The 132,752-nt window shown below is 42.3% G+C and overlaps 6 protein-coding genes and 1 pseudogene across 12 annotated transcripts; 3 read left to right on the top strand and 4 right to left on the bottom strand.

The window, feature by feature from the left end:
• Positions 1-15,611: 15,611 nt before the first annotated feature.
• On the bottom strand, positions 15,612-36,268 carry LOC146683651 (homeobox-containing protein 1). 5 transcript variants are annotated; one of them, XM_085445470.1, is made up of 11 exons: positions 35,920-36,268; positions 34,888-34,999; positions 32,810-33,239; positions 32,452-32,537; positions 30,674-30,784; positions 29,235-29,453; positions 22,975-23,131; positions 19,860-19,942; positions 18,828-18,923; positions 18,574-18,692; positions 15,612-17,492 (listed from the first exon to the last, which is right to left on the bottom strand). In XM_085445470.1, exons 2-11 carry the CDS (start codon positions 34,967-34,969, stop codon positions 17,346-17,348), a joined length of 1,530 nt encoding a protein of 509 aa, XP_085301596.1. In that variant the 5' UTR covers positions 34,970-34,999; positions 35,920-36,268; the 3' UTR covers positions 15,612-17,345. The 5 variants fall into 5 exon arrangements, with proteins under 5 accessions (XP_085301596.1, XP_085301597.1, XP_085301598.1 ...); XM_085445471.1 differs by lacking the exon at positions 35,920-36,268 and adding an exon at positions 35,706-35,870; XM_085445472.1 differs by lacking the exon at positions 35,920-36,268 and having other exon boundaries at positions 18,574-18,689; positions 34,888-35,461.
• A 2,692-nt stretch (positions 36,269-38,960) lies between these two features.
• Positions 38,961-40,251, top strand: LOC146683650 (gap junction beta-4 protein-like). The gene is made up of 2 exons (XM_085445385.1): positions 38,961-39,690; positions 39,780-40,251. The coding sequence occupies exons 1-2, from the start codon at positions 39,155-39,157 to the stop codon at positions 40,054-40,056; spliced, it is 813 nt and encodes a 270-aa protein (XP_085301511.1). The 5' UTR covers positions 38,961-39,154; the 3' UTR covers positions 40,057-40,251.
• Positions 40,252-40,442: 191 nt separating this feature from the next.
• LOC146683649 (uncharacterized) lies at positions 40,443-41,439 on the bottom strand (annotated as a pseudogene).
• A 1,327-nt stretch (positions 41,440-42,766) lies between these two features.
• LOC146683648 (gap junction beta-3 protein-like) lies at positions 42,767-44,615 on the top strand. The gene is made up of 2 exons (XM_085445360.1): positions 42,767-42,884; positions 43,321-44,615. The coding sequence occupies exon 2, from the start codon at positions 43,357-43,359 to the stop codon at positions 44,086-44,088; it is 732 nt and encodes a 243-aa protein (XP_085301486.1). The 5' UTR covers positions 42,767-42,884; positions 43,321-43,356; the 3' UTR covers positions 44,089-44,615.
• A 790-nt stretch (positions 44,616-45,405) lies between these two features.
• LOC146683647 (transmembrane protein 54-like) lies at positions 45,406-58,601 on the top strand. The gene is made up of 6 exons (XM_085446520.1): positions 45,406-45,448; positions 47,985-48,181; positions 51,196-51,255; positions 54,083-54,274; positions 57,209-57,349; positions 57,433-58,601. The coding sequence occupies exons 1-6, from the start codon at positions 45,436-45,438 to the stop codon at positions 57,805-57,807; spliced, it is 978 nt and encodes a 325-aa protein (XP_085302646.1). The 5' UTR covers positions 45,406-45,435; the 3' UTR covers positions 57,808-58,601.
• Positions 58,602-59,369: 768 nt separating this feature from the next.
• Positions 59,370-112,809, bottom strand: hpca (hippocalcin). The gene is made up of 5 exons (XM_085446002.1): positions 112,407-112,809; positions 77,693-77,861; positions 72,016-72,297; positions 67,635-67,740; positions 59,370-61,907 (listed from the first exon to the last, which is right to left on the bottom strand). The coding sequence occupies exons 2-5, from the start codon at positions 77,786-77,788 to the stop codon at positions 61,810-61,812; spliced, it is 582 nt and encodes a 193-aa protein (XP_085302128.1). The 5' UTR covers positions 77,789-77,861; positions 112,407-112,809; the 3' UTR covers positions 59,370-61,809.
• A 5,467-nt stretch (positions 112,810-118,276) lies between these two features.
• Positions 118,277-124,942, bottom strand: LOC146683645 (uncharacterized). Of its 3 annotated transcripts, XM_085446367.1 has the most exons (5): positions 121,975-123,184; positions 121,274-121,381; positions 119,544-119,733; positions 118,477-118,710; positions 118,277-118,384 (listed from the first exon to the last, which is right to left on the bottom strand). In XM_085446367.1, exons 1-2 carry the CDS (start codon positions 123,011-123,013, stop codon positions 121,344-121,346), a joined length of 1,077 nt encoding a protein of 358 aa, XP_085302493.1. In that variant the 5' UTR covers positions 123,014-123,184; the 3' UTR covers positions 118,277-118,384; positions 118,477-118,710; positions 119,544-119,733; positions 121,274-121,343. The 3 variants fall into 3 exon arrangements, 1 of the variants encoding a protein (XP_085302493.1); XR_014917577.1 differs by lacking the exons at positions 121,274-121,381; positions 121,975-123,184 and adding an exon at positions 120,228-120,742; XR_014917576.1 differs by lacking the exons at positions 118,277-118,384; positions 118,477-118,710; positions 119,544-119,733; positions 121,274-121,381; positions 121,975-123,184 and adding exons at positions 124,165-124,272; positions 124,365-124,942.
• Positions 124,943-132,752: the final 7,810 nt, after the last annotated feature.

Raw genomic sequence — 132,752 nt, 5'->3', positions numbered from 1 at the left:
GCCAAGCAACGGTCATCTTCAAAAGCAATGCAAGCGATTCAATTCCAACGTGGATGCCTCTTTTTACCTTTGAGTAGGATTGCTTCAGCCTTCACTGCTCACATTTCATAATGCAAATAAGTGATCTGCACATACAAATGGAATCGAGTTAACCCCTCACTCTGTGGACAAACTCTTCGCTATCTGGACTCGCACCTCGTAACAGTCGTGTTGCAAGGTGCACCTTGCAGCCTCTGTTAGCTCGGCATGAAACAGCTTGGTTTGTTGGGCTTTGTTTGTTTTTTTGCATATTTATCAAACTTAGATGTTTCAGATCAACAAACATATTTAATTTTAGGCACTAATAACCTGTTTTTAAAAAATCTGTGATTAAATAATGATTTGATTTATTGAAGGGAAAAGGCTATCCAACTTACCTGGCTTTGTGTGAAGAAGTAACTGTGTCTAAACCTAATAACTGGTTCTCCCACTCTTGACAAAAGACCTGTAATCATACGTTAGCAATGACAGAGTCTTTCACACCCCTGTGGAGGAATTTTGGACCACTCTTCTTTGCAGGATTGTTTTAATTCAGCCGCATGGAGCGTTTTTACTAGCATGGCCTGTTTAAGGTTATGTCAAAGCATCTCAAAATGAAAGTCTGGACTTTGACTAGACAACTCAAAAACCTTCACTTCATTTATCTGAACCATTCACAGGTGGACTTGATGGTGTTTTAGATCATTCTCCTTCTGCATAGTTCGAGTGAGCTTGAGCTTCAGGGCACAAACTGATGGTTCGACATTGTTGTTCAGGATTTCCTGTTCATGGATCCACCAATTACAGCAAGTCATCCAGGTCCTGAGGGAGCAAAAGAATATTACACAACCTTCACTATGTTTGACTCTTGGAATGAGGTTACTTTTACGAAATGCTGCGGTGGTTTTATAGTGGGTGTAACGGAACAGTTTTTTCCCTTGGTGATCATCAAGATGTTTTTTGGCAAATGTGAGACGAGCCTTTGTCTTCTTTTTGGTCAGCAGTGGTTTTCTTGTTGAACTGTCCCAAGGATGCCATTTTTGCCCAGTCACTTTCTTATTGTTGAACTCTGATGATGAACTCTGACCTTAACTGAGGCAAGTGAGGCCTGCAGTGCTGATGTTGTTCTGGGTTCTTTTGTGACCTCCTGGATGAGTCGTCAATGTGCTCTTGGAGTAGTTTTAGTGGGCTGGACACTTTTGGAAGGTTCCAGGTTTTCATCATTTGTGTATAATGGCTCACTGTGGTTCACTGGCATCCCAAAGCCTCAGGAATGGCTTTGTAACTCTTTTCAGACTGATAGATGTTAATAACTTTCTCAGCTCTTTCTTTAGATTATTTAGATTTTTGCCTTTTGAGATCTTTTAGCCTACTTTAGTTGTCACACAGGTTCTATGTAAGTGATTTCATGATTTAGCAGGTCAGTAATTAGTCTTGGGTGTGGCTAGAGAAATTGAACTCAGCTCTCCAAAAAACTGTGGTTGATTGATGACTAATTACTTTTTTCACACAGTGCCAGGTACATTTGGATATCTTGTTTCCCTTAATAAATGTATTTTTGTGTGGTAGCAAACTTTATTTGATGAGCTGAAACATTTAAGTACAGAAAAATATGCAAAAAAACCCCCAAAAAACCTAAGAAATCAAGAAGGGGGGCAAATACTTTTTCACAACACTGAATATTGTTTACCTTCTCCTGCCTGGCAAACTAACCAGCTGATTATGCCATTTTCGGCCCATTTCAGCTCCCTCGTCACTCTCCAGTGAAATACAAGATCTCGTCCTCCTTTACAGGTTAAGCACACTTCAGCGTGCCCAACTGTGCCGTATGCGTACCTCTGCCATAAACACAGCACACTCAGTGAAATGATTCAGTGATTCAGTCACCTTTAAACCTAACTACTTTTTTCTCCCCCCTTTCCTCCTTCAAGCTCAACCCTGTGAGTTAAAGCAGCACGAATTCCATTAAGATATTCCGCCCCCACCACTCTCTCCTTGTGGTTTTGAGTATAATCTGAGCAGAGGAGTTAATAAGCATATTAATTACCTGTGCAGAAGACAAACCAGCTCCCAGAGTGAGCCCGCAACCCACCCTCCCCGCCCCTTTGCCTCGTCCTCCCACACGTGTGCACAAATCGAGGATGGCCGCGTTTAAATGAGCCATTATCCTCCCGCTGTTTCCAAGGTCGGCCGAGACTCCGCTGTTAGCACGGAAAATGCTGCAGGAGGTCTCGAAAGCCACACTGTAATGAGAATAATTAGAATAATACAAGGTCAAGCAGGGCTCCAGAGGACACGAAGGGGAGAGGGAGTGGTGATCAGACAAAGGTAGGCAGCGAGGAAATGGCTGCAAATCCTCCCGGAGACTGAACGAAATCACGGCCCGATGCTTACGTTTCTAATTATCTCACTGTCAGAGGGCCGGTTCTCCACATTCGCACGCTCAACAGACGGCACACAGCATGTCGAGGCTTCAACCTGTCCACGCATCTCACAATGAAGGGGTTCGCTCGACTAAACATCAAACCACACATCTTTCTCTCTCTCTCTCTCTCTCTCACACACACACACACACACACACACACACACACACACACACACACACACACACAGACTAAGCACTGTTAACTTCTCTGAATTTTAACATGGATGTATGTGTCGCTCTGGGCGTGCCGGGGCGTAGGTGCACTCTCTCAGCGAGCTCTGGAGGAGGAAGCCGAAAGCAGAGCCTGAAAAGAAGAGCATCGGCTCAGTGTGTGCAGCACATACAGCCAGAGGTCAGCACAGGTCAGCTGGAGCTGCCCACAGCCCAAATAACAAGCAGAACAAGCAGCAGGATTTCGTTTCTTTCTCCTCAGAATCCTCATAGAAATCGGCAGCTCTGTCATGATAGCAAGTGTTTGACTTGTATAGCGGTCAGAACTTTGAGGGGTTTTCTTAATAAAAAATTGTGTTTCAGACTGCCCAACAACATCCAGCATCTTACTAGTAATTCCAGAATTTTCTCTCAGACTCTTCTTCTGCTCTTTTTTAACATACTGCCGAGAACCAGCGTTTGAGCTCGTTTGGATTTCGTAATTTTGGATACAAATTTTCCTCCATTACCAGCGTCTGCCCCAGAATGAACCGTAGCTGCTCCACGCTGTGTAGGTGGAGGGACTACACCCACGGCTAATGTTCAGCCATCTCTGTGAGGGCAGGAATTGACAATAATGCTTTCCCAAGCTTTCCTATTCCATCCCCCAAAAAATGTGCCAAACCTTTTGGTTACCTGTAATCATGATTGTCAGTTTAGATGAGCAAGACTGCAAACACACAGACACAGACACACACACTCTCTCTCTGTCTCCCTGATTGGGTACTGCACTGTTTCTTTCATAGGGTCATATACGGTAACTCATTAAAGGGGAGCTCCACTAATTTTAAATACCAGCCTGTTTGGTGGTCTTGAGAATGCTTCACATGTAACAAAAAATTTAAAACAGCCTTTATTGTCACATCACAGAATGGCCTGATGTGCTTTCAAAGGGTTGAATCTTCTCATCTATCTCTTGGCAGTAAAGCTTTTTTGGAGTGGGAAAGAAGTCCTTTAGACTTCTGAAAATGAAGATGAGACCCAGCTGGTCATCAACGAGCAAATGTGTCCAATAGTCCTTAGAAAAAAACATCAAACGATGGATCCTCTCATTGATTGCTGGGCTATTCGACCCTGTCAGCAAAGAACTTTTACATTTTGCCCAACAGATTATCTGTCTATCCATCCATCTATGACCCAAGGCCAAGCTTTAGCTGCCAGACTGACAACCTCATGTTTGACTCTAAGGAATTTCGGGTCCTATGGCTAAAAAATTATTTGCGCTTACCCAAGATGTAACAGTCTGATCGCGGGCGAATTTCCTGGGACGTCCACTCCTGGGGAAGACTGACAACTGTCAGAGTGTGTTTCACTTGTGAATAAATGCTTTCTCACTGCACAATGATGGACTTCAAGTTGTCTAGAAACAGCCTTCTGAGCGCTTCCCAGACTGCTGGGCAGTGACAGCTGCTCCTTTATTATCGTGGCTGAACTGTTTTCCTCCTTGGAAAGAAGGAAGAGATGTTAATGAGGATGCTGTGCAGGTCTGCTGTGGTGAAGACAGAGCTGAATGTGAAAGCAAGACTGCTGATTTACACTGTTACCCTCACCTATGCCCATGAGGTGAAAAAGAATGACACTGTGGATACAAATGGCTGAAATAAGTTTCCTTCCAGGGCGGTCCAGGTTCTCACTTAGACATAAGGTGACAATCTCGGTCATTAAACAGTGACTGAGAGTTGAACTACTACTCTTCCACGTCAAAGCCAGCTGAGGAGGTCGAGGCATCTAATGAGAATGCCTCCTAAGTGAGGCGATTCAGACGCCCCTGAAGGTAAAACAAGGTACTCTGTTTTCTGAGCGCACAGTGTGTTTGGTCTGGGATTCAGATCACGCTGGACTGTTTGTTGCTCAGACCTTTTCTTGTTTTAGCTGTTTGACCCTCTTGCTGTGGTCCTCCGTCAACAACCAAGTTGATCCTGTTCCCTTGAGCCCTCCTCTCTTTTCCATCGATCTGTTTACAGCTGCTGGCAGCGACGTGGAATTTACCGCCATTAGAAATTCATCCTCTGCAAACAGAGAACATCTGGGAAGCCACTTCAATGCTTCACAGCGAGGACTGCCGCATGCCTGTTTTACTCCAGCAAACAATATCGAGGCAGGAAGAGGAATCAGCGCATGGCCGCTAGGCTTTGGCAGCGGTAGCTGTGAGCTTTCTTCTCCAGGTTGCTGGTGTTTGAGCATCTGCCGAATAGTCACGGTCTCATTTGCATTCACATGACGACAGCGGCGGCCATAAAAGTGACATAAGAGGGAAGCCTAATGTAATGGCCTTTTTTAAAGTAATAATGTACTGAGTGGGTATATTTATATGGATGTCACAACGTGTATGATGGTTAAGGAGACTGGGCGGGCGGGGGGTTATTTTCCCGCTTCATGTGGCTGCCGCACATCATCAGTGAAGTGAAAGACAGCATTCTGGCATCTTTTACACACCAATACACAGAGGAATAAATTCCCTCACTAGACCACCCTTTCTTCCACACACTTGCACACACAGCCACACACACACACAGCTGCATCCTCCTTCAAAAAAAAAGAAGAGAAAAAAAAGCATAAACATCAGGAGCGAGGAAGTTGCTGAGAAGTGAAAAGCCGTCTAAGCTGTTGATCCTGTTTGCTGCTTTGAAATTTTCTGGGAAATCTTCCTTTTCAATCTTCTTCGCTGAGGGATGAGCGCGTGGCGAAGGAGGCTGGCGGAGACGGGAGGCTTATCTGTCGCGGGGCAGAGTAGCACTCTACGGAGCTCAGCACACTCAGGTGCTTCATCTCACACGTCCCTCTGCCGGTAAGCCCACAGCCTCATGAAACAGCGGGGTGGCTGGAACACGAGCTCATGTGAGGGTGTGTCGCCCGGTAAGCCGGCATAATACAGAGTGTAAAAAATATTAATATATATGTAGAGATTATGTAGACTGGCTTTGTCAAGTCCTCCAATCACACAGTTTGTGTGCTGTTGTTGTCAAAACCACCAACATGATTCATATGATCTGCTATGCAAATGGCCCTTGATGGTTGGGGTTTAGTTACACTCACAGTTCTAAATGATCGCGTGGACTGCTGAACATGGAAATGGCTGGAAATAAAAGTCACTTTGCAATGGTGTCATTATTCCATAACTACTACAGTGTGCAATCATCATTTATATTGGAGAAATGTTAGTACAACAAAAAAAAAAAACAAACCCTGCCTATTGCTTCATGACTGCAGCTACTTTGGAGGGTACGATGTGATCATAACCCATAGAAACCTAAACTGTGATTCACTCCAGCTTCCTGTTTAATCAAACAGACCTTTGTGTTTCAGGTGGACTTGTGCTCGGAAAGTAGAAGTGGTTTCAAGCCATGCAGCGTATACTGACTTTGAGTGCAGCTGCTGAAGGCGTCACTTTGACTTTGTTTGCAATCCGGAGATACATTAGGAAGGTTTTGCCAAGTCACATTACATCAGCCTTTGCTTCTCAAAGACGACTTCACGAGATGTCGCATGTCACGTGATTTTAGGTCTGCAGTCTGCATTAAACACACACTTTATCAGGCATAACATCAGCACCACTTACAGGTGAGGTGAACTGATTATTGCTTCATCAGGGGACCTGAACAGTTTGATGTGTTAGAAGCAGAAAAATGGAAAACCATAAAGATTTGAGTGAGTTTAGGAAAGGCTGTGTGGTTCCACCCAACAGAGGAGATGCTGTAGCCAAAAATGTAATACTGGTTCTGACAGAAATGTGTCAGAATACACAGTAAATTACAGTTTGTTGTGTTTGGGGCTGCATAACCGCTGACCTGTTAGAGTGCCCATATTGACCCCTGCCCACCATCGAAAGCACCGACAATGAACTGGACCTCAGAACAATGGAAGAAGGTGACCTACACCGATGAATCGCATTTTCTTTTACATCACATAGAGCAGCGGCCCCGAACCTTTTTTGCGCCATGGACCCGTTTATGTCCGACAATATTTTCCTGGACCAAGTCTTTAAGGTGTCGCGGATAAATACAACAAAATAAAACCAGTACCGGAACTAAGCAAAAGAAGAGTTATTCATAACACACAGGAAAAGTCCCAGGGAAACAGAGTTAACGATAAAAAAATAACAATAAAAACGCTGAAAACCATAAATTTCACACCCGAACCTCAACTTTCATGGCCCAGTAACAAACGATTCACGGGCCGGTAGCGGTCCATGGCCCAGGTGTTGGGGACCGCTAACGTACATGGCCAATGTGCGTATCGTTTACCTGGGGAACGATAACAGCATCCCTTTCTGGCTGTAGCCTCTTTCAGCAGGATAATGTTTCCTGCGACAAAGACAAAGATAGTTGAGGAATGGTTTTAGCACAACAACAAATTTGAGGCATTGACTTGGCCTCCAAACTCCCCAGATGTCAATCCAATCGAGCATCTATGGGATGTGCTGGACAAACAAGGCTGATCAAAGGAGGCCCCACCTCACACTCACAGGACTTAAAGAATCTGTTGCTAACATCTTGGTGCAGAAACCACAGCACACCTTCAGGAGTCTAGTGGAGTCCATGCCTCAGTGGGTCAGGGGGACCGACATAATATTAGTCAAGTGGTAATAATGTAATGCCCGATTGGTGTAGAAAAGGATATAACCACAGTGGTGTCAACTGTTGGTTTCTAGACTCATTTTGAAGCTTGGTTAGCAAGCTGTATAGCTAAGCTGTATTAGTGCAACACAGAGATGCAAAAAACTCTTGAAGAGTTTGCAGCACACAGCAGCCCGTGTTATTTCTCAGATAATTCCATTAAAAATGGTCAAAAAGGAACCAACATCATAAACACAGTGAAGATGTTATGGTTAGTTACTTCTTTAAATAAATGTGGCCACACCCCCTAACATTAAGTCTCAGAAAAACCAAATGGGTGATATAAAAATTCACCATAGAGACCAAAAACCCAGTTCTTACCAGGTTGTACACACGCTTTTTAATACTGTTAAGTTGGCCATTTTAACATGAGACTCTATTGGGATTGACTTGCTTTTTGAGCCAGCCTCAAGTGGCCACTGGTGGGAATTTGTTCCACCTATGTATTTTCCTGCTGTGGAGATTTCCACTTTGCTGAAACGATCAGTAACCTAGCAACAACCCAAGAAATCAGACCCATTACTCATGGCCTGGGTTGACACCTAAAAACATTTTTATCTGCCAAGGATAGTCTGTCTTGTGGACCAACTGTCTGGACTGAAAGAATTTAAAGGTAGAACATGTTTTAATGCTTTGGAGGAAGGCGCACGCTGCAGGCGATCTATTCATTGACCAGCAGCAGACACCTGGGGCTACAGGGGGCAGATCCCACTGCGAATGTGTGCAACAGTGTGTGAGACAAAGCGCACACATGCTTTCCCCAGATAAAATGAAGGTTAAAAATATATGTGTAGCTGTCGTTTGTGTCTTACTTGAACATTTGACAGCAGTAGGTTTGGTGTTTCAGTAACTAAAGGTTGGATTTCTTTCAACATGAAGGCCCGTTTTTTCTTTCTTTCTTTTCTTTTTTTCTTTGCAGCCTGCAACCCCACTGAGAGGGATGATGATGGAAGGAGCAAAGTAAAGAGAAAAAGTTACAGGGGCCGGAGAGGAAGACGGGGTGGAGGGAGGGAGAGAATAAAAAAGGAAAACTCATATCGAGCTCAGAGGAGAAGCCTCCGAGGAGATGCGGGTTTTGCTCATTTTATTTGAACCTGCTCGTGTTCATTTGAGAAGTTGCTCCGTGCTGCTGAGAGATGCTGTGAATTATGGGAAGTAGGGGAGGAAAAAAAAAAAAGCATGGTGAGACTGCGACAGGTCCTTTGTGGAAATTCTTATCTAACTGGAGGAGGGAGGGGGGGACTAAGGTCCTGACAGATTCAGGGCACAGTGTGTCACTGCGATTTTTCTAAGTGTGTGTGTGTGTAGTTTCCATTTTTTTGTCCTGCAAAATAGGACATGGTTAAAAAAAAAGGTTTGTACTCATATCTTCCAGTGTTATTCTTTCAAGGGCAAATACCAGAGTTTGACTATAGCCAGTGCTTTATTTAAACACCCAAGCCAAACACTCCAGTGGAAATCAAATCAAAGCAGACGGTATTTCCTCTTACGATCACACAAATTCTCCAGTCTGCTGCCAGTCTGAAGAAAACCTCCCCTTCTGCTTCTTTATCCTCCATTGATGTAACACCCCACTCCCCCACCTCATTTCTCACTTTCTTGTTTCTCCAGCCACACAAAGAGACACCTCACAAAAAGGTGAGCCTCACCATTAGATGATATTTAATCAGGCATTTAATAGATTGCTAAAGGGAAGAAATAAACACTTTTGCTTTTCCCAACTGCCTGAAGTGACAGTCAGCTCGACAGGAGGAAAAATAAAAATCTGCCTGTAATCAACACATAACTATAACTTTCCACGCTGCGAAGTAATAACCACTGACAAATTGAATTGCATACTTTTCATGCCACTTGTGTCATCAAGTGTTTTGTGAAGCGCCTGAAAAAAGCCGGGAAAATCGTTTACCGAGGCAGCGGATGGCCTGTGCAGTCAGCAAAAAAAGGTGGCAGGTCATGAATTCTGTTTTTCCACAGGGGTAAAAGAGGATGAAAAACACTTCTGAGGGAATGAATGATAGAACGGGCACGCCGGCCTCAAAACCTGACGCTGCCAAAACCACCCCACTGTGTGTGCGTTTGTGTGACTGAATTGGACGCACGCTGCTTAACAAAGTGTCTGTGGGCGGGTATTTATACCTGAAAGGGTTTGGATTTGGACTTGGGTGTACTTCAGTGTACAGCTTTCAAAAGACATTTTGTTGTTTGTGCGCGTATTAACACAGAGGTGCCACCTAATACTGACTCACAGTAATTAAGTCTCTTTCTCCTGGTCTTTGTCTATGATTGGCTGATTTCCCTGGGAACTGGAAAGAGGAAGACCTTGAGTCATTAAAAAAGAAGAAGGCTCCAACATATAGAGCAGCATCAATATGAGATGATTGATCTCGTATATCTGTGCAGTCGTTCTACATTACGATCATGTCGGAGAGAAGGATGAGAGAGACTGCTGTTTCTGAGCATTCGCTTTATTTAACATCTCCACAAGGCTGCCGTTCTTCTTTTGAGTACTGGTGGGTATATTAACAAAGATGAAATAAAGAATAAATACACATGAGTTAAATATACATCATTTTATAGTCCTTGGAAAAAAGCTTGTTACCATTTTATCCCACTTACAAGATGGGTTTCTGGTGCTGCCATTCTGAAGAAGCCTTTTGTTTTGCTCAAAGTCCCAGTCTTGTGTTCCTTTTGGATATCCCATGACAGATCTACCAAATGCAGTATTAAAATTATAATAAATATTTTACGTATGAAATAAAGATGAAAGACACGAAGATGAAAGCGACTGTGGATTTGTCAATTCATGTTCCTTGTGTCATGTCGCAAACACATTGCTTGAGAGTTGTCCGTCATATTGGATGTGATACAACCTACTGACATGACCTTTGACACAACTCACGTTGTTTATTTGTGAATTAAAACTATTTTCTGCTGCCCTGTTGGCTTTAGCAATCATAAAGCACAGAAAGAGAACTTTTGTTTTTATCACTTTCCTCCCAAATTGGATTGCCGCGGTGAATCGCAAACAGTGGGAGCCTAAAGTTTACAGTAGATTATGCAATGCACATTTCATTGAAGGTAAGATTATCGAAGTGACCCCGTAGTTTGCATGGAAGATACTGTTTTGTATGAAAAACATACTACTACTAATAGCAAAACTTGAAAAGTGCATTTCAAACACAAAACAGAGAATGTTTATAGTTCAGAGTTAAAATTGTGTCTCATTTCAAAGTGTGCAAAGTTAATCTTGAAGGGCGATGGTCTCAGCAGTCAGTGACCTCCTCTCTAGGCTTGTGTCAATCAGGCTTTAACAATTAATTTTACACTGACAGCCAGAAACCTCCAGCAACCACTTGCAAACCAGTCTGGGAACATTTTTTCTCCCCATGGCCAGTGTTTGCCAGATGCTTGCCAACTGGTTTCTACGCCTGTGCGAATGAGGCCTTTTTCATTCGAGCTTGCATGACCAAAATGGCAGACAAATTATTGTAAGTGGTCTGTGGTCACATGACTGAAAAACTTGCTGATACTAGCGGCCTTAAACTGAGCTTTCAAAACAATCAAAACAGTTTTACATTTTACTAATCAAAGCAGAATAAGAACTTTGAAAGGGGATGTTTTTATTTAACTAAGTACAAATTAATAGTTGGTAACAGTGACAACCCAAACTCAAATTCAGTGAGATTTTATTATGACGCCCATGTTTATGCATCACAATAAATGGCAGCTGTCAGTGGAGTAAAAACTGAATCAGTGGCTACAGAGAAAGTAAGAATACATTAGAAAATGGGTCATTATTAAAACTCTTTAGGACTGCTAGTCAGAAGCTAGGACCAGCTAGCTTGGCTACCCAACATTTACCAACCTGCTCTCCTTCTCAGGGCATCAAATGCAGTTTTACCAAGACTGTTTGTATCTCTGAGATATACACAGGTTAAGGACAAAACTGAATGCAAAGGACAAATGCTCCTGCTGGGAATAAACATGAAATCATTACTGAAATCATACACACAAGAGTCAGGGAGAACAGCTGAAAACTGGGCATTTACAGGAATTAGTCACACTCATTTTTAAAAGTTTGGTCCAGGTTTATTACTAGCGTTCACCATCATATCGATCTATCTATGGGGAAACATGTCCACTTTATCTTTGCAGCTCATCATCCAGGTAAGACATTCAGACACTGATATCAGATCAATACCATGGGTAAATTCAGCATTAATCCCTAATAACACAGTTCAGCTTAAAGCAGTATTCAGTTAAACCAACACGTTCTCATCCCAAAGCGCAACATAATGACACTATGTGCCAAATCACTGGTATGTTAAGCTTTCGGCCACCCAACCCGTCTGTGTGTTATGTGTTCAGAAACATAAGAACTGTTTGGAATGAATCTACACACGCACTAAAACACTAGTGCGTGTGTAGACACTATCTAATGATTTCGGTTATGGTTAGGGCTGGAATACACGGCTAACCCGGATGTGTTACCGCCGTGAGCGTCATTCTATTGGATTCCATCCACAATCTGGTGCGTATCATAGGGACGCGGAAGGTTACCGTTCGGGTTCCTATGGGACGCCTCGGGATGTGACAAATCGTCGGTATGTTACGCGTTGGGAATGAGAGCGGTCTCGTTGAACCCTCCCTAAATTTAAGGGCAATCAAGACAAGCAAGGAAAGCAATGCGTGACCACTTAAAAAAGAAACGAGATAGGCGAAGACGACATTCAGCTCATGTAATGTAGTCAATATAAAGTTATTAAATGGCACGTGTTTAGTCTTTCAGACTGTGCAGGCCTGTCAACCTGTTATCAGGCTTTTAATTAAGCTTGGCGTGCACAGAAATGAGTGGCGTGGATCTTTTCACTTACCTGTTTAGATTTGATTCAAAAGCAAAAGATTTTCAGTAAAGCAAATTACTACAGTTTGCATCATCTCAACATGTGTTATCTTGACTCATATATCTTCTTGAATCAGAGTTTTTCATATTGATGATCATATCTAGACTGGATGATCATAAGATCACAATAAATAAATAAAATAAAAGCAGCTGAAGCCATGCATCACAAAATTACTTTAGACTGACACATTTTCACAGCATGAATTAACTGAACACATGCACAGTGAGATGCATTCGGCCTGTAGGATAGGGAGTTTGCTTCAGGCGGGCTGCTAAACGTACCAGATGGTTGAGGATTTTACTGCAACACGATTATTCAAAAAATGCCCGACAACAGAAAAAAACAAAGGGAGCCGAGCTGATTTGACTTGCAAATTACGTCAGTGTGATTTCTGACACTTGCTGACACTCATCATATTGTCTTATACCAGCATGAGGAGGCAAAAAGAAATGTGAAGAAGTCTTAGTAAAAAGCACTTTCTCTTTCAAGTCATTTTTAACATGCAGGGTAAGATTTTTTTCTTTTTCTTTTCAAAAGAAGATCCAACAGTTCAACATTAACACTACTGCCTTAAGGTACAGTAGGAACAGTCTGCTGACGACAGGGCCTAGCAATCAGCAGCAGACAATGTCTCCCTCATGTGGTTTAAGGATGGAACAACATGTAAAGGAACTCTTCTTAGCTGTTGACTGCAAGCATACAAGGACCCACAACAATAGTAGAGACTCAGACTTCCAGCACTTTCTGAAACAATTAGATTTCTGAAGGATTAGAATCATCACTTTTATCATGTTGTCAGTGTGTTCATGGTCAATGGAGTGGTCTTTCTAAATAGTATTTTTCTCTTTAACCTTGTGCAGTTGTGTCACGCACACTGCTAAAACTCAGTGAGTTAGAAATTGTGCAACTCAAAGTACAGAATTGCAGTGCATTACTAAAAGTTTATTAAAATCTCAGAATCAGTTCGACTTTATTTATATAGAATCAAATCAGTCACCTCAATGCATTTTATATTGTAATGTAAACACCCTACAATGATAGAGAAAACCCCAACAGATGACCCCCCTTCTTTTAACAAGAAGAAACCTCCAGCAGAACCAGGCTCAGGGAGGCAGACAGACACTATACAAAAGTTTCCCCAATTTCTTATATAAACAGAAATGATTGAGTTGTATATGCATTCATTATTTCTTTTGGAATAGCTGTTAAAACTGTGTTTTTCAGCTGCTGCTCTGCCTTGTAATCGTCGTTGGGTCTCAGCAGGAATCAGTGCATTTCTAATAAACTGGAGCCAATCAAAACGTGGGGCACGTTTCACACCCATCCATAAGGATCTCAGCTGGTGCAGAGATCACATAGGTAATTCCAAATATATCAGCTTCTGTATTTGCTGAATCAGCTTCCAAATAATTACCAACTGGCTCCTGTTTGTACTTAATTACTCTTCCCTCAGCTCTTTATCTTGCTATTACACTCATTCCCATTCGTATTTATTCTTAGACTCTACTGGAAATCGCAGTTCATATTTAACTTACCTTATACTTGGCCCTGGTGCACTCACTCTGTCACAGTCTCAAACAACCTTCATCTAGATCAGCTTTCTTCTGATTGGCTGCCACTGAGGAACAAAAGCTGTGAAACCCAGTAGGGTGGGGGCTTCTTTGCCTGAGAGGAGCATTTTCTTCTTATATTTGGTGTTGTATGAAATCTCAGCCATGTTTAATAGGAGTATCCAGCACTTTTAAGGTCCCCTTCAACATTCAGCTCACACCAACAAACTGCTTATCACAGCATTACAGGCCCAGTTCATAATAACATATACCATGTCAGCTGATAGGCTTTACAATGCCTTTACACATTTTTCAGGCTTGATCCCCTTTCTTCACTCAAGCATCTTTTATGCACAGTTAAGTGATAACATTGCCATCCTGTGGTGAGAAATGAAGCACCACTTTAAACAGGTGAAATTTGGACACCAGCTCAACGTGTGAATGAACTCAAATTTGATCTTGAGGTCAAATGCATTTTATTTTCTTATACAGGACATGCTTCAACAGTCCTGCAGGCCGCTGGTGCTTCGAGTTGAACATTTTCAGTCATGTTGGATACGAAGGTTTGGTGAGTTATTAGCAGCTAATGCTTGGAAGATTTGCTCACCGTGTTGTTCCACTACATCTGTTATCTGCCAACATCATCTGTGACCCTGACTTTCTGCTCTGGCAGATAAAAATCACAGTGCTGCCACTTCTCCTGACATCTGTGGTGCACTCATTAGAAACCATTCGCTTAAACTAACATTGAATTATGACTAACATTAAGTTAGAACTACTAACTATATAATTTCTTTCTTAAATTATTTATAATAATAATAATTCTGTTCTAATTGGTGTGTGACGAAAAACTGTTTGAAATGTTTTCACCTTCTTATCCCTCAGTGAATGTTCCCATTCCAAAAACAAAACCTTAAAGAGGGCCTTTCACATTTAGATTTTTATTCTTGGGACTCTGCTAGAGTAGTTTTGTATGACTCACAATGATCCCCGTTTATTTTGGGTTAGGTTTTGAATAAAGCTGCTTTTAGCTGCTCCCTTGTTCATAAGGGGCCACCACAGCAGGTAGCTCAGCATTTTTGATTTGTGTCTCCTTCCAGAATCAAACCCAACCTACTGCTCTCGGCTGTTAATGAGCTCCTCAGTTTATTCTCTGATTGAAACAAGCTGTTTTAGCCCCGTACTCTTTCCCAGTAAGCCGGCTTTCTTATGATTGGCTGCCCCTCTTGAACACAAAGCCTGAACAGCAGGTGGGTGGGGCTTCTGTGCTCCCTTCTTCACATGCAGGAACAAGATTATATTGGGGATATTCGCTCTTGATGTAACACAAAAAAATGATCATGAACTCAAAATCATGAGTTCATGAACATCATGAACTGTTTTTTTGTATCTCATTATGATGACATAACTTTGGTAAGCCCTACCAGATAACTACACATAACTAAAAATCTACTAAAACAGCTTTGTATGATTCTTAGTTCATAAATAATCTCTACTGATCTTATATCGGCCTTAGCGCCGCCTGTCTGAAAGCAGACATTTTAGCTGCTTTCCCTTTTAGCTCAGCTTCCTTCCGACTGGCTCCCTCTCAGGAAAAGGTTTTACAGCAGGTCGGAGGTGCTTGTGTGCTCATGAGCAGAGCTGTGCACCTAAAATGACCATATTAAGGTCCTCATCATACCAAGCCCACAGTAGAAGTAACTTTCTTAAACCACACGTTTAGAGGAATCTGAAGCCAGAGCTTTTGCCTGACGGGGGTTACTCACGCCTACACCAACCTCATCATTTGAAACATTAGCTGTAATATAACAATATAAATATAAAAAAAGAAATAAGGAAAAGCCTAACCTAACATTACATCCTTTGAAATAAATGAAGACATATTCCACTGGTTGTGTACAATTTTATTATCGTTACTGGTTTCCCTTGTCAGATAAAAGTAGAGAGATAGAGAGGAGCATTATAATCATAATGGTGTGCAGCTTTCCTGTCCAAAGCTGGACGAGGGAACTGTCTGAGGTGAGAATACATTATCAACACAGGGCAAACCCCAGCGCCATAAAAGCTACATGACACTGTCCATATCATAAACAGTCACAATGAGGGCTGCTGTCGAAGCTTCGTGACACTAAACCCGTCGTGCACGCCTGTCACACAGGAACTCTGAGGTAAGCTTGAGTTGGCTAGTGTTGTACTGAGCAAATAAACCTATCTATTGTATAGCTATAGTGTTGTGACCATCACTTCCTGGTTTCTCTACCGTGGCATAGCTTTGGCATTAGGAGGTAAAATGGTAGCCGCCCCCACCCGCAATTTGAGAACATGAGTTTTTGTTCATTATATGAACATCAAGGAGGTAACTTCCAAGGCCTTAGGCCAGTGAATATATGAGGGATTATGTAATGCAAAGTTCAGCTATTCATATTTCAAGTCTGACAAATAAGTTTCTATATACTGCTAATGGACTGAAAGGAAAGCACCCATAGGTGCGGGATTTTTTTTCTGGGTTATGTACATGTCGGAGAGCTCCTCGAACACAATTCCAGTAAGATTCACTCCGAAGTGCAGCTTTGCAGCCTGAGAAATTTACAAGCTCGAGCTTTAGCTTATCCCAATAGAAAGTGAGGGTAACTTGTAGCATTTATGTTGTTGCACAATGATTTTTGATCACATTTGTTTTAGCGTTCTTTCAAACGATAAAAAAGAAACAAGAAAAAAAAAACTGAGTAGACTTTATGTTTCTAGTCTAGCTTCACTGGCTGAGGTTGGAGACAGCAGCATTAAATATAAGAAAGAAGACAGATAGTGTGATACTTAGTCCTAGGCATGTCTGGCTAATATCAAAAGGTATAAATAACACTTCCTGTTTCGGTTAAACAGTTAAGACGAAGAAAACGAAGCACACGTTAAGACACGAAAGAAACCTGGTGCAACTCTTCACCGCCTTTATCCACGATTTTTGGGATTACCTGAGATTCCGGTTGTCCCTCAGGGCTTTTGATGGCAACAGCACTCCTTGATTGATCGACTGATTGAATCAATCGATTGACCGATTGAGGTTGCAGTCTTACGGATCAGATGGAGGGAGGGGGGGAAGAGGTCAAGACGTTCAAGAAAACAGAGGGCGTTTGTTTCGCCGCACGCTAGATCCTTGATGTCGCGCTTTATCCCCACCACCCCGACACACCCGACCTGCAGGCTCAGCACATTCCCGTCACCACAGTCCATCAAACAGCCACCCTTTAAAAAACAAAGCTCAAAGAAGGCATGGAGCACAAAAACAGAAAACGCTTAGCTTAAAATAGGCGAGGTATCACTTACATGATTCTCCCTCTAAGGAATTTAGGCTTTTTAATACCATCTTGGAATGCACTATATATATTGATATATATATTTAGATGTTTATATACTGTATATTGCCGTTAATATAAGCAGGATTACTGTTGATAAATACAGTGGCCTCCTTACCATCTGAGGCACCTCAGCGAGCTTCCGCACCCTCCTCCCTTTCATATTTGGGTGACTCAGGCCCGAAAAGGCCCTGCATTGGTGGAGCAGGAGACACTTAATGTTTCCTTATTTCATCTGAATAAAATTCGAACACAGACGTGCCCGACTTCAGTCACTCTTCATCCACGCTCTCCCTTTTTGAATCCTCTTCTTTCTGTTCCAGAACCTGAGGGCGGGGGCTCGGCAAGGCTGCCACCTCCGTAGAAGCGAGCGAGGCGGGATCCTGTTGGTCGACAATCCTCTGGGAAGACGTGTCTTCCTGTGGATGCATAAGCAAAACAGTTGGGACTTTAGTGTCGCTTTTATTCGATATCACTTCAAAAAGTGGGTCCCTTTTCTCTCGTATAGCAGCTCAGGCCCACTTGTCAGTCTTAAGGCAGCAGTTTGGGCTTGGGCAGCTTGTTAAGGGCAGTGAAGCGGCCGTGGAAGTGCTGCATACTGTGTTTATGCCTTGCCTGCTGTGACCAGCTAACAGCTGGCCCCAGCTTCTGCTCTGGCCCCAGTGACTTCCTGCAATTTGTACAGTTTAGTAAACTCTGGCTGCTACACTGTGTCTGCACAGAAGGCGTAGCATGTCAGCAGAGCAGCAGCAGCTCCGTGTTTGTTCACACTGAAGGCGTTCGAAAATGTGTGAAAAATGCACCGTTTTCTTAAAGTGTAAGCAGGTACGGCATCACTAGGATTCTTGTGGTCTCAGTATTGCTTTTACAATTCAGCCTCGTGAATATTGTTCATGATGACCGTCGCCGCTCTGTGCTTTTAGTGGAAAAGATGTAAATTCACTGTTCAAAAAATTTATTAATTAATAAATGAAAATTTATCTCAATGGGAAAAACATTATGCTGAATATCTGTACTGCTATGGGCTGAGTAATGTATTAGCTAACCCTTAACCCTGTAGAACACCTCTGGGACAGACTGTCCAGGAGTTCAGTGATGCTCTGGTCCAGATCTGGAAGGAGACCCCCAGAACACCACCTGTCATTTCACTGGGACCATGCCCCGATGCTTTAGGCATGCATACAACCACAGGGGGGCCACACAAACTACTGAGCACCATTTTGAGTTGCTGCAATGAAATTTGGGTAAAATGGACTAACCTGCTACATCATTTTCTACATTTGGGGGGCTTGTTTGAACTCAGCCCTCTGATTGCATACATGTCCAGCATGATTACAGATCTGATGCATTTTCAAAGTGTTCCTTTAATTTTCTGAGCAGTGCGACATGGAGCATCAACGCGAGCAGTTTTACCCGGCCTATACGTGTTCCTGCTAGTTATTTGTTCTGGCCTCTCCTTGGGTAGAATATGGTCATGTAATTAAGTCCGTGTTTACTTACTTGCTCTGAGAATCGATGAGTCACCTGATCCGTGAACTCCTGCATCTCTCCTTCCTCCCCATTCGAGTGGCAGCTTGGACTTGGTACCTCGATCCCATGGCTTTCCAAAATGGCAGCTTCTGGTTGGGTCAGATGAGGAAGCAGAAGTGAGATAAATATAATGTGTAGAAAATGTGCATATAAATTAATTAACAGCAGAAGCTAACATTTCCAAAAGCCTTAATCTGTCGTTCCTATGTTTCCATCTTCCTCACCTATATTCGCTCTCCTCTTCATCTCCTTCCGACGATTGGCGAACCAGTTGTAAACCTTCAGCGCCGTCACACGCTCAAACTCTGACAGCTTACAGCCTGAAGGTGGAAACAAACCAAACATACAAAACAGTTAAATGTGCAAATCCTAAGGATTTTGTTTTGCAATTCCAGGCGCTGCTTACACATCCTGTTTCTCTGCCTGCAGGCTGGCTATGTTGTTAACATGATAGTCCAAAATGTCCTTCAGCTGCCCCTACTCCCACTCTGGACTGAAGCATCCAACAGTTACCACCCTACTGTTGGTACTGGTTCAAGTGGCTCTCCAGTGGATCCATCAGTGGATCTTTAGAGCAGAATAACAATGTGGAGTTAGAGTCTGTCTGAAGTAGGAGAGACTCACTTGGAAAGGCAGCTGAGTAACGTGGAGGACCGCCACAACAGCAGCCTGTGAATCTGCAGGTAGAGAACCTCAAAAATAAGACAGAATTTGGCTAACTGGAGCTAAACTGGAGCTGAAAGTTTCAAAGAATGAGTCTACGGAGTTTGTGGATTTTAAAGATGCTGCAGAGTGATTGAAGCAAAACAAGCGACCGGCACTGGAAAGTCGAACGCAGTTACAGAGCAACAGCTTCCAGATGAGCGACCTTTAGCGACGACTGATGAGAGCGAATTAAACTGTTGACATATGACCATCAGCTTCGAAGCAGCTTCAGAATTCAGGAGTGGTGAAGCAGTTCTGTGATGAGGAAAAACATCTTCAGAAGGTTCGAACGGTCCAATCAGAAACTCCAGGAAAAAGCTAAAGCTCTTGCTCACTTGCTTTCTCCAACAGCGTTTATGAATGATGTGCATGACAGAAAAGCAGCAGGTGTTCCCGTTCGATAAGCTGCAGGTAGCATTTTAACTAAAAAAAAAAAAAGACTAATAATGATGAACGTCAGCGACTAATCACCTGTCAGCTGACATCAATTCAGCAAGATGTATTTTCAGAACTCAGAAAAGTGCGCTTTACTGACGAACCCCTCTTGCTACCTGGTTTCTGGATGACGGAGTTGCAGGCGTTGGCGATCTCCTCCCGCTTCGCCTCATCTGGATACTGGTTCTCCATGAAGAAGCTGGAAGACATGAAGAGCCGCTCTGTTGGCAAAGAGCTCAATCACGCAGGCGTCACGGGCATTTATTAGTCGACGCGCAGCGCCGGTCTGAGCCGAGCTAGTTACGCCCTAATTTTACACCTCATCAACTTTTCAGGCTTTTGCAGTAAGCGGCAGGAGAGTTAAAGACAATGTTTACACAGCGAGAGAGCAGCGGGGAGGGTTCACGCCGTGAAGGGACAGATTAACGAACCCATTAAGCAGATTCATTTTAAGCTTTCAACATTCAAAACTCTAACCCCGTAAATACAACTATTTATTTCTATCTTTTTCTTTGCAAATTTGTGTTACTCATCTCTTTCCTTTTCCTGTCTGTCTAACAGTGAAAAAGAATCATTATTTCACATTAAAAAAAACCACAGGGATCAATTTCTCCCAGCTCTCCTATCCTTTCACCTCCCTCCCTCACACACATCATCTTCACCTCTACTGTATCGTCCTTGGATCTGAACTAGCTCATAAGGATCAGCACTGCAGTAGAATTGCGTAATCCCGGGGTACTGCTGGTGAGTGTTGTCTGCGTGCTCTTATTACTTTGAGTGCCCAGACTGCACCCTATACTTACAGCAACCATTTAATAGAGAAATCAATTGCACACAGCGGGCACCGTGCTCCTCTTTCTCAGCATCCGTCTAGGTTACTGAGAAGACTGTCTGGGACAAATACGTACCAGGGAAGCAGGGTCACAGCAGCCTTAATGAAAAATGACATCATAAACTGAGCCGGTTCTGCTCGCCACTGAGAGCAGGAAGCCGCGGCAAAGAAGCCATAAAGGACACAAATACTGGAAAGGTTTATAATGCTGACCATTAGCTTAAGCGACGCTGCGCTTCTGCTCCAAGAACTCGAGCACAGATGTGCTCCGAGTCATCTAAAGTGTTCTGCCGATCTCGGCTGCTTTCTATGAGCTTTTTTTTTACTTCAGAGCGGCACATAAACTTTATCTAAGAGCACAACAGGCGACCACGGGAATTTTCCAGTCATTGTTTAAGGGGCTGCAGATGTTTATGGTGACAATTTAGGATCCATCCAGAGTTATTCTAATTATGTAGTTTGACCTTAGGTTTGTAAGTTTCACTATTTGTTTTGGTCACTGCACTTATGAAGACGGGACAGCTGTCAGCGGAAATATTTCGGAACAACAGAACAGACACAGTACTAACCCTAGTTAGGCGGGTTGTGGCAAATTTTAATTTTGGAAATTTACAAAATCATTTGAGCGGTTTTATTTTGTTTTGTTTTTTTTCCAAAGGCCATTTTTAGTTCATATAAAATGTTTTGTCCCACCTGGTTTTAGATTTGAATTTAGTTTTAGTTTACTGTAATAACCTCGGTCCTATGAAGCAGTGCGTGACTAACTGAATTTGAATTTCAGCTAAGTTAACTTTGAAAACAAGACAACCAGGATAAAACAGTGACTTTTCATTTTCTTTAACCAAAGCTCAAATTATATCTTGTGTCCTAAATAAAGCACACCCCTTCCCCATCGGTGCCCCTCCCTCAAAAGCCAAACTCACATGCTCTTTCGTTGAGCTACAGCCAGGACCAGTCAAGACCAGATTACAAAGGGTATCTGTCAGAGGTGAGGACCTACAGACGGTGGTAAAACAAACTATAAGCCTGACAGATGGTCTGCAGTAATGCTGAGATTATATTGCTCTGTCATGGTGAACAGAGGGCTGAAGGTGAAGTTGTCAATTTACTGGTGGCTACATTCATACTTTCAGCTATAGCAAGGAGTTGTGGGCAGGGACTAAAAGACTGAGATTCTGGATGCAAGTGAAATGAACTTCCTCTGAAGGGTATTGGGTCACACACTCCTGTGGACCTCACCCTGTCCTTTAGTGATAGAGAAGCTTGGTCACTCTGAAGGGCTCAGAGTAGAACCACCACTCCTCCACATCGAAGAGCCAGGTGAGGTGGTTCAAGACCCATGACCCATGATGCTGGATAAATTATGTCTCTTTGTTGGCTTGGAAACATCTCTGTGTCCCTCCCATCCTTGAAGAAGTGGCTGGGGGGAGGGAGGTCTAGGTCTGGGTGTGACTAGTTGACCAGATGATTAATCATTGCTCGTTCAGTATCATTTATTCTGTTAACATTTTGATATTCATCGTCTGTAAATTTTTGTGTCCTAAATATTATGCAGCCATCTGCCATCAGATGGCGCTGCAGTCCCGACACTGTTGTAGAAAAACGCCACAAGGCTCTTCATCTAAACCTGATCTTTTTGTTGAGCATATTATTATTAGTGTTCTAAACGCGACATAATGACATTGCAGATATAAGCAGTGGAAATCTGCTTTATCTTAAGGGTGGCTGGCCTCTCCATAACAGAGGATGAGGAGTTCGGCCATTTGGGAGAGGCTCAGACTGGAGCTGTTACTCCTTGGCACCAAAGGAGCCTGTTGAGGTGGTCACCTCCTGGATGAGGTGTCCTACCTGGAGGAGACCCAGGGGTAGACCCAGGACACGCTGGAGAGATTACTCTCTCGGCTGGCCTGGTACGCCCAGTGTTTCGCAGGATAAGCTGGAGGAGGCCGCTCTGCTCAGGCGTGACCCAGCCCCAGACAAGTCGAAGAAAATGTACTGATGGATAATAATGAGACTTGAACATCTTTTCAGTAACATATTTTCATATCATATTCAACATGAGCTGTTCTTTTTTTCCTTCTTCTTAATTTTCATTTTAATGTATAAAATGCCATATTCATAATCCATGATGTGAGGTGCCACATAGTTAAGCAGCATTTAAAGTATGATTGAAGAATGTGATTAATGATTTCAAATGTCTTTGACAGTTTTTGACATCTAAGTGTTTATTAGTTTCACATTAGTTTGCTAGTCTAATTTTTTTGTCACCAGGAACATCCCTAGTCTGAAAATCTCTGCTTAAAGTGCTACTCCAACAATCCAAACCTGATACACGACAGAAAATAAAGCTGAATGGAAAACCATAAGCCAAGTCTAAATTAGTGCTAAACCTTCCTCACCTCTCCATAATTGATTGGCATTCCTTTCTCCAGGTGAAACGGCTTCCTCTGCGCAGCCTCAGTGGACCGCCCACTATCCCTGCTCTGTCGCCTGTCATGATCCCCGTCCTCCAGTCAGGCTCTTCCTTCACCAAAGAACGCATTGATAAGGTAGCACCTGTCGAAGGGAGAGCATGCAACTTCACTTTCCAAGACCAGACCTTTACAAAGGGCGTTGCTGTGTCCTTCAATATGTTTTTCTTTATAGCGGAAGGTTTGACATCGTCTTATCCGATGTGTAACACCTTTTGGCATTTAAAAACTGAGGTTTAGTCATTTTTGTTCATTTTATCATGTTTTTGTCCCTCCAGACACAACCCATTAAAATTATTATTATTTCAGTCTTCTGAAATAACTTTTTTCACTCTGATGAAGTCATCTCTTGACCCAGCTGTCTTAGCTAATTATAGGCCAATCTCCAACCCTCCTTTCATATCAAAAATCCTTGAAAGACTAGTTGTCAAACAGTTAACAGATCTGTTAGATCTGTTAACTGTTTCAGAGTTTCAGGTTTCAGAGCTCATCACAGCACAGAAACAGCTTTAGTGAAGGTTACAAATGATCTTCTTATGGCCTCTGACAGTGGACTCATCTCTGTGCTTGTCCTGCTAGACCTTAGTGCAGCGTTCGGTACTGTTGACCATAATATCCTATTAGAGCGATTAGAACATGCTGTAGGTATTACAGGTACTGCACTGCAGTGGTTTGTATCATATCTATCTAACAGACTCCAATTTGTACATGTAAATGGAGAGTCCTCTTCACACACTGAGGTTAATTATGGAGTTCCACAGGGTTCAGTGCTAGGACCAATTCTGTTTACATTATACATGCTTCCCTTAGGCAGTATCATTAGAAGACATAGCATACATTTTCACTGCTATGCAGATGACCCCCAGCTCTATCTGTCCATGAAGCCAGATAACACACACCAATTAGTTAAACTGCAGGAATGTCTTAAAGACATAAAGACCTGGATGGCCACTAACCTTCTGCTTCTTAATTCAGATAAAACTGAGGTTATTTTACTCGGCCCTGAAAATCTTAGAAATATGGTATCTAAGCAGATTCTTACTCTGGATGGCATTACCTTGGCCTCCAGTAATGCTGTGAGGAACCTTGGAGTCATCTTTGACCAGGATATTTCCTTCAACGCACATATTAAACAAATATGTAAGACTGCGTTCTTCCATTTGCGCAACATCTTATCTTAATGACCTTGTAGTACCATATCACCCTATTAGAGCACTTCGCTCTCGCTCTGCAGGCCTACTTGTTGCTCCTAGAGTATTTAAAAGTAGAATGGGAGGGAGAGCCTTCAGTTTTCAGGCTTCCAGTTTGGATTCAGGAGACAGACACTATCTCTACTTTCAAGATTAGGCTTAAAACTTTCCTTTTTGCTAAAGCATATAGTTAGGGCTGGACCAGGTGACCCTGAATCCTCCCTTAGTTATGCTGCAATAGATGTAGGCTGCCGGGGGATTCCCATGATGCATTGAGTTTTTCTTCTTCAGTCAGCTTTTTCACTCACTATGTGTTGACAGACCTCTCTGCACTGAATCATACTTGTTATTAGGTTCTGTTTCTCTCTCTCACACCATGTCTTTATCCTGTTTTCCTTCCAGTTGCGGCAGATGGCCCCGCCCCTCCCTGAGCTGGTTCTGGAGGTTTCTTCCTGTTAAAAGGGAGTTTTTCCTTCCCACTGTCGCCAAAGTGCTTGCTCATAGGGGGTCATATGATTGTTGGGTTTTTCTCTGTATGTATTATTGTAGGGTCTTTAACCTACAGTATAAAGTGCCTTGAGGCAACGGTTGTTGTGATTTGGCGCTGTATAAATAAAACTAAATTAAAATGATGCACAAGGTAACAGTGCTCATGTAGCCTCGGTGCATATTTTAGCACATACAGTCAGGGAAAAAATTATTTGAACCCCTGCTGATCTTGTAAGTTTGCCCACTAACAAAGAACTGATCAGCCTATAATTTCAATGGTAGGTTTACTTGAACAGTGAGAGACAGAACGATAACAAAATAAATGCATTTCAAAAAAGTTATCAATTAATTTACATTTTCATGAAGGATAGGTATTTTATCCCCTATAAATCAGTAAGATTTCTGGCTCCCAGGTGTATTTTATACAGGTAAAGCTGACAATGACAGCCTTTTCAACTTGCTACTAGGGATGGGTACCGGTATCCGGTGCCATTATGGCACCGTTCTGACATAAACAGTAACCAGACCGAAAAGCAGCGCACATTTCGGTTCTTTATTTCGGTGCTTTTTTTTCCTGAGATGTCATACACTTTGGATTCTAGCCAATCATTTTACCTTTCCAAGGATAGTCGGCGGGTCCAGGTACGTACGTTCCTTTAAAGCAGAGCTGCAGATTAAAAATGCCCAAGGTGAAGTGGTCAAAGTCTGGCTGTACTTCACAGCAAAAGATGCAAACTCAGCAGCCTGCAACAAGTGCTTTAAGGTGATACTGTGCAAAGGAGGTAACACCTCGAATCTGATGAAACACCTGGCAGCATAGCGGTTTTTTTTAAAGCCGAGAAATGCACCGTATTTGATAGCTTGCTGCCAGACCTCACACAGAGCAGCACATCTACTGCGGGTGTGGTGCCTGTTATCGGACCCGGAGTTAGCAACATCCCAAGAACCTGAAGAGTAGAGTCCTGGCCCCTAGCCCTGCCAGTGTAGCAGAAATGATGACGGGTGATGATGCAGCAGCAGCCGTTCTTCTCTGTGTGAGTAACTTAATGTTGTTCGTGTGTAATTTACGTTGAGTAGGCTAACCACGTTATTACATTAATGCATGTAAGGTGAACTAGCAAACACCATCGTAGTTACATGCGGCTGTCTTCTTGTTTGATAGAGTGATACCATATATGTCCTATAGCTGCAGAAAAGGCTAACATTGAAATCTTTTTCCAAAAAACAAAACAAAAAAAACCCCAGCTAAACATGAGAGGTTTTAGGACAAAGTTTGTGTTTTCCATTGTTTAAGCACCAGTTCCAACCAAAGGTGGTATGTTGTATGAACAGAAAAGGCTAACTTGGTTATCAATTTCCTCGCTCACCTGGAGACCGCTGGAAGCACTGTGAGAATCATGTTCTTTGATTTCTCCAGTGCCTTCAACACCATTCTTCCCTCGGTTCTAAAGGACAAGCTGGTGAACTCTGGAGTGGACCATCACCTCACTACCTGGATCCTGGACTACCTCACCGACCGACCACAGTATGTGAGGACTCAGGGCTGTGTGTCGGACAGGGTCGTCTGCAGTACGGGGGCCCCACAGGGAACGGTTCTGGCTCCGTTCCTCTTCACCATCTACACTGCAGACTTCTCCCACAATTCCACCCAGTGCTTCCTGCAGAAGTTCTCTGATGACTCTGCAATAGTCGGCCTCATCACTGATGGGGACGACAAGGAGTACAGAGGTCTGACCCAAGACTTTGTGGACTGGTGCCAGCTGAACTACCTCCAGATCAACGCCAGTAAAACCAAGGAACTGGTGGTAGACTTCCGCAGGCACAAGCATTCTCCACTGCAACCACTGAACATCCAAGGTATGGACATTGAGGCTGTGGACAGCTACAGGTACCTTGGTGTTCATCTGAACAATAGACTGGACTGGACTCATAACTCAGACGCCCTCTACAGGAAAGGGCAGAGCAGGCTGTACCTGCTGCGGAGACTCAGGTCGTTTGGAGTGGAGGGCCCACTCCTGAAGACCTTCTATGACTCTGTTGTGGCTTCTGCTATCTTTTATGGTGTGGTCTGCTGGGGCGGCAGCATCTCTGCTGGGGACAGGAAGAGACTGAACAGGGTGATCCGAAGGGCCAGCTCTGTTCTAGGATGCCCTCTGGACCCAGTGGAGGTGGTGAGTGACAGGAGAACGGCGGCTAAGCTGTCATCCCTGTTGGACAACATCTCCCACCCCATGCAGCAGACTGTGACAGCACTGAGCAGCTCCTTCAGTGGGAGACTGCGGCACCCACGGTGTGGGACGGAGAGATTTCGCAGGTCTTTCCTCCCCACTGCTGTCAGACTCCATAATAAAGACTTTAACTGATCAAGCACACACATCCATACATATGCAATAATACTAAGTGCAATAATCCTTTCTGTCATCGTTGTATTTTTACTCAGTTGTATATAGTATTTGTATTTGTATTCTATTTTTATCTTATTGTATATTTATTTTATTGTATTCTACTGTATATAGTATTTTATTTTATTCTATTCTGTACAGTTGTGTACTGTATTTATTCTTATTGTATTCTAATTTTTGCCTCATAACTTTTGCACTGTCCACTTCCTGCTGTGACAAAACAAATTTCCCACGTGTGGGACTAATAAAGGTTATCTTATCTTATCTTATCTTATAAAAAGAAACTGCTAAAAAATAAAAACATAAGAAGTTTTTGGACAAAGTTTGTGTTTTCCATTCTTTAAGCACCGGTTCTAGCACCGTTTAAGCACCGGCACCGTTTCAAAAGTACCGGTTTGGCACCGGTATTGGATAAAACCTAAACGATACCCAACCCTACTTGTTTCTTGTATAAAAGAAGAGAAGAGAAGAGCTTTCCTAGGATGTCAGTGACAAGAATTTGGACCTACACAAGGCTGGAATGGGCTACAAGACCATCGCCAAGCAGCTCGGTGAGTGTCCACAAGGCCCCACCGGCTCAAGGAGGCAGATGTACAGGCCCGTTTGAAGTATGCCACTGAACATCTCAATGACTCAGAGAAGGACTGGGAGAAAGTGTTGTGGTCAGATGAGACCAAAATCTCTTTGGCATCAACTCAACTCACCATGTTTGGAGGAGGAGGAATGCTGCCTGTGACTCCAAGAACACCATCCCCAGGGTCAAACATGGAGGTGGAAACATTATGCTTTGGGGGTGTTTTTCTGCCAAGGGGACAGTACAACCAAACTGCATCAAAGGGAGGATGGATGAGGCTATGTACCGTCAAATCTTGGGTGAGAACCTCCTTCCCCCAGTCAGGGCATTAAAAACAGGTAATGGGTGGGTATTCCAGCATGCCAATGATCCAAAACACACAGCCAAGGCAACAAAGAATTTGCTGAAGAAGACGTATATTGAGGTCTTGGAGTGGCCTAGTCAGTCTCCAGACCTTAATCCTATAGAAAATCTGTGGAGGGAGCTGAAGGTTAAAGTTGCCAAAAATCAGCCACGAAACATTAATAACTGGGAGAGGATCTGCAAAGAGGAGTGGGACAAAATCCCCTCTGCGTGAAAAACGTTTGGCCAACTACAAGACACGTCTGACCTCTGTGATTGCCAACAAAGGTTTTGCCACCAGGTGCTAAAGTATGTTTTGCAAAGGGATCAAATACTTTTCTGAAATGCATTTGAATGGATTTTTTTGTTTAAAAAAACAAACAAAAAAACTCTGATATGATGCCCTGTCCTAAACAGTCCTAAACAGAAGGCGTTTGTAGTGGTCAAGTAAAGTCAAGTCTTATTCTTTTCAGATCACATTCATGTCTCAGGTTTTTAAAGGACATGATATCAACACAATTTGCATGACACAGACTTTGAATCTTTTCAAAAGCTTTTAAAAGCTCAAAGTTTAAATGTAGCAGGGAAGAGGGGAAAAAATGGTTTCGTTATACTGAACTATGTTTAGTATCTGATTGTGAATGTAAAGAATTTGGGGTACCAATCACAGTGCATGTGGGATTTTATGTCAAACCCTATCAGAACTTTTTACCATCTGTACTTTGACTAAGCGAGCTTTATGAAAACACTGTCACAGAAAGGTTGACACGAATGGAACAGAAAGGGAGTCTTAAACAGAGAGTAAGAAACTCACTTCTAAATAAACGTGTGAACAACCTCTCGCATGAGAGGTGAAACATCTTTAAGAAACTTAAAGAAGTCCATTCACTTTTCTTTCCAAGTTCCTTAGATTATCATGACCTGGATGACTCAGAACACACAGAGACAACTACATTAAACCACACCCACTCGCTATAATGGTGAGCTGGATATGAAACGTCTGGAGCCATTTCTTTTTAGCATTAGAAATCTAAGTTTAGGAGCCATCTGAGACTGCTGTAAAACCCCGTGCTGACAAAGCAGGTCCAGGCTGATCAGCATGCAGACCCACTGTGGTGCATGTGTCTCCTGTGGCAAGCTGCTGATGCCAAGGAGGGCGGGGTGGGGGTGCGCGAGTAAGGGCGCAGTTACCTGGCTGGGCTTGGGCAGCTGCGGCTGCAGCAGTGTACCACGGCAGCAAGTGCATCAGCAGCTCTCTCTGCCTGCTCCACGATGGGTTGGGGTTGAGGTTGGTGTTGGGATTGGGGAGGATGTTGGGGAGGCTGCCGCTTGCCCCTGCTACCGTCCCGTCTCTGTCCCCTCCCCTGGCCCTGGGACTCACGCTGTGCTGGCTTTCACTCCACCTCAGCCCTTCAGTCGGGACAAAACCAATAGTCAGGCAGGCCACCGCCACGGGACACAGACACCAGCTGTGGCAACAACTGGAGGCTGATAGTTTGCATCTATGTCTCTGGATTAAGTGACACACTCCTGCAGACGTGCCTTGAAATGGTAACTTTATCAACAAATACACGCGCTGTAATTTCAGTGGATTGGCCGATCAGGAATCAATTTCACAGACAACACTGCTTCTTTACAGATTCATGGAGGACAGGTCAATAAGAGCTCATGTAAGAAGCAAAGCGCTGTGGCCACTTTGGCTCAGAAACATTGCAGACAAAGTAGTTATTGTTAGTATCACTGTTAATAGCTTGTTTGTTAGCCATGTGGGAATGAAAACCAGCACCAGAGTACCTCCAGCGTCAGGGCTGGGAACTACAGAGGAGCTAAAGCGAAGCCTGAGTGGGACGATGTGGGAGGGGGGGAAATAATAAAGCATTAAGATGAAAGGAGACAGCAGGGACGGCAGATGGTCCATCAGCGGCTTTGTTTATTTCACACACTAACAATGTAAAGATGGGACTTTTTGACATGATTTGGTGCGGGAGCATGCTGTTTGACAATAATCAATAAAAGCAGGGAGCATCTTGAGTTGACGCCCGTTTGTCGTGCCGTCGCCGTTTTAATGCTTGCCGAATTTGCATCTCAGGACGAGGCGAGGTCAGCGCTGACCCGAGCTGTTACTCTAGCCTGCGCAGAGAAGCCGGATTCGCCCGCTAAAGTTTCATCTCCCAACCAGAAGCCTTAACGTTATCGATTAGAATCTCCTGTGACGGGACTACCTTTAGCTGAAAATATAGATTTGTCTCGTGTCCTTTCTCGACCTCGCAGCCATTGTGGACCAGGTTGGGGTTAAGCGGGAGGAATTAAAGGTGTGCGGGTTTACCATGCGGGAGGATGGTGGGCGGGTAAAGCGGAGGAGGAGGAGGAGAGGTGGATGGGGAAGGGTTAGCAAGCGGTGGTTCGCATTCAAGACACACAAGACATATTATCCCTTTCTAACACGAGCCTTCTGTTATCTAATCTGCAGTGTAATCTTTCATCATTAACCTGACATTCAACCTTGAGGCACTGATCTGTACCTTCTCATAATTAATCCAAAATCCATTATTCCTGGGAGGATCTGTGTCCCGCTCCTCTCCTCTGTAAAAGTTACATGTTACGCTTGTACCTCTTGGCCTGCGTCTCACCTGGGTTGTTCCTCTCCAGCAGGTACCAGCGGTAGAAAGCTCTGCGCTTGGAGTCGCTCATCTCCAGGCCCTGCTGCAGCAGCCACTGAGAAATGTAGCTCTGGCTGATGCCTGCGTGCGGGAGGTGACACACGTTATTTTAACAGGTTGAGGACAATGATTTATGTCGCGGCGCACCATCGGCGGCGGCGCTGCTGGAGAGATCGGCTGCGTTCCAGCTCTGGAATACTCCTGTTCAGCTAATGAAGCCATCCCCCGACATCGATACTTTAATTAAGGACGTGATGTAGTGCAATCCATTTTCAAGGAAGGAGTAGAAGTTTACTGACATGAACCTGCTGCTACTGCAAACACACATAATACAGCTGGCATTAGCTGAAGCCCATTAAAAGGCTCTTTAAAATCTTTCTGACTCTGTGTGCTTATTTTTCCTTTTCTTGGTATTAAAAGTCAGACTGTGCTCAGGTACTCAACTGTATTCAGGCTTTGAAAGCAAGTCCAGTTACCAGTTAGGCGCCTACACGACAGTACAGTGAATCTCTCTGAACTTTGTTAGACAAAGCAGTTAATTTAAACACTTTAATCGCAATATTTTCTCAAGTTTTTTACCAACTCGATGGCCCTAAAATGACCACCAAGACCAGGAAATTCTGTGTTTTAGGATCTTTATTTTAGATATAAGCTACAACATTAACTTAGCCCACTAATGGAAACCTGACGTATCTGAGGGGTAGTTTATGGTTAGGTTTTAACAGAATGTGTGAAACTCATGTCTAAGCATCTGTGATGGCGTGGAATTTCCCCCATTTGGTGACCGATCGCAAATAGATGTGGAAACCACTTCCAATCGCAAGGTGATTGCACAGGTTGGCTGATAGGAGGCAAGTCTTTTCCAAACAGTCTTGACTCAGACTGCTGAAAGTTTGCAAATAGTTGCCGTCTCATTTATAAAAGCAGAGAGATTGTCAATACATTGACATTAACCTGAATCAGTCTACACTGATAAGTGCAATTTTTCTCTTTGCAGTAGGGGACTCAACTCAACTGGTTGCCAACTGGTTATATTACTATACCAGCAAGGTTGCTATGCACCCAAATAATTTTTCAGTTAAATCCTCGTATTGCAGCAACTATGTCACTATTTATATAGGTTTCTGAATTTCTGAGTCTATGATGTTCAACTAGTGAAAACTGGAGTTTCCACTAGTTCATTACAACTGATCATGATTGCATGTTGCAGACATGCTCGCCATCTTTAAAACCACCAAAAGCAACGCGGCCACAATTTCATTGTACACAATAATGTTGCTTTGTGTGCGTGGTCTCCTAACGGTCTCAAACTATCAACAAATTTAATCCAACAGGGAGTTAACAACAAAGCAAGAGCAGCTTGGAGAGATTTCACAACTTTAACAGCTTTAAGTTTGCAGTAGTTTCAGTAGTATCAATACTCCGCATCAGCAGATGCCTGAAGCCAAGGTTCAAGTATTGAATAGAAACTGGCGAAAGTGGGATGGGAGCATCTGTGAGCCAGTTACACTTCATTTTGCAGTTTAAAAAAAAGAAACACGAGTGAATGAGTTGGCAGAGAGAATAAGAGCAAAAAGCCTGAAATCAGCTTTTCATTTGTTCAATACAGAATCGTTTGGTTTAGCATTTTGTTTGAATTAAATCAAGACAGCAAAAGTTCAACTCTAATTAAATGCTGAGCCCCCCTGTGTTTCTCACTGCACGATCAACAGTTTAATGATCGGGGATGTCACAGCAAAGCAGAGTACCTGTAACTTGGCCCACGATCGCCTGAGAGATTCTGCGGTTGTTCAGGAAAGTTTTAATCTCTTCTTTCACCAGGTTGCTGTCTCTCCTGCGAAAGCAACAAAAGGCCCCATCACTGCCAGAAGAACCATTACACGGTGGTTAAAACACCAGCCTTTGCTCCGACTAACCTTATTCACTGCTGCTTCTCCTTTTTCAGCCATCCCTGAGCACCTGACCTGAATTAACTGCATGTAAATTCTGAAGAATAAGCCTTCGCCTCTGGGAATAGTAGCTGTCATTATCTGATGTTATAATAGTCTCTCTACTATTCCTTTGGTCTCTCTTGCACCACAATCCTCCCGTTCTCCCTCTCCTTACCTCATGTACTCCTCCACCTTTTCCTCCAGGTCCCAATCCTCCTCCCCCATCATGTCGTAGCTGAAAGACCGCTGAACTGCCAGAGTGGGAGGATAGAGGGGTGGGGGAGAGGCCTCGAAGCTGTTGCTTGGGGACAGCGCGGCGCCGTCCAGGCCGGAGGTCTGCGTGGTTGCTGAGGCCAGGGAGAGCGAGGAGGCGGAGGATGATGACGACGAGGACGGGGCTGGGGCAGCAGTGGCGGGGGCGTTGTTGGAAGGGGCCGGGTGAGAGTCACAGTGGGACGGGCGGTGATCGGGGTCCAGCCTCTCCAGGGACTCCAAAGCGTGGATGATCTGAGGTTTGGTCATGCCGGACAGGCGCAGGCGCTGCAGGAGGTCAATCTGCTCGATGGTGTAGCGGGGCTCCACCTCACAGCACTCCATTCTGGCATCTAGAGTAAATGAGCCGGGTTTATCGAGGTGAAACCAATGAAACACAAGACCAAATCTGTGAATGAGTCTGAACCACTCATCAACCTATTAATACACCCGAGAGCAGCACGGACGGGCTGATTTCTCACCAGATAAACAGCACCACGAGACTTCACAGTGTTACCAAGACATAAACGGCTATATTTATCCCCACTCAACACCATTCACAGACCTTAAATAGAGATAATATGTTGCAGACTTTTTCAGAACCTGCAGAGAAATGATCAAAGGAATATTAATAGATGAGAAAGGCACACGCAGCAGGATTCAAGCACTTTGAAGGAGTTTATTTATAATGACACTTTAAATGCAAATCTGATCCAAGTATTTTAGTAACGTTAATACTCGAAAAAACCCAAATAACTTTGAGTGAAAACATGACGCGGTAATAAAAAAAACTGCACTTAGAGAACAGAGCACTCCGCACTGTTCTCCTGCGAGGAACCCTTTGGGTCATTCAAAAAAAAAAAGTTTTGGCCACCTTTCAAATGCTTGGCAACACTGCACTTAGGCTAACCTTGCTCCATTTGTCCTGGGTGGAATTAAAGTAAGATCACCCTGGCATACGTAACCTAACATCAGGTCCCACCTCGGCTGAGTCATATCCATCCTTTTAGGGTTTTTTTTTTTTTTTAAGTCCCGCAAGTCTGCAGGGAGCCTTATCCTAGTATTCACCTATGACTAAGATGCACTAAAAAGTAAAGATCACATTAAACTTTTTTTTTTAAAGAATTGCAGGAATTTGACATGACCTTGCTAACATGAAAAGCATGGGTATTAAGAGATGGGGCATCAGGTAGCATTAGCCCCCCTCAAATTTGATTTTCTATGATGATCAGTGCCACTAGATGTTAGTACAGATAGGACCAGTGGTAGAAATAACTCAGTGCATTTACTCAAGTACTTTAGGGAAGTACAGCAGTGGAAGGAAGGGCATATGGCGAAAAAACTGTGCCAAATAAAATATATGGATCACTGCACTGTGGCGACACCTCTGGAAATAAGGTAGCAGCATTAAGTATGTTTAATGCACTTAAGTACTTCTAAAGTAGGTTTTGCATGTATTCTAAAATATCTGTCTCCTTAATATGTATTTTTGAATCTACCAGCAGTAACTAACATTAGCCTCCAGCTGCAGATGATTTTAATCTTGCATGAAAGTCTGCATGAGTACTTTCACTTGAAGTGCATTAAGTACATTATGATGATAAAACTTTTGCACTTTCACCTAAGCAGGATGATACATTTTAAACACCCTGCCCTGTTCTTGGATGACAAAAATCTACTCGAATAATTTCTTCCACTTTTGCATAATTGTAAATAATGGATAATGATGCTGCTACAACAAACAGAAAAAGTTCAACTTGTTAAATGTGTTGCAAGACGAGGAAACTTCCAGAACACTGCCGCCTGGAAAAAGTTAAGTTGTTGGATTTTTTTTTTTTTACAAAACTCTCTGCTTAAAAAGTCAAGCGCTCCCAAAGCAGCGCGCAGTGATTTAACCCCCCACCTTTACCACACACGGATCTCTCTAAGCACAACTGTAACATCCAGATCTCAGCAGCTGGCTGACTTTTGACAGTTTCGCTGTCTCGTTGTAGATCTTACCTGATGGAGGTGGTGACACGGACAGGCGCCCCGGGAGTGGTTCAGTGCGTGGGGTCGCAACGGGGACACACCACTGTCGCATGGCTCAGCGAAGTTCAGCTCGGCTGGACCTCTGAGGAGTCACACAGGAGACTTGCTGCAGTGTGTTGCGGTTAAATCGCCTCTATTAGCATCTTGCCAAACCTGCAACAACAGATCACTCCCCTAGCAGCCTGTGCTGGCTAAGCTAGCGCCGTCAACTCCAGTTGGTTCCCCTGAGCACCAACCTCCCATCAACTGCTGCTTAGCTGTCCTGTTAGCCAGAACGAGACTAGAAAGCGGAAGCGATGCTTGCAACCTTCAAAGTAAGACAAACTGGTAGCTCGATAACAATAACCATTTTCACATTATACACAGACAGAATTAAACTGAATTCGGAAGCATATAGCTATTTTATAGCTATTTTCCAAAATGAGTCTATTTTCCACCTCTCTTTCTATCTGGGGCTATTTCCAATTATGTCTCAATGTAATGTTAGGTTTTTACACTTAACTCAGCTGTAAAACGACAAACATAAATAAAGTAAAATACTTTTCACATGCCATGTCTTTTCTCAAATTTCATTATCCACTTATACACATAGAAATACAAAGATGAATGTGAAACGCTTAGAAAGTTAAATGTATTCACCTTTTGACCCATTTACTGAAATGACAACTATTATTTTGCTCCAATGATGAGCGCAAATTACACTTTTATTTTGAAAAACTCGGGAAACGATGCTACTTACTCTGGTTACCTTGATAAAACGGTCTGTCTTGTCTCGGCTAACAACTTACCCAAAACTTGCACTTTAAGGGCAATCTGAGCAATGTTTCAAACAAGCAACCGTTTACGAAAAAAATCACCGTTCTAGAGTGCTACCGCCAAACATTTTATGTGTTAAGTCGAAGGGCTGGGACCACCGCCAGCTGCTAACGGGTTAGCTCGCCTGCTAGCTAAGTTAGCTGGTGGCTAGCAGCGGATTGTCCCGCCGCGGAGCACCTCTCTTACCTCCCGTTGCTGAAGAGAGACAGCTGCAGCCGGCTGGTCGGACAGGGCAGATAATTAAAAGTGGCAAAAAAAAGTAGCGGTCCACTCAACTCCGCTATAGTAAATAAGTCCTGGGTTGAAGGCGGACGGTTAAGTTAACGAATAGAGGGTGAAGGATGCGGGGTCATGTTGTCTTTCGCTATGCAGTGGGGAAATAGTATATGCAAACGAGAGGAGTCTGTCTCAATTTGTGACCCCTCACCCGACAGTACCGTGAAGGCAGCAAGAATTATCATTATGATTTCCGGTTGTACAGTGCATGCTAGAAAACGTCTACCCTAAATTCAAGCACGGCTGCAGGGCGACATGAAGCCAAAAGTAACATTTTAACTAAAGTGACTGAAAATGTAACGATGCTCGTGCGTACATCTCGCTCAGGCGGCTTTAGCGGCATTTAATGCCCATGATGAAAACATTTCTTCTTTTATTTTGGACAAGTACTTAGGAAATATGTCACTAAATCGGTTTTCCTTGACGCATCACCGCCCAATACATAAGTGGGTCTGTATGCAGACTGTAATAAACTTCCTCGCAAGCGTTTGCAGAAGAAGCCATATGAACAGGAGCTAAACAACAATTATAATGAGTGGATAAAACGAGAGTGTGGCTGTTCTTGGCTTGGAATACCATGAAATGTACTTAACCATAATATGTATTTGCAAGGAGCATTTACAGCTTTGTGAGGTTGTGCTTCGCAAAGCAGTCAGTGGGAGCCTGTATAGAAAATCAGAAAAATCTATAAAAATTAAATGCAAATATGGACAGAAAAAATTGGGGACAACTTTTTGGTTCTTGGGCATCACCCTGTACTTTAATACAGATGGTATGACTTTAAAAGGTGACTGTGCACAAATGTTTGAAAAAGATTCTGAATTAACTATTTTTGCATAATGTTGGAAAAAGTATTTGACTCTTGTTTCAAGTAAGAATCATAATACTACAATATGAAGGTACGTGTTTCCAAGTCCGGCAGTCAAACTCCTTCAGAATCTTTTTTTAAATATGGAAATCTTTTTTTTTTATTGCAGCTATACCAAAAGATAGATAGATAGATAGATAGATAGATAGATAGATAGATAGATGTATATGTATGTAGTTATTGATTGATTACTTGTAGTAAAAAAAAAAGCATTAGTGTTAAAAGAGATCCATTATCACTCAGGGCATCTACATGAAACGTGTCATTATAATTCATAATAATTAATTAGAATTATAAATTAGAATTACTAAAAACCTATAATGTCATAATATACATTATGTTAGTATAGCGGCACGGTGGCATGGTGGTTAGCACTGCTGCCGCACAGCAAGGGGGTCCTGAGTTCAATTCCACCATCAGTGGGGTCTTTCTGTGTGGAGTTTCCATGTTCTCCCCGTGTTTGCGTGGGTTCCCTGCGTGGGGATAGGTTAATTGGATAATCCACTAGGTGTGAATGTGCGAGTGAATGGTTGCCTGTCCCTGTGTGTTGGCCCTGCGACAGACTGGCAACCTGTCCAGGGTGTACCCCGCCTCTCGCCCTATGACAGCTGGGATAGGCTCCAGCGCCCCCCGCGACCCTGAAAAGGATAAGCGGAAGTGAATGGATGGATGGATGTTAGTATAACTATTAATCCACAAATAATAATAATGAGTCAGGTATTCCTGGGCCTCTCCGTCTGTGTAGGCTGTAGACATAAACACCTTCCTATAGCGTTGTTGCGTCTTTGTACATCAGTACTCTCCAAGAGTGAATATCAACTGCTGATCTAATCTAATATAGCTGGATTTCATTGTCCAGCTTCACGCAGACACGTACAATGTCATAACCATATTATACAGTCTGTGGTCTAAACCCAAAGGATTACTTGACTCTGGCTGATGTGGTTCTCTATATCCACTCTAAAGTTATTGTGCACTGTAGAGCTGTGGAGCCAGCCAGCAGACCGCCTTAATAGCAAGGGTTGATATACAAAAAGGTTGTTCATCTAGGACCAGCTTCATAGGTTATAAAATTGAGAATAAGGTTATTGTAACTCAAGGTTCAAGGTTCTTTATTATTTGTGTTGCAACTGTGTTGCATTTTGTCCAATCTGACAAGTTTTGTCTTGTGATTGTAACAGATTTTGCAAAAAATAAAATAAAATGATTTCACAGAGGTGCTGTGTCTTTTTCTGTTTTCTTGTTTTTCCCCTTTCTATTATGGTAAATGGTCTGTATTTGTATAGCGCTTTTACTTGGTCCTAAGGACCCCAAAGCGCTTTACACTATACACAATCATCCACCCATTCACACACACATTCACACACTGGTGATGGCAAGCTACATTGTAGCCACAGCCACCCTGGGGCGCACCGACAGAGGCGAGGCTGCCGGACACTGGCACCACCGGGCCCTCTGACCACCACCAGAAGGCAACGGGTGAAGTGTCTTGCCCAAATTATAATTTAGCTAAAGAGTGAATCAATATTATATTTTATTATAACCTCTGTTTTCTTTGTATTTTTGCAGGGTCTTTACCTCACAATACAAACCACCTTGAGGAACTGTTGTTGTGATTTAATGCTATACAAATAAAATTGAGTTCCTCATACAGGAAGGATGGGATTGTATAAATCACCTGTGATGTTTTGTCTTTGTTTCCAACTTATCCAAGGATAGGATCGTACACTTTTGGCCACATTTTAAATATACAGTAACGCTAAAGTCAGGAGAAGACAGGTTGGTGTGTATAAAAACTTTCCTCAGAAGTGAATACTCATCTGTCTCTTTCTAAGAAACTTCCTGATAGGCAGACTTTTTGTATCTTTTGACACAACCTGGCTCGTTGTATCACATACCTTTCCTTATTTATTCTAAGTCAGGCTAACTGGCTTTCTTTGAATGTAAGACTTGTAGCGTCCAGGATGGTGCAGAGCCTGTGTGAACTACTGAACTAGTCAAGGTGTGTGTGTGTTTTATCACCAGTTACAGAAGTGACTCTAGCTGAAGAATGGGTCTATGTTTGCTTTGTTCTGTGTACCTCCCTCCCTTTCTGACTGTGCCAAGAAGGCACAGGCAGGTATTAAGAAACATATTAAAGCACCTTCGTGCTTGACATGCCCAGTTCAGAGTGCGTCCAAGCGAGCGATACCTCAGCAGTGGGTCCCACATTTTGGGATTTTCTTTTTTAGTGCTCTGTTTCTACAATTGGGTTCAACTGACATCTGAAACAACACCATGAACTGGATCTTCTTGGAGGGTCTCCTCAGTGGGACTAACAAGTACGCCACAAGGTTTGGTCGAATCTGGCTTGCCATTGTCTTCATCTTCAGGCTCTTGGTCTTCTTGGTGGCTTGTGAAAAGGTCTGGGGCGACGAACAAAAGGACTTTGATTGCAACACCCGCCAGCCTGGTTGTCAAAATGTCTGCTATGACCACTACTTCCCCATCTCTTACACCCGACTCTGGGCTCTCCAGCTGATCTTTGTGACTTGTCCATCCCTTCTCGTGACTCTCCACGTTTCCTACAGAAAAGACCGGGAGCGTAAGCACCGGCTAAAGTACGGAGAAGACTGCACACCTCTGTATGATAACACAGGAAAGAAACGAGGGGGTCTCTGGTGGACCTACTTTTTCAGCCTGCTGTTCAAGATAACTGTGGATGGCGTGTTTGTCTTCCTGCTGTTTTACCTCTACGAAGCTGCCTTCTTTCCTCCACTGGTGAAATGCAGAGAAGAGCCATGTCCCAATGTGGTGGACTGCTACATTGCGAGGTAAGGGATACCTTTAAGGTTCTAAATGGCCAAAAATTTCAAACGCTTAATCCTACATTATGTTTTATCTCTTACACTCTGTTTTCCAGGCCAACGGAAAAGAAGATATTTACTGTCTTTATGGTGGTGACCAGCTTTGTGTGCATTTTCCTCACTCTTTGTGAGGTGTTATATCTGTGTGGGAAGAGGTTCCGGGAATGCTGCAAAAAAGGACCTCGCTCCATGAGAGACAACTCCTTCGTGATGACCAGAGTTCCTCTGAGTGGTAATGAAAACTCAGCCTACAAAGAACCGGTTCTGGAGAAGAGTGTGACCAATGGAGAACCGGGCCAGAAGGGTTCAGCCCCGCCCTACACCATAGCCTGAGCTCATTATGTCCTGAGAGACATAATGAATTTTTAAATATCAGAATCAGAATCATCAGCAAATGCTTACAAACAGATGATGTTGGTTATTTTGAAACCAATTTTACATTTTAACTATTTTATGTTTTTGTTCCCCAACATTGATGTGTTGAGCATGTATGTACTGCTATTTCAATAAACGTTTAATCTGATACTATCAAAATGATTTTTTTTTGGATGTATATGACCATATGTCAAGACTATCTCTCCACTCTACATATTCCACATGTTCAGCAATGTACACTGAGCAAAAATATAAACGCAGCACTTTTGTTTTTGCTCCCATTTTTCATGAGCTGAACTCAAAGATCTGAAACATTTTCTACATACACAAAGGACCCATTACTATCAAATGTTGTTCACAAATCTGTCTAAATCTGTGTTAGTGAGCACGTCTCCTTTGCCAAGATTATCCATCCCACCTTGCAGGTGTGGCATGTCAAGGTGCCGATTAGACAGCATGAATATTGCACAGGTGTGCCTTAGCCTGCCCACAATAGAAGGGCACTCTGAAATATGCAATTGATCACACAGCACAATGCCACAGATGTCGCAACTTTTGAGGGAGCGTGCAATTAGCATGCTGACTGCAGGACGTCTACCAGAGCTGTTGCCCGTGAAATGAATGTTCATTTCTCTGCCATAAGCCTTCTTCAAAGGTGTTTCAGAGAATTTGGCTGTACATCCAACCGGCCTCACAATCGCAGACCACGTGTAACCATTCCAGCCCAGGACCTCCACATTGAGCATGTTCAGCTCCAGGATCGTCTGAGACCAGCCACCCAGACAGCTGCAGCAAAAATCGGTTTGCATAACCAAAGAATTTCTGCACAAACTGTCAGAAACCGTCTCAGGATCAAATGACCAATGGTGGGTGGGGTTGTGGTATGGGAAAGCGTATGTTATGGAAAACGAACACAAGTGTATTTTATTGCTGGCATTTTGAATGCACAGAGATACCGTGTTGAGATCCTGAGGCCCATTGTTGTGCCATTCATCCATGACCATCACCTCATGTTAAAGCATGATAATGCACGGCCCCATATTGCAAGGATCTGTACACAATTCGTGGAAGCTGAAAACATCCCAGTTCTTGCATGGCCAGCATACTCGCCCTACATGTCACCCATTGAGCATGTTTGGGATGCTCTGGATCGACGGATATGACAGCGTGTTCCAATTCCAGCCAATATTCAGCAACTTTGCTATTGAAGAGGAATAGACCAACCTTCCACAGCCCACAATCAACAACCTGATCAACTCTATGCGATGGAGATGTGTTGCACTGCATGAGGCAAATGGTGGCCACACCAGATACAGACTGGTTTTGCCACATCTGTGGCATTGTGCTGTGTGATCAATTGCATATTTCAGAGTGGCCTTTTTATTGTGGGCAGGCTAAGGCACACCTGTGCAATATTCATGCTGTCTAATCGGCACCTTGACATGCCACACCGGCGAGGTGGGATGGATAATCTCGGCAAAGGAGACGTGCTCACTAACACAGATTTAGACAGATTTGTGAACAACATTTGATAGTAATGGGTCCTTTGTGTATGTAGAAAATGTTTCAGATCTTTGAGTTCAGCTCATGAAAAATGGGAGCAAAAACAAAAGTGTGCGTTTAAATTTTTGTTCAGTGTAGATCTAGTCTTTCCCCTCAGAGAACCTGGGTTACAATGTAACCAACCGTTATGATTCTCCAATCTACATAACACAAAATTTCTGAACCTGTGCTGAATGAATTAAAGTAAACTGATTTTTTCTTTAACTACACTCAGAAAGAATTAGGCTGGACATTATAACTTCTCAACAATTTATCATTTTTTAGTTATCCACCATGGTTAGACTTTCATTTAAATTCCATCACTTTCTACAAAATGTTTTACCTGTTTGGAACATTCAACAGAAAAATCGTCACGCCAAAATATATAAAAGTTTATTTGAAATGCTGTTCTAGTTTCTGTAAACTTAGCAAGTGGCTAAACCCAACCCAAAGCTGAGACAGATCACTGGTGTTCTGGTTAAGTGCTTGAGACAAATTGCAATGCTGTAAAATGAACTAATAGAGCCAGACTGCTACTACCATTCCATAAGATCTTTTAAAGTAGTCAGCAAAACCACAATGTGATGTATCCACATGACAACTTCATGTGGTAAGTGAAGGGAGTAGCATTAAAAACAAACACTACTCCTACACTAGTTTCGCACCACCTCAGTAAAAACTACATTTGGCATTCCTTCTACGAGCGTCATATCAAAGAACAGATTTGTACTGAGTGTACTTATAAGGTGGTGACTGCTGCACTTCCTAACCTTAGAAAATCAACAAACAAATGCATATACTGTTTAGCGATATCAACTCTCCATATCTCAGGTGCATTTTAGAGTTGTTGCTCAAACAAATGTTAGGTGGTAGCCTGGTTGACTAAGCACCTACCCAAGGACATATCTTCACATCTCAACTGCCTCATGAGACTGATAAGAAACATAAGAAACTCAAATCACAGTGGACAAATACAATTTAAAATGTGCCTTATTAAGGCTAAATGATAGCGTATCACTACGTATGTGTATTTTGTAATTTTTTTGCTGCATTCATAACTTTAAGGTAGTATATTGTCCAGCACTCCGATTAGCTGGGTAGATGCCAGAAGTGGACACACCTCTAGATTATGACCAATCCGTCCAGAGGTTGAACCAATGCTACCTGTTTAACTTATTTTTTTAGGAAGTTTATTTCCCAGACTGGACGCATGAAAGACTGCGTGCAAGAACAGAAGTCATAAGGTAAGTTTCTTTTAGATACAGTCTCACATAAGTTATTTTTCATTTTAAAACTTTATTTAGAAAAAGAAATCCTTAAGTTTAATGGAAGAACTAAACGTGGAACACAGTTGAGGCAAGCTTCAGCTTAAACTCTTCTAAAGGTAGCCGAGGAAGAGAATCAAGTATCTTTTGTGCTGTCGAGGGATTTTATGTTATAAACCAGTGAGCATTTCATTAATTATTAATGGCATATTTCTTTAAAAGTGTCAAATTTTGAACATAAGTGAAAACATGCTGTGAGAAGTGGGAGAGCTTTAGGTTTCAGAGCTTCCGAGCAAAAGTTTGATCAGAAATGGGAACACCTATTTGAAAGACCCACTGTTGGGAACAGATATTCTCTGGATGATTGCATAACTTTTCCTTTATGTTTTCTTTTTTTTCCTGCCTCCCCAAATAGTCACAGCTTAAAAGAAACGTATTGAAGCCTGAACTCATGGATTGGAAAGTTCTTCAGGGTTTTCTCAGCGGAGTCAACAAGTACTCCACTGCCTTCGGAAGGATCTGGTTATCAGTGGTCTTTGTTTTCCGGGTGCTGATCTTCGTGGTGGCTGCTGAGCGAGTCTGGAGCGACGAGCAGGGGCACTTCGACTGCAACACCCGTCAGCCTGGTTGCACCAACATCTGTTATAATCACTTCTTCCCCATCTCCCACATTCGCCTTTGGGCCCTCCAACTTGTTTTCATCACTTGCCCTTCATTCATGGTGGTGCTCCACGTGGCTTACCGGGAAGAACGGGAACGCAAGTACCGAGCCAAGCACGGCGAGAACACTCGGCTCTACGACAACCCGGGACAAAAGCATGGCGGCCTGTGGTGGACGTACCTGATGAGCCTCTTCATCAAAACTGGTTTCGAGATCACTTTTCTCTACTTGCTCCACTACATCTACGATAGCTTTAAGCTGCCCAGGAAGGTTCAATGCGATGTCAGCCCCTGTCCAAATCTGGTCGACTGCTACGTGTCTCGACCCACTGAGAAAACCGTTTTTTCCTACTTCATGGTGGGGGCATCCGTCCTGTGTGTGGTGCTCAACATTTGTGAGATATTCTACATGATTGCGACTAGAGTGGTGAATCGAAAACAACACGGCAGCATCAGAATTGCATCGAGAAAGGTCCGCCCTGAAGTGGACTGCGACGCCTGCAAGTCCTCTCACGCTGAATAGCTGAAGACCCTTTTGGGGAACTAAAAATCAAGAAATCTTCTCATGCCCCTTATTAATCACCTATTTTTATGCATTAAATGTTAAGTAGTTTCACCTTTGGCTTTCAAATCTTTGATATGGTGTTCTGCACATTTGAAGATCCCTTCCTAATATCATTCAAATGTAAGATTATCCACTTGACATCTGACACCTCATATCAGCTTCAACTGAACTTAAGTGTGTGTGTGTTTTGTTAACCTTCAGAAGGGATCTCTCCACGGCCCTAATGGACACGATGATAATTTAGGCCTCTGCGTGTTGTTGAAAAGCACCCATGAAAAAAGGTGAACGCATTCAGGTTTATTGTATTTACATTTATAAAGTTTCCAAAATGTAATTTAATGTAAATGTTTTAATTCCCTGTTGTGATCTTACAAATAAATGTTTGATGAAATATCAAGAACTGATTTTCACATTATGGGCTGAACATTCACAGATTTGTGACTACAGACAGTACAACACTGAGCAAAAGTGACTATTAATTTGTTTGACTTAGTCGCTCAAAGTGACAAAAATAAACATTACAACTTGTATATATTTGTAAAAATCTGTAAAATGGTCATTCAGCTTCATATTTCTTCAATAGCGTCACTGATCCACTTGGTGGCAGTCAAGCCTTATTGGCATATGAAGGGACAGAACCCATCAGTGATATCCCCAGAGTTCCGTTGTTTTGTGACTGTTTACTATTTGGGCTTCTTTAAAAGATTATTTTGCTGTAGTTGCTACACATTCTTTTACTCTTGTGCAGCTTACTTATTTATTCAAACCAGCCACATATATTGAAGTTTGGACTTTTTTTTTAATGGCAACTGTCAAACTGTCAAAAGTTACATCACAATCATTCAAATATTTTTACATTTAAAAAGAAATCTATAGGCAGTGCCCTGTCTGCATCAAGGTTAGAGAATATTATATATATAATTATTGAATTTACTTTCGAAATAAAAGCATGTATTTAAAACAATTTATTCAGGGGAGAAAATTTTTAATCCCAATTTATTTTTCCACACAAGAAAGAATCAGTTTAAAGTACTAAATTCATCGTGTCTTTTCATAATAACAAAAAAGCTTATCGACAGTTTTGAAAACTCATCAAGTATGCTCCACTTTCAGGGATCATTGTTTTATTTTGAAAAGCGTCGTGCAGGAGTGTCAGAGACTGTGACTTTCTGTCCGACGGGATTGTGGAGATCACTTTGAAGAAGAAGCGAGAGCACGCTGACACCGTCCCACCCCAGGACAGCCTGTCTTTTGAATTAAAATAATTTAAAACAAAAAAACCTACCGAATGGTGACCTGACAGAGATGGGCGACACAGGTAACAAACAGGAGTGTGGGGGTTTGGGGATTTAATCGCCTGTAAAGTGCTGTCAGTGTTCCAGACTTCAGTGTTTGTTTGGGTGTGGTGGTGGTGGTGGTGTGGAACTAGTTTATCAGGTCACTTTTAATACCGCAATAACAGAGTGACTGCTTACTTTGGGCATTTTCTCTAAACGTTATCACCCTTTACTGGCAGATTCAAACAAACCCAGCACCGTGTTACATTGTCACAACTGTCATGCCTGTGCGTATGGGGCGCCGTTTGTAAAGTGAAACATGCTGAAATTAACGGCAACATTTTTCCACATTTAGCTCAAAACAAGTCATTTTTTTACAACATTTAGTAAAATATTTGTAACTTTTCATATTTAAAACAGAATTTTAAATGTTAAATCAAAATGTTAAATATTCAATCTAAATGTTAAATGTTAAATCTAAATATTATATTTAAATCTAAATCTAAATGTTAAATCTAAATGTTAAATGTTAAATCTAAATATTATATTTAAATCTAAATGTTAAATGTTAAATCTAAATATTATATTTAAATCTAAATCTAAATGTTAAATCTAAATGCTAAATGTTAAATCTAAATGTTTAGGCTAACATGCAAATTTATTGCACGGATCAGCGGAAATACCAAAATAAAAGCTTTCCGAAAACCTCCGGTGCAAAAGTGTGCCGGTAGTGGTCAGACACGTTCGTTCTCACTCCCAAAGTGTAATAATTTTCGCTAGGTGACAAATTGTCAACATTTCATGCTTTCGGGTACCCAACACGTTCCTAAATTACGGCATCGGAAAAAGGAGAGCACATGAGAACCGTTTGGACTCAATCTACACATGTTCGTTCATTTTCTAAAAATCGATTTGGAAAACACTATTTTACGTCATTTAACTGCTAGTAAAGGTTAGGAATAAGGTTATAGTTAGGGATAAGGTTAGGTTTAGGGCTGGAACACATGGCTGAAACGTCTATTATGGCGGGACCGTCATTCCACTGGAATTCAGCCATAACCCGACCATGAGAAAGCACGTCCGGCGATTTAGCTGAAAACATCGGAAGATCCGTTTTGTCGGCCATCCAAAGGTTCAGCAGTAGTGCACTCTTAGTAGCTGCAGTCTTCACTTCACAATCGCTGCAGCACATGTCCAGCAAAATCGCTGGACATGCTCGTAGGCAAGAAGTGAAGCAGCACATGGCGGGGAGAAGTGAGGAGGAGAACAGACACAATTTTGCACCGGAGGTTTTCGGGAAGCTTTTATTTTGGTATTTCCGTTGATCCGTACAATAAATTTGCATATTAGCCTAAATATTTAGGTTTAACATTTAACATTTAGATTTAGATTTAACATTTAGATTTAAATATAATATTTAGATTTAACATTTAGATTTAACATTTAACATTTAGATTTAACATTTAACATTTAGATTTAAATATAATATTTAGATTTAACATTTAACATTTAGATTTAACATTTAACATTTAGATTTAACATTTAACATTTGATGAAAAGTTACAAATATTTTACTAAATGTTGTAAAACATTACTCGAAAAAATATGTTTTTGTAAGGTTTTGAGCTAAATGTGGAAAAATGTTGCCGTTAATTTCAGCATGTTTCACTTTACAAACGGCGCCCCATATGTGCGTGGATGTTTCACGTGGCAAGAGGCGAGTAAACATTGACCAGATATTTAGTTGTGAAACTGTTGTGGCTGGAATAAAGGAATAAATATGGATCTCACTTGGATGGATCGCCGTACGAAATGTATGCGAGGACCGGTGTCACGTGACTACACAAACCCCATCAATATTTATTATATAAATTGAGATGTGATCCAGATTTCATAAGAAAGGGAGCCCTGTTCATGCAAATTTTCTACTTCATAATTTTACTTTCTACTTGAGCAGCTTTGGCAGTTCAGAATAATCCTTCTTTCTATTAAACTGGGCCTTGGAGCATCCCTTGATTTTATCCAGCGTCTGTGTTAGCGCCTTTCCCCTTCCCTTAAAGCTTGCTTTCTTCTGATTGGCTGTTTCTAGTAAACAGAAGGTTTCAACAACAGGCTTTTCACAAGATGAGATTAAAGTTGATGTGCAAGCCTAAAAGTGACACAAACAGGGCGTGTGTCTTAGATGATGACATTGATGACATCACACAGAGCCAAGAGTAGATAAGCTTGTCAGGAACTGTATCTGTAGTTTCCGCTTTTGGATAAGAGGGATTATTGTGCATTACATGAAGCTAATGTGGGTTTATTGTGAGCATTGACTGGTTGAAAAGATGGGGGGGGGGGAAGCATAACAGGCCAAGTGTAGATTTTTTTGTCTTGGAAATCTTTGGTCACCTCTTACACACTTGTTTGGGACAGCCTGCGCTCAGCAGCTAATTATTAACACGGCTGACATCTCCGCCGTGGTTTTGACCTGGCCCCTGTGTTTCTGATCAATACGGCGTGGATGACGTAAAGTCACCTCTCTCTGCTCTGCTGCTGTGGATCGACCTGCTTCTTTTCTCCCTCTCCCATCAGGACTGTGCTGCGACAGCCTGCAGGATCCCAAGGCCCTGATGAAGATGGGTCTGAGCGTGATTCTAGTCGGTCACGTGAACTTTCTGTTGGGAGCTCTGGTGCATGGCGTGGTGCTCAGGTACATCAGCATCAAAAACCAGGACCGTACCATGCAGTACGCCATCGCCAACGTGGTGGCCATCACATCTGGCATGCTGGTGAGCATTTTGGCACTAACAAGGATAGAGCTAGAGGACATCTCTGGGGAGGGAATTTTAGGAAATCTAATCTTTATTAATAACTGTATAAATCCCACTGTGGCTAATTTAGCTCGGAGAAGCTTGTTGTGCATAAAACACAGTAACATCCAAACAAACACGTGAGCTAAAGCATCAAAAACCTTTACTAGCAGGTAAGGTATAACGATGCCCTGAAGGTAACAAAGAGAACTGACCTGCAAGACCACATTCAAAAAGAGCCAAAACACCCCCAATCCTCCTCTCTGGAGGATTGGTTAAAAAAATGTCATCTTTGCTTCACTCCTGTGATTTTAGAACAGGTTTTAACTATTTAAAAATAAATCTTTGGCATGAATACTACTTCTACTATTATCACTAACAATAACGACAACAATAATAATAATAATGATAAAATATTGCCTTTTCGTTATTATTTATAGTTAGGGTTTTCCAAAATACCATATGCTACAACATGCAATATACAAACATAAACATATTCTAGTTTTTCATGCTTTCTGTTAGCTTAGTGATGCTAAAGCTTGAAAATGTGCAACAGACTGGAAAGAAGTTTGCCCTCAGACTAAAAGTTCACTCTCAGTGCTGCAGCCAGTGTAAACTTTTCAGCTGCCACTCCCATTCAGTCGGGGAATAGTCATTTGTGACTAAAGCTTTATTTGCTTGATCATACTCTGTCACCCTGAGTGTCACACATCCAAAACAGTGTGGACGAGTTAAGGTCACGTGGAGCAGTGTGCAGATAAAGATGGTGGTGAGACGCGACAGGCCGGTGCGCGGGTTTTGTAAAGCCGATGGTGATTTTGTGTGTGTGTGTGCGTGCTTGTTTGTTTTCTTTGTGCAGGGTAAGAATTCTTTTACATGCGTACGTTTTATTAAAGTATTACCAATGTTGCCTTCCCTCGTGGTGATGACAGCACAAAAAACAATAGAATTAACTGTTTTTCAGGATTCATAAGTTATAAATCTGTAGACAAATTCACAGCTGTGAAGTAAAAATATACTTTACTGTACTTAAGAAGATTTTTCAGATGTCTTTACTTTACCTTTTCAGCTTTTTACTTGTACTCCCTACATTTTAACCAAGATATCTGCACTTTCTACTCATTACATTTTCCAAACAAGTTCTTTACTCCAGGTTTAACGCTTTTGAGGGGGCTATTATTTCCTGACATTGCTAATGTTCAAACATTAAAGTGATTGGAGGCTAAATGGGGAGAACAAGAAAAAGGACAATCAGTCCTGCTGGTGTCTCCATCACTGGTGCTTATTACAAAGAAATCTAAGAGGCAAAAAAACCCAAATATATAATCTATACACATTATATCATTTGTTGTACTATACTCAGGGGTTAAGTGGGCCGGAACAATCTGGGATGGCTTTTTTGGTGCAGATCGTCCAAAAGTTGTGGTTGAAGTACTTAAACATCTAGCTAGCGCTACAGAAGAGGCGCTAGCGTAAATTAAGTAACTTTTTGTTTGTTCAGGGGTTTGTTTTGGTAGCAGGTAATTTCAAATAAGTTTCTAAAAGCTCAAGAGATATCAACAAATACACTATCTATTTGTATGCAGTTGGTCACGCGTTACGTCTGTTGGCTAAAGATCCAGCTGCTGTATTTCCCAGGAAAAGAAGAGTGCTCGATAAGTTCACTCAGAGCTACCATCTGATAATCCCGTTGATCCTGCATCGTCATCGGTCCAGGATCAAGATTCCAGCTGACCAATGATGTTGTCTGAGGAGTCAGTTAGCATTAGCCAGGAAGTTAGCTAATGCTTTTAAAAACTATTGCTAGATAACCAGCATGAGTAGCGTAAATTTGGAGTAACAGCAAAGCTGATAATATTGATAATATACACATTATATAATATAACTTAATAAAGGAAACACTTGACATGCTTACATTTTTTCCAGACGAGAGTTTCTTATAAACAAAGGCTTTTTTCTTTTTCTTTTTCTCCGAATTCCAAAGTTATGACACAACGTGATCAATCAATTGCAATGTCGATCCTGGAACAACATTATTATCATAATGCATGATTAACACCAACACAGGGATATGGCCAGATACGCTCAATCAGAGATGGAGAAAGATGTAAGACAGATAAGACGGGCTTTTACGCTGCCCTCACATGCTGAATGTCACTTTGCTTCCAAATAACAGATGGTTATCGGAATTCAAATTTTAAAATGATAAGGTTTGTATTCATGTTTGTGGGAGGTTCAAAAAGCTGGTAGAAATATCCAAAGAGTTACTTTTTACTTTCTGCCTTTTCTCTCTTACTTGAGTTAATAAATTGAATCAGTACATTAACATTTACCAAAGTACTTGTTATCACAAGCATCTGTATGTCTGCTTTAGTGATGAATGTGCTCACTTTTGCCATCTCTGGACAAATATCACAGGCTTAAGTTGACTTTTCGTTTCTAATCTGCAGCTCCGGCCTTTGGTTAATTGGACTACCCCAACTCTAGTTAAAAGTTGCTGATGTCGTTCATAGGGGATTGATGTGATGTGCTCGTTACATATAAGAATGAAACAAAGTCACAATGACTCTGCTGTAAGATGTGACCACATTTTAAGACAGGGTTCACTTCTGGCCGTTCTTTGGGTTTGTGCCATAAATGATTCTCCTTGCTGCTATGAGGAAGCAATTCTGAGAATGACATGCAGCACATTTGTTTGTATGTGAAAATAGGTCAGTGTTAAAGTTCATTAAAACCATTTTTAATGTATAAAGAACTCTAGAATAATGTTTAATCTCTCTCTGAAAAATGTGGTTTGTGTAGGAATCTGAGTGGTTTTCACTTAGTTTGAGCCACTCTGTGAAAATGCTGCTCCTCAGGTCTCCTAAAAATATCTTTCAAAAATACAGAGGCACTTAAAGATGTGTTTGAATTGCTTGCAGTGCGTTCCCTGTTTTGTTTTTGGGTTTGTTTTTTTTTTGTTTTTTTTAATGTCATCTGTGTTCTTTCCGCAGGGAGTTGTTGCTGGTATTCTGGCTATCGTCCTCTCTAAAAACAAGAAGAGTAAATCCCTGGTTAGTATCTCTGCAGTATGCTTTTTAATCTCAATATCTGGAGAGTAGGTTCCTTTCTCCTTGTGTTATCCACCTTTTCTCCTTTGCTTTTCTTATTGATCTAATATTACTGTGCCAGAGCGGTACCTTCACAGCGCTCCAGCACTCTGCTCGCCTGCTTCTGCTTTGATATTTTACAGCTTCCTCACCTTTTTCTCTCTGTCGTGACTTAAAAAAAAGCCTGCACATTGCCTCAGGTGTCTGAATTCAGCCCTGCAGAGCTGGATTTGTGTGTGTGTTTCTGTTTTTTCCCCCCCTCTCACTCCCTGCATCTCCTCTATGTTTATTCAGTTAGCTGTCGGGCTGCTCAGACGGGACTGACGAGGCAGCTTGCTCATGAGTGAGCTGTAGCTTGATAAACCACTCCGGTTTCCTTTGTTAGTGAGTGCCTCTGTGAAGCAGGCTGTGAGGCGGCAGTTTGAGTCCATTACATCTTGTTATGTAACTCAGTCATCCACTTCAAGTGATGAGTGAACACGGGCCTTTCTTACATGTGGCTGCTGTAGGTGTTTTTTTTTTTTTTTTTATTTCTTTTTACTGGCCTTATCAGGTTTTGATTTAACAGCTCAGTCATCTTCGCAAATTGACTTTAAATATCTGGGCACGCTGATTAGCTGCATCTCACCTTCTGTAAATTCGGGATAGGTTTCTCCACCCAGCGTATCATTCATTATCGTGCATCATTCATTTGTAATACAAGTATGGCTAAGGCTTGCATAATCAGTCTATTTTCTTATCTTCTTATCATGCATGGAGGCTGGAGCTTATTCCTGTTGCATTGTCCAAGAGGCGTGCTACATCCTGAATGGATTACTATTATTTTTTCTTTTTTAAAACAAATCATAAGTAGTTCCTTAGAACAGGCGATGACTGTACTTAGGAAACACCATTTGTAAAACATCAGGAAATAAACTGCAATGTTTATGTTCATGGTTAAATTGGACTTTAGTTCCCATTTAAAATTGTTTTTAACCCTAGCTTTTTATTGTGATCAAATCAAAATTTTCATTTCAAATCTATAACCCACAGTCTACTTGTGTTTTGTGGACTTGGAGAAGGCATTCAGCCGCATCCCTCCGAGTGTCCTGTTGGGGGTGCTACAGGCTATGGGGTGTTTGCTGTAGATCTACAGCAGGAGCTTGATCGAAACTACTGACAATAACCCAGACTCGTTCCCAGTGGGTGTCGGACTTTGCTACGCCTGCCCTTTGTCACAGATTCTTTTCATTCTTTTCAGATATTATGGACATAGGTTTTAGGTGTAGCCAGGTGGCAGTAGGCTTTCACTTTAGTGGCCTCAGAATCTCATCTCTGCTTTTTGTAGATGATGTGATTCTGTTGGCATCCAGCTGTCCTCGCCAACCGGCCCTGAACAATTGGTAGAAAATGGATGGATTGCTAAGCCCCTAATCACACAGGCCTATCTTAATTGCCGACTGGTTGGTGAGTGGTTGTTGGAGGTTGTTTGTTGTGATGGGTCACAGAAGGAGTGCTGCAGCAACCCCCAACCTCTGAAACCAACACTTGGCAAAAGGAGCAACATACAAACAGGCAACCACAGCAATGTTTTTAGCAACAAAAGCAATTGCAAGGAGGTTGTCAGCACAGCTGTATAAGTTCTTACAACTAGTTTCACCTAGCAGCAGCTAACAACCTCCAGCAACGCTCTCTAATCCTGTGTGAGCCTAAGGCTGCTATCTGTAGCTTTTACTGTGCAGCCATCAACATTCAAATCATAATGTGTTTTGAGAGCCTATTATGTTATGCTACGCTATGCGACGCTATGCTAGGTTATGGCAGTGCAGTCAGGACAAGCAAGGCGAGAGAACATGTCCAAGCAGAGAAAAACCGATTTCTTTTGGGGTTTTGGTTTAGTTTTTTTTTTTTTGTAATTTAGGGTTGTTGTTTTTTTGTGTGTTGAGGGAGCTCAACTCTTTGAAGACAGAAACACAATATTCAGACACAGGAGTTCTTTTGACAAGAACAATTATCTTGGTATATGAAATCTGATAGGCTGCATAATGACAAATTGCGATAAATGGAGGGACACAACAATTTAAAGTCTACTTAATCAAAAGCATGGTTAAAGTCCAGCCATCCATCCATTTTCCTCTGCTTATCCAATTAAGGGTCACGGAGGCAGCTGGATCATATCATAGAGGCAGAGGACGCCAGTCCACCACAGAGCTTACAAAGAGAGACAGACAACCATTCATACTCACATTCATACCTATGGTCAATTTACCTAACCCCATTTGTGTGTTTGGACTGTGGGAGGAAGCCAGTATAACTGGAGAGCCCACAGACACAGGGAGAACATGCAAACTCCACACTGCACCCCCTTGTTGAAGTGAGGTTGTTAAATATCAAACTGTTTTGTTTGTTTTTGTCGAGTTAGTCTTGCTGTTCTTTGCATATTTCCTTATGAGCATCAGTCAAAATCCTGCTCCTGCTTTTGCTTGCTTTACTATCCTAACTAACCCTGTTTGTATTGCAAACTTCTTGTTGTGGGTGGGGAGGATGAGGAGTCTATGGCAGTGAATCAGCACGCACAGTAGCAGGAGTGGAACCAGAATCATTAATACACCTGTGCTTTTGTTGCTCTGACATGTCAGAGCGGCTGCTGTGAATAATCTCAGCTCTACTAATGTTTGTTTCTCTTTTGCTGTCTTTTTCTTTTCTTTTTTTTTTAAAGTCTATTTCCAGCCGGAGATGCCCCAGTTTCCCAGCTGGGAGAATTTTTCTTTCCTGATCATCTAAGTTGTGCTTCTCTCTTCCTTTCCCCTAGACGTGGTCTCTCTTCACAGTGAGTCTGGTTGCGTCTTTCACGGCAGCGGCTTCAGCCATTGGCCTTTTTGTATCCGTGGTGAGGGCCATTGTTCACGGTGGGCGGAGCTTCATGACTTTCTGCCGCTTCCCTGACGCCACCGGCTACTCCAGCGTCACCAACGAGTGTCCCTTTGACCCCACACGCATCTACGTGAGTGCATTAGTGTGCGCGCCACAGATGCTGAGATCAAGGCGTGACCTGTGACCTTTTCTGCAGCAGATGGCTCTTTGAACAGCTGACTGTTGTGACATAATCACAACAGAGGCTGTGCATCATGGTGGCAGCATTCCCTTTTGTACTGTGTGTGTGTGTGTGTGTGTGTACATAAGGGTGTGGGAGAAGGAGTGGGAGGCTGGGTGTCTGTCTTCTCTGTCACTCAGGCTGTCGCGCTTGTGCGGCTGACGGACTGGTGGCACAAACGCTGACCTGACCCCGTCAGCTAGCTCCGGGCTGCGTCCAGACACCGTTACGCTGTCAGACGCACTAAGCCTCACGGAAACATCCACACATCAGCAACACTTTGGCGTTTTAACACCCAATGTAGTTGACAATTTGTTGCATCAGTCACCTTCATCTTAGAGTGGATTTATTCTTGGCACGGGGGGTTAATGGCACAGCTGCTGCACGCGGTGTAGGTTATCATTTGTAAGTAGCACAGACACGGCCCTGGGCAGACAGTCCCCACCGCCACCGTGTTTGTATTCTTTCAGTCAATTGTGTGGCTCAGTGAGTGGGAGGGCTTCACTTGTCTAAATATTGAAAAGGAGACTGCCATCGTGCAGTCGTGTCTGCAGTGCAGATCGTCACTCATCATGATAGAGAGCGGTAATCACAGGGTAGCATGTTATGCCTCGTTTCTACATTGTTTCTCTGGGTGAACAGATATGTTTCCGTTTGAATCAATACATCTGTGTAAGTCATTTAACCATGATTGTAACCGCCTGTGGATCGTGCTTTTATTTACTTTATTTAGTGCCCTACACCGGATGATTGGGATGAGAACAGGGCAAATCATCCTGAAGATCACAAAAGACAGTTAAAGCAACGACTACCTCAGACGTACTACCTTAAAACCCTGACATTCAAGCTGCTTTAAATAACACAGGTGTTTTCACATTATAGTATAGCTGAAGAAGCCAAAAATGCACTAGTGCTGCTTGTTATTCCATTACAGTGGTCCCTCGCTATAACGGTTCACTTTTCATTCAGCTTGTCAACTTTACATAAATCTTCCATCGCTAGCAGCGTGAGTCTGAAGTGCTGTACAGTATGTAAGTTTTCTCCCCGACAAACACAACAATGTCGATGAAATGTTTTGCACCGTCAAAGGAAACCATGGGTGCCTTTGGTTTCATTCTATAATACTGAACTTATTTTTCTACGAAGGTTTGAACTTTGAGAGAAAAGTGTGAAAATGTTCATGCCTGTCTGAGAAAAGTGTATAAAGTGTGCAGTGAGGGATTTTACAGCCTTAAAACATCTATAATAAATGTAAAAAATAATATAAGGTTGGCTACTTTGCCGATTTCACCTATCACCGGTTATTTTTAGAAAGTAACTCCTGCGATAAACGAGGGACCACTGTATATACAGAATTATTTTGTTCAATATTGAGATTACAATTGCTCATAGACCTAAAAATAATTAATAACAAGTACATTTATTAGAATTTAAGCAAAGAGAAGAAACTTGTCTTGTTAATTATGTGGATTTCTTCGTGTTTTATTTAGAATTCCTCTGAATAAATAAATCAGTGTGAACCTGCCACAGTCTGACAGGACGTGAACGGGAGTGGTAGAAGGAAATGAAGCTAAAAGGAAAAGTGGGGGAATTATTGCAAACCTGAGTACATAATGTAAAGCGTAATAATAGGATTCCTATTGAAGCTCCTGGCACAGTTTTTGTGCTGATGTTAATGCCAGAGGAAGATTGTGGTTACGGAGTCTGTATTTAGTATTTAGCGACCCTCGCTCTCCATCTTTGTCTGCTGACACTTTGCGGCTGCGTTGCTGTGCAATCATACCACTTACAGGTGATCCTGAAATATCTAGGAGGGAAGACAAACTCTCCAGCTGCAGCAGTGCCATCCTATTACAGTACCATTCTCTGACCTCTTTAGAACGACCCTCAAAGACTTGGAAAGACAGACTGCATGACTGGGTGCTTGGTTTTATTCCCCGGTGGCAATGCGACTAAAAACACCTGAATTCAAATCTTAAGAGGTGTGGCTCAATACTTTTGTTAATATAGTAAGTAGCTACCATCAAAGCTTATTAAAAAGAGAGAAAATGGGTTCAATAAGTCAACAGAGAGCTGTGAAACAAAACTTGAGCAATACTTATCTGAAATTTAGACAAGTTGTAAGATTTAAACCCAAGTTCTTCTGCTTTCTTTCTGGAATGAGGGTTGGATTATCATCTTTGGTGTGTTTCTTCCTCATTTTACAGCCACATAAAGTTTGTGATGGACCAAATTTAAGCTGGACCCCAGAGCATCAAGTTTTGTCTTAGTCTATTGAGACTGCAGACCATGCTGTTCACTCAGTGCTGTGTATTAGCTAGCGGCCTCCAATATGGCTGCCGGAGGGTACATTACATCACCTGAGAGTGTATTTTGGACTTTTCTGGCACACATGCATGCTTAGAAGCAGTAATGATGGTTATGCAAGCCTTATGTTCTGTGCTTCCTGCATATTTCATCATGATTTACAAAGAGAGCTCCAAATTTCGAGCGGTGCACTTTTTTATTCTCTTTGTAGTCTGCGAGTCAGTGTGCCCAACAACAAAAGGCATCTCTATTTCTTTGAATTCCCTCTGTAGCATTTCATGCTGATACTCTGCTCTGCATATTTTATCCAGCCTCTCCTGTACAAACTGAAATTCCCACAGCAGGGCTGCAAACCAGAAGTTTTTTGGTTTGCAGCCCTGCTGTGCAATCTGAGAACACGTTCACTTCTGTATCACATTATTATCTATACAGTTTCCCCATTTTATGTGAGACTGCAGAGCACCTTTACAGATATTGTTCTCTGAATGGTCCAGCTGGTGTTTCCCCCCAGCTCATCTTCACCTTCTCCCTCCCCAGAGTACGACTCTGATCCTTTGGGTGCCTTTAATCGTGACTTGTCTCATCCAGCTGGTGTTTTGTGCCCGCTGCCTTGCTGTCTGCATTTCCTTTCTGGGTCTGCCTTGCTGTCCTACCAGGAAGAGACCCAGAGGCAGATCGGTGAGATTTTGACTCGGGCATCTATTGAACTCTACTGGCAGTCTGTGCACTATAACTAAAGCCATTTTTTGGTGTCTCTGTAGATTAACGCTGTGGTGCCAATCGAGAAAGGTGCTTCTCCTCACTATTCTAGACCTCCAAGTAGCTACAATGAACCTGCCCCTGGGCATACAGAGCCTCCAAGAACCTACAGCCAACCACCAAGAACCTACAGCCAACCACCAAGAAGGAGCACAGCAACTCCACAACGCCAGCACCGAACTCCCACCCCTCCACAGTATCTTCCTCGTCAGGACCACAGTCTTCCTCCCTCGGAGAGGCAACCTCTTCGCCAGCCACACAGAGTGAGATCAGACAGAGAAAGGCAAGTAACAAGAGCTGGAAGCCAGCAAATGGCGACGGAGCAACACCGGCTCTTGCAAAGGGGTGCGCTGGAAAGGTCCAGCTTCTGGATATAGCGTTATTTAACGCAGCAGATCTACTCGAAGAGCCAGAAAAAGTCTTATGAGGTTCCAGCTACAGTACTTGGAGTCAAACTTCATGCTCATAACCTGTCAGTACTTTAAAGCTCTGGCCTCAGATGAAGATGTTTCTTTAAGAGGAAGTGATCTATGAATATTCTGAGGCCCAGATTATTTCCCAGTTATGGGAATTTGTCAGTTCTCATTCTTGTCATCGTGTTGAACAAAATATGCACATCAGGAGGAGAGATGCTGCAAAGAGAGGACACAGTGCCGGGTCTGAATGGGATTATGAGAAATAGCTGGTCAGTTTGTTGTCAAGGGTTGGATGAATGATCCGATGTCGCTGTGATGTCAGCTGTTCGGACCTGTTTAAAACTCGATTCACACTTTCCCATTATAAAGCCATGAGGCAGGGCTAATCTGGAAGTTAGCGCTCTCCAACACTGAAATCTCTACCACAATTCAAAGCTCAGTATTTCACACACGCCAAAATGTGACCACAAAATGTTTTCATTTTGGGGTTTTTTGGTGGGTTCTTTTGCACAATGCCAACAGAATTGGAAGAACAAGATGAAAATATTCTTTATTCTGACTTTGTTGGGATGTAAATGAGCTGCTCTCCTGGTGTTACAATGCTTTTCCTCTTTTTTGTTGAGGATAGAGTCTCAGGTTTGCCTAACAGGGTATGAGATGCATTTTGTTTTCTTCTTTTAGCTCAAGTCAAATTAGCACTGCACATGTTGTTTTTTTTATTTCTTAAGTAAATAAAGTTTTTATTCAAGAAACCACACCATTGTTATGTGTTTTGTTTCTGAACTTTGGCACCAAAACATTTTTAGCACATGGTAACCCCAGCAGCTCGTGAGTGACCTGACAGGTAGGACTGGTTATGCATGACTTTTAGCCAGGTTGGTACAAACCATCTGCAGGTGCACGTCAAGAAGTGCCTGGAATATATGGAATATATATGTCATGTTTTAATTATATTACAGTTCAGCTGTCAGATCAGACATGATCTGCTCAAACATAAGGCTTGGGGACCAGAATTGGGCCACCACAGACTCCCAATTCGGTCGACTGGGCTGCTTAGAAAAAAAGGAGAGAAAGGAATAAATGTTGGATTTTCTTTTTTTTTTTTTGTACAATGGGTCTGCAAAAAAAGGCTATTTTATGTGAATTAACAAAAATCTTTCTGCTCCATAATTAGAGGACCGTCTGGGCAATGACCTACTTTTTTCTGCTGATTTTTTTCCCCTTGTAATTTAAGCCCAAAGATTAATGCTAGCAGATGTTTTTCTTTAAAACTGCATTCTACATTTCTATATCATGTAGACAAAATGAGACATAATGTTAAAATTGAGCGTCTTATTCCTATATTAAGATAATTAAATGTTTTAATATGATAACAATGTCAGTGGTTTACAACTCTAAGCAGTTTCACAGAGTTTCATTGGTTTGATCCAGTTAAGACAAAAGCAGACTGTATGTCGACCCCTGTTTTAACGTTTTCCACACGTATCCAAAATGACCACAAATGAGGACGCAGTGCACACGTGCAGCTTAGAAACACATATATTTCGATTTCAGGTTCAACAGAATAAACATGACATCCTCAGATGAGGTTTTCATGCAACAGAAAAGTAGGAAGGAAGAAAGGAGGTTCGTATTTATCCAACACAAAGTACCAGTTTATCAGAGGCAGTGAGAATAGAAAAGGATTACACTGTAATAGATCAGAGAGTAGCAACTGTTGTTCTTTATCCTACCAGCAGAAGGCAGTGATACTAAAGGATCCCCAAAGCAGAGGTGCGGCTGGTTAGGAAGCTCCTGTGCGAGTGTTTGGTACTAGTTAAATGTCACATAGATGCAGCAGCACCAGGACGACTCTCTCAGCCCCCACTGCTACAGTAGTATTCAGTAAGTTAGCTAAATTCTGGCTAATGATGTCAAGATAAAATTGAAAGGAGACAACAACGTGTTGGCGTTCTGTCTGCAGAACACACCATTGAAACTAATATTACAGGCCAGAGGTGCCATGCTAACTTTGAATTAACAATAATCCTGATATTTAAAAATAAAATATCAATGTTGTTTGAGTATTTATGAATTCATGACTACATTCCTACCTCCTCCCTGCTGTGTTCATTAAAGAAGACAAAAAATTTGACCGAGAGCATTATTTTCTATAACTATTGAAATACCGTTAACGTGATTTTGTGTTTTGCTCATCACGACACCCATGATGACAAAATCCATCATGACAAACTGATATCCTTGAGTCCAACTTCCTTATGCGCCATATCCACACATTTTCTGTTAGCTTTGTCCCATTGCTTCAATTTGAGTGTGTGTGTTTTACCTTGAAAACACAAGAGGGCAATAGTGATCTGACTATCGGGGCATTTAAGGCGTGATAAAGGAGAATGGTGCTGGCCGTGCTGCAACCAGTGACTATGTTTATTTCAGGTTCAGGTCTTCTTCACAACTGCATCTGGTCTTTTTAAAACCTCAACAACGCACAATACTTATTTGTCACTGATACAGGAGACAAGTTTATAATTTTAAATTTTTTAAAATATATTCAACATTCTTTCTGCTCTATAAATAAGATCAAACAGATCCAAATTAGAACACATTTCCGGACTCGCTGCAATCTTGTGAAACACGTCCCTTCATCTAACTGCTCTGCAAGCAGACTAATCCAGGAGGTTAAAAAATAATAATAATAAAAAAATCATTAAGCTAGAGAGTGATGAACAAGCCCTTAGTGACTTCTCGGTCTGTCAGAGGAAAAGAGAGCGCGGGGGTAGGAGGCCCGTGCTGTCCCAGAGCAAGACAAATATCGAATCATTTCTGCCTGGGGTCCATGCTGAGGAGGCTGAAGAGCTACAAAAAGTTACCGCTGTGCGTAAACTGTGTCTGTGGATTCTGTCGTCGCCGGGTTCGAAGGATCATGCAGTAGTATAGCGAACGGTTACAGCTATCTTAAGTTTACTGCTCATCGTTAAAGAACTTTAAAATACTTACAAATTAAGAAACAACACAACAAGATAATACTGTAAAAGTTAGCCTCAAGCATACAGTGTGTGTGTCCACATGCACGCACACGCATTCAGACCCAAATGCACAGCCATACTTTATATAAACAAATGGCGGCTCGACTGATATGTGCTACTGGTGTCATTGATCAAATGCAACAAATGGGATCCCGTTATTTTACAGGAATTCCTCCGCTCGAGTCCACAAAGAGGTCAATCTTGACTAGTTTTGTCTCTCTCTCTCTCTCTCCGTCACTGTAAACTGGAATTTGATCATCTCGATATTATCAAAGTAAAAGCGCAATAATGAGAATAAAAACTGAATAAATAAACCATGAAGGAGGAAAACAGTATGTACAAAAGGAAAATAAAAAGCATTTTAAATTAAAAAAAAAATAAAATAAAAGAAATCTGATGTACAAGCCCCGCCCCCATCCCACCCCCTTAAACTGCCCATTCAGATGGACCACCAGGAAGCTACGCTACATAATACTGCCTTTCAATGGCAAAGAGTGTGCGCCCCTATATGAAGACAGATGCACTTTATCTTATGATATACAGGCGTACAGTATATACATGATGTACATCTACATGTGCATATGTGTAGGAGTAGGAACTGATTCCTCTCCCTGCGGAAAAAAGAAAAAAACAAACAAACATCCACACGCCGTCACAAGCTCCTTGGAAATCCAACGCTCCAGAGAGAGAGACAGATATTATGGAACATTAGCAGGCGTCTCTGTCAGTCATACCTAGTCCCTTCATTCTCCCAAACATAAACGTAAAATGACAGTGACGACTTTCCTTATCCTCCTCTATCATCCTTGCACACAGTAACAACAACAACAGAAAGATATCAGAGACGAGAACCATCATGCATTGATTTGATTGACTGTTTCAATAGAGCAACAGAGCAAAGTTGTGGATAAAAAAAAAGAAGGTTGCAGTAGGGACAGTTTTAGAACTGGGAGGCCGAGCTGGGGTCACACTGGAGTAGCCTAACGATGGAGGGGTCACTTTTGGCACCTTTGATAAACTCCTCCAGGGATAGCTTGCCTGCAGGAGAGACAGGGAGAGAAGAAGAACAAAAACAAAAGAAATGCTGTTATTAATTTGTGGAGATATTTTGAAGATGAATGTGTGTAATATGCAGAGATGGGCAGTAATGCGTTACTTGTAACGCGTTACTGTAATCCAATTACTTTTTTCAAGTAACGAGTAAAGTAAGGGATTACTATTGCAAAAACGATAATTAGATTACCTTTACTTTCCCGTAGGAACGCTGCGTTACTAAAACCGTGGTTTTTTTGCGAGAATGTCTCATGACAGTGACGTAAGCAAGTGCGACGTTCGTGACAACAGCTGTGTGCAGATCAACAATGGATCATATATCGAGTGCGGGAGAGAGTATGAGCGTGCAGCTTTTTAAGCGTGGAAGTACTGACCTTACTTTAAGTTTGATTCCATAAAAAGTGACAAAAATATTAGAATCCGTTGTGCGTGGGAAGAAAACTTCTTTTTACAGCGAAAAAAAACCCCTAAACCTCCAAGCAAGCACCGAGTGCGCTACGACGTAATGGGAAATTCGCAGAGAAACTCGCGGATTCTTCCACTGACCGCTGCGGCACACCTGCACCAGGGTAAACCTCCGCCTACCCTACTCCTGCTTTACAGGTGAAAATAGAGCAACAGGACCGCTAGTCTTTGACTTTATTTATTTCCTGCTGTGTTTTACTTGCATCTATTTGAAAGACTGAGTGTAAACACAAAAAAATATTTTATTTTATGTGCTGGAATGTGCAGAAAATAGGTTTAAATATTAAACAAATTTCTTCCAGTCAGAGAATGTTGCATATAATTTAATATTTGCTTGATGCATAAAGTTAAAAGATTAAAACTAATAAAACAAGTTTTAAAAAGAGACTTTTCCATTTGATTACATTTTGTATGATGGATTATGTAGAAAAAGTAGAATTGGGCTGAAAGATCTATTGCTTTATCACCTATTCAGGTTGTAAATCGTGTTTTTAAAAAGTAACTAAGTAATTAATTACTTTTGAAAATAAGTAATCAGTAAAGTAACGGGATTACTTTTTTGGGGAAGTAATCAGTAATTAGTAACTGATTACTTTTTTCAAGTAACTTGACCAACACTGGTAATATGCTGAAAAAGAGTGAGCAAGGGAAGTATGATTAAGAAGTATCAGCTTCTGTACCTACACTGTTACTATAACTAATGTTCTGATAAAGAGGTGTGTCAGCCTCAACAAAGTCATGTCCACAAATATTTGCTTGTTCTACACAATACTACAGCTGGTGACTAGTTGATAGTGCACATTCCAAACTAACCTACTAATGTATTCAACGCCCTCCTCAAATATACAAGTGGGAAAAATGGTATTTCCGTGTGAAATGGCCAACTTTACAGAATTAAAATGTATGTTTACAGAATATACAGTGTGTGTGTTTGGGCTGTTTAAAATGCACCTTTTGAAGCATTTTATTGGATTATCAGACTACAATTAGCCAATGTGTCTGCACATTGTATCCTTACAGTTTATCAGTGCTACTTGTTAGTGTCACTACCCGATCCGTACCTGAAACCTGATCGGTACCACGCATGCGCAAATCTTACGTCACTTCCTCTCTTTGCCAAGATTGCAACAGTTAATGTATTTGAGTGACACGGTTAGCGCCCAGTTAGCTCATAGCATTTCTCAACAGCTCTGCCTCCTTTTCGACTGCCCGGGACATTTAAACAATGGATAATTCGTATACAAACAAATTAATGCTTTTCTCCTCAACAGAGATCGTCCCACAATTGAACAACAGCGCCGTAAAGTATGAAGAATGGCGCCTAATTACAGACTTAATAATACTGACTTAGTAATATGTCACGTGAAGATTCATCAGTCAGATTAAGTGTTTAATGACAATTGACAGTGATAGCTGACATCATCATTACTATTCCAACAATCCTCTCTACACAGACAAGCATAAACACACGACTATCACTAAATCAAATTTAACACGCGTTTGTAATGATGCTAGTTCATTTTACAATAGGGCTCATTCGCTCGGTCAGCAGGTGGCAGTATCCTCATACACTGGGGAGTAAACTGCCATTAAACAAAACAGAAGAAGAAGAAAACATTGCACATGGGCGGTATGGATCGGGTAGACCAATTTGTACAGTCCAACTTTGCACATGCTCAGTAAGGATCGGGGAGTCCTGATCCGTAACTGTCGTTTTATTTTTAGTTTTTGTCTACATTATATTGAAATATTTCATTATTGCAAACATTTTAAGCTATACTTATTATTCTTAACATCTTAACAGATACTCTGACCCGTAACTATCGTAAAAAGCTTCGGCCAGAAGTAGACACCTTTTGCACATGCGTGGTACCGATCTTGTTTCTGGTACGGATCGGGTAGTGACAGTTAGCCAAGCTTGCTAGCAATAGCTGATAAATTAGCGCTCTTTGCTTCTGGCAGGAAACAAAACCACAACAACAAAAAAAACATGGTGGCACCAAAACACTAGTGTAGCTTCAAATATGTAGTTAGCTCTCCATTAGTGGCATTAGCTATGATCATGTAATTGTTTTATGCTAGCTTGAACACTACATACATGCTGTGGTGTTTCTGTTCAGGAACTTTGACAATTCCATTTCTGTAGCAGCTTATGTTAGCATAAAATTTCAACCAGAAAACAGTTTGTCTGAACATTTACTAATGCTATAATGTATAATAGAATATATATGTATAATGATACATGTGTGTTTGGTGTGTATCTTTACACCAGCAGAAACCACCTGATAAACACTTGCTCCTTCTTTTGCTCTTATGCGAGGCTAAGCTAATTGCCCCCAAGCATGTGAGAGTAGTCTGTCTTGTATTTGTATATGTATTTCATCAATTATGTAGTTAGCTTTTAATGGAGGTAGGTAAGGCATAAGTACAGATCCTTACATCCCATTCATCTTCCTTTTCTTTGTATTTTATTTCTTGCCTTCATTTTTCTTCAGTTTTTAGATAAATAGAACCAACACTAGAACCAAGTGGAAGATTTTTATTCAGAATCATGTAACGATCTTTCGTGTTTTATGTCAGAATTATGGTTAAATCATATTTGAATCAATCCAGTGTTTATTTCGACAGTTACTGCAACATTTTTCTAATTTTTATTACTGCTGGCCTCTTCCTGTGCAGCTACATCATTACAGCCTTTAAACCCTTACTTCTCTGCGTCATGGAGTTTGAAGCCCAATCCCAATGTCCACACTCTCAGACTTACAGAGTTTGAGTTGCATTCCTGCTAAATCAGTCTGGGCTTATGTCTGTTCCAACCCCAAGTTTTTACGTACACGTGGGCTCTTTGGCAAACACTTTTGGTATGTCTGAATTTGTTGTTGACTTCGCAGATTTACCCACAGTTCATTGTGCTTACGTTATACATAGAGTTGCAGTTAATGCCTTAGAAATGCTTTTTGGGTAGGATAAACCTACCCAAAAGTTTAGCTTTTAGTAAAATATCTCAACAAAGATCTGTCAACCAATGATAACCAATATATTTGTCAATCAGCCAACAGTAAAGCCACATCCCCATGCCAATGAAACCATTTTCACATAACTTTTGCTTTGGGATTTGGTGCATGCTGGAAGAAGCCAAGGCCATAAAGGATGCACAACAATAGGCAGTGATAGTCTGTGAAGTTATTTCTTTTTGCACACAATATCAGACAAAATTACAGTTACCATGGTTATCTTCCAATTTACACAAAGTATAAAAACTTCAGCGAGGAAAGATTTCAGACTCTGGAAAGAAAACTTGTGAGAGATGTTTCTGAAGAGCCCAGAACATCTGCCAAGACACGATGACTCTCATAACCACTTTGGGAATTGTAGTCTCAAAGAAGACAACCACTAGAACCCTGCAGAGGTTACAGACCAAGAAAAACTGCTCTTCTGCAGAAGACACACCTTCAAACCACATTAAAGTATGCTAAGGATATAGATAGAAATATGTCTGCTTTCAAGTCCCAGTGTAAAACTGGAACATCTGGGCTTCCACTGTATACCTGATGTTTCTTTTTCTAACAAAAACAAACTAGAAAACATGACTTACAATTACAGATACTATACAGCAGCCTATAAAGGTTAATATGTGGTTTAAATAATCTGGTGTTACATGCTGGACGTTCTTCCTCTGGGAAAAGTCAGCCAGTGCTCAGCTGCAGATATGGAACACCACGATTGTACATCATTGTGGATCATCCTCTGGACTGAGTGTATGCTAACTAATCTCTGTATAGTTTGAATATATATTTAAGGCAAATAATGTGGAATAACACTTTAATGTTAATGTCACCATTCACTAATAAAGGCAGGCTAACATTAATGTTAGTGTAATGAATAATCATGGTGGTAATGGTAGCAAAACAAAAAGAAAACAAACCCTCAACTATACAGTGGAAGGCAAGATGTCCCAGTTTTACACTGGGACTTGAAAGCAGCATACATTTGTGGATTTGTGCGTTAAATCAGTCTCATGCGGCGTGATCTGTGCGCATCTGGTAATTCGCCACACGTTTTGTGAGTGAGCGAGAGATGGTACGTGTAGTTTTACACATTTTTGTGCACAGAAAGGTTTTTGAAAGAGAAAATTATTGGATTTGTGAGCTGAGCAAAAGATAAATCATTGGACACATTCGTGAATCTTAGTTTATGCTTTATATCATATTGTCCATATTTGCAACTCTTTTGAGACATATTTCTTTCCATATGAGGACAACCTGGAGAAAGACTATGCGTACTGGAAGCACATCCTTTGGTCAGATTAGATGAAACTAGAGCTTTTTGGCCACAGAGGTGTTTCTTATGTTTGGAGAAAGAAGGGAGGGATGCACAGCCCAAAGAAAACCCTCAGCACAGTGAAACACGGTGGTGGGGGTCTTACGCTGTGAGGATGCTTCAGCACATCTTGAACTGAGAAATGCATGAAGGTGGAAGGAATCATGAAGAAAGGAGGACGTAAAGATTTTGAAAGAAAGCCTCAAGCAGTCAGCAGTAAAACCAGGTCTGGATCAGCACTTTGTCCTTCATCATGACAAGTACCCAAAATATATGTCGCTCCTGGTGAAGCACTACCTCCTAAAGTCACAAAGCCCCAAGCTGCATCAACCTGCACTGCATTGAAAATATGTGGAGTGTGGAGAGCTCAGAAGTGTTTTTGAGACTACAGCAAATGACTGCAGACTGTTATCCAGCAAAAAAAAGATACCAACAAGTATCTATTACCATCAGGGGGCTGATAATTAACGGCAGGGGGGAGGGGTGGGGGGTAAATAATTTTGCTTTTGTGTAAAAAAATAAAAATAATGTAAGAATCCAAAATCAAACCTTCAAAGAGCTGTGTTTAAAAACCCTTGCTCTGTTTGACAGCACTTGGGAAATACTTTAGTCAAATACAATTTCAGACGATGGCTAATAGTTCTGGCCTCATCTGCACTGTTTATTGCTATTCTAACAAGAAGGTGACACATAAAGACTAATTGCTTTCATTAAACACATGCGCGCACACACAAAATGGTTTGTTTTTCACGTGTGAATGAAAGCCACATTTTTTTTTTGTAAATGTTTGAATTCTGTACAAAGTCTTTTGTCCCCAACAAAATTAGCACATTTCAAAGATGATCTTGTCACATTCACCCAGCGCTACCCTCATTTCTTTTTCTGTCTCTCCCCAGCACCCTCCTTTTTGCCATTTCCTCCTCTCACCATCATTATTGAGGTCCATTTGTCTGAAGATCTTATCCGTCCTCTTCTCCGGCGTGGATTCATCCTCTGGCATCTTCATCACAGATGACACCATCTTGTAGATGGCCTGAGAGATGAGAGAGAAAAAGAAGGAGAGAGAGATTGGTTGGGTGGGCGGTGACAGGAGAACAAGAAAGATAAGTGAATTCAAGCCAGCAGGGACCCATTAAGGAGACTCAGCAGGAAAGAAGTAAAACATAACTGAACTAAAAAAAATAAAGTCACTGCAGCTTTCAAGATGCTGATAAACAGCCTTTCTGAAAGTCCACATGATTCACTGACATTTGTTGCTCCTGATGCTAAGAGCTGCTCCCTGGGCAGCTTTTCCAGAAATACCCACGCAGCGTTTGTGTGCCTATAGAATCGCTCCATCGCGCCACGGTGACATGGGTCACATGTGGCAGCGGGGTAAAGGGACGGAGGGCTTACAAGCAGGGCTTACACTATTGATTTCATACATCTTTATCTGTTGACCGATATGAGCACGCCGCGTCCCCTGATAGCATTAAATTAACCTCTGCAAGAGAAGCTCCGAGTATCAGCTGGCCTCAGGCGCAGATCTAAAATCAGCTTACGTGCCTATTAAATCTCCTCCGCTGGGAGTATAGGGTGTAAAAGCAACTGTAGATCGGTGTCGCAGGAGCATCGTCACAGAGGCAGGGAGCTCGCAGGAAATGAGCCCTCTGTGCTTTTTAGAAAGATACACTGGCTCTAAAATGTTATCTCCTCTGACTGTAAAGTCTCATGCCCACACCGTCCTTCAAAAAACTGTGGGAAAAAAACTCCAAGGAGAAAAATAGTGACAAAGGCGTCAGGCACACAGAAATAATCAGGTATTTTAACTGCCCTAAGTCTGAGCACAGATGATTCAGCTATGCCATCATTAGTGTGCAACAACCCTTCAGTTTCATGGTTGGCTCCTTTTATCTTTTCACCAACAATGAATGTCAAGCTAATGCCAACAGGTGTGCCAGGTGGCTCCCTGTAATGAGAGGTATCCTCAGATGTGCTTCCCAGGAAGGCTCACTAATGACTCGGGACCACAACAGAATCTGAAGACACAACAGCGATGACGTTATGTCCAAGATGTCTGTGGATTTTGCTGCAGAGATATCAGCTCAAGTTGAAATGGAGCCCAGCTGTACTCTTACTTTATACCATTTTAAGGGCATATTGTAGCATCCATCCATCATTAAGACAGACAAACAGCATTCAAACCAGCGTTAGCTCAATATTTGATTAATATTGTCCTAAGCTGACTTACTAAGGTAGCTAGAAAGTTAAAAAATAAAATAAAATGAACATAAGAAAATTAGTGAGAAAACAGGGTTTTGTGATACACAAGTTCACGGTTTGGGATGTGGACGTTATCCCTGCATTTGTTGAGGAAAACAAAAAACTTTAAACACCAGGGGGCAGCATTTTACAACTGACTGTGTTGAGATGAATGACTGTAGATGGTTGAGATGTTTTGATATTCCTCTTACTTCCTCCCGCGCTCAGTTTTCAATCGATTTGGCTGGTTACATTAAATATTATAGTGAGTCTTTGCACCATCTTGTGGTACAAAATGGTATTACAACTTTGGATTATATATCTTTAGCACATTTCATGGATGTGAATATTAAGGTTTACACAAAAAAATAGAATTGATAAAAATCACATTTGGATTGAACTGCAGGTGTTTACTCAAATTCAGGTTATGAGTAAAGACGTGGACTCTAAAATATGAATTTCACAGAAAAGATATGTTGGAAGAGCAGTTATGATACTTGTTAATAAGTCACCCAATTTTAATTGTGCCAGAGTAGAAAAAGCGACTCCACCATAGCAAGGCCATAGTCTGTAAAGGATTCACTGAAGGGCACAGCTTGTTGCTTTTAAGATTCCCCACAGCAGATCATCTGAATATCTCAGCCTATCACTAACATCTTCCTCTGTCACACCAACCCTCTGGAGAGGAAGAGGCTCATTCCTGATGTAATCCCACCTCCATGTTGGTTAGTGTTAGGGTTAACTCCCTGCCACTCCTACCGCACACCTCACCAATGTCTTTGCTGTTCTCATACATGCACTGCACCACCCTCACATACATCTCTCCCTCCTGACACTCCTTAGCACCCTATAATCTGCTTTCTCTAGATGCACAAAGACACAGTGGAGATCCTTCTCTACACTTCTCCATCAACACTCTCAAAGCAAACATCAGATCTGTAGAGCTCTTTGTCAGTATGAAGCCACACTGCTGCTCACCGATCGTCACCTCTCTTCTCAACCTAGCATCAGCAGCTCTTTCCCATATTTTCTTGGGCTGGCTCATCACTACTACAGCTCTGCACATGACACCTCTTGAAAATCCGTAGCAGCAGGCTTCTCCATTCCTCAGTTATCCTCTCACTCTTGTGGATTGTGTTGAACAATTTGGTTAGTAAGTCCACCGCCCTCTGTCCCTCATTTCCTCCTTACTAATCCTCTGCACTTCCCAGTTCACCATCTTTCCCCATTCTCTCATTCATCAGCTCCTCAAACTGCTCCTTCCATTTTCTCAGCAAACTTTTGCTTGTTAGCAAATATCTATCTTTAATCACCCTGACCTGCTGCACGTCGTTTCCACCTCGATCTCTCCGTCTAACCAATCTGCACGAGTCCTTTTCTCCTTCCTGTGTGTCCACACCCACATACAACTCACAATATGCAAGAAATTGAAATTGTGGTTATAATGATGGACACGTCCATTGATCAGCAAAAGTGTAGAGCTTTTATTAATCTGATAATGTGGTGTAAAACAAATCTGACCTCAGTCATGACCCTTCCACTCTCCTGCTCACTCTCAGCACATAATGGTCCCCTCCTTTCCCTAACGGTGTGTAACCTCAGTGAGCCTGTAGATAATCCTAGCATTCTGCACACTCAGGGATAAACTCAAGTTAAATTTAACTTGCTAATCCATGAGAATCCAGAAGTGCATACACACACACAGAATACACAGCGAGATCCTCAGTCCAATATCTTGACATATGAGTCCTTCTGCTTGTTCTCTTCAACAGTGAAAGGATTAGATGCAGCACTACTTAACAGCCTTCCTGCAAACTGTTGCCTGTGCCAATGCTGCACTCAGGGTGCCTATTAGAGTAAGTTAATGCATTCATCCACATACTTAAATGAATGCATTAACTTACTTAACATAACTAATGGGAGTATTTATTAAAGGTGCTCTGTCTTTTCTTAGTATTGTATAAATCTCTGTGATTGGCTGATCAATACAAACTGTAATGTAGTTTGCACCATGTGCTAGATGAAAATTTGAAGGACCAATGGAAAGAACAAGCAGGAAAAAGCAAGAAAACATACTGAGACTCCTGGTGAGATCAAATTAGTTATTCAAGAACATTCCTGTTTCAGTCGCATGATGTGTGTTTATGAAAATGAAATCAGGTTTGGGGATTTAGAATTTGAAATGGACCATAAATCAAAGTGCTTTACTACTCTTACTGAGTGCTTTTTACTACAAGCTACATTCGCATACCATGCCCACAGGTCCATCACAGGCAATTTGGGGGTTGAGTATCACCTAACTGGTGGACGACCCGCTCTATATCCTGAGCTACAACTGCTACAGATAAGAAGGGATCTTCTACACATATGGCAAGCATACTGTAGAGTCTACATTAGTGATTTCATTCATGAAATAATGTACTCGGTTAGCTCGTTAACACGTTGACACCTTGCAGCCCCACGCACGGGGTGATCCGCGGTAACTTGCTAACGGAGATTTGCCGCGGTTATGGCGTTAACGTCATTTTAACGAGATGAATGCTGACAGCACTAATATAAAGGCCTGCTAGGGAGATGACAAAGTATTTTTGCACAAGTATTTATATTATTTAGTGATGATACTAAGTGTCTGTGAGCTGCTAAGGCACTCTAATTCATGTTCGCAAACTAGGATGCTACTAATGATTCCAGTGTTACAACTTCAAAACTGCCATGGCTAACTTTTTATCTAGCCTGAGTTTCCATTTAAAGGGAGTTAATTAGCTTGTTGTTGGTTATGTGGTGGGGGAGATGCCACCAACATCAACTCACTATGCAATTAGGTAAGCGTATACAGTCAAGAGGTAAATGTGATGTGTGACCTAGCTAAATGCAGTAGATAGCACTGCAACAACAGTTTGCTTTTAAATGGCAGTAACCTTGTGGCCCTAATAAAAGTGTCATAATGAGCTATAACGGAAGGTTTTGAGAGAAATCGCATGGTCTACATGTGACAACCCCTCCACCAGCACCTGAGGCCAGAAGAAGTGTTTACTTCCACCAAAACTAACCAGCTTCCCTTGCTTACCTCTACAATCTCCAGCATTTCCTCGCGGCTGATATACCCATTTCCATCCAGGTCGTACATACTGAAGGCCCATTTAAGCTTCTGCTCCAGCTTTCCTCGTGACGTCACACTCAAGGCAATGATGAACTCCCGGAAGTCTATTGTCCCGTCGGCGTTGGTGTCAAAAGTTCGGAAGACATGCTCGGCAAACTTGGAGGCATCGCCGTACGGGAAGAAATTGGCGTAGATCTTCTTGAATTCCTCCACATTCAAGGTTCCACTGGGGCAGTCCTTCAAGAAACCCTGAGGTTAAAAAAAGCAGATATTAGGTGAGACAGGGTTCAAAATAAGACCTTTAACTTTTTCTTTATGTCTATAGAATAATATAAAACAACTCCAATTCCAATAAAGTTGGGATGCTGCATAAAATGCATTGAATTCTAGGTGATCAGTGTCTATTTTGGACTGCAGATAGGCCAGTCTAGTACCTGGACTCTTCTATTATAAAGCCTTGCTGTTGTAATAAATGCAGTATGCAGTTCAGCATTGTGTTGCTCATACAGTTGTGGTCAAAAGTTTACATACACTTGTAAAGAATATAATATAATGGCTCTACCGAGTGTCCCGTTATTTCTAAAACTCTGATTTTTCTCTGATAGAGTGATTGGAACAGATACTTCTTTGTCACAAAAAACATTCATGAAGTTTGGTTCTTTAATGACTTTATTATGGGTTAACAGAAAAAAGTGATCACATTTACTGGGTCAAAAATATACATACAGCAACATGAATTAGCAATTTTGGTGACTTACAAAGTTGTCAGTGAACTGAGCTTCATAGCATGGCCTCTTAACTTGTGAGTGATTATGAGTGACTACAGCTGCTGACTTCTCTTAGGCCAGTTAAATAGGGCTCATTGGATACAAACGCCCACAAACGCTACAATGGGAAAGTCAAAGGAGCTTAGCATGGATCTGAAAAAGCGAATTATTAACTTGAACAAGTCAGGAAAGTCACTTGGGGCCATTTCAAAGCAGCTGCATGTCCCAAGAGCAACAGTGCAAACAATTGTTTGTAAGTATAAAGTGCATGGCACTGTTTCGTCACTGCCAAGATCAGGAAGAAAACGCAAGCTATCACCTGCTGCTGAGAGAAAATTGGTCAGGAGGATGAAGAGTCAACCAAGAATCACCAAAAAGCAGATCTGCCAAGAATTAGAAGCTGCTGGAACACAGGTGTTATTGTCCACAGTCATACGTGTTTTGCATCTCCATGGACTGAGAGGCTGCCGTGCAAGAAGGAAGCCCTAGCTCCAAAAGCAGCACCTTAAGGTTCGACTGAAGTTTGCTGCTGATCACATGGACAAAGATAAGACCTTCTGGTGGAAAGTTCTGTGGTCAGACAAAACAAAAATTGAGCTTTTTGGCCACAATGCCCAGCGATATGTTTGGAGGAGAAAAGGTGAGGCCTTTGACCCCAAGAACACCATGCCTACAGCCAAGCATGGTGGTGGGAGTATTATGCTGTGGGGCTGTTTTGCTGCCAATGGAACTGGTGATTTACAGAGAGTAAATGGGATAATGAAGAAGGAGGATTACCTTCACATTCTTCAACATAACCTAAAATCATCAGCACGAAGGTTGGGTCTTGGGCACAGTTGGGTGTTCCAACAGGACAATGATCCCAAACACACATCAAAAGTGGTAAAGGAATGGCTAAGTCAGGCTAGAATAAGGGTTTTAGAATGGCCTTCCCAAAGTCCTGACTTAAACCCCATTGAAAACATGTGGACAATGCTGAACAGCATTGTCCACATGTTTTCAAGTCCATGTCAGAAAGCTATCAAATTTAACTGAACTGCACCAATTCTGTGAAGAGGAGTGGTCAAAGATTCAACCAGAAGCTTGTGGATGGCTACCAAAAGCGCCTAATTGAAGTGAAAATGGCTAAGGGACATGTAACCAAATATTAGCACTGCTGTATGTATATTTTTGACCCAGCAGATGTGATCACTTTTTTCTGTTAACCCATAATAAAGTCATAAAAGAACCAAACTTCATGAATGTTTTTTGTGACAAAGAAGTATCTGTTCCAATCACTCTATCAGAGAAAAATCAGAGTTTTAGAAATAACGGGACACTCGGTAGAGCCATTATATTATATTCTTTACAAGTGTATGTAAACTTTTGACCACAACTGTATATGCAAGAAGCCAGGAAACTAACATAATTTTTTCAAAACATCAGAACAGTCAGAGATCAAATTTCTCAATCAAAACTTTGAGTAGTAACATTTTCAATCATTTAACTTCTTATTCTGATAAGAATGATTTTGAAAAGGAGCTTAGTCTTGGATCAGAAAAGCCAACGCTATCTTCTATTCAAGCCCTCACATTTGATAAAGCGGAATTGTGCCTGAGGAAAAAAAGGGAGGTAAAAGTCACTTCTATCCCTGGTCTTTGTTCAAAAGAAATAAAGCTCTTTTACAAAGACCTTTAAAATAGAGGCAATGAGGTAACAAAACCATTTCTGATGGCTGGGATTTCTACTCACAACTGGAGGGGAAAAATCAGCAGGGTTGTGCTCCTAATAAATATTTTTTAAATTGACAGTGTTCAAAATTTCACTGTGTTTAGTGAAGCATCCAGCATCTCCCACACTCAGAAGCAGTTGATCTGCTGAGAGCTGTGACCACTGTGACAGGTCAGTGAGGGGTGGGCTTTAACTTGTACAACTCTTATTCAGGACAGCACGCACAGCTGTTCCATAGGTTTAACCCACGTGTAAAGCTCTGCAGCCACTACACATATATCCATGTGCATAAGATGAGATAACTTGTGAGGTCAGGTCACTGTGGCATTTCATAATGCTAATCTCCCCACTGAATAAAGGACTGGGTTTAGACAGTGCTCTGTGGTGGACGGAGATAAGACTGCTGTCAGTGTTACAGATCACAGATAGAAACATGTCTGTACAGAAGACGCAAGGATGTCCTAACAATCGTGATATAAATCATAACTCTGCTGTGTGACATATTTGCCTAGTTTAGGACTTATTTTTACCAACAATGAAAGGATCCAAAGCACTTTTGAAATGTTTGAAGATCAGGAAGATTCTGATTTTGGAGAAACAATAGGTAAAGAGACTTATTTTAAAACATGCAACTTTGATATCAGAAGATGATAACTCAAGCCATGCTGTTCAGACGGTAGTTAAAGGTGCAACATTGAATATTTTTCTAACACCAATTGATCCGATTGTGCTGTGTCACATGCAAGGTGACGAATCTACTTAAATCGACCAGATTATTCATCTTTATGCTCCGGGTTATTGCTTTTATTAGTTTGCTAATGCGTTCAGCTATAAGGGGTGGGCAATCTCCGTCCACGAGGGCCGGTGTCCCTGCAGGTTTTAGATCTCACCTTGGGTCAACACACCTGAATCACATGATTAGTTCGTTACCAGGCCTCTGGAGAACTTCAGGACATGTTGAGGGGCAAATTTAGATTTAAATCAGCTGTATTGGTTTGAGGACACATCTAAAACCTGCAGGGACACCGGCCCTCGTGGACTGAGATTGCCCACCCCTGAGCTAGTTGCTAGCTAGTTGTGTTGCTCCCAAATAGCCAAAGAATCTGACAAAAATGGTTGTGTTATCAGCTAACACTAGCAAGCTTAGTTGGCATTGTATGAGTAGATCGTACAGATACCTGGTATCTGTATTTAAGCCAAGTAACATATCCCACGAAGGTTGATTCTGTTCATCTGCACGTAGCATTTTCAATCGGAGAAACGTTTCGTCGCTCATCCAAGTGACTTCTTCAGTCTTAGCTGACTGCAGGTTTCCCCAAGTACATTTGCACAATAACTGAAACCAGCCCACTGAAGGCTGAGGAAACCTGCAGATGAGTGAAAACGCTACGTCCAGATGAACAGAATCAGCCTTTTGGGATTTGCTTACATGGATGATCGAGCATGCATCAAGATATCCCACGATCGAATAAAAGATTGTAAGTCAACAAACAACACAGGATCATGGATTTGTTGGACAATCTGTCTGTATAATAACCAAACTGAAATCCATATTATTTGCTGGATAACTTCAGTGAATATGCTCCAAAAGGCACCGACACCACAAATAAGAGAATTTAAGAGAGATAAATTGCCTGAGGTGAGCACTATTCTGTAACTCAAAGTTGCCCCACCCTCATTAATAGCTAACATTTATTCCTGTATAATGTTAAATGGAAGAACTGAAAAAAAAAAAACCCGCCTGCACAGTTGCCATATGCAGAGAACCTGGGCAGTTTATTTCTGTACTAAAGTTGAGCCTCAAGCCTCAGATGGCCGTTTGAGAAACTGCAGTTTTTGGTTCTTCGCTGTTGGCTTCATCGTACGGCTTTATAAACGTCTATGCCAAACGATACCTCTTATAGTTATATTAGTATTACTGGTCCATTTTATGTAGATGCCATATAAATACCAGATCTGTCATTATATACAATTCAATATAAATCTGCAAAACAAAAAAATACAGTATTTCTCTTAGAAGTACAGTAGTGTAAGACTACAGCTATAATATAGTACAGTACTGTGCAAAGGTTTTGAGCCATTCACCATTTCTTTTTATTTTCTGCATTCCTTCTCATGCAGCAATTTATTGCAGCATGTGGGAACACAATTAGAAATACAGTATTTAAAGCTTTAAATTTAAAGTTTGTATAGTTTTAATGAGCTTGAAAGTCAATATTTGGTATGACTAGCCTTACTCTCCCACGCAGCTTGAACTCTCTTAGGTCAGCTTCCTTATCATTTTATCAAGTATCTTTGGGAATAGTTCGTCAAACCCTTTGAAAGACAGTCAAAGCTCTTCTTTAGATGTTGGCTTTTGTTCTATTGTCTGTTAGGATGATCCCACATTGCTTCAAAACATTGGATTTTTGGCTCTGGGGAGGCCAATCCATGACTGAAAGTGTTCCATTGTGTTAGTTCTTCTACCAGGAAGGATTTTTACTGTATTGGCAGTTTGTTTATGATCATTGTATGCTCTAAAATGAAGCTGTGGCCAATCAGACACCTTCTAGATGGTACTGAATGGTGGATCAAAATCAGATAGTACTTTTCCATCTTTTCCATCATCATCCAAAAGATCCCTGACACAACTGTCTGAAATGCAGCCCCAAACCACGACAAAGCCTCCATCATGTTTTACAGATGGATGCAGCCACAGACTATCTGTACCTCTATCCTGACCTCCTCTGTACACATTGATACACAAAATACAGCTGAAGAGCCAGCTGTAATCTCTCAGGCATCTCAGGTCCTGTGTCAGGTCTTTGCTGGATTTTGTTCTGTTTCTTAGGGATGTGACTTTCAGATACTGTTCATCTACTGATCTGCGGTCTGTTATGTGTAGACACAACACAGGTTTGGTGCCTTTAGGTGGCATTAGGTGCCATTTTATCCTAGAATGAATCATACGTCAGGGTTATGTGGCTCAACAAACAAGAGAAAGCATTCCTGTGAAAATGAGTCAATGTCTAAAGAAAAACTTTGAACACCTTCAGAAAGCCTGGAGAACTATTGCTCAAGACCACTTTAAAAATTTACAATAAAGTCTTGCTCCTTGGAAGGAGAGTATAAAGAGTTGAAGGCGGGCTCGAGACTTTTGCACAGTGTTCAGGGTGTGAATTGTGCACCTTGTACCACTCCTGCAACTCGTGGTCGGAGAACTCGGTATTCTCACGGAGATCCTGCAACACCTCTGGCCGCAGTTTGCTGTTCTGTTTCCCCATGGCAACGGGATGGGACTTTGGGTTTCCTTGACAACAACAGCGACTACAGCACTAGCCAGGCTGCTTTTCACACCTGTCAATCAGAGATAAGGAAACGGGAGGTCAGCAACAATTAAGAAGAGAGGAGGGTGAACTCGAGTGACAATTGAGAAGTGCAAACAGCGCAACGTCACCAAAGCTGCTCGGCAACAGACGAAAAAAACAAAAACAAAACATATGAGGGATTAGAAGAGAGGGTTCGCACAGTCGACTGTTGGCTACAATTAAAACCAGCAGCTGCTTTCTGCTTGAACAAATAAAATGATCGGGCAAACCATGGAACAGTAACATAGACACTTCCAAACAGACAGCACAGCTTTGCAACTCACACAAAGTCTTTTAATGGAATCAAAGCAAGCCTTGTGACGGTATTGTTTCCCAGTCCGTTTGACACGAGATGTTACGCAAGTCTTTAAACTGCCGCATCACAGTCGCAAAACGTTAAATAATCCTGAGCGTGCCCCGGTGACGTCAAGCGCTAGCCCACTGATCACATTTTTATGGGATTATTTAGCCAGCTGCGTGTCTGTGTGTCAAATCAGCCGTGTGGTGTGTGCCTTCAGATCTCCTAATCTTCATGTCAGATCAACCTGCTGCACAAAATGCGATTTCAATGATTCAACTAAACAATAAAACCATTACTAAGAAAAGGAGTACATCACTTGTATAAAATCCGATTCATTTACCTATTAATAATGTAATGAAGGTACTTTGGAGGCAATTTGGACATTGCAATAGTGGTTAAAGATTAAATACATAGAGTAAGAGATTTTAACAGTAGGAAAAAAAACTAAATATACCTTAAATTGCCACCAATTAGGGTTGAAATGCAGTGGTTGCCTCATTTAAAATGATGTCTTTGTGGTATTTCTTGTGGTAGAGCTTTCTATACAAACATTTATATAGTTCTGCACTGTAACATCTTTCAGTAAAAAAAAAAAAAGGTCCAACAAACTTGTGCTTGTTAACTTTGTTTCCTTACTTTGGACCACTAATTAGCTTGTGCTCAGCCATCAAAGTGTTCTGTGACTTCTGTGTGTGTGGCAATGCAAATTAAAATTACAGTATCAGTGGGGCTTGAACACCTCTGACGAGACGCTTCCTGACCTACACTTTCTCCTCGGTTGAGCTCGGTAATTACGCCGTCAGCTTTTCGTGTACGTGCCCAAAGAAGCGGGAACAAGCGCGGGCCTGTTTGTGTTTACGTGACCTCTACAAAGTCAAAGTAAGCTGGTGGGGCATTTGAGGTGGACGGCGAGGTGTTTATCACTGACTGGCGAGAGCTGCACCATCGCAGAAGCGAAACCCATGCACTCAACCATCTCTTTACTCGGCTAATAAAATTAGGCTTTACTGTAAACGCTTGAGCACTGACAGTAATTCTTATAGTCAGTCCCCAGCCTGCTGACGCTGGAACTGCAACCATCAGTTATGAGTCCTTCCTGTTTGGGGTCTGGTGAAAGTTGCAGAGGGAGGACTGGGATGTGACGGAGGTTGGGATCGTGTCGTCACCAACAAAGTGCATTATGGGACCATTGTTCGTGCAAATCCAAGTTGAAAAAAAGCAAATACAGAGACTGAAGATGCTTTTGGGTCATCAGAATGGTGAACTGCTGTGGCACAGCCGTGTTTTACAGAGTGGAGGAAGACTTTTGCTCTGGTCATGAAGCCGACGATGTACGGCTTGAAGACATCGTAGGGATTTTGCTACATTACAAATGTGGCAGTTATATGTAGGCTGTAGCTACATGGTGGTATGGCTTGAATCAAACAAAAGCTTTATACTTTCGTGTTTTAAAACTTCTGCAGTCCCGACATCGTGCTGTCGTTGCACTTCAGTTACACATCTACAGTAATTGTTACATGGTTACAAAATATTTGTATGTAATAATAAGGAAATGTTGTGTTTTATCGAATTGGAAAAAAGACAAAACACATTACAGTACAGCATTGAATATTGAGTAACTACCTGTTGATGTCCATCTTTGTTTAGGTTTTGAGCGAACACCAACATGGTGGCAACTACCCAGAATGCACTGCAATTTTCGACCCTTTGCCAGCTGTCAGAAAAATGCAGTTTACTTGGCGCAACGCCAGTGTTTCCTGTCAAGTTCACACCTTGGAGCTGCTTTGATTCTGAAGGGCGTCAGGTTTTGAAGGTTATTTTAGAAACACCTGAGGACCAGTGCTTTCTTTTTGTTTTTTCCCAGAAAAGCTTGTTTCAAATTTTAAGTCCAGGATGTTTTTAAATAGTTTGAGTGATCAAATTTTCAACACACAAACCTTTGATTTTTTTACTCTGAGCAGAGTTCAGTTTGTCTTAAACATCATGTGCAATCCAACCACAAAGACAGACATAAATCTATTTCTCCTCAAGGAGTAACTGGGTGGTGGTGCCTGCACTGCTGAAGGCTATATGTGAAATGAGTAGGTAGTTGCTGTAAACCAGTAATTTACGTTTTAGCTGAACAGACCGAGTGCACCGTTGTGCCTTGGATGAGCATTTGGAGAACACACACCCATCGCGCACTCACTGATGCACACACTTTCTAGTTCCTGTAACGATTAATAATTCCTTCCCACGCTGCCCAAATGTGAAATTTAATTGTTGAGACAAAGGTGATTAAATAACAGCAACAAAGGTTTCCCGATGACAAACAGAAACAGTCAACCTCTGCTTCAATTAGCCACGAGGGTTGCTTCCACATGATGTCTCTGTGAAACGCTGCAGATGATTTGGGCTGATATCTAAACAAAACAAACAGAAAGTGAGTGAGTTTGTGAAGACCTGCTAAAATGTTCACATCAGGATTTTTGAGAACTTTTCGCCACATGTAGCCACAGATCCTCAGATCATGGGATTTTCCTCTTCTCATGGAGGTCCACTGCAATTATTGTTGGTGGAAAGGCTCAGAATGGGAACCACAGCTGCATCCTATGAGCAAGCTCATCCAGCTTTTGAAGTAACTGACTTAAAAAAACAAAAAACAAACAAACAAACAGTTACCTTATAAGGACTTTACTTTAGGCATGTGTTCTTCGTAGTCACGCTCAAGGCCTTTACACACCGGACACAGAAAATATTTTGTGTGTTAAAGAAATGTTGGGGCCTCGACTATTCTCAATTCAGCCGCTCACACCACCTGCATAATTTTGATGTGGTCCCACCTCTACTGAAAGTGAAGAGCTGAAAGTGCCCCACTCACATCCTGAAATGTGTACAAAAGCAGCCGTCATACAGCCTCAACTCTTCAGACCTCCCCGTTGCTGCCTTCTGCTGAGAACTGAACCTCCATTTCTTCCTTTTCTTGTTTTGAAATATCAGGACCAGCTCATAATCACTTGATGTTTACTTCCTTTTTTTTCACAATGCAGAAATGCAATCCTTTCCATGTGTGTATATCTTATACAACATATTATATGTTACAAGTTCGCATATGAAAAAATCTGGAATGTCATGGCGCTTTTTTGCAATCTGCTCGGCTTTTAGATCTGAGTCTTCACAACAAATAAGATTGTTAGCATTGTGTATTAAACACAATGGTGATCTTTACAATCATATTTTATATTATTTCATCAAGACCATCCCTAAAGCTCTGACAAAAATTGCTACTGCCACGAGTCAGTCAGATCCTGTCCTAAAGACTCAATAATACAAAGTGACAGCCTGACTGACAGTGCTCTATGCTACAACTGCACAACAAAACCTATTCTAGCACACTGACCTTTTCTGTGAACTCACAACTCTCTTCTTTCCCCTTAGAATTGTTCTTTAACCAAGCTGTGATCCACAACAACTCTGTGTGCATGTCAGTCGGTCAAAGAAGCCACAGCCACAGTTATTTTAATCCCAATCTAACTCCCAAACCCAATCCCTACTGTCCCTTTATTGCTTATCCTTCCATCCTGAAACATGAAAAAAACATTAATCCATCTCCCCAGTTTAAGTGCCCACTGCTTGTTAGTTGCTGTTGTCAGGCCCCGTCATAAGTCCATACGCACACATACACAAACCCTGTGAACATCTGTTTCAGAGCTGCTAAGCGGGTCACTGACTTCTACCCTGATGATCTTCGCATGGAGAAAAGAGAGAAAGGCAGGCGAAGAAGAGAGACAAAGCTACACAGACAAATGGCTTAAGAACAAAGACAGGATCACAGAGAGAAAGGGAAAAGAGGTGACAGAAAGTCAGATCTGTGGATTTAGAGGTGCTACCAAAACTTATTACAGTATCTGCAACTGTGTTTTTTCCAAGTACCTTCCTGAAAATCCAAAAACACCATTTCAGAGCAATTTCAGAGCACTGCAGTCTGACACTCTCACTAATTAAAAAGAAATGTGGTATTTTTGAGTAAACACAAAGCGATTCACTCATTATACGTCCCTTTGTAGCTGATGTATGGTTCATAGTAGCCCCTCCTGTTTAGGTAACAGTCTAATGTCTTGATAACTTCACATCACCTAATGGCCCATTTCTTTAAAAGCTTGGTACTTAGTTTGCTGTTGCTTTGCTGTTTTAGAGGGAGTCTGATCGAGGTGTTGAAGTGATCTCGCCGCATTCAGCAAAACGTACAGTTCAAAGCTAGCTAGCTCGCTTGGCTCAAGAGCTGGAGGTGGGGGATACAGACTAACCAAACCATGCAAATCCCATCGAACAAAGTTGTGTCAACAAGTTAGCTGCCTTGCTAATGTTAGCGACATACATTGCAGTATTAATGAATCACATAACTGGGTTTCTCAGTGTTATTTATGCTTATGTTAAATTAATATTAAGTTAGCTGTTGATGCTAAAGCTCTATTTACCATTTTATTGTTGTTTGCTTTTATGTAATTGGAAAACTAATATGATAAGTTATTTTTCGTAGCATTCACGATTTCAGGCATTTATGTAACACGTGTAGAAAAAATGTCTCCTCTGGGCCCTGCAGGCGGTCTATCCTTCAAGCTCAGGTCTGCCACCAGAGCCCTGGGAGCTTGAGGGTCCTGCGCAGTATCTTAGCTGTTCCCAGGACTGTGCTCTTCTGGACAGAGATACCAGATGTTCTTCCTGGGATTTGCTGGAGCCACTCGGCTAGCTTGTTACCTTCACCCTCCACATCTTCTCGAGCTCTTCTCTGAGTCCTTGGTACTTCTCCAGCTTCTCTTGTTCCTTCTTCCTGATGTTGCTGTCATAATATGCCGGCCACTTGGTTATAGCGTTCCATGAATGCCCTGCCTGCTAGCATCTTGCACCCTGCTATTACAGAGGGGCAAAAAAGTATTTAGTCAGCCACCGATTGTGCAAGTTCCCTCACTTAAAATGATGACAGAGGTCAGTAATTTGCACCAGAGGTACACTTCAACTGTGAGAGACAGAATGTGAAAAATAAATCCATGAATCCACATGGTAGGATTTGTAAAGAATTTATTCGTAAATCAGGGTGGAAAATAAGTATTTGGTCAATAACAAAAATACAACTCAGTACTTTGTAACATAACCTTTGTTGGCAATAACAGAGGTCAAACGTTTACTATAGGTCTTTACCAGGTTTGCACACACAGTAGCTGGTATTTTGGCCCATTCCTCCATGCAGATCTTCTCGAGAGCAGTGATGTTTTGGGGCTGTCGCCGAGCAACATGGACTTTCAACTCCCGCCACAGATTTTCTATGGGGTTGAGGTCTGGAGACTGGCTAGGCCACTCCAGGACTTTCAAATGCTTCTTACGGAGCCACTCCTTTGTTGCCCGGGCGGTGTGTTTTGGATCATTGTCATGTTGGACGACCCAGCCTCGTTTCATCTTCAAAGTTCTCACTGATGGAAGGAGGTTTTGGCTCAAAATCTCACGATACATGGCCCCATTCATTCTGTCCTTAACACGGATCAGTCGTCCTGTCCCCTTGGCAGAAAAACAGCCCCATAGCATGATGTTTCCACCCCCATGCTTCACAGTAGGTATGGTGTTCTTAGGATGTAACTCAGTATTCTTCTTCCTCCAAACACGACGAGTTGAGTTTATACCAAAAAGTTCTACTTTGGTTTCATCTGACCACATGACATTCTCCCAATCCTCTGCTGTATCATCCATGTGCTCTCTGGCAAACTTCAGACGGGCCTGGAAATGCACTGGCTTCAGCAGCGGAACACGTCTGGCACTGCGGGATTTGATTCCCTGCCGTTGTAGTGTGTTACTGATGGTGACCTTTGTTACTTTGGTCCCAGCTCTCTGCAGGTCATTCACCAGGTCCCCCCGTGTGGTTCTGGGATCTTTGCTCACCGTTCTCATGATCATTTTGACCCCACGGGATGAGATCTTGCATGGAGCCCCAGATCGAGGGAGATTATCAGTGGTCTTGTATGTCTTCCATTTTCTGATGATTGCTCCCACAGTTGATTTTTTCACACCAAGCTGCTTGCCTATTGTAGATTCACTCTTCCCAGTCTGGTGCAGGTCTACAATACTTTTCCTGGTGTCCTTCGAAAGCTCTTTGGTCTTGGCCATGGCGGAGTTTGGAGTCTGACTGTTTGAGGCTGTGGACAGGTGTCTTTTATACAGATGATGAGTTCAAACAGGTGCCATTCATACAGGTAACGAGTGGGGGACAGAAAAGCTTCTTACAGAAGACGTTACAGGTCTGTGAGAGCCAGAGATTTTCCTTGTTTGAGGTGACCAAATACTTATTTTCCACCCTGATTTACGAATAAATTCTTTACAAATCCTACCATGTGGATTCATGGATTTTTTTTTCACATTCTGTCTCTCACAGTTGAAGTGTACCTCTGGTGCAAATTACTGACCTCTGTCATCATTTTAAGTGGGGGAACTTGCACAATCGGTGGCTGACTAAATACTTTTTTGCCCCACTGTATGTGCTAGATACATTTTATATAGATAGATAGATACAATTATATTACCCAGAAAACCCATCAGAAGTACCTTAGAGCACATCAGTTGATTCTACAAGTAATTTAGTTCTTCTAGTTGTGTAAGCTGCTCCTTAAGGAGGATTGAAGCAGGTTTCATTGCAGGTTTTACAGACCATTCAGTAAAATCCTCCCACACCAGGCTGAAATTATTTCTCTGGGCGCCCATGTGAAATAAAAAGTATTAAAACTATATTGACTAACTGTGGTCAGGGAGGCACTGCCATTATAAAAGAGGAGGATGGCATTGGCTGGCCAATATCAGGTTTTTAATAAAAGGCTTTTACAGAACATCTGCCCAATTTTAGCAGCAATAAATTGAAAGAGAGAGTAGTGAGGCAGAAAAGTTTGAGATGGAGAGGTGGAAATGGGAAAAGAGAAAGGATGAATGTTTAAAAAAAAAAAAAAAGGCAAGCTAGAGATAAGTCCAAAGTTCAATTTAACATTTCAGAGAGTTGGTCTCTTTCTTGACTGTTTAACTCATTCACTGCCATTGACGTCTATAGCCGTCAATGGCAGTGAATGAGTCAATGGGTTTAACTCATTCACTGCCAATGGCTGGCAGTGAATGAGTTAATATGCTTTTACGATGAGAAAATGCCGCCTTCATATCGCCTGCCAGTAGCTCAGTCATTAGGGAGGAAAAGGGATAGAGAGAGGGAGGGAAAAAAAGCAAGAGGACTGGAGAGAAGACAGACAACAGGGGTGGTACGGTACTTGAATAAAGCACACTAAGCTGGTGCCATGTGAAAAGAGCGACAGATCAAAAAAACTGACAGGCACCATTGATTTTATTTTATTATTCTCCACTCGAGTGTTTTCAGTCTGCCGTCTCCCGTTGCTTCTTCTCAAAGAGCCAAAGAGCAGCAATCTGAGAGGCCACCTGAGATGCTGGGCCGCTTTCTTTTCCTTCCCGTCCTGCTCTTCATGCTTTTATCTCCCTCACAATTTTCTGTAATTTCTGCCCAACAATTTCCTTTTCTTCTATTGGAGCAGCCCTCCTGGTGCTTCTCCCTGTCACTGCAGGGATAAGCGATAGCCTGGCGTGGTCTCACAGCGATTGTTCTCACAAAAGAATTTGAGTCTTATTTTTTGACACCTTTTCTCACTTTTGATGATAACTTTATTTGTGCACTGTGTAGGTGACAAATTAGAAAATGGTAACATAGTAAAAGATTGAAAGATATTTGCATCTTAACTGCTCTCTTTTTATTGTCATCGTTTGGTCCACTCCTGTTCACCAGTTACGTACCCTTGCAGTTTCTAAAGCTTAAATGATACTTTTATATTTTTATTTTTACTGCCATGAATCTGTGTAGAGTCTACAATAAAGCCTTTGCAAGTGGTCAGCACCTTTGCCAGCATTTATGTCAATTCATCATATGGATGCATTTCCAGGGAGGTTCATGTTAGCTTACAGCGTAGGCTCCAGCATAAGGTTTCAGAAATATTTTACACAGAAGTATAAATCAATTGTATGTAATGGGCTCATACTTTATTTTGCAAAATGAACATCATGTTGTATTCAACGAGATTTAAAACTAGCAGCCAACCCTATAAATGTATTATATTGATATTACAGCATTTACTGAGCTCACAGATCCAGCGCAGGGCTGTTTTCTCATATAATTCTATACAAATGCACCTCTTTTTGGAACCAGAGGAGTCGTCCCCTACTGTACATTAGAAAGAATGCAGATTGAAGGCACTCCTTTATATCTTTTATATAACAACTCACGAGACTGCCTCAGCAAAAAACCCTAACCAAAAACAATGAAAACACACCTTAACCTCCTGAGACCCAAACTCTTCCACAGCATGCATTTTTAATTTCTCTTTGATATTTGGGCTGATTGGGACCTGATGAATGTAAAAACAAAGAATTACCAGATTTTCTTTTTACCTAATTTTTGTTTCTAAGAAAAATGAGAGCCACATATGAGGATATTCATTTAAAATTTCGATAGAACAGTGGCAGTATAATGTTCTCGTAAGTGGATATCAGGCCCTTGTGAAGTAAAATTGAGTATTTTGGTCTAAATAACCCAAAATGTGATGTCCACATATGTGGAAGCAGGATCCTAAGAGGTTAAGATTCTCAAGCCTGCAAAGAGTGAAGCTGGTGAAGAGTGAACTGTAAGTGTTGGAAGAATAGATTATTTGGAAATAAAATTATTTGTGAACACGTAGGAACAAAAAGATTTCTGATCGACGAGTTATCAGAACTGCTGGGTCATTGTGTCATTGACTGCAACTTGCAAATCTTATTCCCGAAACTTATTTCTGAATTTCACTCTTCCTTTATTGCTTCTGAAATCCTATCTCCGTTATGACATCCAGTCACCACCAGAATTCTTCATGGTTTATCCTTTAAAGGGCAAAATAATTCATGAATACAAATCTTTTTTTGCAGCATCCCTGAAGGCACCAATGAGGAAAATCAATTTTAGACCTCGTTTAAAAAACTTTGAATATATTCAACCGCACACTTATGGTGAACTAAAGCATTCAGCAGAGTTTTGGGCATAATGAAATACCGATACACTGGGATGAGATTTTTGGCAACTTTAAAGCTACTAACTATTAATTTAAAAAAAAAGTTTAAACTTTTTCAAAAGTACCTAATGCTATCAACAGAATGCAAAGTGGTGGTATGATAGATGAAGTAATGTAAGATTAAAGGAATAACTGATCATCCCGAGTATGATTGAACTGGGACCATTTCTTTTGAAAGGCTAAGATCAAAGGTCTTAATGCTAATGGTTGCTATGTAGCAAAAGCGGTAAAGCACTGTCCTCTGATTGTGAACATTTTAATTACATTTTACAAACGGTGATGACATTAAACACCTTTTATAAATGGTTGCAAATGCCTTTGAAGCAAAAGGTAACATTAGCACTTCATTGCTAGCATTAGCTAGCTTGTTTGCTAAAACTAATGAGGGATTGTTCAGATCTTTAGCAACAAAAGTCTGTGCTAAAAGTTTTCTAGTTATTTACTTTGTCTGCTTTTTGAATTGGGGTTCATAAAACTTATAAAACTTATAAACTTATAAAGACTCATAAGACAAACCCCCCCAAACACGTGATGTTATGGGACTAAATCAGACAGAAGCTGGAAAATGCTAAAATATTCATTAAAACATAGGGGGAATGTTGATTTAGTAACAATTCATTAGTATTTCACAAAAATGAACCAAGAAAGAGCTTTTCTTGTGTAAATAATAAATATGATCATTGCCCTTTAAGAATAATTCTCCCATCAAGCCCATCCTTCCTTTCCTTAACCTGCTCCATATTGTGCCTTGTCACTGGCTGCCTGGCAGAGGCAGCTGATCAATACAAATCAGTTCGTCAAGTCTCCAAATTCTTGTGCTTCCATCTTAAGAAGCAGTGGGGAAAAATAGACATAAAGAAGCAGAGGCAGAGGACAGGAAGAAGGATTGTTGAAGAAACTGAAAGTTATTGAAAGAAAAAACATTAATGGAGTGGTTAAAAATAAGAATGAGGACTGGTCCTCAGTGTGGAGCTCTTTGCTGCTGCAGAGAGAGTTTTCAGAGCAGGACTAAATGCTGATAATAACCTGCCATCAAACAGGGAACACACACATTACTGAGTAGTCACGGCTATCTGAACACACACACACAATGCAATACAGTATGATCTAAAACCGTTCCTCCTTCATTCAAAATGACTAATGTATAAAACGATAAGAAGAGATTGGGGCATGATGAAGTAACAGCTAAGGTCACATAAGTGCAGCGGGCTAAGGCTTAAAAGGCTTATGTGGCATTCACCTCTCTGAGAGACGGAGAGAAAAACAGACAGATGAAGAGGAGAGTTTAGGGGTAAATCAGGGACGCCTTTTTTGATGGAGCTTTTCACATGATTGAAATAGCTGCTAATCATTCTTCACATATTATTGCAATCGATTCAGAGAACTGCAAACTGTTTGTTTAATCTTTCCTATTTGTTCAATATGTATTCTGTTTATGAACATAATCAATGGATATCTATTTATTCTGTTTGCACCAAGATCGCAGTGTCTCACTCCGGTTGGTGGAAGGGCTCTCTTTTTATGGAAAATTTGCCCATTTGAGATGGGAAAAACTTGTGAAAGCTTATGAAAGAGCTGCAAGGAAGACATACAAAAATGATCCTTTACTTAAAAAATAACGTTTTTCTAAAAATGTGCTGGCTTAGCATGAGACTCACAATCATCCTAGCCCTAACCACAGACACTTATATGTCAAGAGGTTAATGCTGCAATTAATAGTGAAGCTAAAGATTTCAAGGATGCTATAAATTACAGTCGAATGATATTCCATTTACTGTCATGGAAACTCACAAAAGCAGTAAATCCCCACTGTGAATTCGAAAGGTCAAACTGAAAACCTCTACTCAGTGACTGATCGTGAATTATGATTTTTTTATAGTTGCTTTGCTTTTATGACCAAGAAGACAGAAAAAGAATGAATGTGATTAATGGTTTCAAATGTTTTTGTTACTGGTTTTTGATATGGTCCATTAAGCAATTCTCAAATTTAACTTGATATTTAGTGTTTCTTAGTTTTAGACCAGCGGTCAGTCTAATATTTTTTCCTTGTTTAGTTGAGTAAGAAGATCCCCAGTTATAAGCAGTCTTCTGTTTGGTACAGTCCCACTCTCCATCGGATTCACCCACAAAACAAAAACTATTCACGAGTAAGGAGCACTGTGAAGAGACCAAGACTCCAAACTCCTTGCATCCCAAATGGATCTTCAAGATCTTCAGAGTGAACTGGGATTGGTCCAGTGCATGGAAACAGGGTCTACTCTGTTATGCCAAAACTCTTAATGTAACACAATAACTCGTTCAAGAATTGTGCATTACTGACTTTTTGAAAATTGCATCTTTTTACAGGGAATTTTTGCCAGTTAAAAATCTAATTTAGATGAAAAAACTGGTGTTGGCCAGAGGGGCCGATGGCGCGATATGGCAGCCTCGCTTCTGTCAGTCTGCCCCAGGGCAGCTGTGGCTACAACTGTAGCTTGCCTCCACCAGTGTGTAAATGTGAGAGTGAATGAATAGTGGAATTGTAAAGCGCTTTGAGGTTCTCGAAAAGCGCTATATAAATGCAATCCATTATTATTATTATTATAAATAAAGAAATTATGGCACAGCCTCCACCACAAGCTGCTGGATCTGTAGACACAGGCAGCTGCCGGGAACAGTTAATGGTCTTGTCAAAGGTTCCCTTCTGGAAATCTTGTTATGACTTTGACATTTTTCAGATATAGTCTTGATGACCAAAGGTCCTTTTTCCATTGTCTCGGCTCCATCTGAACTAAACGGCAAGTAAGTTTGGGGTTTTGAGAAGGATGAATGAGCACTGCTTTAATTCAAATGGTTCCTATTGGGGAAAACCTTGTAGTGTGAATATATGGAAAAATAATCATTTTAACTGGATTCTCTTCTCTTAAAGGTCAACATCTTAATAAATTGAAGTCTAATTAATCATCCAACCCCAGTGCACCGAAATGTAAGAATCTATTGCCAACATCCCAGTGCTAAAACAGCTAAAAGTGGTTTCGACGTCTAAAGACCAGTCTACACACCATTAAGGCAAGTGGTATTAATGCTGCGATACCTCCAGCATTCCTTCGTCATCGGCCCAATTGTAGACCTCTTTTCAAAAACTCAGACCTCCATCTGAGAGGAGGCTGACCTCATTTACAACACATCCATCAGAGGGCAATGCTATTTCCATCTAGGTCACAAAGACAGGAAATAATGTTCTGCATCCAGGAGTACAAATCTCAATTTCATGACTGAAAGCATTCAGCAGTCCCCCTCCCCCACAACTTATCTATTTCCTTGGGTCGCCAACAGATCGGCAGAATACAGATTGGCTCTCTGTTAGGGAATCTGATGATGACCCTAAAACTTAACTCTATGCTAGCAGACACAAAATAATCATTCCAACTGAGACAAATCAAACTCTGGAAAGCAGTGATAGTGGTTTGTAAGGAGTTACAGGAAACTCCATAAACGATCTGTATCCAGCCGTGAACACTTTGTTTAATGGGAACAGGAATGGTTCAAAATGAAATTACTGTCCATACCACCAACTGCTCCAGTTTTTGACTGACTTGTGGGAAAAAGGTTTACCTTCATGACTTAAATACCTTTACCTCTTTGTGCTTGAAGTCATCATCAGCAACACCATCAACCCTATCCCCAAACTCCAATCCCAAACCTAATCCTTTGTTTTAGGGGTAAGTAAAAGTACTTTGATTTGAAAAACATCAAAATCAGATTTTTATGAGTGCCAGTAAGAATTTTCACTACTTTCTCCTGACTGCCAAGACCCAAGAGAAACAGTTTTTAAAAACAACAAAATTACATATTCTGGTAGCACAGGGTTAGTGCAGGGTCACCATAAATGATAATTTAGACCTCAGAGGGTTCGTGTATGATACAAAAAAAAAGAAAAAAAAGATGCACATGCCCAAATATATCAGCACTCAGGAATGTACGGATATTCTTTACTTTTTGCTCATAGGAAAGATATATGAGCCAGCCAGTCCCACGTGACAAGAAAGAAAGAAGATATTCATTTATATAATATTTATGTAATATTTTTCAAGAAGCCGGACTGGTGGAAAGCCTACTCACGGCAGTTCCTTATAAAATATTGACACTGGGAAGCTCATCTTCACAGTCACTAAGGCAAAATTCACCATGTAGCCAGCATGCATTTGTTAACTACTTCATTCTGCTCCCCTCACACATGCATGGGGCAGAATTGCAGAGAGATTCTGCCTTGAGCGACTGCAAACGCACACAACCGCTGCGTCCGAGGCAAAAGCAATTGTGTGCTGTAGCTACACACTTTTTGTTATGAATTTTTAGGTTGAAACAGAATCTGAACAGTACCTTTGGTAATGCACTTCGTGCTGTTTACACTAACCGTTTCATGCATGGAAACAGAGTAGGGAGAGTGTTCACAAACGGGAAGGTGCGGGCAGCTATTACAGCCTTATTTTTTGATTTCATTGCAGCTAATGGCGAAAACCCATCAGTGCACCGTAAACATGTTCAGACAGAAAACGAAGCATTTGGCTGAGTGCACGAACACTCTGAGCTGTTGCTTTGAGGAAGACTTGTGTGCTAGCCAGCATACGGCTCAGGTCAGCTCTGCATCTGTCTGCACATTCACAGCACGGGAGGGTGTTCTAGCTAGCTTCCCAACTGAAGCGCACCATGTGCTTGTGTGGGAAGGGCCAGGTTTGAGGAGACTGCGAGCAGGGTGTCGGCACAGTTGGCGCATCAAAGGGAGCCGAGCTTTTTCCTTTCGATGATTAGACCATATGTGAGACCGAGAGACATCATGACTGAAGAATGTTTGCAAGGTTAGGTTTCACTCTGTAAAGGTAGCAGATTAAGAGGAGGAAAAGAAAGAGCAAAAGAGGAGCAATAAAAAAAGACTACACAAAACAAGTGGAACACTGATGGATAATTAATGTGACTTTTTCCTCTTCCTTCCTCCCTCCCTCCCTCCTCTCGCCGTCTGTTTTCGTATCTGCTCTATGCACCGCTCTGACCTTTAGCGAGTGTGTAATTCTAGCACAGGGCCTGAGCATAATAATATATGAAAATCCATAGGGTCTGCTGCTCATTGTGCAAACCCAAGACAGGAGACAGGCTGCTGACAGGCTGAACCATGGCCCTCTACTAAGACAGCCTATTATATCACCAGGAATCGAGCTCCCATGGGGGAGAAGGGGTGAGGGTTGGTGATACAGCCGCAAGTTTGCTCATCTTCCTCCTGGAGACAACTTGACCTCAGCAGCTGAGCATGGCAAGTCTGTAACACAATATTAGGCAATATTCTAACTAAATACTTCTAACTCATTGTCAGGAAGGTTTTCCATTGCCAGACATGCTCTACAGCTTCCACCAAGAAAAAACCAATATGAAAACCCAGACAGAAAACTACCAGCCACTATCACGGGCTTTCTGACAGTTAGGAAACCTTTCACAGCTTTTTTTAAACTAACGTTCTGAGGTAAATATCATGTCTGATCAACATTTCCAACACACAGACTTTATTTGCCCTGGTATATTAACCAACCACAATTGATTTTCTAGAGGACAGTCCCTGGCTTTTTGGAAGTTCAGTTGCTGCTAACCAGCTAGCACTCGCCCTTCCTTTCTTGTGTTTTCCTGCTGGCAGGGCAGGTAGATCAGTTTCAAATATCATTCAGCTGTCCCTCCAGTGATTCTCTTGTCCTGTGATCAGACAGGTTTTAACTTGTCCCCCGGTGTGTCTCCATTGTAATACCATGAAAAGTAAAACAGAGCTATCCATATTGGACTTGGGGCTAATAAATCTCAAACAAATTTTCACTGAAATGAAGAAAAGAAAGACAACTTCAGAAACTCTCAAGCCCTCACACAGAATATTTAATTCAATTCAATTACATTTTATTTATACACTGCCAAATCATAGCAACAGTGGCACTATATTGTAAGGTAGACCCTACATTAACACATACAGAGAAAAACCCAACAATCGTATGACCCCCTATGAGTAAGTGCCTTTTAACAGGAAGAAACCTCCAGCAGAACCAGGCCCAGGGACAGGCAGCTATCTGCCACGACCAGTTGGGGTGATTTTTAGATTATTGTTAGAAATAAGAATAAGAAAGAATAAGAAAATTGGCTACAACTGCATTAGCATTAGCAAGAGCACGCTAGAAACAAGTAAGCTTGAACTAATCAATACCATGTTTACTACCAAACAGACCTATCACAATCATTAGGGTCTGCGATGCTATGTCGTGTTGTTGTCAGATATACGTGAGGCTACATTCTAGGGTGCTGGGCTACACCATCTACAGCATGAATTAAACACAATGTTTTAAATCAAGAAGGAGAACTGGTTCATGTCCTACTGTGCTGAGTTTAAACAGCAAAAAGCATAAATACTACTATTACTGGCTACAGTCCATGCCTGTGGAGCCAATCGACAGGATGAGAAACTTGCCGAGGGATTGTCAATAATATTCATCTGTTACTTTGTCTCAAAGTACTTGGTTATTAAGGTATTTGCAGATGCACATCTTGTCTGTCTCCTTTCATGTGCAGATGCATATATACCAAAGCCCTAGCAGAGATAGAATCTAATCTATGCATGAGTAATAACTCAAATTACCCATCAGACTGAGCTGCACCACTCATTTAACCTGATGTCCTTTAACTCATCATAATCTGAGCCATTTAGTCCCATGGTAACGTGCTGGTATAGCAGCCACACAGCTATCAGGGCATGGTAATCCTCCTGTGGATGGACTAAGGATTATAGGCAGATTATTGGAGCAGTTCTCACCAATGATACCACATGTAGTAAAATATTAGTGTACATGAAGTAGAGGTGGAAATTATGGATCACTTCAATCTGTCATCTAAGATTAATAACCATTAATATCTGAATCCTTGTTTGCAACAGTCTACAAGTTGTGTTCCTGATTATATCTTTAGTGTTTGTTCTGTTCAGTTCAAGTTCTAACAGCTTTAATTTCAAGTGAGAAAGTTCTTGTTTTTTTCTCTCACTGGTACAAACCGGCTTATTTAGAAAAAAAAAAACCCAATGTCACCAATCCTTATCTGAATCTGATGCAGATGTTTGTTACTGATCATTTTTAATAAACTGAACCCCAGGATGTGCCGATGGACGATGATGTTGGGAGATTAATATGAAGTTCACTATAATTTCATGTCGCATCTCCACATATACCCATTATTTGCAGCACAGGCATGTCTGGGCATGCACAGGCACCTGCACACAAGGTCGTGCCTACACTTCTGCATACTTTGAAATAAATATGTGTGTGTGAGTGGCTTCATCGATCAGTCTATCATCATCAACCTATAGTAGACCTACAGGTTTAAGGTCAAAAAGTAAAGAGCTACTAAATGTTATCAGTTAATACTATTTTAGTGCCTGGCTCATATCCATCCTCTTATGTTAATCTTCCTTCCTTGTTTTGTTTTGTTTTGGGGCCCACACTGTGCACCATAGAGGATGGATATTACTATGCTCTCACATTAACATCCTGCTGCCCGGTCAGCGACACTATCAGTCATTGGCAATGCAGCAAACACAGGACGACTGGACAACGGAGCAAACTGTCCAGCTCATTTATAGCATTCCAAGATCACCATCAAGGATATAACTGAAATTGTGTCTGTGAGACTGTCCCCTAAACAAATCTATAGTATCCACAAATTTCCCCCAGGAGTTACAAGTGCAGCTATTCCTGTCGCTGAGGTGAAGGAGGATCCTGATATAGTTCTATCCTTAGCTGGAATTGATCTGCTGACATACCACACCCGTCTTCCCTATCCTCTCTTTTACCCTCTCCTTTTTCTTATCCTCTGTCCTCCTTCCAGCATCTTCTGTCCACTCTAAACCATTTCTAGTGTCAGTTTGTCATTTTCTAACAGCCCTTGATCTTTAGTAAATGCCTTGGGCTAGCTTGCTGCTGTTTGTGCTCCCATGGTATCACTGCTCTAGATCTTTCTGTCCCGTTCCTGCCAATGCAAATTGGCAACAGAACCTAGAACCCAGCCCTGTGGCCTTTCTCCTCATTATTAAACTAACTAAAAGTGGGTTCAGATGTGCCGTGCAGTGTCCTGGTTTTAGCTACCTGACTATTAAAAAGCTACCAAAGTAGTAAAGTCAACCCTCTACCATCTAAGTCATTGCAACAACCCCAGCCATAACCCTAAAGCTAACCCTTAGCTTGCCCGAGTCTTGGCAATCAGGGAAAACAAGAATAACATAATTCTACGTGACAAAAATTTAAGACTTTAGCAGCTCTCTGATCTTCTGAAAGGCTTCTGGTTAGCTTTAGCTACAATGTAGATGATAATGCAATGGTAAGTTAAACAAGATACTGAAACCTCTCTCCTTTCAACCTGCAAGCGGTAACACATTGCCTGGGAAGTGAAATGTCTTGTAGACACTGATGAGAGAATGAAAGGGTGGACTGCGCTGTTTTTGGAGCTCTCCAGGGGCTCGAAAAAAGGGGACATCCCTTATGGAGCGACACCTCCAGGGTGAAGAGCTGTCGAGGCACTAACGTGTATTTTAGTTCATGTCCCACAGCAGCAACCTGCACTAGCCCCAAGGACGCACTCGGAGCAGCGTGCAGGAGTCCTACGAGACAAAGACACACTGCAGTGTCACACACACTTCCCAAGATGAAGCTGGTAATTATTCTCTAAGCATCAGCTTCCTTCTTTTGTTGCTGAAGGCAATTATTCGCTTATTCAGGTCAAGGATTGCTCTGTGATGAGAAACGAGTAGAGGGGGGGGGAAAGACAGGCCCGTGGACTTCACTGTGGCAGTTCCCACATTTTAGCCTGAGAGAATTCAGTTTTCCTTTTTAATATTTTACTTGGTCATAATACACATCAGTCTTAGGTGAACTGAAAGCACCTTTTTATCTTTTACATGATAACACGATCGTTCATGTCCTTGGATCATGAACTGACAGTGACAAACCAAATGTCGATACTGTGTCTGCATCCTTGTTTGTTTCACTTACCAAAGAGACACACAACAATAAAGTTATAGATTAATTTGGAAGATAATGATTTGCTTTTTTACATTTTTTGTTGATATCGCAGTTATATTATCCATTTTTTTTATGTCAGTCAACGGGAAATTGTATTCTGATTCCTAATTTCAAGGTAACAAAGCTGTTTTTTTCTCAAGAATATGAATCAGTTTATTTCTTTATCTTATGAAAACAAAAGTCTGGTTCTTCAAGATAACTGCCACAAGAAAAATGACTTCTTCTATTTTATTGATATCATGGGATATTTATGGTTTGAGCTGTGACTGTGCGAGAACGTTCAGGTCTCAGTGTTGGCAGGCTTCCATCATTACTGCGCAGTTAGTCGGAAAAATTCACATCTTTGTCAACCTGTTAACACCCACCCAGACGAGACATCGATTCACTGAGCCACACTACCAGGATATACAGCAATGACATCGGGATGTCATTCGGGCTGGAGAAGTGTAGTCGGATGGTAACAAAGAGAGGGAAGGTAGTCAGAACTGAGGGGATTGAACTACCAGAAGGCAACATTGCAGACATAGAGGACAGTTACAAGTACCTGGGGATCCCGCAGGCGAATGGGAACCATGAAGAGGCCGCTAGAAAAGCTGCAACCACCAAGTACCTGCAGAGGGTCAGGCAAGTCCTGAGGAGTCAGCTGAACGGTAAGAACAAGATCTGGGCTATCAACACCTACGCCCTGCCCGTGATCAGGTACCCTGCTGGGGTAATAGGCTGGCCAGAGGAGGAGATACAAGCCACTGACATAAAGACAAGAAAGCTCCTTACCATGCATGGAGGGTTTCACCCCAAGTCCAGCACCCTGAGGCTGTACGCTAAGCGGAAGGAAGGGGGCCGGGGACTGGTGAGTGTCAGCACCACAGTCCAGGATGAGACAACGAACATCCATGAATACATCACGAAGATGGCCCCAACTGACAGCGGAAACCCAAGAAAGTGGAGGAAGGCGAGGAACCATCATGGAAGGACAGGCTCCTGCACGGTATGTACCACCGGCAGATAGAGAAGGTGGCTGATATCCAGAAATCCTACCAGTGGCTGAACAAAGCTGGACTGAAAGACAGCACGGAAGCACTAATCATGGCAGCACAGGAACAAGCTCTAAGCACAAGATCCATTGAGGATTGTCTATCACACCAGGCAAGACCCCAGGTGCAGGCTGTGTAAAGATGCTCCAGAGACAATCCAGCACATAACAGCAGGGTGCAAGATGCTTGCAGGCAAGGCATACATGGAACGCCATAACCAAGTGGCCGGCATAGTGTACAGGAACATCTGTGCTGAGTATAACCTGGAAGTCCCGAGGTCAAAATGGGAGATGCCCCCAAGGGTGATGGAGAATGACCGAGCTAAGATCCTGTGGGACTTCCAGATACAGACGGACAAAATGGTGGTGGCTAACCAACCATAGTGGTGGTAGACAAACAGAAGAAGACGGCCGTAGTGATCGATGTAGCGGTTCCGAATGACAGCAATATCAGGAAGAAGGAACACGAGAAGCTGGAGAAATACCAAGGGCTCAGAGAAGAGCTCGAGAAGATGTGGAGGGTGAAGGTGACGGTGGTCCCAGTGGTAATCGGAGCACTAGGCGCAGTGACTCCCAAGCTAGGCGAGTGGCTCCAGCAGATCCCGGGAACAACATCGGAGATCTCTGTCCAGAAGAGCGCAGTCCTGGGAACAGCTAAGATACTGCACAGGACCCTCAAGCTCCCAGGCCTCTGGTAGAGGACCCGAGCTTGAAGGATTGACCGCCCACAGGGGTGAGTGGGGAATTTATTTTTTTTTATATGTGTGTATAGTTTTATAATTATTATCTTCTTTGTTTCCTGACTTGGGAGAACAACCTAATAAGAATAAAAAATAAATATTCTGCTTGCCTATGGTTACAGTGAGGAAACAAAGAACAACAAAGAAAACAAAATAAAACCACACTATTAACGCTACATGGACAGCGACACCTTAAAGTTGTTAACCCTGTTAGGTATAAAGCTGTGTCCGAAAGAAAGAGTGACTCTTCTCAATTCAGTGGCAAGTGGACATTCAAGTTGCCTAGGTAACCCTCTAATGTACTTGACCCCAGCCTGAGCCTTTTTTGGAAAAACCAAGTATGTTTTTATGCAAACAGCTTTTCAATCTGCGTAATTTTTCGTCTCATTTATGAAGAAAGTGTCAATGCATGTCATCATGGATTTTTCACTGCATTAGTATTTATTTAGTTATCGCTAGGGATGGGTATTGATAAGATTTTAACGATTCCGATTCCATTTTCGATTCTGTTTAACGATTCGATTCCTTATCGATTCTCTTATCGATTCTCTTTTTTTAAAAAGGAGAACACTAAAGTCGATTAGCTTAGAACTGTGTTTTATATCTTCTCTTTGAACAAGATAGAAATTTAGGAGTAACATGGCCTTACAAACCCAACAGTGAGATCTTAAGAGATTCACAGCCTACGGCTCTTCAATGGGGTGTCACAGGGTCCCCAGGAAAAAAAATGTATATGTAAAATAATAAAATAAATATTCTCCTGTAGCAATAACAAAGTTTAACATAAATTATTCTGTAGGAATTACACAAGAATATCCAGTAATGTCCCTGCCTACAATTAAACACATTCACTTACCAAAGTGAAATCGGGGGAATCTGCTGTGGCAAATGGGTGCAAGCCTTTGACCACAAACTTAGACACTGCTGGGTGACATTCGTCTATCCTGGCCTGAAAGGAGACGCTACCGGTAGACTGCAGCGAGAACTGCCAGCATCTGAGCCAGCCAGACTCTGTCTCTCTCATCATGGTTATCTAAATGCAACGCACAGTAATAGCAGGTTTTGTAATAAGGTAAATCGCGCTAACATAATATGCAATGCTAATTGATTAGTTACCTGCAGTATTAACGGGAGAGGACGTGGAAACGCTACCGCTGCTGCTGGGTTGAGCTTCGCTAGTCCGGAGCAGATCAAAAACACGACATTCGTTGAAAGCAATCGCGTGTTTTTTGAGCAAATGCTTTTGCATATTCGTAGTGTTTCCTCCCTTTGATGAAATCTCTACTTTGCAAGTATTGCACGTTGCCCTGTTGTCATCCTTTCTCATAAAGTGTAACCAAACTTTTGAGCGTTTGTGCCGCTCAGGCGCCGTGTTTCCTACTGGGTAAAAGACGCTACTCAGCGTGATGACGTCATTCGGGGCGACTGGAATCGATAAGGGAATCGTTTTTAAAAGTGGCAAACGATTCCAAGGAATTGAAACAGTGGGAACCAGTTCTCAACAAGAACCGGTTTTCGATACCCATCCCTAGTTATCGCCTCGTTATCGTTAGAAAAAAAGTCGTGTGGGAAACTTAGACAAAAGTTATTCATCAGTGAAATTAAGATTGATCTTAAGGCGGGTGATAGAAAACAGAAAAAGTCACAGTTACATGAGAAGAGAAACGAGAAGCTTTGGTCATGTGGAGCTGATGGTTGGCGGGGCGGGGTGTGAAAGGCAGATGGGAGAGGCAGGAGCATCAGTCTTTTCCAGCTGCTAGCTGGCACAAACACTGACGACAAGGTTGCGACCCTTTCGCTTTTTTGTCCCCTCTCTCTCGCTCTCTGTTTAGCTTTCCACTTCATTTCCCCCATATCTGGTTCCCTTCATTCTTCCTCTACCACATCTCTCGTGGCGACGTTGCATGTTCTCTGTGACATTTGCTAATTGTCCAAGAAAATCACCAGCAACCCCCCCCCCCCATACTTCTTGGATGAATTCCACCTCGCATCAGCCATCATATGGAGATCACACATCCTTTGGAAATGCGTGACTCACAAAGCAGAATGTACTGAATGGAACTTAAAATATATATAACCTGGCAGTGTTTCTGTTTGCAGAGCATGTGTAGGAGAACTGTAGGTGCCATATTGCTTCATTTCACACATTATGTGACAGTATGTCGAGTAAAGACGTTCATTTTTATTCATATCACTTCCATTTTGCACTGTCCAAATAATTTAGACTAATGTTGTTCCAATGCTTTGACAATATTACTTCTTAAAACTTTCTTGTCATTAAAGAAAGAACATGTAATATTTACTCGTCATTGCATGTCTTTGGCTGCTATTCAGAATAATCCTATTATCTGTACATAACGCAGAGTTGTCCTAAGAAGATCCTCAAATTCAAATTCCCTGTGTTACACTTGGTGATTACACTGATTCCAGCTCCGATGAGTATCCCTGTTGCAGAAGAGGGAGAGATCCTGCCCTTAAGTCACCATATTAAAATGAAGCAAAGAACATTGCCCTCAAACATACTTACATAAAGAGGATTTAACCCCCACTTTGTGTTCTCACAACCATAATCTACCTCCTGCTCAGCCTTGCCTATTTCACTGTGACTTCTCTCTTGTCACAGCGATGTTTGATTGAATGTAGCTGATGACGCGTCCCTGAATGTGCAGCCGGTTTTCTTGCCCTGGTCTGCTTAAGATAAAAAGACAAGTAAAGCCACATTAAACAATTCAAGAGTGAGGAATGTATGTAGATCCTTTCTTAAATGCAGTGCTGCATATGCAGAGAGATGGATTAAGCCTGGGACAGGAGACACAGGGACAGCTAAAAAACACACTCCACACCTTCCCACATTATAGATGTCTCACTTTCAGATTCACTGAACCAGCCATGAAAACAGAGGAAGCATTAAATAAAAGTCCAGCCCACCCTCAGCCTTTGCCGTGAAGGGAGAGAGCCAGCTCAGCAAGAATTTCCCCTTCAGAAACGATCGCGTCTCGCCGATAGCTGCATGATGAAGATATCCCACAATGCAGTGCTGTGACTTGCAGTGTATTGAAGTGCAGGGCACGCTCACGCATTCAGGCAACTTCATGTCTCTTGCTTGTAGACTCTCTTGTTCTGACACTCTACCTACTCCTTTGTCTCCTGCAGGCTGTGAAGCTCACACATCAGTCCATCGACACCGAGCAAAGAATTCGTGCTGCTTAGCCGCTGCTCGGGTTACTCGTTTTTATAATGCAACCACTGGAAGAGAGATTCCTTACTGCACCAGGGTATAAATTGAGGCAAAAAAAAAAAATGAAATGAGCTCTGCTTCTTGTTTTTCTTGTTTACTGTAAACAGTGCATGTTTAATGTACTCAGCATTTAAATTCAAGGCGGGATCCTTTGGGAAAAATGCATTTGAAAAAAAATTCAAAAGGCTTCACAAGAAAACAGCTTATTGCAACCCAATATCTGACTTACAAGAACAAGGTACAGTTTTGTTCTGAGCTACAGCAAAGATCTAACTTGCTTCTGAAAAACAAATTCAGTCCATAACAGAAAACCTCAACTTGGAGTGTAAGTGTTTTAGGCACAGACTGTATATAAAAGATGGCAACTGGTGGTCAGTGAAGCTCTGTTGTGAAGCCCTGGGCAGAAAATTTCCACTATCAACATCTTGACGATAGTGGAAACTGAAGAGTGGACGTGACACTGCATGCTCATATGAGAATAACTATGGGCCCACCCTACTTATCCTCTAATGGGGACCAAAATTCATAAAACAAACATTGTGTTGTATTCAATAAAATGTAACTAAAGACAGAGACAGTAAATGTGTTGGGAAACATTTTACTGAGGTCTCAGGGCAAGACAGCAGACGTGCCATTTTCCCATAGGTGTCTATAGAATCAGACTTCCTTTTCAAACCAGAAAAAAACCTTCTATTGGCTATTAGAAAGTCTACAGGTTTAATGCTCTTCAACACTACCTTTGCTTTTCAGATCCTAAAGCTACAGCTAGTCTATTTAAGTGGGACTACCCCCTTGCCCTTTAATTAAGTAGGTTATTTTGGTTTATTCTTTAGTATGTCAAGGCAAAAAAAAAAATACATCACCAAACCATCTGAGGAGCAGTTTGCAAGGGCGCATAGTTTTCTTCTTAACTGCATCATGAGTAGTTTAGTTTAATGTATAAACCATTGCATCGTGAAACTGTTTCATGTTCCAAAGTTGAGCTATTGAGGCACTTAGGGTGAACAGATTAACTTATCTCGTATTCATAGGTAACATGGTAGCATAAAAATGCTTTTGGGTGGTCTTTTGCTGTGGTGACACCACAGCAGCTAGCTCTCCATCTTTGATTTGGCAGTTTTACACCAGCGGTTGGATCTGTAGCATTATTAAGACTAAAGGTAGTCCCAGAGCCTTAACGTCAGTAAAATAAATCAAATGTAATTTCGAATAAGTCAAGTAGTTAAAATTAAAATCCATGGATCAATTTTACAGAGATGTGAAGTTAGCAGCTTTGAATATGAATTCAGAGGCAGGGACATAAAACACTGATGTAACATGTGACATCAGTTAAGTGATGCAGCAGAAGCACCACAGCTGAAAGCAACGGCATTAAATCCACAACTAAGTTTAGGATTGAGTATGTTTAGGTAGCATTCATATTAAATTAAGTAAGGTTATCCTATTATGGGGAAATCTTTCTATATGTGCATTTAACCAAACCAAGTATTAAGAGCAGTGGGCAGCTGTGTGCAGCACTCAGGGACCAACTCCAGCTCTAAGCCAACCCCAGAGTCAAGGGTAATTTGAAGGAGAATTAGCCGATCATGTTTCTCATGGTGGAAGAAACAAAGGAAGATATTACAGTTAGCATTATTTTTATGCGGCATTCATTCAGAAACTAGCGAGTTTAGGGAGTGGTTTATTATTTACAGAATGATTATGGGGTAAATTTCACAGTATAAGTGTTATGCTATAAGATAATGCTATAATCTTTTAGTCAGAAAAAGCATTTTGCCACTGTGCTGCAAAGATTCAGCAATTATCATCATGAAGTCACAGAATGATGTTTGACTCCATGAGAATAGCTACAAATTAGAAAAGGAAATCAATGACTGAAAAGAATAATGTTTGTAATGTAAACCATTTTGCATGGCACCAGTTCAGCCCTGGCCCAAATCAATAGGTATTTTAGGATCAGAGGAATCTTTTCAGAGATCTTATGACCTTTAATGAAAGTATTCCTTTTTGTGTATTGACACTGAAGGAATAATAAACTATCAAAGATCTTGGAACCCCATCTGTGGATTTTTTTCTTGCCTTTTATTTCAAGACAGATACTCTCCAGCTCTGTGGAGGACCGTTTGAGTGATGTAACTGTAGACTGATTTGTCTGGATGTAAGAATGCCTTTAATACTGTGACACAGAGAACTGCCAGATAAGAAAAAATATATATAACAGTGGCATTATAGTGGGATTTGGACCTTAGCTACCTGAGAAATATTTTTTTTTCAATTTGTTAAAGCTTCATTAGCATTTCCTCTGACTGGGTATTCACATAAAGTGAAACAATGTGCTGAATCTGAAATTAGATAATAAAGTAAGTAAAAACAGCTGAGGTGGATCTGAATTCCTGTGTTTTACTAGATGCTATCCATCACCACAGTGAGCCAAAAGATTAATCAGTACAGATGGGAAAGTTGGGAAAAAATACAAAATTATATCCTGGCAATTACTCGACTAGATCTCCCACCACCCTGCTAACTGCTAACAGGCTAACTTTACGCAGTTACACTCTCTCACGTTTCATTTTAAGTTCTTTCTAATTAGTCTTTGGTTTTCCAAGCTTCTCCTGCTCGTTCAGTAGCTTCTAACGTCACCACGCCACACCTGCCACACCTGGAACTTAGTAACATGTTTTCCTTCTTGTTTGTTTAATGGGGGCTGGTAAACACTTTTCAGGAGCACTACCACCACCTTCTGACAGTTCCTTTTGCAGGCTACTACCATCGACACCATTCTAGCTGTTGCTATGCCAACTAATATGTCACACTAGCCCTCCTATTGGTGGTAGGAAGGCAAACAGAAAAGGAAAGCCCCTTAAGGTATGTAGTACTCAGGGGAGCGTTGCAGTAGGTAGTTACTCGCAGGGAGTCCACAGACCTGTATGATCCCTTCCTCATACGATGCCATTGATTAGTGGTAATTCAAACCAACAGCTCTGAAGCAGCAGCAGCATCAATACGTGCTCATTAGTTTGATCAGTCAGTATGCAAAAAGTCATATTCCCAGCTGCAAAGGAGACAAAAGAAAAAGAGTCTCCAGAAACATACAAGTGACTGTGTCAAATGAGGGAACAGGGGGGAAAAAAGCTGTTCACATTATAAGAGCACCATGCCACGGCCTGAAAGACAGGAAGCGCATTTACAGTAACCGAGCAGACTCCACAGAATAATGCTGCTCTTTTGCTCACAGTTCGACAGAAGGAGGTTGCTGTGTGATTGCACCAGCAGCCGGAGAAATGAGTCTGCAGTTGTTACGGCTGCTTGTAAATGCATACAAACCGGCCGATCCCAGATCGATTTTCTTATTTCTGATTGGCTCTCTGTTACTGTCGCGGGAGCCCTGCAAGAAGGCTACTGGTGGAGAGCGACGCTTAACTGACTGTTCCAAGGCACGGGCTGAATTTGTCACCGGGAACATTTTATCTCCATGTTCAATACAATTAGAGTGACATATATAATAATAAATAAATAAGAAAACACAGACACGACAACAACCACCACTTTGTTTATGTTTATGAGACTGAGGTGGAGACACAGCTGGTGGTTATTCTTCCATAAAATTCCTTGCATTATGTTCAGGTGGAAGGGAGGCATCTAAATTGAGAGAGAAGGCCCGGAGGAGCGAAGAGTCAGGGGAGCGCCCTGAGAACAGAAGATATTTTTGTTTTCTCTCCTACTGTACAGCTTCTTGGAGTGAAGGGACTAATTAAACTACTTTTCGCTTCTTAGGGAGCCTTTTGGAATCGACAAAGAGACAGACAGAGAGGTACTTTTGTGGATGGACAGGAAGAGATTTGATTGAACGGAGGAGATGAAGAGAGAAATCGCTCTAAAGACACTAAAGTGAAATATTTTTGTGGTCTGGGAGAGACATGGAAGATAAAGCTGCACTGAGATATGATCTGAAGCGCGTGTGCATGTTTGTGTGTTCCCCACCACGCCTTATCAGTTGAGAGCTTGTGGCCCTTTTATGCTAAAGAACCTGCTCTCACACATTTTTTTCCTCCCCTGGCTTCATTAGCCAAACTGCACACCGAGCTCAGGGAGTAATTGGCTGCCCTTTCAGCCTCCTAATGGCAAGAGGAGAGGCAAGGAGAGATCAAGAGGCAAACAAGCAGAATTACAGTCATTTCATAAATAAAACCTCCACTCAGAGTCTTCTTGCTTTCCTGTGATCTGTTTTATTGTTTTTCACTAGCTACTTTATTGTTTTAACTCCCTGCTCTTTCCTTCTTCACTTATTTTCGGTCCTTTTATTAGAGGACAAAAAGAAGCGTCACAAAACACTTCTGTCAAATCCAGAACTCAGATTGTTTCCTTTTGATTTCAGACAGAGATTTGAGACAGAGTAGCTAGATCTTACAATAAGGAGCCTGAACAATAGTCTTGATTAAGCTTCATGTCTCATTCGCTTGATTCAAAAGATGCTCATAAAATGCAAAGCACTACTGTGCTAATTTACCCAGGACCGATGCTCTAATAAGCCGACAGAGTAAATGGAGGTTCACCTCGGACTGATAGGTAAAATCTTTGGATTTTAGCATTTTGCTTTAAACCATCCACCTCCAGCAGAGCAGCTGCTCTCTCGGCCTTATCGCAGTCATTATCAGACTGGATGTCTGACAGTCAGAAGACGCCCCTCCCAACTAGGATCAGAGCAGATTATGTGGCCGGCGGCGCACATGGGATGCATGGACATTGCGTTAACCCTTGTGGGTTACATCCCACTCCCGAACAGATCACGTGAAAACACATCCACACACAGAGATGACCATGAAAACATCTCTGTCTGAGTTGCTGATTCCCACTCATCCCATAATGATCATGTAAGCATTCACGACCCTCAAGCTATGTGTGAAGTTTGACGTAGTTTTGTGTCTTTTTAAGGAGCACTCCACTCGTTTTACACATGTGTGAAGTGTAATCAAAAAATGCTACTGAGTCTAAAAAAGCAGTTATAGTTGAATACCTTCTGTAGGTTTGTAACCCTGGAATGTCACACTGATGTCACCAGAGCACCATTAGAACAGGATTCATTGAATTTTTCTTGTGTTATTTGAAGGAGAGTTGGGCTTGGTGAAAGTGGACATTAGTCTCTTGCCCTGTGGGAAATGTAGGATCTAATCTTTTTTGCAGCTCGTCGTACCTGTCACACCAAACTCTGCCTTTGCAGCATGATTTTAACGGTTCTTTTTATGAACTAGCTTCGATTCTTCCAGATTATGCTGAACTTAAATAACTGTTGGTTTTTTCTTTTAAGTCGGCTTCAAACATTTACATCTATTTCTATCTTGATGGATGACTTCTAACTAATCTAATATTTCTAAGCTTGTTTTTAGGAAGCTGTGTCATCTGTGCTCTTTCAACTTCAGAAACAAGTAAGTGTGACAGAAACAGGATCTATGTCCATCTGAGCTAACATAAGCTTAACAATATTATGCCTCATGTTGGAAATCAGGCCATGTTAAAACCCCGGTCAGACAGGCTCACAGACCAGTCAGTGATGATATGGCAACCACAAGTTGCAAGGGAAAAATGCATATTCCAAAACCAGTTGGAAAGTTTGTGGAAGCTGCTGTAAAATCAATTGTTAAAGCCCATTGTACACAGGCATAAAGAGGGGCTGCTGGCAAACACTAGTGTGAAACTGGTCGCAAAAAGGAATACGGTGCAGCACCAAAAATCTCCTTGTTATTAGTCTGGGCACCAACCATTGGTGGCAACAGCAATCTGCTAGCGACCAAAGCAACCACACAGAGGATTTTGGTGCAGCCTCTTCTTTGCAATCAGTTGGCAACAGCGACCACCCTCCACCAACCACTCACCAACTGGGTGGTGAGTGTAAAATGATTTGCTGTGCCACCTTGTGATTCAAAGTGGTATTACATGAGAGTACAGCTTGGAATCATTTCAACTTCAGTTGATATCTCTGAAGCGAAATGTATACACATTTACTATTTATAGTTTACGCTATAAAAAAGTTGATTCTGTTCATCTGATGAACAGAATCAACTTTTGAGGATTTACTTACCTGGATGATTGAGCATGCATGAAGAAATTACTATCAAACTATTTCTGTTAGTTAGCATTATTACTATCAGCACAGTCAGTTGCTACAGTTTTGAGGTTCCATCTAAATAAATTAAGATTTTTGTCTTTTTAACACTTTAAGCAGTGTGGTCCCACGAATACCACATTTTCTACTGTGGTACAGAAGGTAGAGCAAATCGGGAGGTCGGTAGCTCGACTCCGTGCTGCTTCATTCTGCATGTTGACGTATCCTCAGACAAGATACTGAACCCCAAGTTTCCCCCAATACATCCATGAGAGTGTGTGCCCGAATGTTAGACAAGGCATTTAGGCATAGAAAAGAAACTGTCATCAATGTTTGTAACTGGGTAAATGATGCTTGTAATAGAAAATACTTAAAGTGTTCACAATGAGTAAGTAGTAAATCACTTTCTATTACAAGTCCATTTACCAAAATTTGAAACATGCAAATCATGGAGAAACCCTGCCAACACGTTGAGTCATTAACTTACATGAGGCATGGCTCTATCGAAGCAATAAAGGTTTATAGTATTATTGATACAAAATTGTTACGAAACAAAAATGACAGCAATCGCGTACCAACGTTACGAAGATGATCCAACTTATTGGGGCATTAATAATGTCTTGTTTTTGTTAGTTATGTGGTTTAGGTACAGTAGGTGATCATGTTGCTTTCGCAGAATGAATTGAGTCAATGTGTCACCGAATCAACAAAATCCTGTTCAAATTTTATTTAGAAAAATCACAGTTTGACTATAAAGGTTATTTAAGTTGCTTATAAGAGAAATTCAAAGGGCCATGAATCATTTAAACGAAGAAAGTCTTGTGTACATTAGTACCTAACAGCATCATTAAAATCCAGTTATGATGGTTCATGGGAAAGTGACTGCTCACATTTTGCTAATTAAATGTAATATCACTCTTGTAAAAGATAAACTGAACGATTTCCATTTCCACCCATTACTGTGTTATGCTACAGACCACAGATCCATTTTACACTCATTTGAAGTCTCTCTTCTCTTTTCGCATAATGACTGTTTTGTTTTGTATTGTTTTTTTTTTCCCGGAAAGGCCTTGGAGTTCTCCTCAGAGAAAAATAAATAAAAATCCTCTGACCTTTCGAATCTATCAGGTTACTGGAAGATGTACAAACAGCACACTTTTGCAGGGGCGGGGTAGTTAACCCAACTTTAAGCCTGGAGCTGTTTTGGACATGTACGTTTCCCCGGCCTCAGTCACATGATAAATGGACTGGTTCTTACATAGCACTTTCCTACTTGAGCACTCAAAGCATTTTAAACAGCACGCCTCAATCACCCTTATTAATACAAGCACTTTGTTTTTACACACATTCACACTCCAAGGATTGCATCGGAAATGCAACATAAAGTTCAGTATCCTACCCGAGTATACTTTGGATGTATCGAACCATGCAGATGACCTGCTCTACCTCCTGAGCTGTCGCCGCCACAGATTCACAGGATTTCCTTGTGTCTCTTCAAGAAAGATCTCCAAGATGCTGAGTCTGAATGTCCCTGCTGACCTGCCTTCACATGTAACCTTAATTGAAAGTGACTTTGAGGCTGCATCTATCTTGTCAAGAATTTCTGGCGGCATTATGTGAGAGCAGGGTCACATAAATGAGCAAGGCTACATTGTTTCCCATAATGTGAGAGCCTGCAGTGTAGAACATAGAAAGGGATGCATTATTCACACAGAAGCAATGCGTGAAAAAACCACCAAAGACAGTAAGAGATACTAATGAGGCCATTTCCTCAACTCTGCAACTCACTTGCCTCATTGATATACACGTTGACTGCGACATCGATCTTTTGCAAGGTGCTTCAGGGTTAAAACCTCTTTTCATGTGTATATACAAGCACGAGTTAGAAGTGTGTGTGCAGGCGGGGGTGCTTATGAGTCCAAGTGACTGAGAGAGTAGTGCTCCAGCGCACATTTATCTTCTTATGTAACAACTAGACAAGCAGATGCAGGCTAAATGCTGCCTCTACCCACCAAAAACATGAGCAGCACAATTCTGCTCACTTCAGACAGAATTCAGCAGGTTCCCTTACAACACAAGCCCCAAACACGGATCAATTTGTTGGGGCCGTGCCTCCACATTCCCATTAACCTGGGGTCGGGCTGAAAATGGCCATGTTAAAATGGTCTCTCTCATCATTCTCTTCGTCATTAGCTGCCCTAAATGACAGCTAGAGAATGACCACAAAGGCTTTCACCCCCACTCCCCCACCATGAGCTGCCAATCATGCGGCTCCTTTGAGTATTCCTGACTGCCTGCACAGATTTCGCTTGTCTGCGCCCTGTGCCAAGCCTGATGGTAAATCTGAAAGGATTATACAGAAGGCGAGCAATAGCTGTGTGGCATTTAGGAAAGAAAAGACAGAGACAATGTGTCGTGCTATCAGCGAAGCTGGTGTGCTATCTCCAGGAAAAAGCAGAGCAGAGGTCCTAAACAGGGGTGCACCTAAAGCAGGGAGTCTGGGGTGTCACAGCCCCATCCTTGGGGGGGGGGGGGGGGGGGGGTTGCCCTTTCAAAAATGATATGTTATGTTAAAAGTACCATAAGTCCAAATTATGTTGGAAAAAAAAGGTTCCACTGTCTTCCTTTAATGCATCACTGTAAATAATATTATTTAATGTTAACTAATGTAACATTTGGGGTTAGTCACGATTTTCTAATACTCAAACAGTCATTAAGATGACTGTCCTTTGTCTTGTCAACATATCTTCCTTGATTTTACTGCTGGGTGGTTGAATGCAGTGTACTACTAATGCCAAACAAGTGTGGTAATGTAATATGCAGTTTAGGGCGATCGTGGCTCAAGAGTTGGGAGTTCGTCTTGTAATCGGAAGGTTGCCGGTTTGAGCCCCGGCTTGGACAGTCTTGGTCGTTGTGTCCTTGGGCAAGACACTTCACCCGTTACCTATTGGTGGTGGTCAGAGGGCCCGGTGGCGTCAGTGTCCGGCAGCCTCGCCTCTGTCAGTGCGCCCCAGGGCAGCTGTGGCTACAATGTAACTTGCCATCACCAGTGTGTGAATGGGTGGATGACTGAATGTGTAAAGCGCTTTGGGGTCCTTAGTAAAGCTATACAAATACAGACCATTTACCATTAAAGCTAAACAAAACAACAAAAATTATAAAAATGACCCACTAACTACCAGCTATTCCACTGGCAAAGTGTCTGTCACAGTCATAGTTGGTGCTGCTGTACAAACAGGTAATAACAAACACAATCAGAGACAACGACAGCCAGCAAAACATATTTTTCGGAACGCGTTCAGAACTTAGAGGAAGTCCAGTTTATCGTTATGTTGCACCATTAAGCTAGCACATTACACATCAGCCAGAACAGTCATTCCTGAGTTGTTTAGAGCAGCGGTCCCCAACCCCCGGGCCACAGACCAGTACTGGTCCGTAAGTTGTTGAGAGTTGAGGCTCACGTGTGAAAGTCATGGTTTTCAGGATTTTTATCAGTTTTTAGCGTTATTTTTTTTAAATCATTTTTATCATTAACTCAGTTTCCCTGGGTCTCTTCCCGTGTGTTATGAATAAATCTTCTTTTTTTGGTACTGGTACTGGTTTTATTTTGTTGTATTTATACAGACACCTTAAAGGCCGGTCTGTGAAAATATTGTTGGACATAAACCAGTGCATGGAACAAAAAACGTTGGGGACCACTGGCTTAGAGCGTGAGTGGAAGAACAGTTCCCAGTGAATATTGAATATATATTTTACTTGACATGCCCATCTCTAACAATGATGTGTTCTTTATTGCTAATTCGAGATGCAAACCATTACAATATTCCCTCAACATGTGCCTCACACTGGTTTGATTCACTCCTTCACATTGCAAAAGTGTGCTTAAATCAAAATGACTTTCTTCTTTAATTCTACCAACATATTTACTGCTTTTTGTTAGCCCCTGAGTTGGATGTTGTGCTTTAATGTCCCTGGCATATCGTTACAGGGCATACATGCTTCATAATACATATTTATGCAGGCAGGTCTCTTCACAATGACAACTTGCCAACTTGTCAATTTTCTAGTAGTTTATATTTATATTTGATAAAGTTTGTGTTTCCCACTCATTGTTTCTTGGTTCCCTCTTGTGCACACCCCACCCAGTTCTCAGTCCAGTATTGATATGTAATAATCACAGTGGATGCCCAGGAAAAGTGTTAACAACCGTGAACAGTGAACTAACCTCACTCACAGAGAAAAAAAGACATCACAACCTGAAATGTTGGGCTAGTCTTTGTTGGTACTATCTTATTTGATAAGCAGGCATACACAGCTGGTACAAAAGAAACAAAGATGTTAGTTTAAAATTTCTATAAACTCCACATTAGGCAAAAATGCATCATGCAATTAAAGAGCGTGATTAACGTAGGCTCCTCTGAACGGAAATGCTTTGCACTCAGTGGTTAACTAGTAACGCATTTACTATCAGGCTAGAAATAAGCCAGCAGGCAAAGATGTTGCCTCTTCCCCCGGAGGCTTCAGTGCAGCCCAAACCTGAGACCTGAGAGCAGGGAGGGAAGTTCCAGAGAAGTGCCACGCGCCTCCATCCTTTTGCCCCGCGTGAAGATCATTCATAAAAATGGCAGACCTACACTGCTTTCATCCTATTGGCTGTACAAAAACAGCCTTGTTTTTTTCTCCTCCTTTTATTTTAAAGAAATGTCCGGAGAACGACACAAACAGTCAAAAACACACACATACTACAGGCGGGAATATCTTCAGCTCGACTGGTCTGTTCACGCGGTTTATCAGCACCGCGCAGCCGGAAGACGAACAGTTTCCGCGAGTAAACAAAAGCGTCTGCGCCGCTTTCCAGAAACTGAATATTAGCCCTAGAATACATTAGGCATAAAAGCAAGCTAAACTGAAGCAATAACGTCGACCCGCTCCTCTTACCCGAATAGGCGAGGCAGTGTCGGTGCCGGTGAGGTGGGTATCCCTGCTGCAGGACAGAGAGAGATGCTCGTCTCGGCTCGCTCTTGTGCGACTTTCTCCGGAGCTCCTGGCTGAACAGCGTCGCTGGACCGGTCGCGTGCTCTTACTGCCGCTTGTCAGTGCACGCTCACACACATCCACACACGCGCAGGCTGAGTGACTGACTTAGTGGCCCCTGGCTACAGCAGCCGAACCCTTCAAACCATGATACCGTACAGGCGACAGGCATCAGTGATGGTGCTGCTGCTGTGGTGGCAGCTTTCTCTCCTCCAGGAGCCTGGGCTGGACAGGACGGCAGGGGAGGGCAATGTGTTTAAGTGGTATGCGCCGGCGGAGTGGATTTAAACGGGGGGATGGTGTAGCTGGGATTACGTGGTAGGGGTTTAATTAGATAGCCCTGCGCCCATTGGCACCAACGCTGCGCACAACCCTCCCCTCTCTCTCTCTCTCTCTCTCTCTCTCTCTCTCTCCCCCTCTCCCCTCTCTCTCCCGTCTCTCGCTCTCTTTGTCTTTGGCAGTAAAATAGCTGGATGTGTGGATCTCATCACCGGCTGATGCCGCACCACGCTGTGTGCTTAATAATATTTCATGCACAACATTTTTATTCCAAGTGACTTGCGATGAGGACTGCACAGGGGTCAGGAGCGTTCAGCTGTTTGTACATTGGGGTGGCCTCATCTCTCAGGGGAAAAAAATGCATATGGAGAGGAGTGATTGTGTAAGTGTTGTTTCTGCATTTTCAGAATAATGTTGGTCCAAAATCATCATTGCAACTGACCAATCACGATGTTGTGGTGTTATGGCTTTGCAATGTGGGGTGAAAAATACAAAAATGTATTTCTTTATAAATACCACTGTTCTGTGGGGTGGGGGGATAAGCGTTTCAATTGTCCTTTATTAATTTATACAGTATAATGAATATGGCCTCAAGTTAGCTTTGCTGTTATTCAATTCCCACATAGCAAAATTGGTATGGCCTGGATCTGGCCCACACAACGTGCATACACATGGCCCACATACCACAAAGAATGACGGCCCTTTGGTGGCCCAGATCTGGTTTACCAGAGGTGGCCAACACATGGGCCAGCAAAAGGCCAGTTGCAGACAAACTGCTGGTCCTGTGCTGGCTCAGATAAGTTTTAGCTCTGGCCCCAGATGTCAGCCTAATGTGTACCTTAATCAAGCCATGTAATAACAACATGTGCTGGAACATAATAGCGCAAAAGTGACATGAGGAAACTCTGTTCAGACAGTGAGTGGACTGATTCTTATATAGCGCTTTTCTACGCTCCCGGATTACTCAAAGTGCTCTATACAACACGCCACATTCACCCAATCACACACTTTCTCTAAACTGAGTGCTTACTACTACCCACTAACCTTCCGATCAGTAGGTGACCTGCTCTACCTCCCGAGTTACAGCCACCCAGTGGTAAACATGAGTAAACCCTCACTAGGTTTTGGATAAAGTGTACACTCACAAACCTTTCAAACCTGCATTTAAAACATTGGCTACCATAGCAGTATAGTATTGCAACATGCCATTTGGGTCTTCTAAATAAAACAGGAAAAGGAACATAAATAGTGTCATCATTGCCAGACCTGGCCCACATCTGGTTGACAGACACCCTGCCATGACACCAGTCAGTCAGAAGTGGCAGCTGATGCCGGATCTGGGTCAGTCCTGTTTGCTATGTGGGTTTAAGTAATTCATGTTGGTTTGCTGGTGTTAGTTTTTAAAGGCATTAGCTAACTATTATGATGATGTAGGAACAACACTAATACAGTAAATTTCAGATCATACAAGAAGAGGTGACTATCTCATAATAATATGGCAGCTGTAATGAAAACACAAGATTTGACCGTAAATTGATAAAGTTAACAAAACCTAGTTTTTACTATGATAAACATTTTTATTATTTCAAATAATAGAATTAGCTCTGGGACATATACTCCACTTGCACTCTGAGTTTAAAAAATGGCTTTAATTTCAGTCTGTGATGCAAAAGACGGTGTGAGATTGAACAGAATTGAATGACACAAAAATTGTGGATTTTATTTTAGTTTTCAAAAATACAGTATCATTAACAAGTGTCCAAGTGGATATAAAAAAAAATACTTACCATAGTTTTAATACCGGTAAACTGATTTTGCCCAAGTGCTAGTTCCTGCTGATCAATATTTACAACATGACACACTTCATTTAAAAGCTACAAATAGAAGTTAAAAGGTATACCACAACTGGAACTTCTGTGTGTGTAGAAGTAGCAACTGCTCCCAATAGAAGGCTGCTGCTACAAACTCTTGAGGACGGAAGAGAGGCCCAACAGTGTGTGTATACAGCATCAGTATACAGCAATTTCCCTAATAAGATGGAGCGGCCGAAGAGTGAACTGTCAAAAGTACTGAATATGACGTCACTTATTTATGTGTGAATGTTTAATAATTAAAGTCAGCCACATATCCACAAACACAACAAGCTGAAAGTCAGTGATATATGTATATGTGTGTATATGTGTACACACACACACACACACACACACACACACACACACACATATATATATATATATATATATATATATATATATATATATATATATATATATATATATAAAGACTCACAGCCTTGGCCAGCCGCTTGAGGAGGTACACCAGAGAGATAGAAGGCAGGAGAATAAACCAGCTGTTCTCCACAGAACCAGCAAAGGTGTACTCTCAGTGGCAAGGGAACAATAAGAGAACAGCACCACCAAGGCTGGAGACGGAGCAATACTGGAAGAGCATATGGGAGAAGGATGCAACCCATAACGGCAATGCTCAGTGGCTAGTGGATCTGAGGGCAGACCACAGCGACCTCCCTGAACAGGGTCCAGTAACCATCACAGTGGCAGATATCCAAGAAAGGGTCTCCAGTATGAAGAGTTGGACAGCACCAGGGCCCGACATGGTTCACGCCTACTGGCTGAAGAAGCTGACTGCACTCCACGAGCGTCTGGCAGCACAAATGAACCAGCTGCTAGTTAACGAGAGACACCCGGAATGGCTAACTGAAGGCCGGACGGTCCTGATCCCCAAGGACCCCAAGAAGGGACCGGTCCCCTCCAACTACCGACCAATAACCTGCCTCAGTACTACATGGAAGCTCCTGTCAGGCATCATATCGGCTAAGATGAACAGGCACATGGGTCAATACATGAGCGGGATACAGAAAGGAATTGGCAAGAATACCAGAGGTGCAAAACACCAGCTACTGGTAGACAGAACAATCAGCCGAGACTGCAAGACCAGACTGACCAACCTGTGCACTGCCTGGATTGATTACAAGAAGGCCTATGACTCAATGCCCCACAGCTGGATACTGGAATGCCTAGAATTGTACAAGATCAATGGGACCCTAAGAGCCTTCATCAGGAACTCAATGGGGATGTGGCGTACAACACTAGAGGCCAACTCCAAGCCCATAGCACAAGTTACCATCAAGTGCGGGATCTACCAAGGAGATGCTCTGTCCCCACTGCTGTTCTGCATAGGCCTGAACCCCCTCAGTGAGATCATTAACAAGACTGGCTACGGATACCGACTACGGAACGGAGCAGTTGTCAGCCACCTCCTGTACATGGATGACATCAAGCTGTATGCCAAGAGTGAACGAGACATCGATTCACTGATCCACACTACCAGGCTATACAGCAATGACATTGGAATGTCGTTCGGACTGGAGAAGTGTAGTCGGATGGTAACAAAGAGAGGGAAGGTAGTCAGAACTGAGGGGATTGAACTACCAGAAGGCAACATTGCAGACATAGAGGACAGTTACAAGTACCTGGGGATCCCGCAGGCAAATGGGAACCATGAAGAGGCCGCTAGAAAGGCTGCAACCACCAAGTACCTGCAGAGGGTCAGGCAAGTCCTGAGGAGTCAGCTGAATGGTAAGAACAAGATCCGGGCCATCAACACATACGCCCTGCCCGTGATCAGGTACCCTGCTGGGGTAATAGGCTGGCCAAAGGAGGAGATAGAAGCCACTGACATAAAGACAAGAAAGCTCCTGACCATGCATGGAGGGTTTCACCCCAAGTCCAGCACCCTGAGGCTGTACGCTAAGCGGAAGGAAGGGGGCCGGGGACTGGTGAGTGTCAGCACCACAGTCCAGGATGAGACAAGGAACATCCAAGAATACATTGGGAAGATGGCCCCAACTGACCGAGTGCTCAGTGAATACCTCAGGCAGCAGAAACCCAAGAAAGAGGAGGGAGACGAGGAACCATCATGGAAGGACAGGCCCCTGCACGGTATGTACCACCGGCAGATAGAGGAGGTGGCTGATATCCAGAAATCCTACCAGTGGCTGGACAAAGCTGGACTGAAAGACAGCACAGAGGCACTAATCATGGCAGCACAAGAACAAGCTCTGAGTACAAGATCCATAGAGGCTGGGGTCTATCACACCAGGCAAGACCCCAGGTGCAGGCTGTGTAAAGATGCCCCAGAGACAATCCAGCACATAACAGCAGGGTGCAAGATGCTAGCAGGCAAGGCATACATGGAACGCCATAACCAAGTGGCCGGCATAGTGTACAGGAACATCTGTGCCGAGTATAACCTAGAAGTCCCGAGGTCAAAATGGGAGATGCCCCCAAGGGTGGTGGAGAATGACCGAGCTAAGATCCTGTGGGACTTCCAGATACAGACGGACAAAATGGTGGTGGCTAACCAACCGGACATAGTGGTGGTAGACAAACAGAAGAAGACGGCCGTAGTGATCGATGTAGCGGTTCCGAATGACAGCAATATCAGGAAGAAGGAACACGAGAAGCTGGAGAAATACCAAGGGCTCAGAGAAGAGCTCGAGAGGATGTGGAGGGTGAAGGTAACGGTGGTCCCCGTGGTAATCGGAGCACTAGGTGCGGTGACTCCCAAGCTAGGCGAGTGGCTCCAGCAGATCCCGGGAATAACATCGGAGATCTCTGTCCAGAAGAGCGCAGTCCTGGGAACAGCTAAGATACTGCGCAGGACCCTCAAGCTCCCAGGCCTCTGGTAGAGGACCCGAGCTTGAAGGATAAACCGCCCGCAGGGGCGTGCTGGGTGTTTTTATATCATAATAATCTGACAATACTATAATATTGGCTATATTATATTTATATTACCACAGTGAGATGACTTTAGTCTCATGAACAACATTAACTAATTGTTATTTATTAACTAATCTTAAATGACTGTTCAGCACAGAAATGAAGCCCAACAATCATGTTTTACAGTCCCGTGGTCTCAGTCTCAGATACTCAACTAATCACAGTGATGTCATGACAAAAATGAGTGACCAACAAAACATTTTTCTCCTTCATTTCTGTCAAACAAAGCTGTATGTAACGTGTCTCGCGATTATTATCATGGTTGCTAGGCAACCTGAACAGCGCGACGAAGCGTATACCATCCCATTTCACAAGCCTCTCACTTCCGCATTTCTCGTACTTATAGTACGCACCGTACATAGTACGCGTAGTGCGCGTACTTCAAGCGTGCAGACCCTGAATTGGGACACAGCCATAGTGCGGCCCAGAACAGTTGTCAATGGTCGTGTCCAAATTTATGGGCTGCATCCTCCTGAGGCCGCATTTGTAGACCGATTATGTCATAGCGACGCGCCGAAGGCTGTCCAAATTCGTAGACTGCTCCGAATGCAGCCGACAAATGCGTCGGGCTCAGAGAAGAGCTCGAGAGGATGTGGAGGGTGAAGGTGTTACGGGAGGTCTGTTAAGAGAGCCTCCGTGCAAAAAGAATAGGAATTCTAGTAGGGACCAGCAACAAACCACCACGCACACACTGCAATGGGTTACACAAAATTTATTTGTTCTTCCTCTAGGCAAACTACCGGCTGAAGACAACCCCGGCCAGGGATCCAAAGCCCAAAGACCACCGCGGTCCGAGTTCTTCGCCTAGTTACAAACAGGGGAGAGAGGGTCACTGCACGAACACGCAACCAACACGTATCAATCCTGCAGCTCCCTAAAACAGGTTTGCCACCCACCTTTTCAGGCTTTAACTTTGTTCGAGGCTGGGTCTCCACATTACCTCCTGGCAGTTAAACTTCCCCGAGCTGGTCCAGTTCTTCTTATCGGGGCGCAGGAGGTCTCCAGTCTAGTGCTCGTTTTCCTCTTTTCCAACACGTCCCTTTTTTTCCAGCACGTCCTCTCACAGCTCCATAGGAATACGTCCTCCTTTCCACGTCCTCCGTTTCGTTAAAAGCAAAAACCAGGCCAGGCTAAAAAAAAATCCTTTCTATTAAAAATGCGCACACTTTGTCCTGGATCTCCGGGGCTCTCCTGCTTCACCGAGGTCCTACTAAAAACAACAACAACACTTCCTGCTTCCTCTCCCCTTTATAAAGAGGAACTCCAATCAGCCGCTCCCTGTATTCAACTCCGCCTCACTGGCAGCTGGGCTAGAGTAAAATCTCCCCTCCCACACAGGTGCAACAACCGTAAATAAACACAAAAACATGCAATTAATCCAAAACAAACTCAAAAACAAAACCAACAAAACTTAGGGGGGGGGGGGGTTTTCTCCGTCCTTTCCCACCATGCTATACTCCGTAACACCCACCCCAACTTTTTCCTAGCCCGTCCTCGGGCACTCTACTAAGTATATCGAGGTGGGGGCTTCCCGAGATTTTCACGGGCAGATCTCCTTAAACCCTCCTGAGTTGCAGGGGCGGACTTGTTGGAGGACGGATAGTGACCTGGTCCTGGCATCTGCTGTGCCATACTCCATAGAAGTAACCACTGGTCTGAGGCTGTCGCTATATCATGCGCAGCTGCCGTTCCTGGTTCTAAGGCGCCACCTCCTGTTTTATCATTGACGGAAGGCAAGAAAGTACATATGCGCAGGCGATTACGATGGACCACTCTAACAGGCCCATCTTTACCTTCTGGCCGAACTCTGTAGACTGGGTTCATAGGGTTTGGCTGGCCAACTACAATTTGGATCTCTTCCTCCCAGTGTGCTGCCAGTTTACCCTGTCCGTCCCTTCTTGTCGTATGGACTAGAACCCTTTCCCCCGGGAGCAATGGTGCTGCCCTAGCCCCAACATCATACCTGTCCTTCATCCGGCCTGCAGCCTTCTGGCTGCTCTTTTCCACCATCTGGTATGCCAGCCTCAAGCGCTCATGATGTCTCCTCACCCACTCCTGCGTCGTGGTTGACTCCATGGGTCTCTTCGTCCCCATCAACAGCTCGCCTGGCAGACGAGCATTCCATCCAAACATCAGGTAATGGGGGGTGTAACCTGTAGACGCATGGACAGAGTTATTATAAGCCTGGAGCAGTTCGGGCAAACATTGTACCCACCGAGTCCGCCTCTCTTCCTCTAGGGTGGACAGCATATTTATTAATGTCTGACTGAAACGTTCACAGGCCCCATTTCCCTGAGGATGATAGGCAGTAGTTCGACTTTTCCGACAATTATAATACTGACAGAGCTCCTTTATGAGGGCGGACTCGAAATTAGCACCTTGATCCGAGTGCAGTTGTTCTGGGCATCCAATTGGCTGAATAATATGTTTCAACAACATCTTCGCTGTAGTTGCAGCGTTCTGGTCCCTGGTAGGTATTGCCCAAGCATACTTTGTAAACAAATCAGTGGCGACCAAAATGTACTGGTATGAGTCTGCCGGTCTACCTAATGTCAGGAAATCAACTGCCACGGTTTGGAGAGGTGCGTGTGTAAGAACAGGACTAAGTGGGGCCTGACCGTCACCACGACCTTTATGACGTACACACCGTTCACAGGATGTTGTCCAGTCCCGCACTCTCTTCTCCATTTGAAGCCAATAAAAACTATGGCGCAGCATCGAAAGTGTCTTTGCCACCCCCAAATGACCATTCCTTTCATGGAAAGCCTTCCATGTTGGTTGCTGTTCCTCCAAAGGAACAAGGATTTGGTAGTACGCCTCACAGGTGTTGGAATCCACCCCCCTGCGGACCAGAACACCCTCCAACAACTCCAGCCGTGACCATTGTTTCATGTAGTTTAAGACTGCAGTAGGCTCCTGGCGTCTTTCCTCCCCAGATGGCATCTTTCCTCGGGCCATGTAGTATCTCACTCTATGCAGCGTGGGGTCCTGCTCTTGTAAGCCTTGCCAGCATCCTGGATCCCAATCGATGTTCACAGCCTGAACCCATGCTTTTTCGTCCACCCTCTGTGGAGGCACCAAATCCTGGGGTTGCACCTGCAATGGCATTCTAGACAGAACATCAGCATTCACATTTTCCTGGCCAGGCCGATACTTAATATCAAATTGATAATTTGTGAGCTGGGCTACCCACCGTTGTTCCACTGCGCCCACTTTTGCAGTCGATAAATGGACCAATGGATTATTATCAGTATAAACTGTGAACAGAGACCCCCATAGATAATCTTTAAATTTCTCAGTCACCGCCCACTTCAAAGTGAGCAGCTCCAGTTTAAAGGAGCTATAGTTTGCATCATCCCTTTCGGCGGGTGCTAAGCTTCTGCTAGCATAGGCTATCACACATTCCTTCCCATCTTGTACTTGAGACAGTACTGCACCAAGGCCCACTTTACTGGCATCCGTATAAAGCCGGAAGGGTAATCTGAAATCAGCAAAAGCTAAAATAGGAGCCTCGAGCAATTTCTGCTTCAGAAGATCAAAGGACTGCTGACAATCCTCATCCCAATTTATGGGGATATTCTGTTTTTTATTCTTCGGTACTCCCACTAGCAGCGAGTTAAGAGGCCTAGCAACACCCGCAAACCCTGCAATGAACCGCCGATAATAACCGGCAAAGCCCAAGAAGGAACGCACCTGATGAATAGTCTGCGGGGCCGGCCACTTCTGTACAGCGGCAATCTTATCAGGGTCCGGAGCCACACCCTCACTGTTCACCAGGTGACCCAGGAACTTCACCTGTTGCTGGAAAAGAACACATTTATCAGGTCGCAACTTCAGCCCATAGCTCTTCAATCTTGCAAACACTGCCTGCAGATGTTCTAGGTGGCTGTCAAAATCCGGTGAATATACTATCACATCATCCAGATAGACAAAAGCGGACTCTGTGATTTGACTTCCCAAACAACTCTGCATCAACCTTTGAAATGTTGCTGGAGCATTACACAATCCAAAAGGCATTCTTTCAAACTCATACAAGCCAAAAGGAGTACAAAATGCAGTTTTTTCCCTGTCAGCTTCAGAAACTTTCACTTGCCAATACCCACTTGCTAGATCAAGGGTGGAGTAGTATTTTGATTTAGTCAGCATCGTCAAGGTCTCTTCAATTCTAGGTAATGGATGGGCGTCTTTATGTGTCACTGCATTCAACTTGCGGTAATCCACACAAAATCTCAATTCCCCATTCTTTTTCCTTACCAGGACAATGGGTGCTGCCCAGGGACTTGTACTCTCTCGCACCACCCCTGATCGAATCATATTATTCAGCAATTCTCGCACTTCCTGATACATTTTAGGGGGGATTGGCCTATACCGCTCTCTAATAGGAGGTGCCATACCTGTCGGAATAGAGTGCGTAATTACATCTGTGTGGCCATAATCCTCTTCGTCGGCAGCAAACACATCGCCCCACTTCCTCAAGAGACCATTTAACTTTTCCTGCTCCTCCATAGATAGATTCGACCGCCCTTGTGTCATAACTTCAATGTGAGGAGCTTTACCAGATGGTTCCGAGCTCACCTGGGATACGCCCACTTCAACGATGCCTGGCCTGGTTTGCTCAAACGTGACTTCAAAAGGTTCCTGAATGTCGACATTTTCCGTGGAGAATGTAGCCAGGGCCTCATAACGTCGTAACGTAATAGGAAAAGGATTGAGATTCCTTACTTTGATGGGGACCCGGCCTCTATAGCCAGTTCCTAGCGATCGAGCAACGGCAACTGTACTAGGCCCTTCCAATGGCTCCACCAAGATACATTGTCCTTTCCTCAGTGTCTGTGGGGCCCTAGCCCAAATCACCTGCTCACTGTGCTCAGGGATCTTCACCGGGTGGCGGTAAGCGGGTCGCAGGGTCCCTACTTGTGGTACGGGGACAGCTGCCTGAATTCTTTGACAGTCCTGAAAAGCAGATGCCCACGCTTGTTGAGCGTCTACAGTCGAGCCAACAGGCCAGGTCTGGGTCTGCGTCTGAGGTTTCAAAAAAAACACATCCCAACATGGAACGATGATGTTCATACCTAATATAGGTAATGCATTAGAATTATTGGGGTCGTCCTTTGAAATCACAATTCCCATATCTTTCAGGGTAATGTCTCCCACCTGTACTTCAGCTAACACATAGCCCACGTAAGGAATAGCCAATCCATTCGCGGCCTTCAGCTTTAGCCAATTAAGATCACTCTCTTTCCCCGGCTCCTGTTCACCAAACAATCTCCTAAAACAGGCTTGTGGCATTAATGTTACATTAGACCCAGTATCCAGCAAAAATGTCACTTCTTTACCATCAATGAATACTTCTACTTGACGGCATGCCCCTAAAAATTGAGGGTGGTTTAACTGAGTTGGACCACTATCATCCTTTCCAATCACCTGGCCCATAGCGACTGGATTTACTCGTTTAAAGCCATCTGAGATGAAGTGCCCCGACACTCTCTTGCCATGTGTCCACTAACTCCACACCTACTACAAATAGGCTGCCCATGCTCATCCCACTTGTGCCGTGGTCGCTCCACTAACCGTGGGGTTTGCTTTGTCACCGGGGGTGGCTCGGACACTTCAACACCTCCACTATATTGAGGGGAACTAAGGTTCCACCTTTCTCGCTCACCTCTAGGAGCTGAAAACGTCCGTGGCATTGGTGCTGGTCGGACAAATTCCCTCAGCTCCTCCTGAAGAGTATTTTTGAGATCCATAATTTGCTCCTTCATTTCTGCAAGGATCTCCACTTTAAACTTATCTCTCCAATTCAGAGTATCCTGCCACTTTAAATCCCCTCTTACTACAGCACAAGCGGAGTCCTCATGTACGCCATACAGCGCATCCGCTTCCAATTGCAGAGCCTCTTTACGCACCTGTTCAAATGAGAGGTCAGGATCGTGCCTTAATAAACGCCGCAGATCACGCTGTATCTCACCCTCCCTAAGACCCAAGACAAACTGATCACGCAGGTGCAGGTCAGCCCGCCGAAACCCTTGTGGCTCTTTTGTCTGCAGGCGATGGCCCAACTCCCTTAAGCGTAACGTGAACTTTCTAATAGGCTCTTCTGTCCTTTGTCTACATTCATAAAACATGGCACGCAGGGTACCCACGGCTGTTTTGTCCCCATACAGTTCTTTAAGCTGAAGAAAGATTTTATCTGGCGTATCCCGCTCCGCTTGTTCCAGAATAAGAATTTCACGTCGTGATTCTCCTCCTAATGCACTCAATACAAAATCACATTGCTGTTCTATCGACCACTTTTGAGCACGGAGCATTGCGCTAATTTGACTCTCCCAATCTTCATAATTCGTATTAAGCCCACAAAATTTTGGTACCCAGGGCGCACCGATAAAAAATGGTGACGCCATATTCCTGGTTTCAGATAACTCATCCGCCATATTAATCAGTCTAAGGCAGGTAGGTTTGTATACTGGTCACAAATCCTGTCGACAAACGCCAAATGTTACGGGAGGTCTGTTAAGAGAGCCTCCGTGCAAAAAGAATAGGAATTCTAGTAGGGACCAGCAACAAACCACCACGCACACACTGCAATGGGTTACACAAAATTTATTTGTTCTTCCTCTAGGCAAACTACCGGCTGAAGACAACCCCGGCCAGGGATCCAAAGCCCAAAGACCACCGCGGTCCGAGTTCTTCGCCTAGTTACAAACAGGGGAGAGAGGGTCACTGCACGAACACGCAACCAACACGTATCAATCCTGCAGCTCCCTAAAACAGGTTTGCCACCCACCTTTTCAGGCTTTAACTTTGTTCGAGGCTGGGTCTCCACATTACCTCCCGGCAGTTAAACTTCCCCGAGCTGGTCCAGTTCTTCTTATCGGGGCGCAGGAGGTCTCCAGTCTAGTGCTCGTTTTCCTCTTTTCCAACACGTCCCTTTTTTTCCAGCACGTCCTCTCTTTTCCAGCACGTCCTCTCACAGCTCCATAGGAATACGTCCTCCTTTCCACGTCCTCCGTTTCGTTAAAAGCAAAAACCAGGCCAGGCTAAAAAAAAATCCTTTCTATTAAAAATGCGCACACTTTGTCCTGGATCTCCGGGGCTCTCCTGCTTCACCGAGGTCCTACTAAAAACAACAACAACACTTCCTGCTTCCTCTCCCCTTTATAAAGAGGAACTCCAATCAGCCGCTCCCTGTATTCAACTCCGCCTCACTGGCAGCTGGGCTAGAGTAAAATCTCCCCTCCCACACAGGTGCAACAACCGTAAATAAACACAAAAACATGCAATTAATCCAAAACAAACTCAAAAACAAAACCAACAAAACTTAGGGGGGGGGGGTTTCTCTCCGTCCTTTCCCACCATGCTATACTCCGTAACAAAGGTAACGGTGGTCCCCGTGGTAATCGGAGCACTAGGTGCGGTGACTCCCAAGCTAGGCGAGTGGCTCCAGCAGATCCCGGGAATAACATCGGAGATCTCTGTCCAGAAGAGCGCAGTCCTGGGAACAGCTAAGATACTGCGCAGGACCCTCAAGCTCCCAGGCCTCTGGTAGAGGACCCGAGCTTGAAGGATAAACCGCTCGCAGGGGCGTGCTGGGTGTTTTATATATATATATATATATATATATATATATATATATATATATATATACGGACCACGCTTGATATTTGGGGAAATCGACGGCACATTTGGAGTATGCATTTGAAGCACACTTCGAATTGGGACAGCCGTCGACGCATGGCGGTGACTTAACCGCACTTGAAATGCGTACTTCAAGCGTGCAGACCCTGAATTGGGACACAGCCACGATTTGTACGGTCCGACTTTGCACATGAGCAGTAAGGATCGGGGAGTCCTGATCCGTCACTATCTTTTTATTTTTCGTTTATGTCTACATTATATTGAAATGTTTCATTATTGGAAACATTTTAAGAGATACTTGTTATTCTTAACATCTTAACAGATACTCTGACCTGTAACTATCGTAAAATGCTTCGACCGGAAGTAGACACCTTTCGCGCATGCGGGGTACCGATTGGGTTTCCGGTACGGATCGGGCAGTGACAGTCAACAATGGCGGCAGCTAGTTAGTTCTAATATTACTCTTATTATTCTTTTTGGGTCACAAAATAAACGTTTAACATATTTTCAGGCGAGAATGTAGCTGTGTAAACCTCAAATATCTGCTCAGTTTATCAAGACACCACATATTTTCAAAAGCGCTCCGACGTTTTCGGAGACGTCTGTTACCCACTAGCTCGATAGCTAGCTGGGGTTCAAGGCTCACTAGAGCTCGTGAGAGCACCGGACTCCAGGCAAATTGTTTTCAAACCCACTGCCGTCTTTTGCTACTCAGGTTAAACATGATATATGAGTCACTTAGATAACTTACAAATGTTATTGTTTGGCTTTTTTTTTTTAGTATTTTATTTGTTCCTGAGTAAACTGGTTTGGTTGAGATTAAAGTTATAGTTTTTACACAGCTGAATAAACGTCAAGCAGACAACTGATTATCAGAAGTGTGAGATGCTCGAGAATATACTCCGGTGTCCTGTTATATTTTAGATAGCAAGGAGTTTATTAAACTTCACCGAAACAATCTGCAAATTTCATTAAACTTTAATAAACTATCATCTTGTCGTTATTTTTAGTTAGCACATACCTTAAACACTTAAAGCTGTAAGCTATGATAGATATATAAGAGCAGATGCTGCTGGTACAATAAGCTGTTGTTTTACATTCAATGGATGATGATCTGACTAGTCGACTAATCTCAAAAATAATCGGTGACTAGTCGACTATCAAAATAATCGTTTGTGGCAGCCCTATTTGAGACCCACATTGAACTTTTTCTACTGATTTTTGGAAAGGCTTTTGAGGAAAAATATATGGAGTTACATTTAAAATGCAACATCTTTTTGTTTCTGAAGATTTGCATGTGGCTAAAACAAAACCAAATCTCAGCCCAAAGCAGGATGAGAATCACCTGGATCGCTGGTGAAGACTACAACCCCTAGCCCAATCTCCCAACCCTAGCTTATGTTTTGGAGACAATTAACGCCCCCCCCCCCCTTTTTTTTTTTTGTTTTTACATGTAAATAGATTTTGATTGATGTCAGGAGAATTACTGTCTTTTACACTGGCTGTAGTTCAGGAGGTAGAACAGGTCATCTACTAATCAGTTTGGTGGTTCAATCACTGTCTGCTCCAGTACCAAATATCCTTGGGCAAGATACTGACCCCAAGTTGCTCTCTGATGCATCCATCAGAGTATGAATGTGTGTGAATGCTAGATAGACAGCACTTACGTAGAAAAAAGTGTTTGTACAAATGGGTGCACCATAACAACCTGTGCGTTTACTCTTCATGACATGATGAGAAAATATGAATGTGTGAAAATATTAAACTGAGGTAAGATTATCATCGTTTACAAAACTGTTATTTTCATCTTTTCATCCCATCCATGGTAAATGGGCTGGTTGTCATATAGTGCATTTCTATTATTATTATTATTTTTTTTTTTATTATTATTATTATTATTGTTTCATCATTAGTAGAAGTAGTAGTAGTATCCTTGGTCTTTGCTTGTTAATCTCGATAAATCTAATTATAAAAGAGTTGCCATTTACAATGCCATGAAAAATGTTAAGTTGATTTATCCACTAGTTCAATCAGTGATTTGGTCTCTTTCCAAAAAACTAATAAATAAATAAAATAAAAAATATTTTTTGTAATTTTTATTTTTTAACTGAAGTAATCATTATTACTTAAACAGGAGGCGCACACAAACTCACATACATTGGAAAGTAAGAGGCTTCAGGTGTGACTCAGATTTTGGAAAGTCAAGGATGGAAGCTCATGATTGGATAAGCTGGGAAGCAGCTCTATCACTCTTTCTCTCTTGCACCCCCCCCCCCCCCCCCCCCCACACACACACACACACATGCACACACACACAATCTGATGTTTACCATCTGAGCCAGACATCAGCCGTACTTTGTCACACCTCACAGAGCTTTAGCAAGCTTTGGGGAGATTTTTTATTAACTCCAAAGGCTGGAGATGACTCACAGCCAGTGGTCTCTCTGGACTAAGTTTGGCTGCTCATTGAAGGGACATCTGGCCTGTGCAACCAGCATTTCCTCAACAGAAAAATCTAAAATGACACATTCCTTACAGAAGCACGTAAGCAATTTTCCCATGATAGCCTGGACCATAATGGATTTCTGAAGAGGGACATCAGGAAAGGGGTTACAAAGATGGCCAGCTCTTTAATCATTTGCTGTAGTGTGCCATGATCGTGTCTCATTAGACCTTAGTCATTTAGACAACACATAAGCTGTTGACGTGGCCACTGGGTGCTCTCTGCTCCAATCACAATCACTTCTGCTGATGAAGCCTATGTACAGTACAGTTAAATGAACCACTTCACAATGCATTTACAACATCACAGTCAATTTACCCACTTTTCAAAGAGCGGGCAAAAATTGATTCAGGGAGGCCTGTAAACATGGGGTGGAGACTGTTTGCAAATCAAAAGTTGTGTGTCTGATTAAAGGGAATCATTAATAGATGAACATCATGGCATAGACATCACACACAGGCATATAAATGAAGAGGAAGAGAAGAAATCACAGCAGGGTTGGCTAAATCAAGTGCAGAATGAGATGCAAGTGGAAGATGGCAAGAGTGGAATTACAATTTTCTGCCCCCAGCATGGTTTTCAAATTAAGCTTAATGGGCGGGTGTAGCCAAGTGCATTCAAAGCAGTAGTGCTCCATCAGGGCAAGCAAGGCATGCAGTGCTTGTCTATTAGAGAAATGTAAAAATAGACAACAGTTAAACATACCAGTGAGTGAAAGCAATCTCTCTCCTTTCATCTCAAACAGCTTTCTGTCACCACGTTTCTCTTATGCCTGTTTATATCTAGTCCTTTACATAAAATGTGAATTTGTGGTTGCACTGGTTAAATTGAACAGGTTTAGGTTCTAGCATGTTCCAATTAGCATCTATAAGAAATCACTATATATTTATTGAAAGGGAGAAAGAAAGATGAAGGAAAAGAAAAACAGAAGGGAAGAGGGACAGTGAGAAAGGGCACTTAAAAAAGAGAAAGAAGCAGGCATGGAGGAGATCCAGCCTCCAGACATCCAGAGGCCCCAGAGTGTGAGAGCTCAAAGAGGACCACCGGAGGGGCATCCGTGCCACCCTCCTGGGAAGAACTGAGGAGAGCCCCGGATGAGGGGTCACCCAGTAGCCATGGAGCAGAAGCCAGAGGGGGCTGCAGTGGCATGCCTGCCGGCAGCCAGCTGTGCCAGAGTGAACCGAGCCGCAGGCCCAGAGGCTGGAGGCCCGAGGGCCCCCTTTGCCCCGGAAGAGGCCTGACCGAGCAACAGGCACCAGGTCCCGCCAAGTAGTCACCGGGTGTGAGCTGGTACATACCTGAGCGCCCAGCCCCGGACACCAAGAACCACCAACGCACTGACCCCTGAGGGCATCAGTTACCGGCAGGGAGTGTGGTGAGGGGAGATAGGCCTTGGAGGGCCTGGGAGTTCCCAGAGAGGTGGAGTGTAAGACCCGACCTGACATATAAACACACATCCCTTTTACTCACTTTAGACGGGGGATATCAGATTCCTATGACACTTCTGTTCAGTGGAGTGTCCTCATCCGGTGGCTCATACTTACACCATCCATCCCACATATTGCACAAAGCGATATGATCCTCGAAGGTTTACCCAAAGTGCACTTTCTATAGTCCTGCAGAGTACCAATATTTGCAATACTTGCCTGTGTTACTCTATATCCCTGACATTAAATTGGTGAAGTGTTGCTACTGAAATCTCATGATATTGATACTCAAAGTGGTTACAGAGAAAAACCTTTCTGACCAGTAACACCACAGAGACACAAACAGAGGCAAAACATATATGTGCTATGCCACGCTCCAGTGGTTTGCAGCCAGAGGTTAGGTGAGTTATATAGCTGGATGAATGTTCTTTTGTTTACAAAGTAGTCTTTGTAAACCAACCGAGAATTAAAGAAAGAAATAATATAGCAGAGGTACATGCAACATTTATGACATTTCAAAGTAAGCATAATTAGCAGTTTTGGACATAAACTGACATTAAAGTTGGAATTAGGAGACATGGGGTTTAGTAGCAAACATGCAAGCCTCAGAGTAACATAAACCACTGTTCAAAGCAACTGAGAGCAGTTTTAATGGTTTTTTTGTCTTTGGTACAGTAAAAACGGCTGTTCGTCTGATCCCATAACACCCCCAACTGGCTTATCATAGGGAGACTTGGAACTGGATCCCTGCTGCATTTTCTGACCTGGGGGGTTGTTGTGCGGATGTCACACTATGAACCTCAGGGAGAAGAATAAAGGAAGTGTGGAAGATGGTGAAAGGCTGTAGGCTTGAACAGTTCTGTTTTTTAATCCAGACCACATGTATGTGTGTGTGTGTGTGTGTGTGTGTGTGTGTGTGTGTGTGTGTGTGTGGTCATGCATGTGGCCTAAAGCTCAGAGCAAAGGGATGATGGATGGGGGGGAATGACCTAATGGATTGGAGTTATTATAGGATGGGTCTTTCTCTGTCTGTCCACTTCTTTTCCTGGTTTCCTGCCTTTGCTTTCATCCCCGTTTTGTCTCCCCTCTTTGTCATTTCTCAGGGATCGTGACAGAAGGAATTTATCTGACTCAGCTTTTGTTTATTTCATTAGTGGTTTCTAACTCTGTGTCCTGCGAATGAGGACACTGATGTGATTGAATTACCCCGTCCTCCTCATCCTCTGCACCCCCCGCGTTCCCTCTTCCCTCTGTCTTTTTTGTGTAACGTTGGCACTTTCCCTTCTCTGTGCCAGGGTTCAATGCTGCTGCTGCACTTTCCCTGGTCTTGCATAACTGCGCAGCGGTCGTGTTGCATTGCCTCCTCCATCTCTTCCTCCCCAGGCAGGATGGTCACTGTGGGAAAAGACGGCCCAGAAAACTGACCTTCATTTCAGTATTCTAGGAAGACTAACTGGCTGTGCGTGGAGCTCCGCTCACCACAGGACGGCATCATCAGACCTGTTTGACCTTGAGTAAAGTAGGATGAAGCTGGACCAAAGTTCTTAAATGACCTGAGGATTAATGAGTTTATTTCATTACTTATTGATGGGAGTGTTTCAGCTTTCTGCTGTTCTCAGTCTCATTTACCACACAGGAACGCACAGGTGTTTAAATACAGCGATTCACAGGGTGGAAAGAGTGCAGAGTTTCTCTGAGACGTAAGTGTTTTCTTGGAATTTAAAGAAAGCAAAGAGTGAGGGAGATAAATAGCCTGAAAGAAGTGAGATGAATACATTTCTTTACTCATTAATGATACATAATATAGATTACCAGTGTGTGACAGGATGCCCCAAGTCCATGCAGTGGGGGAAATAATTATTTGATCTCCTGCTGAATTTGTAAGTGTGCTCATTTACAAAGAAATGAACAGTCTCTATTTTTTTATGGGGAAAAAGATCCAGAAAAAAACATGACATAAAAGTTTAAAATTGATTTGCATGTCTTTGAGCGAAAAAAGTATTTGATCCTCAAGCAAAACATGACTTAGCGCTTGGTAGAGAAGCCCTTGTTCGCAAGCACAGGGGTAACATGTTTCTTGTAGTTGGTCACCAGGTTTGTTCATTTCATTCTAAGTGAGCAAACGTACAAATTCACCAGGAGATCAAACTGATTTCTACCACTGAATTTCATAAGCAGTTGTTTGCATTTGCATTATTTTTATCGTTAACTCGGTTTCCCTTGGTCTTTTCCCATATTGTAGTTGTGTGTCTTATTTTGAAAGAACTATTTAAACGTTACCATAGTGACCAGAGAGCATTAAGAGGCAGAGAGGAGATGTTACTCTCAATATGTTGGCACATTTCAGGAGGACGCTGCTAATAAAGTTACACAGATACACAGTGAATTCGCGTTTATTATTATATTTACAAAATACCACAGTTTTTGTCTTGGTCGTATCATTTTATTTAGTTGTATTTATTCGCGACACCTTAAAGGCCGGTCCGTGAAAATATATCTGACATCAAACCGGTCCGTGGTGCAAAAAAAGTTGGAGACCGCTGATTTACAGCCTCCTAGATCCCCTTGTAGTTACCTCTGTAGCTTAAGTTTTTAATTATCTGAGTGAATTTGGGGCAGTTTTAGTCAGTTTTAAAAGGGGAAAAAAAAAAATTCTCAGGGCCTAACTATACAAACGGAATATTTTAAATATTTATTTATTTTGGAGAGTTTAACTTAATTGCAGTTGTTGCTGCTAAAGCCAACCAGTGATTAGGATTAGGGGATAATTACTTTTTCATACAGGGCTGTGCAGGTTTGGATTTTTTTTTATTTCTTCCTTAATAATAAACACCTTTATTTAGAAACGGCATCTTGTGTTTACTTGTGTTGTCTTTGTCTAATATTTACATTTTGATGATCTGAAGAAGAAGCTGAAACCAGACAAATGTTCAGCTAAAAGTACATCTGAGATGACTCCATCCTCAACATAGGGTCAGTCACTGGTTTGGATTACTCGCTATGACAAGTGAACATTTTTATTATCTGTTTGTGTTTGCTAAGGCAATTAGAAATGAAAACAGAAGGAAGACTCTTGGCATATAGAGGGTGGGAGCCAGAATGTTTTATTCCTCTCATGGCAAAAGAAACACATGACAGAAAATTCTCAGATTAATCCAATGAAAAATGTGATGTTGGCTTCACTGCTGAAGGTTAATTCATTATTATAGAGTTCTTATTAGATTGCACAGTTTCTAACATGTAGTCATGAATCACAATGCTGTCAGGCATCTGAAATCAATATGTGCCCTTTATTTTTCTACCTTTAGTTCTGAAAACCCTTTCTGACACCAAACTGAAAAATAATAATGACTATAGGACAATGGGACATTGTGATTATTGTGCAACAGGCTCACTATAACAGTGTTCTCAACGAACCTTAAAGAAAGTACTCTTAAAAACTGCAACACAGCCTTTAAGAGTACAACATCAAAAGCGAACAGCATACAACTTGTGTGTTTTGTTTAAAATTACAAATACTCAATAAAATGGTTTCTTCTAGCCACCTTTAATAAGCTTTTCTCTTTATTAAACTGTCATGGTCTCAGTTTTATTCCAGATGATCCTT

This window comes from Copadichromis virginalis, linkage group LG22, assembly GCF_057382275.1.
Source record: "Copadichromis virginalis isolate Kocher_CV1m ecotype Utaka linkage group LG22, C_Virginalis_male_GT1.1, whole genome shotgun sequence".
In the NCBI taxonomy this organism is placed as follows: Eukaryota; Metazoa; Chordata; class Actinopteri; order Cichliformes; family Cichlidae; genus Copadichromis; species Copadichromis virginalis.
The sequence above is the reverse complement of the archived record's forward strand: the minus strand, read 5'-3'. Positions and strand labels throughout refer to the sequence as shown.

Bases quoted from the DNA above. Each gene is read 5' to 3' on its own strand.
- LOC146683651 (XM_085445470.1), bottom strand. From the start codon at position 34,969: ATGCGACAGTGGTGTGTCCCCGTTGCGACCCCACGCACTGAACCACTC. The intron at 18,693-18,827 runs GTGAGGAAGATG...TGACCCAACCAG, and splicing joins GAAGAGGAGAGCGAATATAG to AAGCTGCCATTTTGGAAAGC. The intron at 17,493-18,573 runs GTAAGTAAACAC...ATGCATCCACAG, and splicing joins CTCATCGATTCTCAGAGCAA to GAAGACACGTCTTCCCAGAG.
- LOC146683645 (XM_085446367.1), bottom strand. From the start codon at position 123,013: ATGGGCCAGGTGATTGGAAAGGATGATAGTGGTCCAACTCAGTTAAAC. The intron at 121,382-121,974 runs GTATGGCACCTC...GTTCTTTTCCAG, and splicing joins TACGCACTCTATTCCGACAG to CAACAGGTGAAGTTCCTGGG.
- LOC146683648 (XM_085445360.1), top strand. From the start codon at position 43,357: ATGGATTGGAAAGTTCTTCAGGGTTTTCTCAGCGGAGTCAACAAGTAC.
- LOC146683647 (XM_085446520.1), top strand. The intron at 48,182-51,195 runs GTGAGCATTTTG...TTCTTTCCGCAG, and splicing joins CCATCACATCTGGCATGCTG to GGAGTTGTTGCTGGTATTCT. The intron at 57,350-57,432 runs GTGAGATTTTGA...GTGTCTCTGTAG, and splicing joins AGAGACCCAGAGGCAGATCG to ATTAACGCTGTGGTGCCAAT.
- LOC146683650 (XM_085445385.1), top strand. From the start codon at position 39,155: ATGAACTGGATCTTCTTGGAGGGTCTCCTCAGTGGGACTAACAAGTAC. The intron at 39,691-39,779 runs GTAAGGGATACC...TCTGTTTTCCAG, and splicing joins GTGGACTGCTACATTGCGAG to GCCAACGGAAAAGAAGATAT.
- hpca (XM_085446002.1), bottom strand. From the start codon at position 77,788: ATGGGGAAACAGAACAGCAAACTGCGGCCAGAGGTGTTGCAGGATCTC. The intron at 72,298-77,692 runs GTGCACAATTCA...TTTTAACCTCAG, and splicing joins AGTTGCAGGAGTGGTACAAG to GGTTTCTTGAAGGACTGCCC. The intron at 67,741-72,015 runs GTAAGCAAGGGA...CTCATCTCTCAG, and splicing joins AAATGCTGGAGATTGTAGAG to GCCATCTACAAGATGGTGTC.